Source organism: Trachurus trachurus (genome assembly GCF_905171665.1).
Source record: "Trachurus trachurus genome assembly, chromosome: 8".
Taxonomy (NCBI): domain Eukaryota; kingdom Metazoa; phylum Chordata; class Actinopteri; order Carangiformes; family Carangidae; genus Trachurus; species Trachurus trachurus.
Genome location: NC_139905.1, coordinates 24,920,296 through 25,042,400, shown reverse-complemented (window position 1 = coordinate 25,042,400; position 122,105 = coordinate 24,920,296). Strand labels below are relative to the sequence as shown.

Sequence of the window (122,105 nt, the reverse complement as noted above, 5' to 3'; positions counted from 1 at the left end):
ATGAAATATTTGTGAATAAATGTATATATTTGCGGGGAAACACATAGGCTATTTAAAGTCGTATGTACCAAATAGGTGGGTAGGTGACCTGATGAATGTCATTTTAGGAAGAGCCAAACTGAAGGGAACAAGAATGGGTGATTGACTTAAATCACAACTAAAACATTAAGTCAATGAAATAATGACTCAGTTTTATAAAATTACTGATTTTTCTCTCACAATGTTACAACTTATTTCAACAAACTGTGTTTGTTGTTTCCCCCAAATAGCCTATTATTTTCACTGAAATATTTCAAAAAATGTTGTTGTTTTTTATTTCAAAATGTTAAATTTTCTTGAAATATTTCTTCTTTTTATTCACAGAATTATACTTTACTTGCAAAATGTCTGTTTTTTTTATTGCACCACTAGTAGGAGCACCACCTTTTTTTTTAAATTTAAAAGCCTACATAGTGCCAATTAAGATCAAAGATCAAAACTTAACACTAGTTTAACAAATCTCTATACATGACCCATTTACAGAGATGGTTCAGCACAAACACAAATATCTAGAACAGAAAATCCAATACTATGAAAACTGTGTGGGTCCTTTGAGGCTGTGGTCACCTACGCTCCACCCCCTCTCTCCACTTTAATGATGACACTCTAACCTCAACTTGACCCCTTATTAAAACAACCAGTTTGTCTCATGTTGAATTTAACTGTTATAAAACCAACTGCTCCCTCAGGTAAACAAGATGTCCCCACTCAGCTGGTTTGAAGTCCACAGTTTGTCCCCCAGATGTGGCTGGTGATGGTCCATAAGACTGGCAGCTGGCCTGCTCCAGTGGACGTTCAATATTTAGATAAAACCCACTAACTTGGTCAACACAAACAAGTCCTTACAAGTTATTATCACACTAGTGTTTCCTTTCACACCTTTCATGTCCATTTTACGTGACTAAATTATGAAAATATATGTGAACTGTACAACGGTATATAGCCTACATGGCCTGTGAGTGAAACTAAAAATAAAACCTAATAAAATCCAAACAGGTTGTAAAGTAATAACTACAGCTTTTATCTTCATGTCACCTTTTCCTGTTAGAGGTTTGTTACCTCTCATAAAAAACATTCATGTTATTTGAGGTTCAAAGTCTCCTGTGAGTCCATCAGATAGTTTACAATGAGATTTACATCAGAGGTGGAGATAAAGTGCATGAAAAGAGATAAACCTTAAAAACAGCAGCCTTGAACTGAGTAGCCAGCATAGCATCAATACCATGATACAACAGACTGTTAGTTATTGAAAACAGTTCAATAATCCGGATGTTGTGCAGAGTATAGAGCATCAACACATGTCTGTAAAAAACACAGATTTGCGATAGTGAAAAGTAAATACTTTGACCCAGTTACCATCACAATTATACATCCAGATAAGTGAACTCCCCTCTATAGCCTGTATTGACCAAGTCCATATTATCATGTGTGACCTTCAGTGGCAGGCCGATAAATGGGCGCAAATTTCAACGAAACACGCATAAGTCTCTCCTTAGCTGAACTGTACACGTGAGGGGTCGTCACGGTGGAAACTAAACACGGGGTCTGAGTGTAAGAGTGTGTTAGTATCTCTGAGGTTCACAGACACAGTAATTACAGAGTGTGTTCACCTGTTTCTACACCTGAGAGCTCAAGACCTGCTCCACCAGGCCAAGGCCGCCGCCGCCGCACCCCTGCCAGTCATGCGTCCAGTTCCAGAGGAGATGGAAGACACAGAGACAAAGTGGGTTACAAGTAAAACCCAGTAAACAGCACTGAGAGCATCAACATGAAAAAATGTTTTCTTTAGGAAATGTTTTCCTTACATGTGCCTGATCAGTGAATCTATATTACATTACCTGACTGTATTAAAACTCATTAAAAAAAAATCTTCATTTTTATTCTGTTGCCCCTTTTTATTTTCGGGAATTTTTTTTACCCCAATTTCTGCTTTTTTTTTCTGTGAAATACCTGAAAAAAATGTTTCATAAACATGTGGAGAGTATTTTGTCTGAGAAAAACAGCTTCAATGTTTAATAGCTTTGTGTATTTTGTACAATTATCATTCCTCTTGACATAAAATCCCAACTAGATCTCTAAGTACATCAGACAGTACATATCAGTATGAGTATATTTATTCATATATTGTCCTATTTTGAGGTACTTTGCTTGCTACTTCCTAGCTCTGCTCAACATTTCATTGAAGAAGTGAAATAAAGTGCTGTATTTTATTCAATAATTATTCACATTATAAGACTATATATATACATGACCAGCCTATCAAATATTGTTGCAGATTTAATTGCTAAAAGTATTTAAATACAGCACCTGTAAAGTCATCCTCAGTTAGGCTACTTGTTACTTTTATCAACACAATATAAGTAACACAGGACACAATCTATTTTAACACCAAAGTAGTTTCATGTACATGTCACACATCAGTGTCCAATGTCGCCGGCCTCTACCAGAGGGTGAACCCGCCCACCTCTAACCCACTGTACGTCAGCCATTAATAAGAACTGACAAGGAATTTTCAGGCCTCTGTCTAAAACTGGGTCCTTTGGGCATGAAAACTTTTTTCTAAACTGTGCCCGACTTCCCCATGAGATGTTCTCTGATCACCGCGCGACCCCCTCCTCCCCCCTCTCACCCTGTTATGAATTGCTGATTGAACAGATAGGTCAAACTGCAGAGAAATAGAAACTCCCGACAGAGACAGCAGGAGCAGAAACTAGATTTGCAGGTGAAGTTAACTTTCTTTTATTCAGAGCACAGAACACACCCCTTTACTATAACTGACTGGGTTTCTCTCTTTCAATCCAAACAGCCTTCCCACATTGCAACCGCCTATGTAAACACTTTCTGGTTCTTCCAGTATGCTTCCACCCCCCCCACAACCCTACTCACACTCACTCACAGCTTCTCCTGACAAAACACTTGCCTTGGCTACCACACATAAACTGTCTGAAGGTCAAATCAGGTTCCTCCAGATGCAGTAAAGCATGTTGTTGGCTTCCGTTCACCAAACACAGGACGTCCAGGCTGGGGGAACTTGTTTTTGTTATTTTTTTCTGGGAGTGAGGTAGTCTTGATTCCAACAGACTCATCAGAGGTCTATCTACCATCCATCATGCTCTGAAAATGCCGCCTACCAGCACTGGGACACATTTCTGGATTGTCTGGCCATCATTACAGCTCAGTGAATCACCTCTTTCTTGGGAAATGTTACAGATGCAGTCGTCACCTCGGCCCTGTAAAAGAAGATAAGACTGACGAGAAGGGGGGAAATGGTTGTTAGTTTCTATCATGAAGTAAAGGTTATGTTAGAAAAGTACAAATATGTGACTGGTAGAAATGTAAAATACACAATATTTATAGGTGAAACTGACAAAAATGACAGCCACAACTGTACAAACACACACTGGTCTGGCCCAGTGTGTCTGCAGGGAGGATGGTGCTGGGTTGGATGATCCTCCGAAGCTTGGCCACCGCCCACACAGCAGATTGATGGCAGATATAAGTCGTTGTGTTTGTATAGGTGTCGGGGCATGAGTGAGAGAAAGCAGGATGTGGGCGTGTCAGGGTCACGGAGAAAGATCAGACGTCCAGTAAGAATACAGCACTCACACTCACAAGTCTTCATCCAATACTGAGGAAAAAATGTTTTCATTGTTTTGCTACATTGAATCATCTCAGTGTGAAAATGAATCTGCTCCCACGCAGCAGGTTTTCTAGCAGATGCTGCAGCTTCTCTGTATTTGGGTTCTGGACCTGCTGCAGAAAGGTCTCTCTACTGACGCTCCTACCAGCCTCACACTGAGTGCTCACGTGCAGTCTGCAATCTGGTGGCCACAAAGCTCAACGTTGGTCTGTGCAGTATCTTCCAGCTGATCCAGGCTCCTGACAGACTGTAGCTGAGATGTCAGAGCAGTGACTGTTGATGTCTGCGCTGTCTCTCCACTCATAGATCTCCCACTCAGGTTTTCGAGTCAGTCTCTTCCAGGCTTTATATTTACAGCAGTGCCAAATTCTGTCTTTTTCTTGACGTCCTTACAGTGACAGCTCTTACACTCTCAAGTTGATGAGAGATTGTAGAGACACTACTTTCATCTCCTGTAAAGCTCTATTCATAGTTGAATATGTCTGGAGTGGTGGTCTCAGGGCCACATTCAGTGCCATTAAATTCTGCTAGGAGCTCATATAAACATGAAATAAGGCAAAATTAGAGAATGTGGATATGTCAACATTTCTCATGTTAATTCTTAAACAGTACTGATGACAGTCTCTTATTTAATCCAAAGCATTTTATTTTGAAGGGAGCTTTAGGAAAGCTTTCAGTCAGAGGAAAACATAGGAGACCAAGTTTAATCATCAACTTAACCCTGTCTACAGTTTACTGTGTGACTGCTGGAGGCCAATCAGACCAGCTGTTACTGTGCTGCCATTGGACGTCCATAGAGGTGCTGGTGAAACGTGGCGGCTGGGAACCTCGTTCTGAACACTGACAAATGAAAGGTGCTTTAGAACAGTGAGGCTGCCAGTTTGATCTCATCATTTCATGTTATGCTTAAAAGTTAATGGAAAAAGAGGGTGATGCCTTTTGTTTATAAAACACCATTTTCAAATGAAGCCTAATGACTCAGGAGTGTAACATGGATTTCTACTGTGTACAACCCTAACGGCATTCTAGTTATAGTTGATATGATTTGAAAGACCACTTCGTAAAACACATTCAAGATGAAGAATAATATTTAGAAAATTACTGAAGCTTATTTTAAGAAGCGAGTTGCAGCTCAGTCACTTGTGCCCGAGGACAGTGGAGGGTGCAGCTGTCAGTTCTCACAGGCCATCTAGTGTCCACATGGGACGAGTGCAGTTAGTGACAGTGTCCATGTTTACGTTGGACATAAACAGCGGAGACAGCAGATTAATTATGAGATGCCTTTATTGTACTTTTTGGAATCCAGTGACACCGACACGAGAAAATGGTCCTATCCTTCCCTCCCCCATTTACATACACAACCTGAGAGGGAGGGGCTGCAGGGTGGGATGTACCGTGATCCCGCTTGTAGTCTTAAATTAAACACAGAGATAATAGCGAAGACACATCCAGGTGCATTTCCACAGACACGCACGACATGCATTCAAAAAGGGACTCGGGGGGAGAACGCAGTGACTCCTGGTTCACATGTACGCTTTGTCTCAAAGTAAAAGACGACAAAATTAATACCATTTAAAAAAAAACAGTTTGCTGTCTTAATGGCCCACGATCAGTCTATATATTCAGACTCTGTCAATTTTCCACTTACAGGAGAAATCAAAAAGGCAAAGAGACACTACTACTCATACTGGGAAAATGGTTTAAATATGGAAGTGGATGGTTCATATCTTTAATATTTTAGTTTTTTTTTATTGGTTTTTAATTAATGGTATACTTTAATGAGAATACAATTGTCTCACTAAAAATCAGCTCATCTAGGTAAAACTAGGCCTTTTCCACTGACTGTCTCCCTGCTGTATCTAAGTAAAATATATAAAGTCCAGTAAGGGGCTCAGTGGGCCGTTGGTCCAATCAGGAGTGGTTCACTTCAGTCCTCCTCGCTGCCACTGGCCGAACGCTCCTGAAAAACACCACAGCAGATTTATGTTTGTTAGTGTCAAATCCTCCAGGTGCATGTGAAATTAAAACTTTGACTTCTGAAGTGAAAACTTAATCAAGATGAAGGCACTGACTATTATCATTATATCATGGATTATTTTCTCAATGAATCATCAGGTCTATAAAATGAGTTACATTTTCCATTTTCTTTCACAGCTCAAAACTATGAGACACTGGCAAAGTGTTTTTTGTCTAGAAAAATGACTTCAAAAATTAACTGGCAAAAAAATACAGACACAACCAAATCAAATCCAATCAGGCTGAACATTGTAATATTCATTTTGGAAAAAAAAGACACAGAAGGCTGATTTCGTTTTCATTGTCGACTGACTTTTTATCGTTTAAATTAACCTAATTATAATGTGTGTTAATTTCCTATTTCTTATTTTGTCTGACCCAAAAGTTCAAAACAGGGAGATTTAATTTGCCAAAACTGTTATCAGCCTGAGGCCATTAATCATTTATCAACATTGCTGATGCACTAAATGATAAATAAACTAATTGTGTAACTCTTCAATTAGATTCTCACTCATTGTTCTTAACAAATTCTACTGAAATGGGCTAAAGGTGATGATTTTAGTTACAGTATTTTAGTAAAGGGACAGTTTCTACAGTAAAATGTTGGATCTTTGTTGTGTTGAGTGAACGTCTCTCACCTCTTCCTGTTCCTCCTCACTGTCGTCGTCGCTCACCACGGGTTTAGCTCTGGCGACGCGGCCTCTCCGTCGTTGCCCTTTTCCTCCTCGATCCCCCTTTTCTTTCCGGCTCAGCTTAATCTTCACCTTCACTGAGCGGGCTGCAGGAAACACAGGACGTCAAACGTTAGCGTGGGCTCCTGTCGGTGTTGCACAAGCTTCGGTCCTGAGAGTTAAACCACTGATACTCACATTCAGACTCGGAGCCTTCGTCTATCTCCTCCTCCTCTTCCTCACTGTCCTCTCCTTCGCTCTCGTCCTCCTTCTCGATCTTCTGCCTCACGCTGGTGAAGACGGACTGCAGGACGATGGAGTCCTCGTAGATCTAACAACAGAGAGAGACCGAGTTAGGGAGTTCTCACTGACTTCCTGTAAATGATGGTGAATGTGAGATGAAGTTGTGAGAGTGCTGAAGGCTGAACTCACCAGAGACCCCTCCAGGTTGAAAGTCTGGGCATTTTGACACAGCAGCATCACATCTTTCTCCAGGTCGTTCAGGCTGCGGTACTTATGGCTCCGGATCCTCTCCTGGTGGACAGAGGCAACAAGAGGAAGCAGCAGTGAAACACACAGTGGAGAAAAAGATAAAAGCATAAAAGAACAAGTGGACAGTCGTCTCTCTCTTCACCATACCTTGATTTTCCTGAAGTCCACAGGTTTGCGGATGAGCTCATAGTACTCAGGCAGCTCTTTGCGAGACGGCAGCTGGATGAAGACTTCGCTCAGCTGTCGCCCGTTACTGCGGAGAGAAGGAAACGGTGGTCTCAGTATACATCACTGTTGAGTCAATGCCCTTAACTTAGCACTCCAAGCTCTGCTAACAGTCTGTCTCCAGTGATGCAGTGATGTTCTCACCCGTCCTTATATTTGATGACGGCATCAACGGTCTTCTTCATCTTCTTTGTGAGGGACGCGGGGTTGGGGGACAGTTTCTCAGCAGGTGGGCGGCCGCGTTTCTTTGCTTTCTTCACCTCCTCGTCCTTGTCCCGCCCCCGACCGCTGCTGGAGCTGGGTGTGGCCGGGCCACCGTCATGGTCGCGGTCTCTCTTGCGCTTTCTGGTGGTCTTTTTATGACGCACTTCCTCCTCGATGTCCTCTAGGTTTCCCTCTTCAATGGCCTGTGGTGAGGAGGAACCAGGTCAAAACTATTGATAGTTACTGTGGTCTTAAGGGATAGTATAACATTTTGGCAAATTGGCCCATTGCCATAATCCCTATAGTTTTAGGAGTAGGTCCGTTACCTTTATTTGTCAGTGCAAGCAATTTTTAGAGCGGCGGAGCAGAGCCGCAAGCTGCTCAGAGCTACGCTACGGAGGCTAATGAGATTTCTTGGTTTCCCTCATCAAATACAAAATGTTCTGGTGGACAAGTTGCGACCTGCACATTCACCACGCTATGAGATAATAACGGAACGTTATGAGACAGAGTTGTTTTCCAAAATCCCATGAGCCTCCGTAGCGTAGCTCTGAGCAGCTCGCGGCTCTGCTCCACTGCTCTAAAAATAGCTTGCGCCGACAATTAAAGGTAACGAACCTAATCCTAAAACTATAGGGATTATGGCAATGGGCCAATTTGCCAAAATGTTGAACTATCCCTTTAAACACTGTTTCCCTCGTAGATAAAAAAAAATATAAACAGAATAACATCTCACCTTGAGCCACTGTTTCTCAGTGAGCGAGTCACTGTAGTCGACCTCCTTCCGCTGGCGGGACCCTCTGCCAAACATCTTCTCCTCCTCTTCCTCACAAGTTAGCCTCTCGACCTCAGCGTCGTCTTTCAAAATCCAGGCTGGCATATCGTCCTCCTCCATCAGACGAGGTTTCCTCTTCGGGTTGCGGGCTTCCTCACGGCGTCTGTCAAGATCCATGCGCTGGAATAATACAATAGAACACAGCAGAAAGTTAGTGGATTCAGACTGTGAGATTACAAATGATCCAATAACTGCAAAGGAAATGAGACTAACCATGAACTGCTCAAACTCCTCTTCACTTCTGGCAATCATCTGGTTGACAGTCTCATCATCGGGCACCTCGTCCTCCTCCTACGGACAAAGGAAAACAGTGTGAATGAGTAGAGGCTAACAGCAGATTTATGTGGCACCTCAGAGCCAAGTCTCTGACCTAATGAGTCATTTATACAAAAGAATAGGGATGCACCGAAAATTCGGCCACTGAAAATCTTCGGCCCGAAAATGACCCGAAAGTGCATTTTCGGTTTCGGTCATTTTTTTGTGATGACGTGAGCAGACGTGAGCTCGGGAAACGGGATAAGAGCCAGCATGTTTTATTCCCACATCCAAGGTGCCGCCGTCTTATAGTGTTCCTTCCTCCTCATGTTCTACACTAGAGAACTTGTTCTTATCACCAATCGAGGCTGCTCTCTCTCTGACAGCTGATTTTTAAATACCATGAATGGAAAGCATAAGAAACGTCCAGATCTGGATGTTTCTTATGCTTTCCATTCATATTGCTGTTATTTCAAGCAAAAAAGAAAAAGATGTGATTAATTGCGATTAACTCAGGAAATTTTTAGATTAATCACGATTAAAAATTTTAATCGTTTGACAGCCCTACACATCGTAGCCATAAATGTTATGGTCCTAATAATTGACATAATAATTTCTTTCGGTGTTTCCTCATTTTCGGTTTTCGGTTTCGGCCAAGAATTTTCATTTCGGTGCATCCCTACAAAAGAATATGTGGCCTTCATATGAGCATTCACATCACTTAGCTCTTTACAGCTTACAATATTCATCTGTTGAACTCATCACCAGAAATGCATTTAAACTCAAGACAAAAAATCTAAAAGCAAGGGATTTTTGAAAAAAGCTATCAGCAGAAAAAGGAGAAAAAAAAGGGGGAATATAAGGGAGAACCATGTGTATTAGTATAAGAGATAAAGTGTCATATTAACCATTAAAGGTTTGTGCAGAAGCAGAAATACATAAGGGAGAAAGGGAGAAGTCTGGATTGATGAAAGCTCAAATCCTGAGAAACAGGGAAGTAAGGAAAAGAGACAGAGGAGGAGAAAAAAAGGAGAGAATGAAGAGGTAAGGCAGCGCATAGGCGGATGTGGGTGGGTGGGCGATGTTGGAACAGGTTCAGATCACACCCACCCACGCCCCCCTAGAGCGGCAGCCTCCTCGAGCCCCGACCTCGTCCTGTTCCTCGTGCTCCAGAATGGCCTGTAAGAAGGCCCGACGTTCAAAGCCTGAGGACTTCTGGTCGAACATGCCAGCCTGGATGACCTTCTGGTCCACGTTCAGTTTGTACTTGGCCGCAGCCAGGATCTTCTCCTCCACGCTGTTGACGGTGCACAGGCGGAGCACGCGCACCTCGTTCTGCTGACCGATACGGTGGGCTCTGTCCTGGGCCTGCAAGTCCTGGAGAAGGAAACACATGAGATCGGTTTAGGTGGAGAGATCGTGTATGTGGTCATGTATAGAAACTACATTTATTAGTTGTTGGTTGGATTTTACATTCAATTAGTCCTTTGCTGTAATAACTGACACCTGTAGTAATCCTGAGATATATTTGCTCTAAAGTACCTGATGTGGATTCCAGTCACTGTCAAATATGATGACAGTGTCAGCGGACTGCAGGTTGAGGCCCAGGCCTCCTGCCCTGGTACTGAGCAGGAACACAAAGTACTCAGATGCTGGGTCATTGAAGGTCTTCAGCAGCATGCCACGGTCCTCTGCCTTGGTGGTTCCTGATGGAGGGGAGGAGATTAAAGTGTTAAAACAAAGTTGTTCCATATGATCAGAAATAGTCAAAATAGTTTCTTTTCATGTCGGGAAATTGTGTAAAAAGAATTGTGAGAGGATTTGTAAGAGAAAGGCCTCTCACCGTCCAGACGCAGGTACTTGAAGCTGCGGTATGCAAAGTAGTCCTCCATGATGGTCATGAGTGTGGTCATTTGACAGAAGAGCAGCACTTTGTGGCCGGTGGCCCTCAGCTTGGGCAGGATACGATCTAGCAGCTCAAACTTCCCAGAGGAGCGGTACAGGTCGGGGCTGGACACACAGAGGGAGTCGGAGTCAGTAACACATCGCAGCTGCTCAGGACACACATGAGCCGTACAAACACGGGTTCAAACTTTACGTACCCACTCACGATTCCACCAGAATAACCGAGATGCTCAGAGAAAGATTCCTGTAAGACAAAAAAAAAAAAAGTTAATCAATTTTGCTCTGAATTCTGCATTAATTTTCAGTTCGTAAACACTAGGTGTGTGTCTGGTACCTCAATGTGCTGGAACATGTAGGGGTGGTTGCAAATCTTTCGCAGTTGCATGATAGTGTTCATCAGGGTCTTCGTGCCTCCTTTACCCTGGAAGATGTAGAAGGAAAACAGCACAAGAGAAAATACACCTGTTAGTTTACACTTGTTTTTGAGCTGTAAAATAACAAATCACTGTACCGGACCTCACATGTCCACAAACTAAAGCTTCGCTCAAGAAATTCAAAGATGCCATCTTGTCCTCCGTACCTTCTTGTCTTTTTCTGAGCCATCTGTGAGCAGGACTCCCTTGGCCTGCATGTGCCTGTACAGAACTCTCTGCAGGGCCGACATGTCGCACTTGATCACATACTCCACCTACAAAACAACAAATAGGAAAAAAAAACACCAGGTTACATACATATAATATACATGACATGGTCTGTTGTTGTTTTTAAACTACATCTATGTTAAGGACTCTTTGTCACAGTCAAATTTGTTTTTGATAGATTGCTCAGTGAAAAACAATTACAAATTTAAGAACAACACGGACGATTAAATTGTATGATTTTTTTTTTTTTTTTTTTACAATTTCTAGAGTATACTTTTTTACAATTAACAACTGTAAGTAAATCATAAGAATCACTAACTCAATTAAGAGGAGAAAGTTTAAAAAATGTGATTGCAATCTGACCTTCTCTGGCAGCTGAGCCTCCACTTCTTTCTTGAGTCTGCGCAGTAAGAAAGGTCGCAGCACCTTGTGTAAACGTCGAATGATCAGGATGGTCTCTTCTTCATTCAGGTCGACCTGGAGCAAGAAAATTAAAAAAGACACGAGGATGAGTTCAACATCTCATTTTATAGCAGCTCGTGTTAAGCGGATATCTATTCGAGAATACACTTAAAGTCTGTCACCTTTTCTCCCGTCATTGCGAAGGGGGCGTTGAACCACTGCTCGAAGGTGGTGCAGCTCTTGAAGATAGTGGGCAGGAGGAAGTTGAGCAGGGCCCAGAGCTCGGGCAGCTTGTTCTGCAGCGGAGTGCCTGTGAGCAGCACACGCCGTGGGGCCAGGTAGTGCGTGTTCAAGACCTGGGTCAGCTTACAGTGGTGGTTCTTCATGCGGTGACCCTCGTCCACGATCATGTACTTCCAGCGGAGCTTTTGGGACAAATTAGAAAGAGAAATGTCACGACAAAACACACCGATGCATGAATTCATGTATTTTGTAATGAACCTGAGAACCACACCTGGAGACGTCTCCTTACCTTTGCTAGCACTTGTTTATCTTTGATAATGTACTCGTATGTGGTGAGCAGCACGTTGAACTTGCCGCTGCGCAAAATGGGAACGAATGCACGACGAGCAGCTGGAGACCCCTGGAAGTTAACCGCATTGGTTCAATTTAGTTTCAACGACAGCGGTGTATAATAATAATATACTATATCGTTTAGGAATGACTTGACAAAAAGAAGCAGAATGTCTACTGACCTTGTAGGAGACCTTCACGACAGATGGCGCCCACTTATCAAACTCATAGACCCAGTTTGATAGAGTTCTGAAAACAAAAACAACTTTGGTTGAGAATTTTGTTGCTAAGAATTTCTCTCTGTTTTCATAGCGGAACCAAAAGGAAGTGAGGAAGACGAGCTGGGACTCACGAGAGAGGTACGATGATGAGGAAGGGCCCGTTGAGGCGCTTTAACTCCATGAGGTAAGTGATGAGGGCGATGGTCTGGATGGTTTTTCCTAGACCCATCTCATCGGCCAAGATGCCATTCAAGTTGTTGTTGTAAAGTGACACCAGCCACTCCAGACCTTTGATCTGCGCAGAGAAGAGTCACAGCTTCAGTTCACTAAAGATCACTGAACCATGTGACCCTAGTTACTCATAAAAAAACTCACAAAGTTACACTACTCTTGTCGGCAGGTTTCACATGTGTACCTGGTATTGCTTGAGCTGCCCGTTGACCAGCAGTGTGGACTGTTTGTCCACCTTCTCGGTGACAGCGTGAGCCACAGCGTAGTAGGACTGCAGGCCTCGGTTGAAAGCTGCATTGCCGTACTCATCGTCTACGTCCTGCTTAGCATGTCTGGTGAAGGGACAGATAAAAATACAGCGAGGTTTAGCGTGGATGAAAACCAACTAAGACATGGAGAGGGAACATAAAGGTAAAAACGACTTCCCTAGCTGTATCTCTGTGTGACTACATCACTGCCCCCCGTATCAACTTTTATACTTGACATTGCACGAAAAGAGCCGACAACACCGGGTTCTTACTCGATGATGTGCGCGACATCTACTTCAGATACTTCTTCGCTGTCGGGGTCAGGAATCTTCTTCTTCTCCTCCGTTACAGCTGAAGAGGGATGCGGCTGCTCATCATCCTCCTCCTGATAAAAAAAAAAAAAAAGGGAGGTGGTGAGACAGTGCATCAACACAATTACAGAGAACAATTTGTGTTGATGTGGAGGTCACTGTGTTTGGTACCTCCTCATCCTCTTCTTCTGAGCCGCTGTCCTCGCTGTCAGAACGTGGTGCTACTTCATATCTGCAGAGGGACAAAATGTTTTTGACGGAGTTAGAAACATTTATAGAGAGTTAAGGGTTCAATCTTTTGAAGGACAATCACTATCTGTTACAACATGACTTTGATTTCAATCCGTGCAACTCTCAGCTCTACTCTCAGTGTGCTACATCCACTGCATGGATGTGGGACTTCAATTGTGTCACTTCCTCCTGTCGAACGCCGTGTATAGGCAGACGTGATGCTCACCCTGGGTTCATTTCGAGCCAGGCCTCCAGCTGTCCAGCCTTAGGCGCCTCAACCCCGGTCAGGATCTTTCCACTGTCCACATGGATGACCTTCACCAGCAGGTCACTCATCTGACTGGTCTCATCTAAAGGCTGTGAGCGGAAATGAGAAAAATATAATAAAACTAAACAAACACAAACTCCTGTACATTAAAAGAGGAACACTCTCACATATTTATTTGAATGAAATGTCATGAATTATAATCTTAAACTCACCTCTCCATCAGGTCCCAGAGCAGCAGCACCACCCTCAGCAGGCTCTGGCTTCTGAAAACACGACAATATTAAAAATTTGGGTAAAAAAACAAATGCACGTAGTATGTGCTAAAAGACACAGGAATGATCGATTCTACGCATTTACCTTCTTTTTCTTCTTCTTTTTCTTCTCTTTGAGAGCTTGTGCGGCCTTGTGGGCACGCACCAGCTCAGTGAGGTTGGCCACGTACTCGTCTGTCTGTTGCAGCAGGTAGGCCAGACGCTTGTCTTTCTTCTGGTCAATAAGTTTACGATAGCCCTCTTCATCTTCAGCCTGGAACAGTAATCACAGAGAGGTCGGATGCTGGAGCTGGACTAATAAAACAACTCTACATCTAACAGAAAACATCGTCCGATACTGTATTCAGGCCGACTCCACGATAGATTTGAGTCTCACCATCAGCCTCCGCATTCTCTCCTTTTCAATGCGCTCGTTCTCTTTCTTCTGCTCACGCTCAGTGTTGGCATGGTAGGTGGCGACAGCTTTGGTGGCTTTCTGAATCTTCGCTGTGATGGAGCGGTGGTACTCCTTAAAGTCCTTGGCGTGCTGCAGGATGCTGTTGAGGTATTCCTGTCGACAGAAGATGACACAAATACACCGCTGTTATTGAAGCAAGACAGTAAAGTGAACTGTATTTAAACTCTTTATTCTCTCTATTAAAGAGCAGTAATCTCTTTGTTTTGCTGCCTGAAGTAGAATGACTCTTTTTTAGAACCAATCATCAAGTCAAAACAAATAAGAAACACTCTATTCATTCAGTTCAATAAACAAACAACACATAAAATCCAACTGAATTCCTTGACCTGCTATAAACCCTTTAGTCCTCCCCCCTCAGTCCTTTTAGCCCCCATGTACCTGGTGTTTCTGACGACGTTTCCGCTCCTGTTCGATCTTCTGCTGTTTCTCCAGCTTCTCTGTGATGCGGGCTTCACGTAGAGACTGACGTTTGCTGCGCTTGTAGGCCTTGGCGTTAAGCGCCGTTTCCAAAGCTGTGTCACGCCGCATGCAAACCACCACCTCTTGACGCAGCTGCAGGCACAAAAACAAAACAAAACAACAAAACATTATTTTGTGGTCCACTAAAGGGGAAGCTTAAGTAATGTCGGTGTCACATTGACAGTGGAGATGATGTTGTTAAATACGCACAGGCCAGGTAAATGCTACGACTGTCTGTACTTTTTTACAAATGTACCTGTCTCTGGAAGTTGAGCAGCCTCAGGGCCTTGAGCTCGATGTTGGCCTTGGTGCGCAGGTCACCAGCTAGAGAGCCAGGCAGATTCTCCAACTCCTGGATGCGGTGAGCAATACGGGCCTGCAACCTGAAGAAATATTTAGAGAAAATTTTTATAATGACCAAAAACTCACAATCAAACATTATTTTTTTCCCCATTCTCGCTGATTCTCAAGAATCCAAAGATACTTCTGGTAGTAAAAGAACTACATGTCATATTGTTAGGTATGATATTCCTATGGTCCAAACCTTGTGTGTAAATAACCGTGCTACGTCATCTTTCTTAGGAAGTAACCCAGACACAGGGTCTTTGATCTGTTCAGTTCACAGGATGTATATATGATTATGTTATGGATTGGCATCATTCCCTACAGCTGCTCGTCAGACATAGCTGTTATGTAAGTAAGTAAGGTTTATTTATATAGCACTTTTGACAGATAAAAATCACAAAGTGCTTCACAATTAAATAAAATACAACAGTAAAAACATAAAAATACAATGAATAAAACAATTTAAGACATTAACTAAAAGCCTGCTTAAATAAAAATGTTTTCAGCTGTTTCCTACTGTACTGTAACTGGTAGAACTAGTTTATAATAAGCTTCCTTTCATTTGTTGCAGTACATTCCTGTGTGTAGCTGCACAGTCTCCAAACTCATTTCTAACATTCGGTCAACAATATGTTTGGGAATCAAGAGATGGCACCGGCCCCCGGTCTGTTCAGAGGCTCAAGATGTTCAACTACTTTGTCAAAGGACTCGATATGAATCATGAAGTGTGATCATTTCAAACTCAAGCTCAAACTGCTTTGAGAGATCACACATTTAATTGTGAATGATCAGAGATTATATTTTAAATGACATAACTGTGATTAATGTTGTTTTCTATGTGCTCTCCTGTTGAACTGTACATATTTGTATAAACACATATCTAAAGGCCTATCGAGTTTAGACTATCAATGCTCTGGGGTCAATGCTACATGTAAATGCTGTATGTGAACACAAGGACTGAAAACAAAAAATAAATTAAATACTACCATATCATCCACATAAAGTTTTAAAAAGACGTAGTGAAAAATTCAATTCACCTGTATTCTCTCTCCTGGAGGATCTCCACTGGGTCCAGCCCGCGGGGTTTCTGAATGGGGGTTATGCGGTTCTGTTTCTGGTGCAGCATCATGGGTGGAGGCTGGGCGGGCTGTCCCGGGGACTGTGTCTGAGGGGGCATTACTGGGGAGGCGGCGGGGGGCACGGAGGGAGGAGCAGGGGAGGGTCTGCCGGTGGGCTGAGGTGGGATCAGCTTCTGGGGAGGGTTGGATGGAGCAGCAGCGTTCACCATTGGTCCTGGGGACGTGAAATTAGAAGAGATCAGTTTTACTGCTTGTGCACAGAAGACACACGGTGCTGCTGCCTGAGGTGCATTTTAAGAACCACCTTTACCTTCTGGCCATTGTTTAGGGGGTCCATTGGTAGGCTGGCCTTGCATACCTGGGGGCACACCTGCAGGTCCAGGAGGTACCATATTAGGGCCAACCATACCTGGAACATTAATACAACCGAATTAATTAACAATCAGTATCATTTTTCCTGTAGTTTGTAAACGTCTGGAGAGCTGAAAACAATAATCCTTTCCAGCCACCAGGGGTCTCTGTTGAGCCAATATGCTGTTTTCATTGTTTCAAGCTCGAGTATAATTATTTTGAGGTACAAATGATCAAAGTAAAGTAGACAGGCATCCCTTAACTCACCGTGTGGTCTGTTGTAGTTGGCCTGAGCTGGTCCCGGCCCAGCCCCGGGTCCCCCTCCCGGTCCTGTAGAGGGTGGCATGTTGGGCATGGGCTGTTGCTGCATCCCTGGCATGGGCCTTTTCCCCTGCACGGCCATCTGCAGGTGATCCGGGAGGGGCTGACTGCGTGCCAGCATCTTGTACGCCATAATCTGGGCCCTGAGTTGGTGCAGCTGGTTCTGGTTAAAAGGGGTGGGTCCACCTGCACCACCAGGTCCACCCCCTGCGCCGCCTGGCCCTCCCGGACCCTGGGGACCACCGCGGTTAGGCTGACCCATACCCTGGCTCGGGTCGCCGCCACCCTCCATAGGGCCAGCACCAGGACCAGGAGGTCCTCCAGGCATCATGGGGCCGGAGGGGGGGCCATTGGCTGGGACAGGACTGGGCGCGTGCTCTGAGCCACCTAATGGCGAGGGGTAACCTGAGGAACACAGAACAGATGCATGAAGGGTATGCTAAATAAAAAAATAAAAAAATTACACATTGCTGTGAATGAATTTTTTTTTTTTTTACACATCTAAGCCAGATTTACCCACATTCATATTTGAGACACTAAAAACTATGACCTAATTTAATCTACAAGTCCAAACACAATGACACAAAATGTCACAATGTGGTTATACGATCTCCGTGTTCTAACGCTGCCGTGCTCTGACAGTGTCGGTTTGTAGGTACAGCTGTCTCTGTTGTTGTTTGGGAGGGAAAACCCCTCAGCCCCGCCCCCTTTGTCAGCCTGCCCACAGGCAGTAACACAAGAAGAGGAACCGGACGGATGAGTTCCCACACACACACCCAGCCTGAACTTCGTTCCTCATACACGTCTATGCAACAGAAATCAGCTTGTCCTGTATGGAGTTCCTCTGGTTCAAAAGATGCCCCTTAATTCAGTATTTCTTGATTAATTGTCAGTTGATATGTGAGCGCGTTATTTTATCTGAGGATTCGCACTGGCAAACTAACACGAAAATATTTACATGAGAAATTACAGTGTTTATTTATACATGTTTTATCAGTTCAACGAGAACTCACAACATAGTCAATGTAAAACACAATACTGTGTCGTGTGTTACCTTGGGAATGTTGGTCCATGGGGCTTGGAGGGGGTCCCATACCACTGTGCCCCCCTGGTCTCATACCCATGCCCTTCATCTGCCCATAGCGAGGGTCGTCAGGCATTCCTTTCTCATGCATGGCTTCCATGGGCTGATGAAAAGACGAAGAGAAATCATGAATAAAACAAAGATTGTTTCCATTTTGTTTCAGACATTTGACTCAAACCTACACTTTGTAAGTCTAATGTATGAACTGAGTCCAAACATGTCAACTCTGAAAGTTAAATTGACACAGTCAACAAAAGTTAAAACCTTAAGTACAGATAATAACAATATTAGCAAACAGCTGATTTACTGTGTCTTCAATATCAATATCACAATAAAACATGTAACATTGCTAAATTGCTGAGAGGGAACTCAATTAACTGAGGCAGGGTAAACAAAGAAATAAAAAGTTTGTACTTTGTGCATCTGGTGCATGTTGTCCTGAGGATATCCTGAGGGTCCCTGTGGAGGGTGGGGGTGTCCGGAGCCAGGAGGCCCCGGGCTGGGCCCCATCATGCTGTGGGCCGAGCCTGGTGAGGGACCGGGGCTCGGACCCATCATGCCTCCTGGAGATGGCCCTGGGCCTGGGGAGGGTCCAGGCCGAGGTGTCCCTCCCATGGGGGGGTCCGGAGTGGACATCTCTCAGGGGGAAACTGGGAATGTGTGGCAGCAGCAAGGACCCTGTGCAGTGAGAGGGAAAATGGGAATTTAGGAGGCGATCAGAATATTTGTTTGACCAGACGAGTGTGTGTTTATAAATTCGCTTTCAAAAGATTTCTCTGGCGTCTTAAGAAGTCTAAACAACACAGTCCAATTTGTTTGTTTTAAGATAACAAAATAAAGAAAGGCATGTTGACTCATAGCATGATTCTTTAAGCAGAAAATCACAAGATAAGAATGGATGTGATCTGCTGAGGCCTGGATCTAGTTTACTACAATAAAAGTTTTACTTTTCATCCCTAAATAACATCCATTATTTTTTGACTAATCATTTTACAACAGAGGGCTCCGTCTAATTTATCAAACTCACAACGATGCCTTCTTTTTGCCAAAAGCAAAAATATATTTCAAAAATAAGTCAGGAAGCAAATCGGCACAATACATGGCTAGAAACAAAAATAGGTTGTCAACCTTTTTTGCCTGATATCTGATTTAAAGCTTCTTCAGTTATCAAAATTGTTTCAGATTTATAATAAAAACACTAAAAACTTGCTGTGCACTCAACAGTTGGGTGTGTAACTCTCAGATTATTCTGGGAAAGTGATGCTGCTGTTGTGTTTTTTTTTTATACAGTGTTTGCTGCTTTACATTGTACAAACCACACACACCAAATGCCAGTGTGAATTACAACGGACACATGTATACAACTAATACAACAACAACTAATCATATCTCAACTGATGAACAGATATGAGAAAAATGTTCATATGTGATTTAAAGTGTAAAAAACCTTGAGTCTTTGTTGGTTCAGATTGTAACAGACAACGTGAGGACGACTATTATCAACACTGATGTTGGCTTTTATCATAGAGTGAGTCACTTGGCGGTGTAACGGTTGTACCAGATGTAAACACACACTGGGTCAACTAACCTGTCACTGCACGGGTCACACTATGGGTAACAAAAAACACCTTGGTAGATGGAGCTCATCTGATCAGGTTACAACCTGGGCTAACATGTAACAAGTGAGGACACCGATGGGAAAACAGCTGATCAATGTTTAAAAAAAAAAAAACTTTGTGTCACTTTTGTTTTCTGTATGTTTACGTTTACAAACAAATAACAGTTGGGTTAGCTATTATTAGCATGCCTAGCTTTGCTACGGTTAGCTAGGCCTAGCCGGGGTTTACAGTTTACGTTACATTGCGTCAATTAATACAAAATATTTAAACTTCCCGTCGCTCACAAATAACTCAAGTTTGCGGCTCTTCGCCCGGACGAATGGCTCTGCCGTAAAATGTATCTAAATTTAAAGTAAAACTACAGAGAGCAGCAGCATTGGACTCAGTCTACTCCGCTCGGTAAAAGCCTTCAACAACATAAGCTCGCTGCGGACGGGAGCTAGCGTGCTAACGAGCTAGTCGGGTTAGCCTAGCCGGCCATGCTCTCCCAGGCCAATTAGGGAGAAAATTTGTTTGTTTGGAGAGATGTTTATCCAGATGCGCCGGTGAGAGCATCCTCCGTCGCTGGAGCTGATTGATCCATCGCGCCTCCCGTACCCCTGGCTCGGTGCTCCGCTCTAAGTTCATTTCCAAAAACAATTTTCATTCATTGCACAGTGTCGCGCCACAGCAGCGGCACTGTAATGTCGGTCTCGTCCTTTTCTCAAACAAAAACCACCCCGTAAAAAAGCTCGTTTCTCTTCGAACAGCGGCGTAAAACACAGAGAAAGTCCCATAATACGGTAACAAAATGATACTGGACTTACACAAGTGGCGAAAGGTGATGTTTGAGTCCTCGCCGGTTACAACGTCTCTTGGTTTTTTCCTCCTAGCCAGAAACAAAGACCGACCTACCCAGTTGGTTTTTTTCCTTCACCCCCCTCTCTCGGCAGATTGTATCGCAGGGACCGGCCTGTGCGACTCTGTAGCGCCCCCATCCACCGTTTCACTCGCTCTCCGCATGCCCAGTGAGGCTCCGAGTTACAGGCAGGAATGAAAGAGCGAGAGCCGGCGTGGGGGATGGGAGGCACACACACACAGTGTTGTGTGTGAAGGAGACTGTCTGGATTATCATTTGACTGCGTCTGTATCTGAATGTGGAAATACTTAAATACTGTACCAGATTCATTAAGTTTAACTTAATTAGGCCGAGGCTTATGAGGCTGGCAGACGGTTTACTGTATATCATTTGCGCGAGCGTGTAGCGTTTACGTGCTTTCATAAGACCAACCATTTACAACCAGTGCTCCCTTTGGCGGTTATCTACAGGCTATTACTAACAAATGATTGCCTATTAGATTAATCAGATTAATCAGACAGTCTCAGATATAAAGATAGATAGATAAATAAACTCCACACAGATTGTTTTTATGTACATGATTACAAACAAGCCCCCTTGTTCATACACTGTTTATTCAGATAGACAGCAAAAATAATCCAGCTCATAATAATATTTTCAGTAAATTCTGTGCTTTTCTTTCAGAGACATTCACAACATTGACTAACTCTGCAGTCTCCTCACAGTGTTAATCATGTGTGATTCAAGAGGACATTTTACTCTTTTGTAAAGGCAGCACATCCTGACCCAAACCACTCATGTTATCTAGTGTTTGTCTCTGGAGACATTTGTTGGATTTTTTTTATTTATTTCATTTTAATATGTAATATTGTAAACAGAACGTGGATTTTATGGATAAATAAATACAAATACTTTGAGATGACAATCAAGAGAAACTATCCTTCATCTCTCATCTTTTCCTTTCTTCATCTGTCCTTCAATTGAATAGGAAATGTAATATTCCTCTCTTAAAATATTAAATAAAAAAATAAGAATGAGAACAATGAATGATACCTGACCACTTCATTTTACAAAACCTTGCACCAGTTGATTATTGCTTGTGGGCGTTGGGGACATTGTCCTTACACTCAGTAGTTGCCACAGTATAACTGTCACATTTATGTGCGATCATTGATCATTGATCACTGAACGCCCCTCAGGGCAGATTTCATCTTCATCTGTTCATAAAAGAACAAACTCATCCAGGCTGTTGCTAGTGTCGACTCTCCTCCGTTCACTCTTCCTCTGGATATAGGTGATGTTGTAAGTGGGTGTGGCGCTTCGCTCCTCCTCCTGACTGCGTCCCTCTGCAAATATAAACATGGGGTACGTCTGTGCAGATGTGGAGAGAGCCTGTGGGACAAAGAGGCAGCATCCAGATCAGATCCTTTCAATTCATTGTATGTTATTTATTTAAAACATCATCCTCAAATCCACACCAGGTAAGACAGCAATCACTAATATGACCCAAAAGCCAAAGGTACCATGAACAGAAATACAAACAGCCCAGTCACACATACCTCAGTAACAGCTGTGCACAATGATTCAAAGTCCCTTTGGCCTTTAGCGTAGAACCCTATGGTGCAGCTGGGGTCCATACGTGAAACGGCCATTTTCCTGGGGTATTTACAGTGAAACGACTGCAAGTGGTGAAGAGAGGAAGTATATAATCAGAAAAAGGGTCTCATCGGATTCGGAGTAAATACTCTACTGTTCTGAGGTCCTACTGGAAAGTTTGCAGGCAGCACACAGAAAGATTGTAAAGTACTGTAACTAATCTAATCAGATTTTGTTTTTAATTCAACTAATTGAGCACTTTCATACAGTTAATACTGTAAAATTAAGCAACAGCTACTTCAAAATCAGTACGAATTAATGTGTAAAGTAGTGATGATGAAAACATTTGGTGGGCAGTGGGCACTGGTTTACATGAGAGATCAGCTGTGAGAGGAGGAAACAGAGCCAAAAGCAAAAAGAAGAAGAGAGAGAGTACTTCCTTATACCTCCAAGGGAAAGTTCTCCTTGGTTATATCCACTGTGGGCTGACAGTAGTGAGGATCTAAGTACAGCAGGTGGTCATCTGTCACACAGTAGAGCAAAAAGAGAGAAAGACAGAGAGTTGAAGGACTGAGGTCAGGCAGCTGGGTGCAATAATGTCTGTGTACAATGCGCTGCACATACCTTGGAAGCCAACAAAGAACAAAGAGTGCTTTGGTTTCCCCCCAATGATTCCGATGCAGCATTGTAACGTCAACAGTTGCTATGAATAAAAACAAAGCACAGTCATTTCTATGCTTCAGAGAAATTATTTCTTAATTTCCTTACCACAAAGAAACCTACAGCTGTACAACCACACCGAACACAGCAGAAGCAAACATGTGGTTGAAACACTGTAATGAGTTACTTGAGAGTAAATAATAGGTATGCTGCACTGCTTCAGATGGGAACTCCCTGGAAACCTCACAAGTAACTCATTCTGAGAAACACTGGTGTGTAATGTTTCCTCACAGAATACTGAGTTTAGCCTGAATGTACAGCACAAAATGCATAAGAGTGTAGTTTGGATACTTTGACACAAGTGATGTAGGCAGGATTGAGATCTTGCCCCCCGAGTCGCACAGGAACCAGGATGATGACGGACTTCCAGGACTGAGGGGGAGGCCGCTCACACAACCTCTTCACATCCTCCAAGTAGACTGAACACACAGAGAAGAAGAAGACACATACAGTAGATTAACCACAGTACAGGGACATATTTAATATTTATGCACGTGGTTCTTTGAATACTCAAATTTCCTCTAAAAAAAACAAAACAAAAACAAAATTCAAACTTTATTTATATATAGCACCTTTCATACATATAAAATGCAGTGCAAAGTGCACACACAGCCAAGAATATTGGCTCTTTAAAGGGATAGTTCAACATTTTGGCAAATTGGCCCATTGCCATAATCCATATTGTTTTAGGAGTAGGTTTGTTACCGTTAATTGTTGGTGCAAGCTATTTCTAGAACGGCGGAGTGGAGCCGCGAGCAGTGCAGAGCTACACTATGGAGGCTCGGAGTTGTTTTCGAGGCAAATGCAGAGACTGCTTGCTGAAAAACTGCCCCCGACGGGAACACGCATCAGCGGTTTTGCATGAATTTACCTCTAAAACAACTCCATCTCGTAACGTTCCGTTATTATCTCATAGCGTGGTAAATGTGCAGGTCAAAACTTGTCCACCAGAGCGTTTTGGAGTTGTTGGATTGTGTATTTGATGAGTTTGATGAAGGAAACCAAGAAATCCCAATAGCCTCCGTAGCGTAGCTCTGAGCAGCAACTACTGCTATGACTATAGGGATTATGGCAATGGGCCAATTTGCCAAAATGTTGAACTATCCCTTTAAGATATGGCTGGACACTGAGGATCCAGGTGAGAAAAGCATTACTGGGGAGCCATCCACACCACAACACTAAAAGTAGTTAAAAGTAGTTAGAAGCAACAGTAAAAGAAATTTTAAAAAGGCATAAGATATTATTCCTAAAACCACAGATCAAAGAAATTACTCACTTGTGCAATCCTGTGCAACATACACGACCAGACTGGGAAGGTCTGCAGATGCCGCCACAGCTTTCCTGAAATAAAAAGATGTTTAATGTTGTATCCCGATCAAAGCTGGTTGGGATAACTGTACTGGTACGTTACTGCTTCAGGTCTCACTGGAGGATGTGCGCTGCGATGGAGGGACCGTACCAGTCCCCGGCTTTCTTCCCTGAGCTTTTGCCCAATTCCACCAGCTGGTGAATACCAAATGGGGCTGTGGGGTGGTCTGCAAACCATGACACCACCCTCCTGTGCGTTGCCTCCATGGGCCGGTCCAGGATGGAGCCCAAGCTCAGTTTTCGACCCCTCTTACTAGGTCCTTCATTGAAACTCCGTCCACTGTTTGCAGGGCGACTCTGCAGGTCTATGTCATCTTTGACCACATGGTGACGTACAGACCAAGTCCAACCTCAATGCGATCAAACCATAAAGAAACACGAGTGTCAATTGTTGCTAGATGGAACAGCAAAAATCCCCACCGTTCTTAAAGGGATAGTTCAACATTTTGGCAAATTGGCCCATTGCCATAATCCCTATAGTTTTAGGAGTAGGTTCGTTACCTTTAATTGTCAGTGCAAGCTGTTTTTAGAACGGCGGAGCAGAGCCACAAGCTGCTCAGAGCTACACTACTCCAAAAATGCTTTCGTGGACAAGTTGTGACCTGCACACCACGCTATGAGATAATTACGGAAGTTGTTTTCAGGGCAAATTCAGAGACTGCTTGCTGAAAAACTGCCCCTGACATGAACACGCATCAGCTGTTTTGCATGAATTTACCTAGAAAACAACTCGGTCTTGTAACATTCCGTTATTATGTCATAGCGTGGTGAATGTGCAGGTCACAAATTTTTTATTTATTTATTTATTTATTTTAACCTTTATTTAACCAGGTGAGCAAATTAAGAACAAAATTCTTATTTTCAAGTGCAGCCTGAAATTGTCCACAAGAGTGTTTTGGAGTTGTTGGATTGTGTATTTGATGAGGGAAACCAAGAAATACTGTAAAATTAGCCTCCGTAGCGTAGCTCTGAGCAGCTCTGCCGTTCTAAAAATAGCTTGCACCGACAATTAAAGGTAACGAACCTACTGCTAAGACTATAGGGATTATGGCAATGGGCCAATTTGCCAAAAATGTTGAACTATCCCTTTAACTGAAAGAAAAAACATTGACAATATTTCATGCAGGGGAGTAACAAGACTTATTGTAAGCACATCTTTTCATATTTCCAGTCCTTCTATATTGCTTTTCTTTGTTAAACTTTTATTAGAAATAGGTTACATGTTGCTCTTAATTTTGTATACATGTCAATGTCATCCAGTCTTATCACGGAACAAGATAATAAGAAAATAATAGATAAATAAATAAAAAAGGAAGGAAAGAAAGAAAGAAAAAATGTCACATCATTGCAAAAGCATTTACACTCTCTCCTTTCACAGTACTCCTGTACTACTATACTTATATCTAAACTGGTAGGCAACTTTAGAATTTGAAAATTGAGAAATAACATTGATAACTAGAAAACTAAAAATGATATTGCTTTTTATAATAAATTCAGTGGACTGCATATTTGACAGTGCAGTGCGTTGGTGTGTGTTGTCACCTGGTGGCATCAGGTGTAGCAGGAGACCCTGTGCCAGCAGCATCTGCCCCGTACGTAGAATACAACCCCAGCCGCTGTCGGTGGTCAGAGAGCTGCCGGCCACTGGAGGAAACCCCCGTCTGTATGTCAGCCACAGGAGGGACACAAAGCTGCGACGGAAACGCTCCCTCTCCCCTGACACAGTTACACAGCTTTAATGAAAAGCGTTCTGCTTGCTTTTATAGAATCACATGAAGGAGACAAGTTTAGAAGGTGAGAGAGTCGAAGGCTCGCGGCCTCACCTTGATCCTTGAGATCATAGGGCTTTCCCAGCATGACCACAGGAGAGCTCTTGCTGAATTTGGATTTCTGCTTCAATGGCAAGCCTGAGGAATTGAGGGAAGAAGAGAAACAGTTTGATCTCACATGAGAAAAGACAGAACTCCTTATTACACAGTCACAATGTAAAACATTGATTAAAACTGACCGTATTTGACGCTGTTCCATGCTGAGACTAACTTGGATTTGAGTTTGCCTCTGTCCTCTGCCTCCTGGTCATCCCTGCTCACATCGAGGACCTGAGGCCCGGCAGACTCAGAGGAGAGGAAGAGCCAGTCGTCCATTTGTTCGTCTGCAGGGGACTGGCCCTCACAGAGAGCAGAGGAGGTGCTGGGATTCATAGCAACCGGAAATGGCCGAGACTGAGCGAGGAGAATTGCCCCCTTAACTCCATGGCAGCCTACGCAGAAACAGTGGCACCGTAAAATCCAGACACAATAAAACAACAAAGGCCGATTCTCACTGTGTACATGTGACACAACGGACCACAGATGATGTGGCCAGTGTACAATAAATCGTATTATGTCGTCTTGAAACAAACAAGATCTGCCCCTGGAACTGATGGGTTAATGTTAAGCACAGCAAAGTCAATAATTCTCCATGACAGTAAGTTAAGAGTTAGACCATGTGACTGCACCCTGTGACTCAAGGAATTTCAGATATGTCAATTTAGCTGGTGCCGGTATCTTACTCCTGCTCCCACTCAAACATCTCACTGATGTCATGATGCAGGATGGCGGCAGTCACATATTCAATTATACCTTGTACTGTACATCAGTAGTGTTATCAGTGGTGAGGCAACAGTTCAGAGCCTTTCCTTAAGTTACAATACAAAACAATATATGGTATTACAGATAATAGTTCTTTTAACAGTCTGACATCAGCATTTATCTAGTGGAGGTGGAGCAACTCCTACTGTATACCTTATGTAGGCCTAGTGAGTGGCTCCTCGCCTCCTAGCCCAGGGGCCACAAGATACATCTCAGGGGTCATTTATTAGATATCTGAGGGGCCTTTCAGGAGTCCTGCCACATACATTTTTTATACATTTCTCTAGACTTTTTACTCATAATCTTTTGCAAAACACTGGACAACTTTACCCCTTTGAGCCTAAAAATAATTTTATTATCACCTGAGAGGTTTTCTTATTTGAAACGTGACAGGGGGCCACACTGTGCCAAATAAAAACTATGTAAATGAAATTTTATAATACCAGACACAACATAAGATGAGATGTTAAATATATGTTGTTGGGTTATTAACAAACATGTCTCTGTGCCTACGGCTATGTAAGTTAGTTACAAAACATTTTTTAACTGCTGGTTAGACGTAAGACAAGACAGTGTTTACAGTTATTTCATACTATAACGGATTTGTCATGATGACAGATACGGAGATTAAAAATTAAAAAAAAAAAGTATGAATGAGAGCACAACTTACAAACACGTACGGTGACGTCCTACTAAAGACAAACCGCACAATTCAAGCCACATAGACGAGTTGTATAACTCAACATCCGTGTTTCGGACCATCAGAGCTCCTTCACACGCCGCCGAGTCTGAGGAGTAAAATAGTTGTTTTACCTTCATTCAGGCATCTTCCCTGTGTCCTCTAGACTCACACTGAGTGACTGAATGGACGTCGCCGCTGGTTTCCGTCTGTTTCCTTTAAGTTAGCATCAAACAAACCGAGCTCGGACTTCGAGAAGGAGCTCAGCGGTGCAGCTCCTTACTTCCTGTTTATACAGGTGACGTGTTTGCGGCGCTGTGATTGGTCAACGGAGGACCAATGGGCGTGAGCTCCCGGCTCTCCCTCGGGATGAACATTTTATTTTATCCCTGTGATGTTTTTACTTCATCAAAGTGTGTGTTAATGAACCTGCGACTGCGTGAACAACATTACGCTGATAGAAGGACCCCTGGGGCAAATATCTAATGTTTGGCCCCGACTGACCCCCATTACATTTCAATTACTTACTCTGGCATTCAGACAGCAGTCAGTCCAGAGCTGATTGACAGAAAATTAATTGGAAACATAAATATGCCCTAGTTTTTCCAGTCCTCTGCACTAGTAAATGAAACAGCTTTGTGCTTTAGACTGTCAGACAAGTAAAAATAATTTGAACAGGTTCACTGTCGCGTTCATGGTCTTAAAACTAGATTTAAACCAGGGTTCAAAGTACAAGGTGGAACTTTCAAACAGAGGAGTGATTAATTAGATTTCAGTAATCAGTATCTAAGTTTGAAATTAAAATATATCTAGTTAGTCCTCTGCTCCATTATCAACGTTTTTTTTAAATTATAATTAGATGACAAGGTGTTTACTGAGTATGGCGATCTTTGTTGACCATTTCAGAAAGGTGTTTATCAATTAATTTATGAATCATTGCATCATGTACAGTCTGGTTAATTGTTCTTTCGTTAATGCCAATGAGTTCTACAGTATTAACTTGGGTCTTCCTTTGTATTTTAAGAAGATTGCAAACAATACAATTAAACAATGCAGCTTGTTGTTATAAGGATCTCTATTCATTGTGGTGTATTACCTCTATCTCCACCTTTGCATTATTTGCTGTCATTTGTTCAATTAAAAAAAAAGTTTATACCTTAAATAATCAACAAACAGTGGGGGTTTTGCGGCATTTTATTACATTTCTCCACTATAGGCTTTTTTGCATCAGTTTTTCACAACAGTGTCTAGTAAATATGTAGCAATGTAATGAACAACAACGGTCACGGATAGTTGTCGTTGTAAAAAAAAAAAAAAAAAAAGTCAAACACTTGGACAAAGATGAACATGACAGCAATATTACAACTTTAGACTTATGGTCGAAGTCAAAACTGCACAGAACAGAGCATCCGCACAGATTTGGTAGATTTCTCAGGCTAGATGTAAAATTCATAAATAACTAATTTCAGTAGTAAAGCAGAGATTCACCAACTGATGACATGTAAAAACATTGGAATAAATAAAAAAAACTGTTTAATAAATAGAAAAATTATAAAATAAATATACATGACGAGTAAATAAAAGTATCTGACACAAAATAAAGTGCAAATTTCCTCACATCACACACAAAACACTGGTGTTTAATGTCCAAACATGGGGTTCATGTCTGTTTAAACCACTACATCATAACGGACAAAGACTCTCTAAGTGTGTTCATCAACAGAATAATTATGCACAGGCAGGAATTGTCAGACGGACTGTGGATATACACCTATCTCTTGCTCTATCTCAGGGTTTGGTGTCATGTGACGTCGTCCACAAGGTGGCAGTCTGAGACACCTGGTGTCCCGAAACTATGAGGATTTTGCTGTACTACACAAGAACAAACACGACCTCAGCACTATGATGCTCTCAACAAATCTACTCCTGACTTTGTGTAGTCTACAATATCACTGACTAGGGTGCTCAGTTTTATGGAACCCGGCACTGATGGATTGCATATTATTATACATTAAAGTGTAAACAAAATGAAAAGAAACCAAACTCACATCCTATCTAAATAAAGACACTGGCACTTTCTTCACACGTAACATTATACAATAAACTGTTCTTCTGCATAAATAGAAAAGAGTGAGTGAAAGAGCATGTCTAGCCTACTCTCCGTGAGTGCTACTTTCATTATGGTTCTTTACACACTTCATTTCCTTATACCAGACTCTGAACACACTAAAGTATTCACGTAATAGCCTAAAATATACAGGATAATTGCACATTTCACTACGATCAATTGAGACAACTTTTAAAACAAAATGCGCTTGCTTGGCTTATTGCAACCTTTTTCCTCTGTCTTCTCTTCTTGCCTGGAGCACAATGTAAACTTAGTCATTTGGGGGACACTCAAAACATACAAATAAAAGGAAATAAACTAACTGGCAACATTAGCACATTGCATAGTGTCCCTGTGCAAGTTCATCTAGTCTATTTCTTTCAATCCCACTGAAATTCAGCCCTTAAACAGATCTGATTCCATCACTGCAAGCGTTTTGGTATCTTGGTCCAGTTTATTCTTTACAACATGATACAAGACTAATCTTTCAGCGCCTTTTATCCCTTTTAGCAAATGAACGTAAAGGAAACGTACTGTGTTGTGTGTACGAGCTAAATGATGGCACTCGAGCTGATTTGAAATCGGAGTAATGCCCGTTGATAACAGAATCCTGCAAGTTGACGTGGTCTGTCGCAATGTTGTTCACAGTGTTCACTACCTTTAAGGTCTGTTTTATATTTTTCACCTTCTTTTTTTAAATATTCTTTCTTTTTCCATGTTCAATGTAAGACATGCATTAAGACATCTGCTTCTTTTTTTCTTTTTTTTTTCTTTTTTTTACTATATACAACACATTGTGATAAACGTACAGTACATACACAGGCCTACATTATGATACCATGTGCACACGGTTTCCGACGGTTGCTGATGCATCTTTGTTCACATCTTATGTGTCTACATGTCACATGTCATCTATTTGGTGTTATTTCTTCAGGCATTTATTGATGTCTCCCTTTCATTCAAAGTCATGTTAATTCATGATATGTCAGGATGATGCTACAGATAAAGGCATTACATGGGAGAGTCTGACTCTTTCAGAAGCTCTCGTATCACGAATGATGCTTAGAGCTCCGGCTGGTTCCTTTATCAGACTGAGCGGTCCCGGCGCCGGCCGAGGTCGCGGTCGGAGCCCCTCGCCGTCCGCTCCCAGACGAAGCCTCTGCTTTACCTGCCGCGCTTCCTCGCTTCTCCTCGCTGGACTTGGAGGTGTCTTTCGCCTTGGCGCCCTCTTGTGAGCTTCCTTTAATAGGCCCGAGCACTGTTTTGGCCACGCTTGTGAGCTGGGTGACAAAGCTGGCTTTGTCCCCCGGAGACATGGGGCGAGACTTGCTCGAGCAGGGCGAGGCTGCGTTAGAGGAAGGAGACATGGGATTCTCCTCCAGGACCTCCAAGTACGCCCTCTCCTCCTTGGCCCCGCGGTAGCTGCTGGACACCTTCTCTGCTTTGGATCTGGCGGACGCTTGCACGTGGGCTGCGGTGTGGGTTTGAACCTGGGTTGGGACGGGAGGCGCGGGACCTTTGACCCTGGTGGTCTCGGTTGGTTTATCAGTGCCGCCGATGATGCCTCCTCTCTCTCCTGCCTCGGGGCCTTTTCGCTGCTTGGGCGGCTCTGAAGACGATGCTTTCTGCACGCTGGCTCTGTCTGCAGCTGCGGCGCTTTTCGCCTTCTCCTCAGTCTTCTCCTGAGCTCCAGCTGCAGCTCCGCTCAAAGTCTGCGCACTCTGCTGCTGCTTACTCTCTGGCTGTTGGATCTTTGATGGAGGTGGAGTTGCGATTTTCTCACCGAGTTTGCTCTTGGTCGCTGTCGCCTCTGAGCTTGAAGCACTCGCACTTGCACTTGCAGCTTTGTCCCCAGGGCTCGGCTTGGTCGCTGTAGTGGAAGAAAGCGGTGCTGGACCAGCCTTGGTGTCCACTGCAGGTGCACTCCTTGGAACCGCTGCAGTGGGTAATGTTTTACTGGTCTTGGACTCAGCTTTAGTCGCCACGCTCTCGGTTTGTGAGCCGGTGGTCTCAGATGCGGCGGGGGTCTGAGTGTCTTTCTCTCTTGATGTGATCAGTGTGTCCCGGCTGAGCGGCGACTCCTGCCTCCCCAGCCTCCTCACGGGCTTCAGGCCTCCCATGTCTCCTCCCATCGGAGGAGAAGGGGAGGAGGACGATGAAGGAGACGGAGGAGCGGGTCCGTTCTCTCCCTCCATCTCCAACAGACTCTGCAGGCTGTGCTCGCAGTGGAAAGACTCTCTCCTGTAGTCTCCGTGCGTCACCTCCAGGCTATGCTTGCGTAACGACACCCCGCCCGTCAGAGGGGAGGGCGACGAGGAGGAGGAGGAGGAGGACGGCAGGATCGGCGCTCCTAGCTTCTCCGCCGACTGCACCCGCTGCAGCAGGGGCGACCGGGGCGGCTCGGCGCTCTTGGGACGAGGGCGGGCGACGGGAGGCGAGGAGTGCAGCTTGGCGGGGAACATCTGCGTGGTGTTGGAGCTTCCTACCGTGTGGCCGCTGAGGGGCGGAGGAGAGGAGGTGGTCGGGGACGGGGTGTGAGCGAGAGGGGACAGAGGGATGTTGCCGGCGGATTTGCAGCGCGCGGAGCGGTACTGCCGGTGCAGTTTGGGAGACAGGCCGTGCAGGGAGCTGGGCCTCATGTGGTGAGAGGCTGCCGGGGAGTTGGGGGTGCTGGTTGCTGGGGAGCTGCTCTGAGACGAGGTGCCTGTGGAGATCAGAGAAAATACACTTTATTGGTTTTGGATTTTTTTCTGGTGTAGTTTTGCTTTTATGTATGTTTGTTTGTTTGTTTGCTTCTTTGTTTGTTTTTTCAAATTGTAAGAATGCTGGGTAGCTTGTTTGTTTGTTTTTTTCTCTGACATTTAAAGGGACAACGAGGAGTTTCTATTCGGTTATAAATAAGTCTCACGTTAATGTGGATGAATCTCCGCTACCCACACTTGTTAATGGGCCCATTTTCGATAAATATATCGTTCTGTCTCTATCGTTATTTTGTTATTATTAGTGGTGGTGGAAATGCTGGTCAAGCCGACCAGCATTTCCTTCATGGCGAGTCATGAGAATAACGCAGCCGAATCGCCGTTTATGGTCGGAACTACGACGGACCGGTATTTGAACCTCTTTGAACCTCTGACTTTAATTATTGATGAATGAAAACATGAGTCCGTCTTGCGCCGGTCAAAGAATTTTACGGTGCGCGCGGAGGCTCATAAATGTAGTGTGAAAACGCTTCGCTTTTCCAAAACTCTTTGTTGTCCCTTTACATTGATTAAATTAAATTGATTTACTACTATATATTCAAATACTGTTAACCTTATTGGTTCCAGTCTTTTCTGGGTTAGTTTTGTTTTTATGTATGTTTGTTTGTTCGTTTGCTTGTTTATTTGTTGTTTTTTCATATTGTAAGAATGCTGGGTAGCTTATATATTTTTTCTTTTGTTTGTTTGTTTGTTTTTTTCTCTGACATTTAAAATTTGATTTACTACTATATATTTAAATACTGTTAACCTTATTGGTTCCAGTCTTTTCTGGGTTAGTTTTGTTATCATGTATGTTTATTTGTTGTTTTGTTTGTTTTTTCATATTGTAAGAATGCTGGGTAGCTTACATTTTTTTGTTTTGTTTTGTTTGTTTTTTTCTCTGATATTTAAATATTTCTTTACTATTATATATTTAAATACTGTTAACCTTATTGGTTCCAGTCTTTTCTGGGTTAGTTTTGTTTTTATGTATGTTTGTTTGTTTGTTTGCTTGTTTTTCATATTGTAAGAATGCTGGGTAGCTTCATTTGGTCTGTAGGACAGGCATTTATAAGCATTATGCTTTTGCCTGTGCCTTTTCAGTCACTATTTTGTCGATAATGTTTGTAGCTATTATGTGATGTGACTGAATAAAGAATTTCATCATCATCATCATTATCATCATCATCAAACCTTTCTCGTATATAATTAAAAAAAAAACCCTCCTAGACACTCTTGACACTTCCAGAAACCATGTAATATAACAGAACAGAAGCCTTTAATGCAGCCCATGTTTCTAAAATATAGCACCCTAATAAATGTTTAGGACCAGATGAAGGTCACATATATTCTAGGGATTTTATACTAACCCAGATAAGGAGATTCAAGAGTGGAGCGGTAAGTCTGAGTGGGCGAGCGGGCCGTGAGGCTGTGGGTGGGGGAGCCTGGGAGACTGTCTCCGGACGACAGCGAGCGATTTAGGGAGGAGAGGCTTCGGCTGGTGTGGAGCAGGTTGGACTGCTTGGTGATTTTTCTGAACAGGGAGCTGCGTTTCTTCCTGAAAGATAAAAAAAAAAAAAAAAAAAAAAAAAAAAGATGATATTGTGAGGAAAACACATGCATAGGAAACATAGAGGAGTGTGTGGTTTTGTGATGAAATGAAATCTGTTTTGCAGTAACTCACTCTTGTCCCTCCTTGGCCCCCGTCCTCTTGCTGCGCCGCGCCATCTTGGATTTATAGCTGGACTTGCGGGCGGGACCCACTTTTATCGAGGTGTTCTCAAAGGGAGTAGTTGCAACTGTCACCTTGTTTCCACTCTGTAGGTTATATTTACAGTATGTATGCGGACCATATTACTTCATGGGTACATTTAATATATATCTAAAAATGTAAATACTTCATTCGGATATAGAGACGGAAGGACAGATAAGTGTCACCTTCAGGATGAGCTCCACCACCTCTGTATGGACCAGACCGTGGACTGACTCCCCGTTCACATGAGTGATGAGGTCACCGGCACTAAGGCCAGCGTCCTGGGCCGGACCTCCCTCCTCCACATGCTGTGATCAGAGCAAATGAATGACACAGAATGAACCATTTAGACATAAAAGCTCTAATGGTGCTCTGGAAACTCTTCCTACGTTTGTTTGCAAGCATCAAATACTGCAATATTACACCCTCAGCATGGTGTTCCCCAGGGCTCAATACTTGTTCCTCTCCTTTTTCCATTTCACATGTTCCTACTCATTCTGTCATGGTCCTGCAATTCTCCACCTGCACAGCTGATGCCCTCAGGCTTTCCTGTTTTTCTCTGTCACCAGACCTCCACCGCCCACCTACACACCTGTTCTCATTTCCCCTTTTGCTTTGTCAGCATTTGCATCATCTCTCTTTCCACTGCCCTGAGCCATATTGTCAGTGTTGTATGTGATTCAGTTGATTCTCACCCTACTGTTCTTGTCTTCTGTTTCTGAAACATGTTCCAGTGTTTCGGATCTTTTGCCTGTCAGTTGATCTGTTGGTTTTTGGGTCTGAACAGTCTCTGTGTGGTTACATTTGGTCCTTCAACCTGTGCTCTATACATACAAATGTGGCACAGCCAAAGACAAGATGATGTAAAATGATAATTTGAATCATTTAACAACTCAAAACCAATATGATATTCTAGTTATAAGTAAAAGCTAAAATAAGTAAATTTTTTAAGAGGAATGAAAGGCAAACAAAAGAAATTTTATAAAAAATCTGAGGTTTTAATAAAAAGAAAAAAAGCAAGCAGACCCATTTTGTATCTGCATTTGCATTGATTGAAGTCTTAATGCCTGTACACAAGGCACTGAATAGTTTAGCATCTCCATACTCACTTAGTATGTCTCTCTCCATGTCCCTTACATTAGCCTTAGCCTATCAAACCCTGCAGCCTTAAATGTACCAACAATTAAGACAAAGGAGTCTGGAGAGGCAGCCTTTTATTATTATTGACCACAATTGTGGACAAACTTACTCTGACATGTAACATCCATTGTTATTTATCTATTATTTATCTGCATTTATCTCTGCAGACAGCAGCCCTGTTTTAACTGACTCTATCTGGAAGCTGATTTAATTTCTTTAGTTGCATGTTCACTATTTTATTGAATTCCAGATTTGTGTTTGTTTTTAACAGGGTTTTTTTTAATACAATTTGATGTGAAGCATTGCTTGCAGTATAAATATCTTTATAATTAGTAGAAGCAGTAGCTTGCTAAGTAGAGCCACCAGGAGTTGTTTACGCTCTAAGCTCTGCTCACTCACCCAGACCATGTGATGTACGCTGTAGACGTCACTGTCTCCCATGTAGACTCTGATGGCTCGGAGGGTGAAGCCGTACTTCTTCCCCGAGCGATGGATGGTGATGGGAGAGTGCAGGATGTTGACCATCGGGGAGTAGTCTCTGCTGGGAGAGGAGTCCCGGGAAGAGGGGTTGGACGAGAGGGAGCGAGGAGACATGGGGCTGGCCAGAGGGGAAGCACCGTGCTGCTCCACTGTGGAGAGAGTGATAGAGTTAAAATCACATCAGAGGATTAAATTAAATAGTTATTTTTTACAGTTAATAAGCTAATGCAATTCAATACGTGCCTGTACCTGCAGGAATGATGACAGACAGAGCCGTCGCAGAAGCAGATTTGATGACCTTGGTTCCTGGCCGTGAGCTGCGTTTTTCCCCTTCAGCCGAGAGCTGCTGGTGGCGAACTCTCCGCAGCACCAGGTCAGTGGTGGCCCCGCGAGGCGCCTGCGATTCTGGAAGCCCCAGAACGCCGGCACTGCCCGACAGAGGCAGCGATGGCTCAGCAGGTCTCAGGATCTTGTCTGTGATACAGTAGAGACCCAACCGTCAAAAAACTGCAAACACACGTTAAGGCTCACAATGTGATGTGATGTGCTCAGTGAGGCTGTGCTGCCTTGTCCCTTCTTACCTCCAGTTGTGTGCCCATTGCTGTCTTTAAGGTAAGCTCTCAGATCACCCTGAGAGGGGGTTGAACCCATAGCCCCTTCTAGGGAAGTCCCCCTTGTCTTCACCGGAGGCTGCCTGCTGGATATCGGCAGCTCAGAGTCCACTTCCAGAGGGGAGGCCAAGCGGTGTGTATCCATGAGGGCGGAAAAGCGTCTTCGGGCCCCGGATGGTGGGCTAGAGTCGCTCTCGTAGAAGGAGGACTCAGAGCAGGACAAGCGCTTCCTGGAAAAGAAAAACAACCAACCAAGAGATTAGAATCAAATCATTTAAAGCCCCAGTGTGTAACTTATTTGACTTTTTATTAGCAAAAATCAAATATTGCTTTCATAAATACGTATTTCACTGAAGTCGAATCACACCCGCATACAAATGAAAGCTTTCTCGTACCTTAGAATGAGTTGTTACAAGTCGTTACAAATACATAAGTGGACGGCGCACCGAACCTTGGCTGCCATGTTGCATCGCCATTTTTTACGTTCAGTGGCAGCATAACCGTACGTAACCATAGAAACTCAGCGGAGCTGTCGGCTCGGGGAGAACGTTTTCCAGGTAGCGCCTGTTAAAACTGTCCCCACTGTGTAGTGTGAGGAAGGACGGAGGCACTGATGTTGCATTCAGGTGCAGTCAGGCAGACGGCCGTCGGCAAACCAACCAGATGTAATTTTACTCGACGAGAGAAAGACGGTAAAACGTGGGTCAGGTAAACAATACGACATCACCATGGCAACATATTGTCACGCCTGTATTGTTTTGCCTCGTGCTGGCGGACCACTTGTTTACATAGAGGCTTGTTTATCCTGTTACATGCAGTGTCTGTTGTCTGTCTGACGTCTGCCCGATTTCACGTGAATGCAACATCAAGAATACGTTCCGATATGCAACCGCACCGCTAGATGGGGGTAATTCCTAGACATTATACCTTTAAAAAGAGAGTTTACTCTCAAATTTTTCTCTTTCTCTGGTAATGCACCAGGTCTATGTTCTGCTGTTCCACTTTTTGCAGGCTGCACTTACATCTCAGGAGATCCAGTCCTCCAGCTCTTGTCCCTGAGGGTGACACTTCCCAGGCTCTCTCTTTTGGCCATGCGCTCCTCCCTGGGGACCTTGTGCTCCCGTAGAGTCACACCATGGGGTTTATGCTCCAGCTGGGACAGATGCTCCATACTGCTGTACACCTTTAGGTCCACAAAAAAAAAGTTAGTCAAACTCTCTACGCACCGATTGTATTGTTACGTATGCAGACCGATGAGCGGTCATTGCTGTTGTAACATTTCAAATATAATCCGAGGCGGTTTTAACGCATCTGCCGGGTCTGACCTTGCTGAAGCGGGGGGAGCAAGATGAGAAGCGATGAATCTCCACAGGCTCGTCATCGTTGGTATCATCTTCATCGTATGACTGCACATGGTGGTAGCGCTCAGAGCGGGCTGATGGGGGAGCAGTAATGAGATAATGAGAGAACAGCAGCATTATCTTCCTTTCTTTCCCTTCTGCTGATCTCATTCTTTATACTAATGCATGTTATTAGATACTGACACTGGCCTGTGTTCAGTGAGATGAAAGCAGTCACTGTGTGCTGAGAGCTTTCCCTAAAAAAGCTAACTCAGACAGACCCCCCCCCCCCCTCCTGCTCATGCTGAATTGACACAATTAAACCTTTAAAAAAAGCACATTATGCTCTTAACTGTGTCTGTCTGTATTGTCAGTGTTAATCGTGGTAAAATGTAAGAACCAGAAGACCCTGAGCTGAAAAAAAAAAAAAAAAAAAGAAGACCCTGAGCTGTTCTGATGACTATGAACTTTCAAAGCTCAAAGGGATCTGTGGTCAGAGCACCCTGCAGTCCCACAGACAGACTTACTGTCAAAGTAACTGGTGTCTTCCTCTGACTCTAGGTGAGGGATGAACTCTGCCTTTTGTCTCAGCAGGCTGTTCCAGTCAACCTCTGCGAAGAATGCGTGCTGCTTCACTTCAAAAGCACCACCTAGAGGGCAGAGGAAAGAGGAGGAGATGCGTATGTGAAGGGTGAGACAGTTTGCATTCTAGGTCAGTGATGCCCAGCCAGGGGTAGCCTGAATACATCCAGCGGGTACTATGTCTGCAATTGCAAAAAGTGGTTGGGAAAGATGGCGATGGAGTTGAAAAATATATAAATTATGATTCACTTAAAAGAAAAACACATCCTTGTGTTCAGTTGTGACACATGAACATCAGCCGCTAAAGTGAGGGTGTGTGAAAACTAGCTAGTAAATAGGTTGAGTAGTCTATATGGATGTTTCAAACATATACACTCAACATAATGGACAAATAGTTGAAATAGTGAGATAAAATGAAGTTTAAAAAGTTGGAATAGTAAGGTAAAAGGTGATGTGTGAACAATTAACAACTAGATAGCTTAAAGAAAAACAGGTAAACAGTTGGGGAGGTAGAAAAAGTAGCTGCTAATGCAAATACTTAAAACTGTTAGCTAAAAGTAATGTATAAACAACAGTTGAAACATAAGCTAAAGATTACAAACAGTTGAAATAGTGAGAGGTAATGGATGACGCTACTGTAAATAGTTGAAATAGATCATATTTTTGTCGTAGCTACAGGAAACAGTTCAAATTGGATAAACAGCTAAAATTATTAGCTAGGTGAATTATAAACAATAATAGTAGCTAAATAGTTAGCCAAAGATAATTGACAAAGACTTGAAGTAGATAACTAATGGTTCAAATTTGACCAAACCCAAATTGACCCATCTTAGAATTAATTTAAATGGACACATTTGGAACAAAATACATGATTTTGATAAAGGAGTTAAAATGACCAGGTTTTAAGGAATAAAAAGCTGAAATGACTGCAGTGACTGACCTGTGCCCAGTCGGACCAGTGGGTTTGTCTGCAGCAGGGAGGAGATCAGGTTCTGGGCATCAACAGGTAGAGCCTCATCGGCCTCTGGCCAGACGATGTCATCTGCAACACACAGAAGCACATTTTTGGTGTGGAGACCAGAAAAGTATGTTTGAGAAAAATAAAAGACAGAAAATAAATCTGTTAGTGGTGTACAAACCTATAAATACCCGTCTTACCTGTGATGACCTGTCCAAACAGCTCCTCCGGTGTGTCTCCAAAGAACGGCACACAGCCCACCAGGAACTCATACAGGATGATGCCCATCGCCCACCAGTCCACTGGCTTCCCATAGCCCTGACGAAGAATAACCTCGGGGGCGATGTACTCTGGAGTCCCACAGACCTTAAAGAGAATTACTTGATTTGTTTAGTCGTTTCTTAGACTTTATGTGAATTACATGCAACACTGTCCAGATTTTTAACACTTTGTTACATCTAATTTATCTTCAATATTGTGAAATCTGTAATTTCTGAAATGATCTTAAACCTGCTGGTAAAGCATTAAACAGATGAGTTAATTTTCTACTTGTAGGAGCTGTTGAAAATGATATCTTGGCTGAGTGGCAGACAGTTAACGCTAAGCGGATGGCACGTATGAATGGAGCATGCGTATTTATGCCAAGTTTACAAGATCACCCCAGAGATGCCAAGACAAGATGAAAGCCCCGGTGAGTGTTTTCATGTGCAGATGGGTATGCACTGAACGCTGAATGCTGATTTCTGGCTGGCATAATGCACACACAAAGAAACAATGAGGCTTCGATTCAAAGCATGAGCACCAAATGAAATGCTTGAGGAAACAAACCTAACCGAAAAAGAGAAATGATTAGAATAACTGAGGAAATACTGGCCTATTGTTCTGCCAACTGTTAATGGCCTCATTTTTTTTTCATGCTTCAGAAATGCCTGGCACACAATGACAGGGAATATCTTTGCATAGAAATGAAGACATCAAAGGACGTTTCATATTTCAACTTTGCTTGGATCATACTGTCTACAGTGTAGCGCTGCCAAAAAGACAATTTTCAAGTTATAATTTATATATTGTTTTGATCATTTGAATTCATTTTCATTTTGCTCATTGTTGGTAGATTTAAGTGACCTAAACAAATTATAAATGTAAAATTTGGCTATGCTCTTCTTAGGAGTTACTTCAAATAAATCTGGATTTGTGCTATTTTCATGTTGCCTTCGTAATACCTGTTTATCCAGGAACTCCCGGGTATCCTTCTCTATGTGTCCTTCATATAAGTTGGTGGTCAGACTCATCAGACCCATCTTAGACAGGCCAAAGTCTGTCAGCTTGATGTGACCCATTGAGGTAATCAAGAGGCTGAGAACAGGAACAGAAAAGTTAAGCCCAAGTTATATAATCTTTACACACAGGATATCGTTTTGAAGTAGGAATGTAATAAATAGCAATGAAAGCAAGCAGTGAGTTGCCATGTTTTGCATCATCCCTTTGCAACAGTTTGGTTAAAAAAAACTAACTCCGTCTTACTTGTCAGGCTTGAGGTCACGGTGTACGATGCCGTAGTTGTGTAAGTACTCCAGCGCTAGGACCGTCTCTGCAAAGTACATGCGCGCCATCTCCACAGGCAGAGCCCCGATGTTCTTCAGCAGAGTGGCACAGTCTCCACCTGCCGGCACAATGCATTATTTGATTAGTCTCGTGCTGACATTATCCATTAACATGAATGTCTCCTGGTAGCTCTTGTCCAAGAGCATTTCAGCTTCCATTTAGATGAATGCACACATGTACAACAGAACACTACAATGCAATCATGAAGTACAGTCATCCAGTACATGAGCATATAACACAACTCAACATTTAATCTAATCAGCCTATAGAATATTCATCTATGAAGTAAGCTAGCCTTTAATAAGATAGTATTGCTACTACATATTTAGCCATGCTAACAGAAAGGCTCTTGCAATGGTACTGTGGATATGTCAATCAAACACTCCTGCCTGCAATATCTCAGCAACTAATGGATGGATTGGATCTGATATAGACATCCATGTTTTTCATTCATTTTTTTAAAATTAATTTTATGCCAACATGAAAAAAAATTAATAATATAATTTAAAAAAAAAAAACAGACAGACAATACATGACAATTCATGTGTATTCACACTTCATTCAGGTGAATATATCTATTAAATAAAAATAAAAAACAAAACAAAAGGTGCAGTAAGGTCCACAAACAAACGATCACACCCGCACACACAAGTACAAGAAAAAAAAAAGAACAGTTCTCCATTTTGGAATAAGGACCCCCCCCTCACATCACCCCCAAACAATGCAGTGTTACCGTGACATTCGCATTCATAGTTTGAAGTGAATTGTTTTGACAACTACTGAATGGACTGCCCCTGAAATTTGGTGCAGACATTTATGCTCCACTCAGAATGAATTGTAATCATTTAGTCTTCTCCTGACTTGTCAACCACCAGCACTGTAATCAAGTCAAAAATGTCTGATTTGTCCGACTGGTTTATGACTAGATAATACCAGGCATTTAATACAATTAGAAAACAGCTCTGTGCAAACATGCTCAACCAGGACCACTGTGATTGTGGTAAATATATTAGTACTATAACTGTGAGTGTCTTTTCATGTTAGCATGTAGCTCAAGGCACTGCTATGCTTTTGATGAGACAGCATTTAAGTAGAGGCTTGCAGAGCTGTAGACTCAAAAGCTGTGTTTGTCATAATCAAAATCAATATAACCATTTCATACAGTAAATAATATTGCTTACTTTGAAAAACAGGTGGTAATCAAAGAAAGAAATATGTTTGTTTTGTGGTTTTTAAGATCTTTCTAGAGTTGTTTTACCATCATTAGCAATTTACTGTCATGTTTTCACCTGTGCATTATAAAGAGGGAGCATTGGGGCCATTGGCAACACACTGAAATATTTAGTGTATTAGACTCTACTCTAATTCAGAGCTAGTAGAAAAACACTTGAGACAGCCAATCTTTTCACAGAATGGCTGGAGGTGTAGCTGTGACCAGAGTATTTAGCCAGCCAACACTTTGCACCAGTGCAACCTCTACACACCCCCCCACACACACACACACTCACCTTCTACGTACTCCATGACCATGCAGAGGTGTCGACGGGTTTCGAAGGAACAGAACATGGAGACGACGAAGGGATTCTCGGCGAAGGTGAGGATGTCTCTTTCCACAAAGGCCTGCTGGATTTGGTTCCTCAGGATCAGGTTTTGCTTGTTAATCTTCTTCATGGCAAATCTCTGCCGTGTCTCGAGGTGACGCACCAGGTACACAGCGCTGACAGACACAGAGGCACACACAGCATTTATTTTTTTAAATATAAGCTTTTTCCATCCCTGACTTAGAGATGTAAAAAAAAAAAAAAAAAAAAAATGAATCACATCCTCATCAGCAGAGTAAAGAGGAGCTCTTAATGCTCTACCCACCCGTACGCTCCATTACTGATCAGCTTGATGGTCTGGAAATCTGCTTCTCCTGGTGCTTTCATTGCTCTGATCTTCCCCTGCAGATCAAAGATCACAGTGCTGCTTTAGAAAAAGTTGCTCCTATTCATTCACAAATTATATTATTAATCTCATCTTTTAACAAGTGTCGTCTTAGTTGTATTTATTTCACATTCACAAATACAAAGCTGCTTGTTCACTTCTGGTCTATACAGTACCTAGCTCCTGCTCAGCTAATGTTTTTTGTTTACTTCGCTTAATTTTGGCAGGTGGGGGAGTTGCGCCTAATGCTGGAGGGAAGCCCACAGATTCAAGGAGAGAGAAAGGGGGGGCTTGTCTGTTTTTGTACTACTTCAGCATAAATTAGCCAAATTAGATGGATAAAAGCCTGTATGCCAAGTCATTAGCAAATGGAGCAAACATTTTCAGTGAGATCGACAAGGACCTTGGCGAGGCCAGCCGTCGTCCTGTCACTCTGCATAGGTAAGAAAATGATGGATGAATGTGGAAAATGAACAGATTGAGGACTAATTTTGGGTCTCACCTCTGTGGAGTCGTCTGTTTCAGGCGTCAGCGGTCCCTCGCTGTCGTAACTGTCCAGGTTTACCATCTCTGGTGACAAAACAAATAGAAGACAATTAGTTGAAGGTTCGTTTATTCTACAAGTTCGACCTGAGTTTGTATCTCTGTCTCACCTTCAATAGGGTCTCTGGTCAGTCCCAGCTGGCTGATGATGTAACGTGGGATGTCCGTCTTCATCAGATGACCCTCCTTGGCGTGGTCCTCCGCCGCCTCCAGCAGATGGTAAAACTCCTCCGGGTTAAACTCCTGGAAGCGAGGGAATTAAGACTTGAACCGATGATGTAATGCCGTGGACATTTTCGGAGCTCCTTGATTAACATCAAATTAATCACATTAACTTAGATTCTGCGGGCTGATTGAATTTTTCGCACATCAAAGTTGATTCGCATGTAAATCAGAAAATGTTAGAAACGGTGCCGGCTGCCTCAGAGGGGGGCTGTTTGATGATTCACTGCCTCTGGAGCAGCTCCAGAGCAGATTTGTCTCTGTGAGACACCGTCACTGCAGCTTGTGCTCTTTTAGCCTTTTCCCATAATAATAATATATGACAAGGTTTATGTTGAGCCAAAATCACCAGGCCTGAGCACAGGGTCAGAAAGCGACAAGCAGCAAGCGGTTGAAAAACAGTATCTTCCTCCTGACAGCGTCAGCAGAGTAGCAGGGCCACAGTGAAATAAAACACATTAAAATGCATAAAACACATTTTCCTTAATAGGGTCATTTCTTCTCCTGTAAAACTATCATTTTGATGTCTCATCTTTTACTACACATTGACTTTTGCAGGCAAGGTGATTAAGGTCAACTGGTTAACCTTGACTTTGTCTTACTGTCAACTGTTGGAGGGGCAGCCTTAGTGTTTTTAAAATAACGGCGAAACCATAGCTGAGTTCAATGTATTCATTCTCACATTTGTTTTTCCTCTGTAAATTATCTGTTTCATTATTATTTTACTTTTTCTTTTCTTGTCTCATGCTGCTATATTTCTCTGAGCACTCTGAGCTGCATCCTGGACATTTTATTTGTCAGTTGTGTTTCACTCTATCCTGTTGTTTTATTATGTCCTTACATATTTTTTGTGTTTTGTTATTATTAAATCTATTATAGAGCTCTGGAAAATTTGAAGACCACTGCAAATGTATTCTTAAATCAGCATCTCTACATGTTTGGCTGCCATCCACTTCAGTGTCTATTGAATTCCAACAGAAGCAAACCATACTTAACGAGGCAGTAATTAGGTTTATCACCTGAACCAAATCATATTTAATGAGGAAGAGTATAAAAACCACAGCTGTTATTCCACCAATGTTGATTTCTGAACTCTTCCCAAGTAAAAAAAAAAAAAATAGTGTTCTGTTGTTTAAAAATGATAATGAACTTGTTTTCTTTGCATTATTCCAGGTGTGAAAACACTGCTTCTTTTCTGTCATTTTGACCTGACAAATGACAATATTTTTATTTTGAATTTGGGAGAAATGTTGTCAGTAGTTTATAGAATAAAACAAAAGTGTTTATTTTACTCACACACAAACATATAAATAGTAAAACCAGAGAAACTGATCATTTTGAAGTGGTCGCTTATGTTTTTTTTTGCATAGCTGTATTTTGTCCAGCACTTTAAGCCTATAGCTGGTAGTAGTTTTGGTAGTGGTGTCAGAATAGGAGGAGGGATGCTGATGTGGAGCATGAGGTGAACACACGGCTCTATTTGCTGAACCATACCCACTCTTAGGGAAACCATTCAAACCTGATGGATCTTATTCACTTCTCCCCCCCTAGTTGTAACTCTATCATGCCCACATATTCTGTTTCACTTAGGAAAATGTCACAGCGCTCGGCCTCGTTGCTGCACCAAAGACCTCACGCCTTTGCCAGATATTGAACCTGACATTCAGTATCGCAGTTCAGAGTTTCATCCATTAAACTCTCGAATGCAACTCCAGGCAGCTGATCCAAAACTGATCACCCACGCTGCCAAAAACATGCAACGCATCACATCCACATTGTTATCTAAATGCTCCGATATTCAGAGAATGAGGCTGATGAATCAATTCTCCGTGTCCCCGTTTCAGCTGTCGTTTATAATCAGAAAGCTCGTCAGTGTGGCATGACTCACGGTGGGGGGACACGAGATTGAAACTCTGTTATGAAACAGACAGACACAGACACGTTGGCATCCTCCAACTTTAAATGACACCGCGGTCACGGTCTGTCTGAGTCAGACTGGAAGGCAGCCGAGCAGCGGGGGGCTGCTGCCTGGTCGCACTGTGGCAGGGCAAATTTTAATCTAAATGCAAATGTCCTCGCCACCCGTACAGACCGGACCGGCTCTTATACATCAGTATTTGCTTATTCTGGTTTTCTTCTCCTGCTGTGTAATACGCCAGAGAGCTTAAATGCTTATAATGGGCTAACAAACGAGTGTCTGTGCTCATGTTTATTTAAAGAAAATTAATTTGTCTTAAGTCACAAGAGGGACGTGAACCGTGAAATGTTCTGTGGTGAAGGATTGTGTGGGTAGGAGTAGTGTTATTATTTTGTCAGGGTTGGTAAATAAATACAAATAAATATGTGTGTGTGAGTGAGTGTGTTGTCTTACCAGACACTCCAGAAGCCTGGCAGGCCGTGAGATGATGAAGAGAAGTTTCTTCACCAGTTCTGTGACGAAGGCCATCTCTGGGCTCTCTGAACGTTCAAAGGCCTGATAGAGAGACAGAGACAGAGACGAACAGACGGAGAAGACACGTCGACATTTAGTCATACTGATCTATTCTGTCAGTTTAAACAGAGACAAAAAGACAGACGGTGTAACATAGACAGAGACAGTGTTTAAGATGTGAGAATATCTGATCATCAACAGCAGATCCAATCAAACCCAACCCAGGCAACCCGCAGAAATCACAGCGATCCAATCAAGCCCACAAAATGGGGTTTGGCGATGAAATTCCCTGATACCTGTTATCTCCTCGGGCAAATCACGAGCACAATTAGCCTCCAATTACCGCAGCCGTTTCACTCCCGTCTCTCACCAAAGGCATCATGTGTTTGAGTGAAATTAAAGCTGAATCTCTCCATCAGAAACCCTCCGCAGCATCACATCATCCCAATCAGCAGAGCAGAGGTGAGCTTCTGTGTCTCATTTCATAGACGCTGCCTCGCAAATAAATTACACTCTAACCAGTGTAGTTCAACTGTAGTGCCTCTGTGTACCCCTGTTTGTTGGAGGAAAGTGCTGAGCGAGTTAGAGCTGTGAATCATAGTGTGTCTGTGTGTGTGTTCACAGGGCAAATACTCTCCCTGTGACTCCTGTAGTGGGGAGCTACCACAGAGGCTTTGAGCAGGTGTTTGTACCGTACTTATTCTGTCTGTGGGCAGATTTTGTCATGGTGACTTTATCGCAACCGTGTAAGATACAATCACAAAACGTTACAGTCCTCATATACTCACATGTGAAAATGACCAACTTAAAGGGATAGTTCAACATTTTGGCAAATTGGCCCATTGCCATAATCCCTATAGTTTTAGGAGTAGGTTTGTTTCCTTTAATTGTCGGTGCAAACTATTTTTAGAACGGCAGAGCAGAGCCGTGAGCTGCTCAGAGCTACACTACGCAGCAGCCTCTGTATTTGCCTTGAAAACAACTCTGTCTCGTAACATTCTGTTATTATCTCATAGCGTGGTGAATGTGCAGGTCACAACTTGTCCACCAGAGCGTTTTGGAGTTGTTGGATTGTGTATTACATGAGTTTGATGAGGGAAACCACGCTATGAGATAATAACAGAATGTTACGAGACAGAGTTGTTTTCAAGGCAAATACAGAGGCTGCTCCGTAGTGTAGCTCTGAGCAGCTCACGGCTCTGCTCTGCTGTTCTAAAAATAGCTTGCACCGACAATTAAAGGTAACAGACCTACTCCTAACACTATAGGGATTATGGCAATGAGCCAATTCGCCAAAATGTTGAACTACCCCTTTAAATAAACATGTTTACATGTCATGCCTGATGCAAAAAGTTTTTTTCTCAAGCTAATTTCCTGAATTTTTATATAACCCAACCATTAGAATTTGTATCTAAAGATGTGCAATATTCAGGGTGTGGCTGCTTTGAGTGACAAATGGGTGAGCATGTGCTGTGTCCTGTGTGTTTGCTCACACTTCCTGATTTTTGGATTAGCTGGCAGGTAGACAGAGTCAGACACTGCCAACATGGCAACGGTGGAGCAGCCCCTCTGAGCTTAAACCCCTTTTGGGAAATTAAAAAAAATTGGACTTAGCAGGTGTTTTTAAAGGAAGGAAATATTAATTGTAAACAATTGTTGAATTTCAGGGAGGGTGCACACAAGGGTGAGGAAAACTAAATGTAAAGGTGTTTACAAGAAAACACCATTGGGCACCTTTAACATAGCAGACGTGCAATAACTTTGCCTGGATAAAATCATCTAAAACTGGGAAATCTTTATTTAAACATTATTTGATTTTGTGTAATAATGTATTGATGAATTTTTATGTGTGTGTGTCTATGTTATTTTTGAGTGCCAACATAATTTCATTGCAATGACAAATAAACGTCCTTATGTCCTTATTTTAAATCATAAATTGATTTTCAAAATTGATGAGATCACTGAAACACACTCGTTCTGCAGGGCTGAACTACAGAGATGGGGGATCATTTTCAGTGGCTCCATTTGTAACAGTGACCCGTTTAACATCAAATAGTCATTTTTTATATCTTACTTTATAATTTATAAACATGTTTTCGCTTCTAAATCTTCCTCTTTTAGCTCAAGGAGGAAATCTGTTACGTTATTGTCATTGCATCTTTTGAACTCACATCGTGGAGCAGTTTCTCCAGATTCTCCTGCAGCTCAAAGAAGTAGACGGAGGTGATGAGACCCTCGCGGGCCTTGGCCAGGCAGTCTCTGGACAGCTCAGCTATCTGGTGGTGGATGAAGCTCAGGACTCCATCAGCTAATGGCAGGACATTTTCCGGAGAGAAAGCGTGGATGAACTCAGCCAGCCTCTCCTCCATCTGTGCTGTGGCCTGGTGGAGGACAAAGGGTGGGGAGCACGAGGGGAGAGGAGACAATATATTTTAGATAGTGTTCGGAAAATGATTGCATTTCCTTAAAGAGCAATAGGTTTGTGTTCAGAAAGCAATTTCATCTATGGCCCAGACAACACGGCTCAGCTGATTTACAGTGACTATGATGCCATTTTTTCCATTTGATTTCTGTGCGAAGAAGCCAAAAGAGCTTTTAACTCGGATGAATGCCAGCTTATAATGCCCAATTTCCTCAGGCTTGATTTTTATCACTGAGGAAGCTTTCTGCCCATTTCCTTTTGATACCAACGTCAGCCCGCCAAGAGAGCGAAAGGGAGAAAAATTGGGAGAGGAAAGAGAGGAAATTTCTTTTTTGTTCAACTGTTCAAAGCTGTGGTAGCTTTTATAAACATGGTGAATAAACATGGTGAACGCGTCGGGGCTTAGCAGTGTCACATAATCTTGTTTGCTATGGTTTAGCAGCCCCAATAGCTCTTTTTTTTAACTGTATTTGGATGTATGATATCAAACATCCATACACACAAATCTCTGAACACATTCAATCCTAAATTATATCCCATTTTTATTTTTCATTTTTTTAATATTTGAATTCCGACTTTATGGGATTAGTCATAGTTATTGAGGATGGAACGATCAGTTTAATGCCCTGTAGGCTTAAGGATTTGCTTACTGTTGTGGGATATGATGTTTATCATATTCCATGAAAAACACAACCAAATAACTGTGTGTGTGTGTCTTACCTTTGGAAAGCGCTCTTTGTACACATGGTTCATCATGACTATCTCATTATCATAGCAGGAGGAGGAGCGTCCAGGGCTAAAGGTGAAAACAGGAAATAATAGAATGCAGTCAAAAACATTTTTGGGAACATTTCCTGTTCTTGAAATAGGCGGCATGTCTGGACTAAGCTTTAGATCGAGTGAATACTTAGATGACAACAAGTACTTATAAATATGAGGATGCATTTATTATTCTAGTAATATTATGTAAGAAAAAAACAGCACATTGCTATTTTTAAGAGCACAGACAGTTGAAGTCATTTATTGTACAACGAACTATTGCTGCCACAGTCCTCTTGGTCTGGTATGATCAGTAGCATCTGGTAGCTAATTTTAGCTAATTCCAGTGGACTCATTAAGCTACTTAAGTTAAAGAAGGTGTTGATTTGTAACCAGGGTCAGTAAGTCAGTTAATGAACTTATTAACCCTTTTTCTTTTTGGCTCTTCCTCTTTTTCCGGGTAGCAAGCTACTGCTAACAGACCTGTTTTGTGTGTTATTTTGTGTATAAATTTAAAGTGAACTAGTGTAATCAACATTGCACTAGCACAAGCTGAAGTCAGCAACATGTCCATTAGCACTATCTATCAAAAGTTTCCTCACATTAGTTAACATGAGCACAGCACACTTTTTGTTCATACTTTTTATCCACAAAAAGCCCATGTCTTCTATAAAAAGTGACTTTAAAACAGGAAAATTCAAGATGTGGTTATATAAAAACAAGATCGACCAGGGGTCACCCCTGTAAATCTGCTTGGAAACTGTCCTTAAAAAAAAGTAGAGGATAGTGATTAATCTGGTGGGTGCTGCTGGTGCTGACCTGAGACTGCGGGAGCGCAGGCGCATGTGGGGAGAGCAGCGGCCCCCATCATCATCTGTGATGCTCTCAGTGCTGCCAAAGTGCTTGGATAAGAAGTGGAGCTCATCCATGGTTGGCTGGAAGGGCAGCTGGTGCAGCCGCTCCTGTGAGGAGCTGGAGGACTGGAGTGGTAGGAGAGGAAGAGGAAGAGGAAGAGGAAGAGGAGGGGAGGTACAGGAGAGAACGGAGGAGGAAGCAGACAAGGAAGGGGAGAGGATTGGGAGGTGGGGAGACGGAGTGAAACAAAAATATAAGTAAGGGCGGAGAAGAGGTTGCACGGACCCAAAAGAAAAAGTGTGAGAAAATGAAAGCTAAATTTTATTAGTTGAGCAAATTTGTTGCTCATGAAGCTGAAGTGTTAATGCAGTTGTCCAGTGAACCACAGGTTCAGACCCATAAATCTGCGCAGACAAACCTTGTCTCTCTGCCTCATTTGCCTTCATCAAAGTAATGAGACCTAGACCTCCTTCACTTTCTTTGTTAATCCAAAGATCGATCCGAGACAATCAGACCTAACAACGTGGCTGGAAGAGAGTGGGGCCTTCATTTTTCTTTGTTTCATGAATGTCGTGGTTCTGTACATTCATTTCTCTATTCACTGTCTTGGAGGGTCAGTGTTTCTGTTTCTCTACTCTCCCCAGAGAGCATGACTGCAGCTGTGACATCTATTTTATTGGACGTTTACATTGATGTGAGGTCAAACATGGAACCTACCAGAGGCTGTATACTTATAATATCTGATCACTTTATGACTTTACCTCTTAGCTGCTGCTGCTTTTTTTTAATTACTAATATTATTTATTTATAATTTTTATTTTAATAATCTAGGATCTTTATTTTATATGTTTTTATTCTGTTTGAATGTTCTGATTTTTGCACTGCTTTTAATCTAGGAGCACACCATTTCATCTCTTGTACACTGTACAAGAAAATGACAAATAAAAAACCTTTGACATTTGACCTTTGACCTTTCCAAATAGAAAGTCCATACTTTCAAAATTGAATATTAAATCTGCTCAAAACAGCAACAACAACAAAAAAACATGCAAGTAACACACAGCGATGAAAAAGATTATTGTAGCCAGGACATTAATAAGGCAGCATTCACATCTAACCTCAAACCATAAAATATGTGATCAAATTTGACATTGAAAACTGAAACACTGGAATAGATTTCTTGTCAAATGTGAATTCTTATCTCAAAAACGTTTTTCTGCCACAATGTTCAATTCTACCATCCACCATACTCTGCATTACTGTCATATCGTAGCAGCATTGAATACTCTCCACAGCTTTCTTAATTCTCAGGTGGGGACATACCATATCAGTAAATCTGAGACACAATTTGAAGCGAGGCCATTTAAGGCTATAAAGTCAGCTATAAAATTTTTAAATCAATCTCAAAATCTAACGGGGAGCCAATGTATGGTATGTATGGAGGGAGGAAAGCCCCAGAGTAATGGGAATGTACCTGTTTGTTCCAGTAATAGGATGAGCAGAAGCATTTTGTAGAGGCTGAAGATGATGGATGGAGGCCTGGCTAATACCTGATTAAAGTGCCTTACAGTAATCAAGCTGAGAATAGATAAATGATCCCGATCTCAAATTCCTGACAGAATTATGAGAAATTGTGCTGTGCATGTACAGATATAAATGTGTTTACTTTCTACTGCCGTTCCAGTTTTTTTTTTTAATCCACCCTTATGTCTGAAGAGATGAACTGTTCAACATTTTGGGAAGGTATATTGTGTTGTATGATTGTCTGACTGATGCTATTCATATACGTGTATAAGTGTCACTAGCTGCTAATTAGCTTAGGTTGAAGACTGGAAACAATGGGAAACAGCGCAGATAAATCCACCTATTATCAGTTTTAACATGCAGCCATTAACAAGGAATTGTTATTTTCCTTAAATGAATAGAAAACTTGAGAGAAATGCTTGTAAGTGATGTTTGTATCTTTCAACTTTCATAATACCAGGGTCATTTCAGCACTGATGACTGTTTTACATGAAATTGTTTAGATGATAGGGTAAAGGAAGAGGGAACATGATGGACGAACTGGGCTCCACAGTTCAGTCATACTCACGAAAGTATTAGGATTACTTTCAGTGAAATATCTATTTGTTTCTAATGACAGCCTCTGGATTCATTTAGCCCCTGGTTAAATTACAGTGGAACATAATGTGCTTCATCTCATGCCAGCTACTCTCTACTCTATGCCACATTTCTCATGACCCTCTCATCCCACCGTCCAAGCACTCATCACTTTCCCTTCCTGTCTCCCTCCCTCCATCCATCTAACCCCTTCATCATCCACAGCCAGATGGAGAGTAGGAACCAGGCCTGTGACGTTGTTCTTACGCAATTAGACACGCATAAAAAGAAAAATGTGATAACAAATAACATGGTGAACATGAATGGAGTTCAAATGTACTGGATGTTCTTTTAAGTGAAAGGTGGTAAATGAGATATCGTTGCTTTCTTTATATGCGTAACACTAAAGAATGAGGCCAGAGTGAAATGAAAATGTCTTGACATGGTGAGAATATAACAACGGATGCAGAAGCTGGCTCTATAGATTACATCATCACCAATTACAGTAATTTATGTCTCTGGTTCCTGAACCTTTGTGTCTGACGTACAGTCAGATGAGCTCATCCACTCCAACAGCAACACCGCTGGTTACAATCAAAACCAAATTTGTTCTCGTTAAAGAAGCTATTTGTACGTTTTCTCTGCTGCTGAATGTAGTTTATTGCCAGGAGCTGGTGGTGGTGATTGTTTCTTGATGGGAGTTTCTGCTATCATTATCTTTATGATCATAGATGTATAATACACCATCGGAGCAGAGCTACTTAGCCTATATCTTCAGTGTAGACCGGAGGCTACAGTGAGTTGCTATCAGAAAGAGAAGGGCTCGCTGGTTAGCATGCTAACTTCTGTAGAATGTGGCAAGAGTTAACACTGAGACCAAGGTTAGTGAGTTAAAGCAACACTATGTCGTTTCTTAACCTAAAAATAATGTTTCTAAACTCATTCAATTAGTTCGGAAACTACATAGTGTTACTTTAAGGAATTAACTCTGACTGAACTCACAGTATTTTCCTCTTGTCCAGTAAATAAACAGCTCCTATGCTAATGCTAGCAAGCAACAGCAAATATAATTTATCCCTATAATCATATAGCTACAATTCTTACAAGAACTTATTCATGACTGAATAGCCAGTGTTCACTTCAAGGTCAGGTTTGTATTACGTTAGTATTTCCACTTTTTCCCCAACACTTCAGTATTTCAACCTTTTAACCAAGCATTTCCTAACTTGGTATGATCTCCTCTGCCACTTCTTATCTTACTGTATTTCATGCACTTTCAAATAACAGTGTATTAATCAAAATTGTGTTTTAAAAAATCAGTTTAGTTCACTTCCTTGGGTTTAGTTATTGGTTGAGATCTGTATACCCCTGGTAATGGTAGAACTAACCCTGTGGGAACAAGAGATGAGAGGAGAGTGAAGGTATTTACCGTGGAGCTGGGCGTGTTAGTGCCATATCCCGAAGAGGGCAAAGATGCCAAAGACCATCGGCGTCCATCCGCTCTGCAGAGAAAACAAATGTTACGTCAAACAGAAGCCAAATGTGATGGATGCGTTTTGTAATATAAACCAGATAATTCTGTTTATATTAGCTACTGTATTAAGTGTCTTAAATAGTTATGGTTCCCCTTTAATGACTGTGAGGTAGTAAATATCGCTGTAATGCAATCCCTGACAACCCATTTTCACATACTCCAGCAACACATCTCAATTTCAGCGGCACTAAAAAAAAATTCTATTCAGCAGGCCAATGACTTATAAGACATCCAGTTTGTCCCTGGAGCAGAGGAGAGCACAGAGGACTCATTCATTGCGCTTCTGTATGCCGCGATCACACAGTGACAGGCAGGCAGACAGATTTGATAAATGAGGACAGAGGATTTACAGGAAGACCAGGCTCACAGAGACTCAGCTCCTCTGACTGAAGGGGATGGAGGTAAATAACTGTCCCTCTTCACATATACGGATGCCTATAGAGCACATGGCTAATACATGCACCATGGCTCACACTACCGCTGTCAAATGAGCTTTTCTTTAACAGGCTTCAGCGCTTATGTTGATGGTTAGGATTTTCTTCTTGGCTAAGCAAAATTAATGAATGGAATAAATAATCTGTGTTTAATTTTTTTTGAAAATCAGGATTTGTAAATAACAATAATCTTCCAGTGTTATGTGGTGTTTACCTAATAACATTCATATGAAGAACTATAAAAATCAGACACTACAGTTTTAATGATCATGGTCAAATCAGTTGTCCAATATGCATACAGTATAATGATAATTCAGACTGTGGTGTGTGCGTGTGTGTGTGGCCGAGTTAAAAATGGATTAATATCAAGATACACTGGATGGTCAAATGCATGTGAACACCTGAACATTACATCCATCTGTCATTGAATTAATCTGCTTTCCTTAAGATTCTTGTATCCGGCTGCAGGGATTTGCTCCCGTTCAGCCACAAGAGCATTAGTGAGGTCAGTCACTGGTGCTGTGCCATGAGGCCTGGCTCACAGCTGGTGCTCCAGTTTCTAACAAAGGTGTTGGAGGACACCTGATGACACCGAGGTCTCCTACTGCACTGAAGCTTTACAGATGTCCCTCACTTGTAAGCTGCTTTGGATAGAGGTGTCTGCTGAATGAGTAAATGTAAAATGTAACTGAAATTGTATATAATGTATCAAAAGAATTATATACACGTTTGCCCATAAAATTGGAATAAAATATATATGTTTACCTCTTCCCTTGAAATGATTGAGACAATGCGATTTATTCTTGATAGATAAAGCGCATATGTTCTCAAAACTTTATTGATCTCTTGCAAATATATCACTGTGAAAATTAAGCCACAATTAACCTTTGTAATATAAATAAAAAATAAAATAAAAAAGAGGAATTTTATGGACATTAAAGGGATAGTTCAATATTTTGGCAAATTGGCCCATTGCCATAATCCCTATAGTCATAGCAGTAGGTTCGTTACAGAGTTGTTTTCGAGGTAAATTCATGTAAAACTGCCGATGCGTGTTCCCGCCGGGGGCAGTTTTTCGGCAAGCAGTCTCTGCATTTGCCTCGAAAACAACTTTGTCTCGTAACGTTCTGTTATAATCTCATAGCGTGGTGAATGTGAAGCTCACAACTTGTCCACCAGAGTTTTTGAGTTGTTGGATTGTGTATTTGATGAGTTTGATGAGAGAAACCAAGAAATCGCATTAGCCTCCGTAGTGTAGCTCTGAGCAGCTCACGGCTCTGCTCCGCCGTTCTAAAAATAGCTTGCACCGACAATTAAAGGTAACGAACCTACTCCTAAAACTATAGGGATTATGGCAATGGGCCAATTTGCCAAAATGTTGAACTATCCCTTTAAGATGTATCTTCATGAATTAGGCTAAATCACCTACAGTACACAGCAGTACAGCATGATGACAAAGGTGTGGCCATACTGCACCCTGAGTATCTTCTGATACAAACTCAAGTACTTCCATATAAACAGATGCACCTATTCATGTCCACCTGTCCACACACACACAAACTGGCTCACCCCTCTTGCCACCTCACTGCAGCAGCATGAATAAACAGAGGTGCTGTGAATGTAATGGCCTGGCCCTGTCATACATGAGTCAGCCTGTTACAGCGCGAGAACCTGCCGGTGGAGCGACGGGCTCCCCGCTCTCCAGGATGTGTGAGACTTCGCACAACAACTGATCCACACCTCCCCTAGTGTTCTCTGATGCTCACTTGTTCCTCTCTCTCTCTCCTCCCTTCTCCCTTTGTCTCACGCTGACTTCACCTCTTCCCGTCTCCCCTGTCCCACTGCAGCTCTGACGTGAACGCAGGTGGGAATAAACACATCACACAGTCACACTCAACCCTATGTAGTGATATAAAGCAGTGACCTTCTGGAGGAGGCAAACGAGAAGTGTGCCGGGTTGCCGGGGGAGAAGTTTCGTGGGCTGTCCAGAGGGCTGCTTCCTGGTGGGACAAGAAGACACACACACAAAGGATGAGACACAAGAGCAACATAACTTGCACAGAAATATGATGACAATCTCACACATAATAACCAAAATCAGTTTTGGTTTTGGTTGAAAGTTGAATTATTTGATTTGTCTTGGTGTCTGTCCTCCTCCCTGGTTTGGTCACAAGGATGACTGATGGATGACGGAGCCCACTTAAATACAAAATGCCCATGAAATGGACCAGACCAATTATTTGAGTTAAGGTTCCTGTTTTGTTGTATTTGTTGTCTTTTAAATCTTCTTTTTGGAAAAGTAAACCAGGGCTTGTTTGTCCCCTGACTGCTGCTCTCAAAAAGAGAAGCATAAATATGGCAGAGACCTCAAGGACAGTTTACATCTTGTCACAATGCTTCTCTCTATTTTCCTGCGAGGTGAAAGCTGAATCTGGCCAATATGACAACCTGACTATTCACACTTAGTGGGTTGGATCTGAGCGGGTAAATGGTGTGAAATTGATTTTGAATTTTTTTTTATAAACCATAAAGGCCTGTTATTGATTTTTAGACTGATGGGTGATTTGTTTATTTGTCCTGCCTTGTTCTGCGAACAATAATGTGGGTGTTTTGATTAATGGACTGACAGGTTTGGTTGGAGCTGTTTTCATAGATGAATGAAATCAAATCTACAAATTACAGGGAGCGGCTCGAGTGCAGAGACCTGCAAGCACGTTGGGAATTAAATAGAGCTGCAACAATTAATCGATTAATCGAACAATAATCGATTATTAAATTAATCGTCAACTATTATCTGATTTAAGCTTCTTAAATGTGAATATTTCTGGTTTCTTTGTTCTTTTATGACAATAAACTGAGTATCTCTTTGGTTTGTGGACAATACAAGACATTTGAGGACGTCATCTTGTGGTTCGGGAAACACTGATTGATATTTTTCAACATTTTTTTTTACATTTTATTGACCAGACAACTAATCGATTAATCGTTTAAATAATCGACAGATTAATCAATAATGAAAATAATCGTTAGTTGCAGCCCCAGAATTAAACCAAAAACAGGTTGAAATTGAGAGTTTTAATCATATTCAGAAACTTAATTTTGTATCATTTAGCTTAAGGAATAGTTCAACACTTTGGGGCATCTTCACTGTCTTATAGAGAGTTGGAAACTGTAATGTGTGCTACGTTACCGAGGTGTCCAGGGAGGGGCAGGGGGGAGTGTGGGCGAGGCAACGTGGGCGAGGTGGTGGTCAGGATCAGACTCTTCCTGTTGCTTGTGCGACAACTGCAGAGAGAGAGAGAGAGAAGAAAAAAAGAGAGTCAGAGATTAAACTAAACGAGGGCGATATTGCGAATCACTGTGTCAAAGTCGGCGCGGCAGAGTCAGTATCTGTGCACAGCTGCATCTTTAGGTGCAGGAGAGGCAGACACGTGCACATCCACGGCTCACTGCGGGAGCACAACAGCGATAAAGAGGATTCAATTTCCTCGGTCATCCATCCCTGTCTGCTTCCTCTTTGCCAAAGATAAGAGAGAGGGTGGAACAAGATGAGAGGGAGGGGAAGTTGAGGTGGGTAGCAGCAACAAGCGAGCAGGAGGAGAAAAGAGAAATGGACTTTTTTTTTTCCCAGGCAAAAAGAAAAATATTGCAATAACGTCAGCTTTTCCGTGACCTCACTTAATTGTGTTTGAGAGCCTTAATAGCAGCCACTACCACAGTGAGTCACCTCGGCTCTGCCCGCGGACTCACACACACGCTCACACTGAACATGATACCGCTGCTGCGCACTCACACACCATTAGGCTGTGAATCAGATGAGCTTTTTATATTTACAAGCTACACTTAGTTTGTTAGAATACTCTGGCTGCAGCAGTGCCAAATCGTTCAAAGGCTTCTTTTTTTTTACTTTCTTTTTTTTTTATTATTATTACACGGCGCAGTCTGCTCTGGTTTCCAAGGCACTGTGAGGGGCATAAACAAATGCAAATAAAAACAAGTGGGAACAAAGAGGAGAGAACAAACGAAATGCAAACAGCAGCATCTCATCTTCAGAGTCGAAGGGAGAGAACGGTTGGTTTCCCCTCCGTCTCCTCTCAGCCTCTGTCACATGGGTACACATGTGAGTGGGAAACACACACACGCACTCACATACACACAGACATTTACACACCTTCATTGACACTTGCAGAGATGTGAGTTGACTGAAATGGCATTAACACATGAGGATGGCACAGAGGTGATGGGTGGACAGGGAGAAGGCAACACCTCTGGTATGTTCAGTAATTAAATATCTGATTGTGAATCATTTATTTAATGATTAAAATATACTTTAAAAAGGCCAGTTGCTTCTATTACTTAATAATCCTGCATAGAAAAAACAGAGGAATTCCATCAGAGTGATAAAACACCCATAACATACTGCTGCTTCACTTTTATTACCCTCGCTTCTTAAATCCCCTGTGTTGTCCTCTTGGATGTGGATGGACACACACTGACTGCTTGTGGCAGCGTTAACACCTGTCATCTTTACTTACTGGGCAGCGCTGCGCCACCTTGACACGCTGTCAACCGGGGCATCTGGGAAATCATCCAATCTCTTCCCTCCATTATCAGGGTTTAAGACAAAACTATCATTTGCGTGTTTATTTTGCAAAAATAACCGAGTTTACAGGAAGTGGGCATGGCCTGTGCAGTTTTATTGTCGGGATTTTTAACAACTTGTAAAAAAAAAAAAAAAAAAAAGAGGTTTTTCACTGTCATCTGTTTAGATGTGAACTAGATAGAGGTCATCATAGAATCTTAAAGGTATAATATGTAGGAATTACCCCCATCTAGCGGTACAGTTGCATATCGGAACATATTCTTGATGTTGCATTCACGTGAAATCGGGCAGACGTCAGACAGACAACAGACGCTGCATGTAACAGGATAAACAAGCGTCTATGTAAACAAGTGGTCCGCCAGCACGAGGCAAAACAATACAGGCGTGACAAATAATATGTTGTCATGGTGATGTCGTATTGTTTACCTGACCCACGTTTTACCGTCTTTCTCTCGTCGAGTAAAATTACATCCGGTTGGTTTGCCGACAATATTTGATTTTTGCTAATAAAAAGCCAAATAAGTTACATGCTGAGGCTTTAAACATGTAACTAAATTAATAGTGATTAAATAATAATGTGTGTGGATGTCAGTTTACCAAACCTCTGTCGCCCACTCCTCGTACAACCTTGATGCTAGGGGCTTAAGATAATGTTATGACAAAGAAGAAGAGAGGAATCATGTAATAAAAAAGATATTTGTTGCTGCAGCTACTTCGATACTTACTTAAAAAAAACTGTCTATTGTGAGTCCAACAATGTTATAGGAGTGCAGGCTTAAACTGGTGGAGTAATCAAGGTCAAACCAACAATGACAGCATAGCCACTATTCAGAAGGGAAATCCAGTGTATGGCCTTTTTTGTAAGACTTGGAGGTTGGGAGTACAATGAAAGGATGCTGCATGAAAAGCTGTTGAAAGCTTGAAATGAATCTAAAACACTGTCAGGGCTATTTTTTTCTGCACATTTCCTAACGTCAGACCATCAATCAGGCTTCTCAGATTTCAGCAGAAATCTGGATGCTGTTGGTAACCGTTCCTATTTCCAGCTGTTTTTATCCTAATAATGTATTTATTCTCTGCTACAGTTAAAATGCCAAGTGAGCTCCCAGCCCACTAGGATACAGTTAATACCCCACTGGCTCTTGGATTATTCCCAGTGGCCAATCTCTTACTAACACTAGTGATTGTTACTCTCCTATTGCCAGATGCAACAGATGAGATTCAATCTTCATATTCTAATCTAGAGTATTACCATCAGGTCACAAAACAGAGCCTGCAACATCTCATCTATGTGTTTTCATTATTTTAACCGCACCCAGGATGTGCTGATCGATCAGATCTATAACTGGTCTTATGGATATTGATCACACATGCCAATACAGAGTGTTTAACATGCACGTCCGGTGACTGCTATTGTGCCATTTTACACTTTTCCAATCTGGATCCATTCCACCCTGACGTTGTTGTTCTCTAACCTTAAACCTTTTTCTACTGAAGCTGCAATAATGTCACTGACACACATAGCTACACACACACCAGCAAACCATCTCAATGACAGCATGTATTTGTGTCAGTGTGTAAGTTTCAACCGGGCTTCAGTGTCTTTTATTAGTTCAATAATTGCTTCCTCAAAGACAAAAAGAGAGACAGAGAGCCGAGCAGCAGGACTGTTGTTGGTTAATGGATTCTCAGTGCTGCAGGATGAAGGTTGGCAGAAAACACGCAAAAACACACAGCACTTGGCCTTGATTTTCCCCCTTAACAGCTCTTAAAGAAAACACTGTCAGTATTCAGCGCTGTGTGTGTGTGTGTTAACATTATAACTGGGTTTATTTTACACTTCCAGCAAGTCTGTTGCTGCTGCTGCTGCTGCTGCTGCTGCTGCTTCTATCATCCAGAGACAAAATTTCTGTTGAAAGCCCGGGGCCTGATTTTTTCTCGATGGTCATTCAAGATCAATAGAGAGGTGGGAGAGGAGGGGAGGGGAAGGGGGGATGCACTTCACTGCACTGGGCTGTTGCAGACGGCTGAAGAAGGAGAAGGGGGTGGGGGGGAGTTAAGGTATGGAGGATGAGGGAGGGGATGTATAGAGATAGGGGGGGGTGTGAGCATGACATGAAAGCAAGATGAGGAAAGAGGGGTGATGGCAAACTCAGAGAGAAAAAAAGAGAAAAACAAGAACAGAAGATGGAGGATGAAAGCGCTCCCAGTGGTGCTCATCACCCACACATGTGCAAGGTAAATATGACCCAGTTTTTTTTTGTTTTTTTTCCCCACAATGACACACATATGTATCGTCAAGCTGCACAAACACAACATAATGCACAAACAGAGCACATGGGGAGGAAAAAAAAAAAATTCACTGTCAGCGTGAGAGGATGACACAGAGAAAGCACGGCTCTATCAAAGCCAGACAAACAGGAGCCTTCATCCTCTGCATGTTCATACTCCTCCCTCTACTGAACAGCAGGGGGACCATTAATATTGATCAAACCAAAACCACCCATTCATATGAGACTTCACAAATGTAGCTGTGATGCACAAAGTCAAATGGAAGTAGATCTGAGGCACGGGAGAGGAGAGGAGAGGTTGGTGCAAAAAAAAAGAGGCAGAGATGAGAAAGAGAAAGTGAGGGTAAAATGTGAGAACACTTCAAAGAGAAGAAAGGGAAGGGTGGAGGGAGGGAGGGAGGAGCTGCTGGGGAGGACAGGTTTGTTTACCTCTGCAGCATGGGGAGAGAGTGAATTAAGGATGACCAGAGATAAAAATGATAGCGTTATGTGCAGTGATATATTAGTGGAAGAGATAAAGGAACAAATAAGGGCAGGAGGGAAAGAAAAAAATAAATATTCTCTTTCTTTTTTTATTTTCTTGGTCAAAATCGACATTCTCTGGGAGTGCCTCAAATCCATTTTCTGTTCCCGTGAAGTTTTATAATGCACTGAATAGACTCGAGCACTTTATTCTGGGAATAAAAACCCAAGAGGAAAATGTAGTTGCCGTGTACAACCCATTGGGGAGAGGAGGGAGCTCGCGGTCACATGACGGCTTGTTGCTACGCAGCGTGCGGCAGGGAGGCTTCTGATAGCGGTGACCGGGGACCACGGTAGAATAGAAGGAGAAGGAGCGAGAGGAGGAAGGAAGCTCATTATAGAAGACACTCAAGTTCACTGTTGGAGGATGGAGGCAGGAAGAGAGAGAGGGCGGACGTTCAATAAATGGGTTTTTAATGGTGGCACAACGTGAAATGTCAAACAAATCCCCCCGGCATTAGGTAAAAGGAAACTAGTTGTAGAGCGAGAGAAGTCATTGGGCCACTGGCAGAGTGACATTACACAGGCAAAATGTCACAGGTTTTATCCCCAAATATCAGTCTGAATATGAAAGAGGGAAGGTAATTGATAGATGTTTCTTTAAAGGAGGTGGAGTGGTGAACTGTGACTTAAACGGGAATAAAGAAAACATGACGTACAACAACTGAACCAAATGACAGGTTCTGACAAAAGAACATAATGAGAGCAGGAAAGAATAGCATAACTGCCTGCAGTTGTTCTTGTGCAATGTATAAAACTAATGTATAATATATGCAGATCCTGGAACATCTGGGCGATCGTCTCATAATGCGAATATATGAGAAATGGGAGATTTTATAATGGGCTTATGTCTTATACGTATAATATATATCTCACACAAAGCACATAATGCAGTTCACGGTGATGATAGTGGCAGATTTACCATTTTATTTTAGACAGAGGTAAACAAAAGCAGCTTCTTATTCTCTAGCCAGTGACTGAAAAAGGCTTTTGACCAATTTGTGAAGGAGAACTGTAAAGGAAAGATGACATCATACTTGATGGAAACACAGATGCTATTTGTGCTAAAAGACTGAGGCTGAAGCTTCTGTCACTGATAGATAAATAAATAGTTGAGATTCTTGCTGCTGACGATGCAGAGGAGACATGGAAATAAAGACCCAGACAGACACAACTGCTAACATTAGCCTAAGCCCTGACAGCATCCAGGATTTACCACACAACAGGAAAATACTGTATTTGGTATTTGTGAACAGGACTTTAAAAACAGAAAGAAAGAAAGAAAGAAAGAAAGAAAGAAAGAAAGAAAGAAAGAAAGAAAGAAAGAAAGAAAGAAAGAAAGAGTGGTTGTAATGTTTGAGTTAACTTTTAGGCAGTTGCAGATGATGATAGAGGATAAAAACCTGCAACTTTACTTTAAGGTTATTAATTGAATCATTAGAGCTTTTATTTTAATAAAGCAGATGCAGTGGGTTATGTGCCGTATCAAGTTTTAATTCTTACTGGCCCATTAAAGTCTGTTTCACTGAGTAAATCTAACAATAATGTGCAGTAGGTCAGATGAGCTGCAGTAAAAGGCAAGGACGGGAGCTAAAACGTGCATGTGAGGGCCTGAGGCGGGACACTGTCCTCGCTCAGCTCCATCACATCTCCCTGATTGCACCGAGCATTGTGTAAAATGTCAAAATCATGGCCTGGCCTCATACACAACAGCCAGGAGAAAAGTCAGACAGACACTCTAACCCTTTTTTTTTGACTCATTCATTTCATTTCTTCAGCTCTCTGGGGTCTCTAACATCCACTTCAAAGCCCCTCAGCCTGGATGAAACACTCCATTTGTTTTTTTCCCTCCCAGTAATAGTCTCAAATCTACTGTTTCAGTCTGGGGGAATACACAGCAGCTGACAGCAGCAATATCTATCAAGCATGGGTTTTAAATTTAGTGCCGTCCAGCAGTCTGCACCCTAAAATGTCTTTTCCGGTAAGAGAAGCCCTGAGAGGGAGATATTGGAGGAGAGGGAGGATCAAAGAGAATAAGAGTCCCATTACTCTAACAGGACAGGGAAGATGTTGCCCTTGACTCAAATCAGGGGCTAATGGGAGGTCTAGCACCTTCTGTGTTCAGCTCGTGTGGATTGGACCCTGGGCTCCTCTTGGGGAAAGCTGCAGCACTTAGAAGGTGAGAGTCTGACTCAGGTGCCTCGGCCGCTGACCTCCTTCCGTTTGCATGTAATTGGTTAAGTGAAGTGAATTGGCTAATTTAGTTACAGAGGAGGAGTGTTCAAGAGCAGAGGACCCATGTACAACCGCCTGCACTGAGGAGAGGCATGTGTGTGCAGGCACAAAACTGTGTGTGATGTGTGTCTAAGCATTGATTGACCTACAGTACACCTGAGCCAGAGCAACAGAGGAAAACACACACACACACACATACACATAAAATATATATAAATATCCAATTATTGAATCTATATTCCAGTCACTCCCCACATCCCTTAGCCAATTAACAGTTTGTAAAACATGGTCCCATTAGCTGCTGTTGCTCCACCTCATGCAGGTTATGGTAAAAGCTTTACCAAACATCAAAAGTCTGAGGACATTTTAAAACAATCAGTCCTTGATTTCCAGCAGAGGTAAACAAAGGCAGTCGTCTCATTTCTAGTAAGCAATAGTTGACTGTCGCTTCCCTTTTATTTTATCAGCTATACCCAGAGACCTAATGGAGCTAGCATTCGCTGCATTAATTGCTTTAAATGTCATCTCTGGCTGACTTCAGTGTTTCCAGCCGAGTCATTTTTAAAGAGAATCTCGTAAAAAGCTTCTTCTTTTTTTATGTGCTTAGGTAGCCTTTATACATGGAATTAAAGTTAAAGACTGAGTCACTTTACGACCCTAGAAAAATTGCATCCACCAACAGAGTTAGCTAGATAATAAATCACAAAATACTAAATGCTAAAAAAAAAAAAAAAAAAAAACTAAATAAAAAGACAGCATTCTTTATGTTTCTTTTGTATTACATTTCCCATAGGCTGTGCAGCATACAAAGCTACAGATTTATCTAGTTGTGGTTAAATTCAACTTTAATTCAATGAAGAAGCTTAGGGCCGCTAACGTACACCACAAATCTGATGGCATTGTGCTAGCCATGCTAATATACAGTGTATATATAAGGTTTATTATATATATACTGTATATAATTTTATTTTTTATTTTTTAATAGCAGTGGGAGTTATGAATACATAGGCTTGTTAGCCAGTTGTGCTAACATTTGCATTTTAACCATGTTGTGACGTATTCTTTACAATTTTCTTCTTATTCTGGTTTTGAACTGAAAGGAAAAAAACACTTTTGTCAAACCCTCCATCCCCATGTTCATCTACAACCGCTAAGCTAACATACTGTATGTTAGTTGCTGTACAGGAAAGCTGTTTTAACATGCTCTCTTTTGTGCTCACCCTCATGATTAAATGAGGAGTACTGCTCTGATCTTTGCTCACTTTACTCGGATGTGCAGAGGAACACAAAGGGAATGAATGAAAGGAGAAGAAAGAACGAACAAAGTGAAAGAGAGAAACCAAAAAGAAAGACAGAGTAAGAGTGAGGCAGTTAAAACTAGTAGGCTATGCGTGTCTGACTCGCTCACGTAACCCTAGCGAGCTGGTCCCTAATGGAAGCGCAGACACAGATATCACCCCAGGGCCCAGCGCTCTATCTCAGTCTCTCCTCCTTTCACCTCTTGCGCAACCTCTCCCTCTTTTTCCACCTCCTTCGCTTTCATCATCTTAATCACTTACTGCCTTGCACTTCAGTCCTTCCTGGCTGTGACTTTGCTTCCTGATCTTGTTGACTTAGTAGCTCAGAGATAGACTTTTCAGCAACTGCAGGGAAATCACGCTCCATACACTGAACCCATCCTGCATTTGATTTTCAAAAAAACAACTTTTCTTAGGTTGGAGCAACGCTGCAGGAGTGTGTAAAACATGTTTAAAATTGTATGAGACTTCTGCATAATTTCCATCTGTTTGCCTGTGTGTCTGGGCTCAGGTGTGTCATGGCAAGAGTCTCTGCTGTAATAGAAGCTGGTTTAATCCCAGATCAGCAGGGGAGAATGAAGTCACCGCGAGAGACTCAGCATGACATCCACTACAGCCATCACCGAAGAGGAAACCCCCCAGCGCTTGAATGTCAGCTCAGATTCGAAGATTGTTAACATCAGAGTGATTGAAATTATTAATCATTAACAAATCCTGTTCATATTATCTGTTTTTAAAAATGTGATAATGTTATTTCTATTGACCTCAGTAGAAACTATTTCCTTTTGCTTGCCATGCTTTTGCAGTGAAATTTTGTTTTGTATTTGTAAATACAGCTGGCAGGGATATAATGTTGCCAATGAAAACTTTAGTGGGATAAAAAAGAAAAAGAAAAAAAGTGCCTAAAATACCCACTTTATCCAGAAAAACATCCCTCAGTATCAGTGAATCACACTTAATAAAAATCCATCAAAAACTTGCAGCTCTGTCTGACTCATCGTTGGCTCATATCATCATCGACCGTATCAGACGGTGAATCAGTCCACCTATAGGTCTGCTACAAATGTCAACTATGATGAGTCACTGAGGCAATCAAAAAGAAAGAAAAAACTATATTCGGGGCCAAAGATAACTAGAAACTAGAAATCTCAGTCTCATGGTTCTTACTGTCTATTTCAAACATCCATATGTTGTTCAATTTATCGCTTGGACGTGTTTACAGATCATGTTGGTGTTTAATTTAATGTCAGATTATTGTTTGTGTCATGGAGCATTAACCCGACTCTGTACTGTAAGATAAAGGTCTTCCATCAGAACTAAATTACAGAATAGGAAACGAAAGTGAAAGCTACAACTGTCTATCATGATGAGTCATCTGTTAACACAACCTCATGTGAACTTTCAGTCTTTTCCATATGCAATTCCAGCATCTGAACTGACATATAACATTAGTGCTTGCAAGGCTGTATTTAGGCACTGTGGTCCTTTGAATTAAATGCTCACATGAACTCAAGATGACAATGCTAACATCCTGATGTTAAACAGGTATGACATTTACCAGATTCATCATCTTATTAGCATACTAATGTTTACCAATTAGCATTAAATCCAAAGTACAGCTGAGTCAGATGGGACTACCGTACATTCATTTTGCATGAATGCAGTGAACAAAGCAAAATTGTAATGTAATGGTTATGTCCAATGGAAAGTTGAAGAACTTTACCAAATTTACACACCCAAAGCTGTTCATGGGTCTTGCAGCTTATTGCTATAGGCTATACATTAAAACTGTATAAAGCCGATCAAGCCTACAAAGGGTCTGGATGTCCGTACCAGAAATCATTCAGTGGTCAGTGATGTTGCTCGAAAAAGGTCATAATCTTCTAGAAAAACCATGACTGTCTCTGATATATCAGTGCCTAGACCAAAATGGTGGATCAACAAACGATTCACAAAAGTAATCACACGCCTCTTTGTGTGCATTCTAAGGCTAGGACTCTATAAAAGCATATACAACTTTTTTTTTTTTGAAAATGATACCATTATATTATTTACAAATAAACTGTGACACTTTTACTCTGACAATGACAGTATTCTGCAATAAAGCTAAACTCAGTAACACTCTCAATATGCACAGTCAGCAGAAGAGAACAGAAACCAAACACCAACTTCACATGTAGATGTGACCTCACACACACTCGTCGCACTGTCAACACAAGCCTGCGTGATGAATACTGCGCACACTGTAGACTGACTAACAGACAAGACATCCGCAGCCCGCATCACACAGAAGCCAAATCATCACTTCTCTGTCTCTCTCTGTACCTTTTAGTGCGTCGGAACATGTTGCCGGCTCGGTATCTAGGCGTAGCTCTGAGCAACGGCAGCAGCAGCAGCAGCAGCAACAGCAACAGCTGGGCGGCGAGGAGGAGCAGTCAGACAGCAGCAGATCTCTGGGAAAATGTCATCGCAATGCAACACGTACTGTAGCTCCAACACAACCTTTAGATGTGCACTGGTGTCTGGGCAAGTGTGGCCGAGATCCAAAAGGGGAGAGTGAGAAAAAGGCAGAGAGAGAGAGAGGGAGAGAGAGAGAGAGGGAGAAGGAGGGAGGTGGAAGGAGGGTGGGTCTGTCTTTTAGAGAGGAATAACAAAAGGCGGTAGGGGATTGTGGGTCATTTTCTCAAGGCTAAAGCTGGCACACTTGTAATGTTTTGACTTATTTGTGCTAGATTTTGTGTTTTTTTTGTGTGTGCACTGACAGAACTTGATGGGGAATTGAAAATGATTTACTGCAGGCTATGAATGCCATGAATGAATGAATGACGGGGAGAGTAAAAGGAATTTAATTTATCTCAGGAGAGAGTGCAGATATCATAGAGGTCATGTGGGCTGTTATATAACTGCAAAACACAGATGTTGAATGGAATCAGAGACTCAAAAAAAGAAAACACACACATGCACAATCTGAATAGGGTGCGCACTGTTTACCCATGAATGGATTCAGTCGGCAGATTGAATGTGAAGCCAACTCCGCTGAGCTCATCCATAATGAATGGTGGGCTGATAACGTCCCGCAGAGGGACACACAGGACTTGATGTGAAGGAGACGGTGACAGAAAGAGACTGAGCTTCTTTTTTTTTCTTTTTTTTTCTAGAGAGCTGGGACGACGCTGAAGTTAAGAAGTGTAGCAGTGGAAAGCGCGGGGACTACGGTGAGATTGATAGAAGAACGCGGCCCCAACGCAAACAGTTGGTCTGCTGCTTCATTTCATGTTTGATTACCCATGATGACTCGGGATGAGGGGGCAGTGTAGAAGATGGATTAGGACAGGGAGGTGGTAACGGGGACAGGAGGGGAGGGTGGAGATGGAGGTGGTGGGCTGTGACCACACACACACACACACACACACACACACACACACACACACACACACACACACACACACACACACACACACACACACACACACACACACACACACACACACACACACACACACACACACACACACACTGACATTGACACACAGATTTACACTTACTTCTCAGTGGAGCACAGAGATTATAATTAAGCACTTTAACAGCCTCCATTAACAAGCCATTGATCTCATTCACTACTCTTATCATAATATCACACACAGTTTGCAGTGATAGAAGACATATTTAGATGATTTACTTCAGAAAAATAACTTTTTTTTGGCTCCCTGGGTGTATAGGAAATGCACCCAGCATAAGCAGCATACCTGGGTATAGTAAACATTTGCTTATCTAAACATACAGCAAACACAGTATAACATTGCCTTTATTTACCATTTACAGTCATGTTTCTGTCCACCTGACAGAATATTCATAATTATTTTAGCTCTAGTTTGGTCTCCACCAACTCATGTTGTAAATACCTGTCTTTTTCACTTAAAGCAGAAGTGAGTGATCCGGTCGTTTTCGCTAATGCTGCGTTCCAGGCAGGCTTTTGAAATCGTAAATTACAGCTTCAAGTCACAATTTACGACTTTGTAGCGTTCCAGGCAACCCACTCGTGTTTTTCCGACCTGTTTTACCGGTGAAAGTCACTATAACGGCCACTCGTAACTTCTGACCGGTGAACTCGTACCAGATCGAACTGGTACCACTTCACGGTCGGAAAAATACGAGTTTCCTTGAACGCACCATAACAGTCCTCGTCGCTACGTCACCACATTCACGGCGTTCCTTGGCTGCACACACAGCCCTGCATGCCGTTCTCTCTCCTCATTGGATAAAAACTGTAGGATACGATAAATGTTTTCTCTTCGGCTCAGAGCAGAGCAGAGGGACTGAGAGACCCGTGATTCAGTCCAAACACTCTATGTAAGTGATTGCTGTCGGAAGATATAACTATTTAAGACTTATATTAACACAAATATATCACTCACTTCTGCTTTAATGTTAACTTTTTATGCTTATGCTGCGAAAAACACTCAAAATGTGATATGGAAACTAATGAAAACAGTGAATACCAAACTGACTCCGGTAATAATTAAACTGTTTATATATATTTATATACATATAAAATATATATTTATTACGGCAAATTTCCTCTTTGTGGGACTAATAAAGGAATATCTTATCTTATCTTAATTGGGGCAGCATGAGTCAAAGTACAGTGCACCTTAGTGTTATATGACCATAAATTGTATTATTAGATTATTATTTATAATGGACTACTGTTTGGCAACATTTCTACACTGTAGTAGACAGTGTGGTTAGAAATCTATTCACTTAATAAAAGCCAAATATGTGTTTTCATTCAAAATCTAAATCTGCAAAGAAAAAAAGTATATAAATATAATATATATATAATATATACTATATTATAATATATAATTTAAAAATCATCATCAGTTGTTGTTTTGTTCATTTATCCTATTCTTAATTCATTCTCAGACATTGTGTTATTTGTTGTTTCATGCTGATTTTGCTTTCTTTTGTAGGTCATTTGATTTCCCTGTATGTTTATTTTGTGTGTGTGTGTGTGTGTTTTATTGTAGTTCAGTCACAATGCATGTGTTTCTGCAGGTAATTCTCTATAATTCTGTTGCTGGTGTGCTGGCAGATTGCTGACACTGTAATAACCAAGCAATCAGATAAACTGCATGTGAGAGGGAGATAGAAAGAGAGAGGGTTTATAAAAGAGAGACAGGTAGAAGTGGTGGGAACGAGAGTGCAACAGAAACCAGTTAAAACCCGGGAAGAGGAGACGAGCAGATAAAGAGAGAGAAAATGAGCGACGGGGGAAAAGGCAGAGTGTGTTTCAGCACCATGGACAGCATCCAGCGCTGGACTTAATCTGACTCTTACAGACTCCCAGCATCCCTCCAGGCGACCTCCTCCTCCTCCTCCTCCTCCTCCTCCTTCACACAAGGACTACACACTCAAGGCCACAAGCAGCGCTGGAGCGTCCTCAGAGCTTTTCATCTGCGGTCGCTCCAGCCGAACTCCTCCTCCTTCACACGAGGACTACACACGCCACGAGTACCGCTGAAGCACCCTCAGAGCGCCCAAACACAATGTGCAAATCAGGTTCATCCAAGAAAGACTGCCAGGCTGATGCACAGACCCAGGAGCAGATACCTCGCTGATGAATGACCAGGTGCACCGCAGCCTCACTCACTGGGACTGTGTTTTGTCCCTGGAGGGACCCAGTCTCTCCCCAGAGAGCAGAGAGAAAAAGACAGAGGCGGGGGAGCAAAGACAGAGGGAGGGAGTGTGTGGGAGTGGGTGAACAAAGGTAACACTCACCTGCTGTTCTTGCGAGGCAGGGGCAAATCCTTCTGGAAGAAAGACAAAGAAAACAAAAAAAATAGAGATCAGGTACTGAGAAAAACAGAAATATACTGACTCATATGCGATAAAGAAACACGTCATTTACAGACATGACAAAGCTCCTGAGTAACAAGCCAGGCAGCAGGAGTTTCCCTTTCAAGTCCTTTTTGAATTTTCCTTCTTAAACTAGATGTTTTTCCTGGTGAAATAAGATGTTGGGATTTAACAAGAAAAAATAACAAGCCTCAAAAGATCCACCAGGTAGAGCAGAAATGCAGATTTTACTTTGTGAGGAAGCACAACTCTGAAAAATATGTCAAGGATTTCAAGGTTTACTGTTGAATTACAGTGTATAAACCTTTCCAAAAAAATGTTTCTGGCTATAGAAATAGGAAGCCTACCTCAGTCTGAGATGAAGAACTCATTGATAAACAAATAAAAAAGGATTTTGAGAGGTAAATCTGCTCATGTTAGCATTACAGTAAATTAGCAGTGATTTAGGTACCATGCAAAGACATAAAGCTTGGCACAGAAACAACAGCTACGCAGGGCGGTGCTACAGTATACGTGAACAGCTAATTGCTATAACCTGGGGCCTTTGGGGGGCCCCCAGGGGTCTGGAGAAGTTCCCCCAGATGGTAATTCAGACTAATGTGGTGATAAACCAGACTTGAATTCATTATAGTTATCTCTGCCCGTCTGCATGTTATGTACTCGCATCTACGTTTGTTTTCTAACCAGTCGGTTTGTTAATCTCTGATACTGCTTTAAGCCAGGGCTCGCCCGCCTGCTCTCTCTCACCCCTCTCTCTCTCTCTCTGTCCCTCTCTATCTCTCTCTCTATCTCTCTCTCTCTATCCTCCCATCTCCTGAGTCCAGATGGACAGGGAACATTGGGCTGAAACAGCAGCAGACACTTGGTGCACCGAATGAAAACAGAGTGAGCGGAGCCAGATCTCATGCCAGCACTGCCTGGCTCTTTACAAAACCCTGCACAGAGAGAGAGAGAGAGAGAGAGAGAGAGAGAGAGAGAGAGAGAGAGAGAGAGAGAGAGAGAGAGAGAGAGAGAGAGAGAGAGAGAGAGAGAGAGAGAGAGAATGCAGGGTGTAAACAAGGGTGGGGTAGAAAGAGAGAAAGAGATGTGGGGGGATGGTGGGGGTGTGCCTGGAGCCTTATTTCTTGGGCCTGAGTCTTCTGGCTCTCAGCTTTATATAAATGTGTGTGTTCTTGTACATACTACGTTGTGAGGACCGGAAAGAGTTTTTAACCAACAGAGTGAGGACATTTTTGGGAAGTGAGGACATTTTGGCCAGTCTGTTTGAGGGTTAAGACTTTAGGTTATAATTAGGTTTAAATTAGGTTAAGAGTAATGGTTAAGGTTAGGCATTTGTTTTGGATGGTTAAGGTTAGGGTAAGGGGCTAGGGAATACATTATGTCAATGAGTGTCCTCACAAAGATAGCATTACAGGGATGGGTGTGTATGTGTGTGTCGTAAGAACTATAAAGGCTGCCTGAGATGTGAGCCGTTTCTCAGTGTATAGTACAGTTCAGCTACAATTAAGGCATTAGCCGCTTCACACCGTCTCCCGTCACGCGCAGGGTAATGTTGTTAAGGTGCTGTTAGCGTCGCATTGACCGCCTGCTAACAGTCGCTCAGTGCAATTATTAGGTTAACCTTCAGATAGTGTGTGTATTGTATGTTTGTGCGTGTGTGAGCGCACATGGACCTGCTGCGACTGATCTCCTCTGAAGCACAAAATATGGATCATACCGCGGCTGCCAGCACAAGGACAGACCTCCAGCAGAGCACAGTGTTTTTTATGTTGCCACTCAGCATCCACAAGGTTAAGTTTATACGTCACGGTTTAACAGTTAGCTCCAGAGGAGGGAGCTGCCTGGTGGGAAACACAAAGAAAATAAAAAACTTGGCAGCCGTCTCACCTCTGGATCACAAGCTACACGGCTATCTGAGTGCACGTCCCAGGGGTTTACACGTTAAAGGAGACAAATCCCTCTTTACAAGGACGGCTGAATATTCAAGCCATTGATCCCTTTTTTCACTTTGTCCTTCATTGATCAGGCTAATTGACCCTGAGCCGTCGGAGCAGAAGAGAAGATGACTTACAAGAGCGAGAGGCATCAAGGAAAAGCTTCTCAATGATGAGGAGGGTTTACTATACAAACAAGCGCCGCTGCACAGCTGCTAAAGAGTCCACTGCACTGTCAACACACCAAGATAGATAATGTTCATTTTCGTGTGCACGCTTCTTCCTAAGCTGCACATGGGGAATGGCTGGGGTCATAACCAGGCTTTTAAAGATTATTATTAGTCCTAAATCTTCTAAAGCACCACCTTCTCCGCTGATCCTATCATATTTTATGTATTAAAATAAGAATTTTAACATTTTTTAACATCAGGTTGACATCATTAAGGTGAAACCAGCTCTGCACTAGAAGTAAAATAGAAATATTTGACTCTGAAAGTCACAATTCAAACATGCAGAATCTAAAAGTCTCTTGATTAAATTCACAGTTTATAGTGATATCAGATGGTCAGTCCACCACTGGTGCTGAAGTTCTGTGCAGCAGATGAATCTTAATGACTTTGGTGATCCCTTCTTCCCCTTACACCACTATGACCTTGACATTTATGGTTTTGAGTGTAATGTCATGATCATTATTAGAACAATTCATGTCTCCCTCCGGATGAATTATAATAACTTCTGTGATCACCTGACTTTTCATCCAGAACCATTTTAGGTAATTGGACAATAACCCACCTGACCCGTGACATTCCCATCAGCCTCTGCTACGCTTTGGCTAACTAGAACATGTTGGCATGCTGACACAAACAGTGTAAATTAGGCCTGCAATTAACACAACCAGCAGCTAAATCATTATCATAATTTTTTACATCTTTTCCGTGCAAATGAACATGCGACATTATTTGTTAGGCTCCTTTCTTATGAGCTCGGTTCAGCTGCTGTCACATTAAAACACGACTGTTTTGCTTTTTTTTTTTTAAAAGTCAATTTAGAAATAAGCACAAAAAAATCTAAATACATTGCACCAGACTGCTATACCTCTTTTATATGTGAATCCAGACCTGAGAACATCTGCTCACTGTCTGTCTGATGTCCCTCTGTGGGGCTCTTTTTAGTTCAGGCATGTCTAGACAATAAAAAAGAACCAGTTGGCACATTAAACAAAGTGCAGCCGTCTGTTGATATAGCTGAAAGAATAAACAGGCACCATGAATACGATGCTTCCTCTGATGACTTCTCTCTCCCTGATTTGAGCTCCTATACCTCAGTAGAGGAGAGAAGCCTCTGCACGTACAGAGTGAGATATACTGTGTGCAGTGAACCTACAGGACAGTAGATTATCTCCCTGTGCTACGGTAGCTCAATTATTAAATCCTCAAATGACACGGCCTTTATTAACCTGCTAGAAATTCCATTACATTCCTTGCTACCACATATAATCTGCCTGAATTTCTCTCATAATCCTCAATTCCACTTTAATTTGTAAAAAGGTCAGAAAGAGGAAACTCATTTCCCCCAATTCCAATCTGGACTTCGTCACCCGTCACTGCAGCGGGAGGGACCGCCACACCAGTCTGCTGCTAAATCTGCCTTTTTATGACTCACACACTCCCACACAAGAAAAACTTAAGCGGACAATATATAATTAAGGAAGCATGATCCCCCACTTCATGAACGGGGGAGTGTGCTATGACATATTCTATGAAAACTGCGACTTAATTCTCCTGTGGTGTAATTAGTCTGTCGGAAAGCCACGGGTATTGCTCATTGCATGGTTGAGCTTCACACGTCACTGCATGTTGAAATAGTGTGTAGAGAGAGAAAAAGAAAAAAAAAAAAAAAGCAAACAAAACAATGTCTGTGGCTGATGTGTCGCCGGGTTCACAGCTAAATGCTCTCTGAGCTCCGCTGATGAAGTCTGGCGATGGTGAAGGGTGACTGACAACAGATGGGAGGCTCTGTCACAAACACGACATGCCCACTGATCACAGATTAGAAAGCAACACAGTTCCACACACTATATTTGCTCCCTCTCCTGACAGCGAGGGCTGCTCTTTTTTTCCCTTTTTTTTTTTTTATTTATCCAGGTTTAGCTGCATCCCGTGGGGGGGGGGGGAGCGAGCTGAGGTTGGTGCTTATAAATGACTGTGTGATCTCTTTAGTCGCGGGCTATCACATCGACAGCACTGTGTATGAGGAGTGCGTGTGTGTGTGTGTGTGTGTGTTTGCGTTAAAGAAAGGGAAGCTGAGCAAACTATGAATATTCAAACTCTCCCACCGGAGGGTTATTTGTGCCGTAACCTTGCAGAGGTTTTATACATGAGCTATTGGCCTTAAGATTACGTCAAGTGTTTAGAGTTACAGATTAATGCTGAGCTATTTAGTGTCTAACCTGCAGAGTGGCCTATTTCTGTCACAGCATGTTCACTTTGACAACAAATAACCTTGGTTGTGGTTCAACTATTAGCGCTCCTACAATCCCTTCTATGTCCTATATGTGTCCCTGTGTGTGTGTGTGTGTGTGGACTCCAGGGGCTTGTTTTCATGGCTGCCTCATGTTTTGAGTCACTGCCGTCCTCGGTGCATCATTTGTTAATACATTCAACCTGAGGCGACATGTGCAGAGAGAGAGCGTGTGTTAAAATTCAAGTTACATTCACAAACCTTATATAGCTACATCATTTAGATTCAGAGTGTCGCGCTTCTGTCGCCTTATCTTCTCTAACCAGTGTCCAGATGTTGGTTTAACCATCTACAAAGTGGCTTTCTGTCCATATGATGATAATATTACACATGTCCAGGAGGCTGCTCCTGAATCAGTCAGGGGAAAATAGGCGGTAAACAGTCACTGAGACCAGAGAGGCCAGTGAATCCTGGTTTCCTCTGCCATATATGACCAGACCACCTCATAAAAAAGGCCCTTTGCTGTTGTGTCCTTCAAGTCATCTTGCCTCCTGCACTATAGAGGCGTACAAATAATGAAATGGCGTTGGCTGGGCTGCCTATTAACTACATTACTGCTCAGTTGGGACGAGCTGGGACAGAACGATCATTTTGTGGACACAAGCAGACCTAGAGACAAAACAGTGGGAATCAATCAGGGAGTGTCACGCTGCCAAGAGGCTGAGCAGACCAGTCATCATCTACAGCGGTGACTGACTAACCGATCTGGATCTGACAGATCGAGAAAAAAATAAAAAAGGCAGAGGGGCTGAAGGGCTCATGGGTGGGGAAGAGGCACAAATGTCATGCAAACTACAGGGTCTGATGTTTTTTCAGTTTTGTGCATAAGTCTGATATCTGAACAGATATGAGAGGACATGAAAATTAAACTTTAAATTAAGATTTTATATGTTTCCATTGTTCATTTGTAACAAAAATGTCATATTTTTAATGAATGATGTGTGTGTGCCAAGGAATTTGTATCAGTTTATTTATATATACTGTGTTTTTTGCCTTTTATTGTTATGTGGTGCTGGGACAAACACATTTCCCTCCTCTGGGGATCAATAAAGTTCATTCAATTCAATTCAATAATAAAAAAAAAACTGATTTTTTTATATTAAATATACATTATTATCATTTTAAAAATATTTCCTGTGTGTGCTACTCATAGCAGTAGAGACATGTCAGCAAGCCACATGGAGAGCTGCAGTGTCACAGAGTGCAGATGTTCATTCTGTGCGTTCGTTCATGTTAGTCATGTCGAAGCAATGCATCATGGGTGTGACCCCTGACCCCAACTACAGGGGGGATGTGGGGTGTGTCACCATATGGTGCTGAGAGAAAGATTGTGTGCCAGTTGTGTGTGTGTGAGAAAGAGAGAGTGACGGTTGGGATGATGAGACCCAGGGGAGTGACAAGGCAGCTGAATAGGACGTGCACCGCCAATCACCCGTCAACACACACACACACACACACACACAGGGATAAAAGCTGATGCATAAATGCACACAAACTATGCGTCTACACTCTCTTACACACACACACACACACACACACACACACACACACACACACACACACACACACACACACACACACACACACACACACACACACACACACACACACACACACACACTAAATCATTCAGCTGGCCGGCCTATATCTATAAAATGCCAGTGACTTTGTGAGTCTGACTGTATGATGATTAATGCCCTTGCAGCTCCTGTCATACATCACAGCAGAGCAGCAGAGCAGCAGAGCAGTGAGCTGAGCGCTGGGGATGATGAGACACGGAACCATCAGCTCACCTCACTACTAATCCTGCCTTGATTCCTTTATACCCCCTTCCCCATCCCTCCCTCTATTTTCACAGTAATAGGGGTCAATTTGCCTGGGAGCAGCTCAGAGCACTCGCTAGTCGCTGACAATTCCTCTTCTTTAGCAAACGTTACTGCCATAATACAATCAAAATAACTGGATGAAAGGAAATAAACGCTAACTCAACACACACACACACTCCCTCTCTCTCTCACGTGCACACAGGCCCACAGGAGGCTGTGCTCCATCCGGCCTGCAGGCTGCTCCTCTCTGCTCAGTTCACTTGACTGAATCACACAAAGATGGAGGGGGGGTGGTGGGTGGGGGGTGTGACCCGTGGTTAAGCAGGCTGCTTCATAATGGATGAACACAGTCATTTGAACACGTCATATCAGAACGCATGAGTGACTATTCATTACCAACGTTTCGTCATCGAGAGCCTATAGGAAGTCGTTGCAAAATAAACGCGGCCATGATCCTAAAAGGAGCTTCATGGTGATGATACATAAGCATCACAGTATAGGGATGAATGTTGCTGGTATAGATGTAGCATATTTACAAGGAAATGTCTATAGGCACAATGGGTCATTGGTTTCACCATCGTATGGACTGAGAGAACCTGAAGGCAACATATGGAGATCTAAAGCAGTTTAATGACTGACAGTGACTGATAATATCAATTAATGGTTTAGCAGACTGAATGAAAATTGATTGGAAATTAATGAGTCAGTTTTAATCATATGCTGGTTCCAGTTCCTCCAATGTGGTGGTCCCCCACTTTTCTCTGCCTTACAGCCACAATATGAGCATCTTCTATTTCTGGGCTGTTGGTCAAATCAAGAAAAGTGATCTGAAGGTGTCACCTCAGGCTCTGTCATGTTCATTTCAAAATGTTTTACCAGACCAAAGAACTGGGACTGGATTGGTCCAACTGGTTTATTTTAATTGAAGTATAGGAGATATCTAATGGGACATATAGGCTTCAGAGTCTATATTGTATTGAGTGTCATATCCTGAGGCCTGTATGTAGCCTACATATTATATAGGCATATGTAGGTTTCACTTCAAACTATAACATGTAGGCTGGTATAAGCAGGACATTGAAACTGAAACTCAGACTAACTTGTCACCACAGAAACAAAGAAAAGACCTAAGAGTGTATGAAACAACAAGAGAGATGTGTGTCCGGAGCATCGGGGTGATGACCGGCGGTGTGGCCAAGCTCACCTGCAGCCTCCGGCGCCGGATTATCCCCGAGTCATCCATGGTGTGACGAGGAGCGGCGGGGCCCCTGGTGGGGGGTTTCCCCTCACTAAAACAATCTGTGACCCTTCACCGATCTGCGTGCTGACCCGGCAGGGCTGCGGCATCCACCGGAGCTCCACCACACAGCAGCGGCAACTATAGCGCGGTGTCCTGGCGCACTCGGGAGCCAAAGAAAGCGCACAGAAAGAGAGAGAGGGAGCCCGGTGTCACGTCGAAGAAGCCCACGAAAACACACACATGTTCACAGTCTGATTGTGGAGAGAAAAAAAGCAGCGACAGGTCTCCTCTCAGCGTCTCCTCCTCTGACCCGTGTCCTGTGTCTCGGGGTGGACAGTCATGCTGCTGTCTCTGCGGTCTGCGCTCCCTCTCGGAGCATCCTTGACATTTTGCCAGAGGTCTGTGTGTGCGCCTTGACGCTGTCCAGCCGAGCGACTGCGGGCCTGAGCGATCACCACCGCAAACAACAAATTTTATGTCCACGTATAGAGACGCTGACTGAGCCTCCCCCCCCCCAAGTTTTTCCTCCTCTTGTCTCAGCAGCAACAACAACAACCCCTTGAAGAAGAAAACGTGAGCTCCTCCTCACATTTGGTGCCACAAAAGGGGGGACAACGTGTTCAAAAGCTCGGCGCAGGCGAAAACAAACCGGCCGATTATGTTCCACACTACTGCACCGTAGTTGAGCAGCGCTTCATCCTTGAGCACCTCGGTGGTGCTGAGCTGCCGCCGCCGCCGCCTCGCCGCAGAGGAGCCTGTCCGGTCCCGTCAACATCACCGACACTTCAGAGGAGCACGTCCCTTTCCTTTCTCCAGAGCCGCATCAACTTCACACTCCTTTCTCTCCGTTTCATTCATCCAGCGTCGCTCCCATACACCTTCAAATCCTGTGTGAATGTGGGAGACTTGACGACGCGACAGCAGCAACGCGATATTTGTAACCCCTTCCTGGGTTTCCCTCTCGCCCCTCCTCCTCCTCCTCCTCCTCCTCGTTCTCCTCATCCTCCCCCTCCCCCCTCTCATCCTACTCCCGCTCTGCTCAGATGAATGGGGAGGGGGGGGGGGACATCCTCACAGGACCCATCAAACTGAACCCTTTTACACAGACCTGTCAGACACTCATTCAGCACCGCAGACAGCGACACAGGCTCCAGTCCGTAGAGTAGGTACGTTTATTCATTTACAAGAGATGTGACTGGTATTTCTCATCGTACAGAAAGTTGAAGCAGATAGCTAGATTCAAAATAAACTTTCTTGTTTCTTTGATTATAATTACAAACACATTTGGAATACTCACAACATCACTAACACACAACACAATTTACTCTTCACAGAGGAGTGGTATCAACAAAGTCAGTAAGAATATTTCCATAAATGTTGAGCTATTCCTTTCCAGCAGGTTCATTAGCCAGTCTGACAGTCCTGCCATGACGTCAGCTCACAGGTTCATCTCTGTGCCTTCTGCTGGGCTGACAAGACTCCCATAAAATTGCTTGTTTAAAATAACAAAAAACAAATAAAAGGGTTAAAAAACCCTAACTCCCTTATGGGACAGAACACACACTGAGCTGGTGCAATGCAAGTGTCAGTTTTTGGCTGGCCTACAAAGGCCCAGTCAGCCCTATAGTCATAAATGTCACTGACTGAGTGATCACATTTCCACCATTGGTCAACCAGATACCATGTGACTGGGTTGAGGTTCCTGTGACCGGTGCTCTTTAAAGGGATAGTTCAACATTTTGGCAAATTGGCCCATTGCCATAATCCCTATAGTCATAGCAGTAGGTTCGTTACCTTTATTTGTCGGTGTAAGCTATTTTTAGAACGGAGGAGCGGAGCGGCAGGCTGTTCAGAGCTACACTATGGAGGCTAATGGAATTTCTTGGTTTCCCTCATCAAACTCATCAAATACAAAATCCCAAAACTCCAAAACGCTTTCGTGGACAAGTTGTGAGCTGCACAATCACCACGCTATGAGATAATAATAGAACGTTACGAGACAGAGTTGTTTTAGAGGTAAATTCATGCAAAACCGCTGATGCGCGTTGCGTTCAGGGACAGTTTTTCAGCAAGCAGACTCTGTATTTACCTCGAAAACGGCTCCGTTTCGTAACGTTCCATTATTATCTCATAGCGTGGTGAATGTGCAGGTCACAACTTGTCCACGAAAGCGTTTTGGAGTTTTGGGATTTTGTATTTGATGAGTTTGATGAGGGAAACCAAGAAATTCCATTAGCCTCCATAGTGTAGCTCTGAACAGCCTGCCGCTCCGCTCCTCCGTTCTAAAAATAGCTTACACCGACAAATAAAGGTAACGAACCTACTGCTATGACTATAGCGATTATGGCAATGGGCCAATTTGCCAAAATGTTGAACTATCCCTTTAAAAATGAATTGGTGCAAACAGACTCCATCAGGTGCACATTCAGCCTACAGCGTGCAGGGTTGCCAACATGGTGCATCTGAAGCAAACCAAACTGGTTTTATAGGTTAATAATAATAATAATGACATAGCGCTTTTCAGTAATATAAGGTGTCTTGCCCGAAGACACTATGACAGCAACTGGGATGGAGCAGGATTCAAACCGCCAACCCTCTGATTATTGGAAGACCCGCTGTACCTCCCGAGCCACTGTTGCCCCATTTACATTTTATTTTTATTTTATAACATATTTAATATTATATTATATTTTGATTATATGATTTTTCCAGTGTCTCAGACAGATATTGTTCTAAAGATATAATTACTGCACTTCATGCATTGCAGTGTTAATAAGTGTATAGGGAAAATCAGTGAATGGAAATCAGTGAATGAATGAGCGAACAGTTGGGCCATTGTAAACCAAACCAGCTGGTCAGCTGTCAATCAGCCGTGAAACTCTTAAACCCTGTTGAGGCAGCATGAGCAGCCCAACAGTGTGTCCATAAACTACACAGAATCACACAGCATTGTTGTGTGAAGAATAAATGTATCAGCATCAACAACCAACATAGAGTAACACTTTATAATAAGTACACACTATTAGGTATTAGTTAAGCATTAAATACTGAATTCATCATTTATAACGCATGAATACTCATTAGGATGTGGTTTATAAATACAGTTAGTGCTTATTAATGCTTAACTAATGCTTAATAGTGTGTTACCCATAAACAGTACATATCAGTATAGACAGACAGCAGTATCAGAATGTAACACAATAGTGTATGTCTTGGCCTTTTGGTGGATCACACTGTGCATCATGATGTCTCCACCCCATCATGACTTCTTTGATTGACTGGCAGGTGGTCGTTTGGCAAAGTCATTGCGTAATGCCTGGGTGGGGAATTAGTACTTTCACACTGTTTTTATGCAACATATGGTCGAAGCTGCCCACACAGCTATAAGCTCATCAGTGCCAGACGCAGCAGGAGATCTGCAACAGAGCGTCCAAACTCAGCCCACAATGACCCATCTGAGAGCAAACAGTCAGGAAGCTGCAGGCAGACGGCGCTGGACTGTGTTCAAATCACTGACAAACATTTTTCGTTTGGTGTAAAGGAAGAATTCACAGTCGACTACCTGTAGCAGCCTTTTGACTGAGCCGTACCTTTTGCTGCAGACGATAATCAAATATTTTTATTCTTGATAGATGAAGTGTATATCTTCTCAAAACTTTATTGATCAAACTCTTCCAAACATATCTCTGTGATATTAAACCACAATGAAAAAAGGAATGTGTCTGAAAATAAAATTATTCAAACTTTATGGGCAACCATTTATACCGTATACTGTATATACAACTATTGATTGAATTGCCATGAGATTTTGTACAAATAATGTGTGAATGAATCCCATGCCATATGCTCCATAGTAACGTGGGTGACGTTTGATACCCTGGATTTGCTGGGACTTTGTTAGTAAATGAGTTGATCAGACTTTTTGGGTGGTGAGCAGAGGTTTTAAAGGGATAGTTCAATATTTTGACAAATTAGACCATTGCCATAATCCCTATAGTTTTAGGAGTAGGTTTGTTACCTTTAATTGTCGGTGCAAGCTATTTTTAGAACGGCGGAGCAGAGCGGCAGGCTGCTCAGAGCTACGCTACGGAGGCGAATTGACTTTCTTTGTTTCCCTCATCAAACTCATAAAATACACAATCCAACAACTCCAAAATGCTCTCGTGGACAAGTTGTGACCTGCACATTCACCACGCTATGGGGTAATAACGGAACGTTACGAGACGGAGTTGTTTTCGAGGCAAATGCAGAGACTGCTTGCCGAAAACGGCATGAATTTACTCCATATCTCATAGCGTGAATGTGCAACTTGTCCACCAGAGCGTTTTGGAGTTGTTGGATTGTGTATTTGATGAGTTTGATGAGGGAAACCAAGAAATCCCATTAGCCTCTGTAGCGTAGCTCTGAGCAGCTCGCGGCTCTGTTACGCCGTTCTAAAAATAGCTTGCACCAACAATTAAAGGTAACGAACTTACTCCTAAAACTATAAGGATTATAGCAATGGGCCAATTTGCCAAAATGTTGAACTATCCCTTTAACACAATCACATTCAAGCTGGAACAATGTTGTCAAGTCAGCAGGACTAAATAAGCTACATACCTTTGGTGACCATCTGACTTTTCCTCTATAACACCTCAAGTGGTACAATTTCACATCTCATAAAATATAATATAAGAAAAGACTTTTAAGTTTGTTTGGTTTTGTTTGCAAATCAAATGACTTTCCTTTCGAACTCAGCTTTACTTTATGTTAAATGAAAAGCTACTGATCAAGTTTCAGTATGCTATTACACTAAACCAAGCTGGTGAACATAGCTGAACATGTTAACTGTGTCAGCTCCAGATTGTTCCGAGATGTGAAACATTAGACCATTACAGCATCAGCATGAACAAAGTTGCATGACGATAGATAGATAGATAGATAGATAGATAGATAGATAGATAGATAGATAGATAGATAGATAGATAGATAGATAGATAGATAGATAGATAGATAGATAGATAGATAGATAGATAGATAGATAGATAGATAGATAGATAGATAGATAGATAGGAAAACCTGAAATCTAAAAACCTTTCCCCTGCTGTGGCAGAATGTGTTCACAGATGCACAAATCCAGGAAGGAAAAAGCTCCAGTAAGCAGGCTGTTATTTGTTAGATTAAATGGAGCTGTCAGGGCCGTCTGGCTTTCAGTCAGAGAGCCAGATTGTCTCGGTGCTGATGGCAGAGCTTTGTTCTGTAGTCTGTGGAGCTGTGTAAACCCTAACAAACAGACAAAACTCTCACAGCACCGACAACAACTCCCTGCCACACACACACATATAGAGTTGCCTCTCGCTCTCCTCTCCGGCACAGCCTTGAATGATGCTGGTGCTGCAGTGGAGCTGCTGGACACACAGCAGGTATAGGAGGGCTTATTGATTTCTGCTCCAGCACCGGCTCAACTCAACTTGCAGTAAAAAGCCAAGCACAGGTGGAAGTCTGGACAGGGACACACACACACACTTCACTGAGCTTCATAATGTTGTCATTATGGTCTTTGTAAAAATGACCTGCTGGTGCTCAGCAGCAACGATGCTCCTCTCATATCCTCTTACGTAATGATTCTGTAATCCCTCTCAGTTAGTAGAGTAACAGCTGGTCGGTTTCATTTTAAACAAGAGTGGATGCTCTTCTGTTCATAGCTACACACATCAAGGACAAACTATCCTAATTACCCAAGTTGTTGCATTAAAAAGTAAAAAAGATGCTCAGCATTATTGTTAAATTGTAGACGTCTTCTAAAAGCATTCCTAAAAGCTCCTTTTCCTGCTCATTTTCAAAAGGATTAAAGCTCAGACTCACACCGATTGGCATTTCTATTCATTTCTTGCTACACAACTGAAACACTAAACAGCACAGTCTCTATACATGTGTCTGACTTAGAAACACAGTTGATTGGACGTCTCTCCCCTGCTGCTGCAATGTGACTACTGTGACAAACCCCCCACATCCCCAACCCCCTCACACACACGCACAGGAAGTGAACAGATGCTTTCCGGGTCAGCACCCTCTCTCCCATCCTGCCATCATTGAAAAACATCTGCACAGCTGCCAATCCGAGCCAAGTGTATCAGAACAACATGAAACAGGTTCATTTAGTCTCTGAAAGACACTTTTGCTGAAGCAGTATTCAAAAGACAACGCATCATGTTCAGACAACACCTTTAAACTTCTCTTACATCTGAACTATAAGCAGCAACCATACAAAATAAATACCCAGCTGCAGTAAACAGCAATATACTGAAGCTCTGTGTCACTTTGCTGAGTCTCTCAGAGGGTTTGATTTTCTATGATCAGTGGTTATGTTATTTGAAGCCTTGTATTTTGCAGTTTTGTTACTAATATCAGGCACAGTAATTGCTTTTTTGTCACTTCTGTTCCCATGTCTATCATCAAGACCCTCCCACACAATAAAATCATTTTGAGGTGTTTGTGAATAATACAACAAACCAGACTGTAGCTGCTTTACATCAGGATCAGTTAGTTTGTCAAGTCTCTGTTGCTAGGGTCTTAGTTCAGTTCTCTGTCTTTGTCTCGTCACTTCCTGTTTTATTTTGAAGTCCTCGCCTTACTCCTGAGTTCCAGTCAAGTTTCCCGCTCTTGTGATTGTGTTGCCCGCCCTACTGTAATGTGTTTCACCTGTGTCTTGTTTTCTCCATATAAGCTCTGCTCCCCCCCCATTCCTTCTGTGCCAAATCGTCATGTTGAGGCATTGTGAGTGGTCCAGCCTTTGTATTTTTGTATTTTCCGTGTAGGACCTGGTTCCTGGTTTCTCTGAGTTTTTGCCTGCTGGATTTTGTAACTCCTGCCTGTTTGATCCTGATTTCCTGGTTTTGACCTTTTTCTGAATAAACGAACACTGAGCCTGCCTGAACCTTGACTCCAAATCGTGTGTCCCCCCTGATCCGTACCCTGATACTTTATATTTCCACACTTCTCTTAATCACAGTGATGTCATTAAGGTTATCGCAGTTTTGGCTTGAAACCTAAACAGAAAGTCACAAACTAGGGCTGTGGGACATGCGGTCATTCATCAGGAATGGAGAGTTTAAAGATGGTAAAAAGCTGCATTATGGGAAGTGAAGGGTTTTGGTAGCTTAAGTCATACTAGAAAATTTTGATATCTCTGACTCTCACCAATCTTTTTGGAAGTGCATTACAATTTCTCCATTTTATTTATTTATTCTCATGTTTATTTATGTACATTAGTCAACATTCCTTTTGAAAAGAAAGAATGTGCATGTGCCCAGTTTGCATTGACAGTCCCCTGCCAGATGTTAGTTGGCATAGTTCCTTAAAAGAAAATAATAAAACACAGTACAATGCAATAATGCACATAAAAAATAAGCAGTTACAATATAAAATACCATACAGGAGAAGAACACAGAATATTATAGTCGTCCCGTGACACATAATAGTGTTGAACCACTGGAGTTTACTGGCGACACTGTCAGTTTGTGTTTCGGCTGAGCTGTGCAGTTGCTTCTCAGTGGGGATTTAATTAAGTTGCTGTTCAAAAACATATTACCCATAATACAACCCTTTCATTTATTAATTCAATAAGTGTACACACTTTCACAAACACACTCATATCTTCAAGGCCCATTGCTGTCTGTGCAAGAACATAATAATGTAAAGCCCCTTTAGCAACAGCAAAAGACCCTGAGTAGAAAAATGACTTCATGGAAACTGGAGTGGATAATAACAGCAGCTATGAGTTCAACAGGAGCTGACTTGCCTTTTAAAACCTCTACAAGTTAATTCAGGTTCAGTCTGTACAGCCGGGCGTGGAAACAGGGCTCATCAGTGTTTCTATTATTTGACATCATCAACAGCCACCTCGCACAACAACGCCAGATGCAAACACACCACAGTGTTTTACTCATGTCATGAGCGTACACAGCTTTGTGTGTGCAGACTGGGTGGGGATATGCGCACACACACACACACACACACACACACACACACACACACACACACACACACACACACACACACACACACACACACACACACACACACACACACACACACACACACACACACACACACACACACACACACACACACACACACACACACCTCTGGAGAGCCACTGTTACAAGGAGGAAACAGACATAGCAAACAGGGTACCTGATGTGTTGCCAGGCACCAGGGCTGTAACAATAAAGACCAAAAGTGGGTGTGGGTGTGTTGTCAATATTATGAGTGGATTTATGAAGTTATAAGCTTGTTCTGGTCTATTGTCTCACCTGCACAGTCTGTATTTGACTGCTGCTGCCTGTTGTATGTTTTTCCAGTGGTCCTACAATATTAATACACATCAATAATAATAACCTCCTCTTTCAGCTCACAGTAAATCACCACTGTGACACCTTGTGGTGAGACATGGCAATGCAGCAGAGAAACAGCATGAATGCTGCTTACTGTCTCTGCTTTCAGTGTCTGCAAGAATCAGCATGAATGAATGAAGATGTCATATAACTGTGTCATAAACCATATGGCATATAATTTATTTTATCGTCATATAAATGAGCTATTCACCTGCAGTCAGTGCCTGGTTTATTTTGAACTGTACAAAGGGATCCATCCGTGTTACAAAACTATTTTGGCCGACGTTGTTTCCTGGCTGATTTAGACTGAGCTTCACTGATCTCTTGGGGAAACATCCTCAAGCAATGTTTTGTTCTATTTTCACCCTCAGTCAAACGTACACGTCACTCCCTGCATCAGATAAATTAGAGTGAGCACTGAAGGCACCACTTAATCTGTAAGACGATCACAGGGTCACGATAAGGCCGGAATTAAACGCACACACCACTAAGGCCCAAAGACAATGTGGTAAATAGTCTTAAGTCAGGAGTGTTTGTCCTGTCTACAGAGGAGAAGAACAAAAGGGGGGACTCTCAGTTTTGTTTTTTCCTGCCTTTCTTCCTTATTTGTGGAGTAGCTGTAGATAAAACATCTCCATCTCCTTCTTGTTTTCCTGTCAGTCGCTTCATTACTGCACCCTGTTTTTGTGGCCCAGTCTTTAATTACAAACACCCACAGACTGACATCACCAATCAGGCTAGACATCAGGCATTGTGGGTAATCCTAATGGCCACCCATGTCGTATTCTGAAGGAGGCATCTCTCCTGCTGGTAGCCCAAGTGCCCTAACCCTGCAGGACATCCTCAAGCTCTATTCAGCCCTGCATCACACGCCGCCGCTCCAGACGAATGGGCCATGTCAGACAACTGGACCATTCATTCTGGCCAAAACACACAAAGGAAAAAATGATCAACACGTCACATACAGGCAACAACTATCACAGACCTATCAGCAAGTAATGTTAGAAAAGACCCACATTTTCCCATGGTCATTAAGAACTTTTATAGAATTCAAACCCAGATTTCTTTTAAAGCCTTTAAAAACTTTTGCTCTTTATTGAGCAAAGTGCATTTCAGAGCACATGAATGAAACTGAGGAGGACCATGACAACTGCATGTAAAAAAAATATATAAATAATAAATAAATAAAAATATTAAACTGCACAAAGTGGAAACCAACAAAACAATATATTTGACTTCTGATGCATCTCTGCATTCAGAGCATGTTCACAAAAGTGAATAAATATCAAATTACACAAAATAAAGACCCACAAAACAAAACAAGATTCACTGCATTCAGTGAATTCACATTAAGAAACTGATATCTTTGCATTCAGAGCAAATAATAAGAAAGTGAGGAGGACCATTACAACTGCATGTGTTCACGTGACGCGTGCCTTTCAATATAAGTTATTTTTCAAAATAAAAGACATGTCCAACATCAGATGTGCATTAAATATTATTTACTTTTTTGACCAGCTGTCCGTGACCCATCCAGAACGGGTCTGCAACCCACTTTTGGGTCCCGACCCACCAGTTGAGAACCACTGCACTAATCTATATACTAAAGTCTTGAACTATAAATTGACTTCAGGTTTTATTTGACATTCAAGACAGTCAAGACACCATCAATATTGGCATAAACCGTCAGGAAAGTAGAGCTGAGTATCATACACGTAATCGGATTTGTAAATATTGTTATTCTTATAAATTCGTAAAGTGACAGGATGTAGCTTATTGAGTGAATATGAGAGGACCAGGCATCGATCCCTGTGGAACTCCATATAAAGTCTTGTGTGACTGGAGCTCTTTAACAGACAGTAAAATGTAACTGTTGTAATTTAACACAGATCATTGGTAATTGTTTAAGGACCTATTCAAAATTGCTATATTGCTACATAGCACACATTAACATTAAGGGTTGTTTACATAGGCTACCGGTCTAACAAAAAAACTTTATTCCTTCACTCACCAAGAGCTCATTGTGCTCCTGATACAGAGTCAGTGTAGCAGTGCTGCACAGACAGCACAAACACAATGATTGATGATATCTGCTATAGTACCTAATAGCAAAACTCACAAAAAGCTTTTTGGATCTGCTAAAATAACATTTTTCTAGGTTCTCACAGTTGAAGAAATGTAATTTCACAGAAGTAATGCTATGCAGTGTGGTGTAAGTGTTTTTAAGGTCGTTCTTCTTGGTTTAGGGCAATGCAAACTGATGCTGAGAGAGTTTTAGCTGTCTCTGCTGTACAGTATCAGTTTATCTGCAGAGGAAGAGAGAGATGAACTGGGTAGAGAAGAAAGGAGACTGATGAAATGACAGCAACTTTGTTGTATTATTCATTGTTACTTAGCTAAAGCAACAAAGAGGCAGAGAGAGGAGCGAAGGCAGATGTTATCAGAGTAAAGTTTCAGTGAGCAGATGAATTCATTAGTCAGGGTTTTTTTCCTATATTATGTGAGTGCGTGTTTAGCTTTAATGGTAATTTGGGTTCAGCTTCAAAGCAGCATTGGCAAAGTCAACCAGTGTTTATAGTTCCTCAGACAGCTGATGAAAAGACCTACCTACACACACACACAGCTAAGCCTATTACAATGACGTAGAGTCCTGCAAGAGTACAACAACATCCAAAAAATAGCACACAGCTGCAGCTTTGAGCTCTGGCTGATGCAATCTTCACTAACTTGAATTTGAGTCTGTGTGCAGGTATGGTATCGACAGTTTGAGAAACATGACGTAAAGCAATTAGATGTTGCAGACAGGACTGAGAACAAGGCTACTGCAGAGAGACAGTGAAAAGAAGAGCAAAGTTTTTCCTCTGCATTGATTTGCTCCCACTGAGGTGTCATTTCGGGAGCAGAGTTATGGGACAAACACAACTGTTTGTCTGGACTTTCTTCTGCGATCCATCTGCAGCTGCAGAGCCAGTGCTTGTAATACAAACATGAATCTGTCTGGGCGCCTTTCATGTGATATATCGTCCCAAAGCTGCACCCACACACAGCTCGAGCAATAAGGTTCATCCTCTTGTTTGTGTCTCTTTATCCCCTCCTTAAAGTCGAAATATTAGTCTGATCATGACTCAGAGATTTTCTCCCTATATTTTTTCCCAGAAAATGATTTCCTTCTTTTGTGAGCAGCGGAAATGAGGTATGATAGACAACAGCCTCCATCCAGAAAGCAATAATATGGATATGAGAGAGGTGATGAGGAAAAACAAAGAGGCAGCTGTGAAGTCAGTTTTCTCCTAGATGTTGATTTTCATCACAATTTACATAGACACTGGTCTATTACAACAATCAAATGCTTTGGGTTGTTTTTTGTCTCAGCTTACCACGCTTACCTTTTAATAACACTTATCTTCTTAATCAATAAAAATACCATGCAAAATCGACAAAATAAAACATGACAAAAAACAACTTCTGGTCAAATGATTTACCGTAAGTCATTTGAAACTAATAAGACTTGGTTCATTTGTGTTTTGGTGCAACAATTGAATGAATATGATGAATCAATATTACCACTATCACGAATATCACTCTCATATGTGAGAACGAAAATTCCCAAAAGTCATACTAATATAATATTTTCCACAAAAACATATACAATGAAGTAACAATTACTAAATGTATTTATCCTAGCTTCTTTTTATGTAGGTTGCCATAAATAAATTTTGATGAGTCAAATTGAGTTATTGTAGGTTGTGAACCAAATCAGACAGGAAGATCCACAACACAATTCCAGGCCACGATTTCAGTCTCTGACAAACTACTTTTGTATACATCACAAAAGATCATATCTATAGAACCAGGTTTTCCAACGCCTTGTTTTTCGCTTTTCTAAGGTGGTTTCTGGAAGGTGGCGCTACAGGTGGTGCTAGGTATGCTACATAAAATGCTACATTTGATGCATTCAATTTTTATTTCCATTTTCATTTGGCACACCTGAGTTTGTACATTTCTTATGAAAAAAGTGCCACCAAAAATAGTCATTGTTACCATCATATACCAAATGTTACGACATTATCCGCCCACTATTTTTAAGACAGGAATTATATTGTCAGCTCTATCCCTTTTTTAAATCACATTTGACAGTTGTAATATTGAGTTTCTGCAGTTAAGCAAACACAAAGCACTGTGGAAATTTTAGGGGGAGTCTAATAAGCTTTAACAGAAAGATGACTCATTCAGGTTGATTTCAGTTCCAGTCATGATTTATATGTCACAGCTTAGAATACGTTCTGTAAGGGCCCATTCAAGGGTTTAAGCAGGTACATCGTGCGGGTGTACAGATGCCAGGTGGTGGGATTTCATGAGTACTGTGTGTGTCTGCTCGGTGCTGACCTTGGTCCTGAAATACAGCTGAGGTCAGACTGACAGGCTTGTGTGTGTTCTATTACTGAGTCCGATGTGGACAGTTTGCACCGCAGACAGGAGATCTTGCTCGCTGTGCCAGATTCCCCACAGGTGTTGTTGACGCACTCTGGCACCCAGCTGAGTCTGAGGATTTGACGTGTGCAAACGAGGCCGGGTAGATAAGGCGCCGTGTTTGGGAAGTGGTAAAGCGTGTGTGTTCAGAGCTCCAACGAGAAGCAGACCATCCAGGGAGGCAGACAGAGACTCTGACATTTGAAGTCATCAGCACCTCGAGGAGATAATGGAGATGCCCGCCAGAGCTGCAGACGTGGAGCACAGCATGGCTCAGACCGTGGAGGCAGCAGAGGCTCAGCTACAGAGGCGAGGGTTGAGGCTGGTGGCGAGGAGGGGAGCCTCGTCGCAGTTCGTGGGCAGCACCATCGTGGTCTTGTCCACATATGCCGTCACCGCCTTAACCATGAACGTGGGGAAAAACATCCAGGAGCGAAGATTAAGACCCAATGGCAACTAACAGTGGTGAACTGATCAAAGACCTGGACTGGACCTGGACTGAACCTCCCTCTGCTCTTGGACCTGGACTGAACCTCTTCCATCCGACACCGACAGGAAGAGCTGCAGAACAGACACGCTTTGCCTCAATTCAAATGTGTGACTTCAACTCATCTCAACTTCATGCTGCAAGGAAGTAGAAACAAATCAACTAGACTCAGTTTTACCAAGATAGTCTGATTTCCAAGTAAGTCCTGTATGTGAAACGGGAGTCCTGAGTCCTGACCATGAATGAACATAATGAATGGACATGAAGACTCTGCATGCAGTGCTGACATGTGACCACATGGTGGAGAACTGGGACAGCTTCTCCATTTAGCTGATTGCCAACAACAAATCCCAGTTTCACTGAAAGTTGGATGTGTCGGCTGTTCTGCTGGAAACTGCTGAACCAGGACTCTGACGTTATTAAACACGACCGTTTAAACCCATTAGACTGAATGGAAATGTAGTCAGAAAGGTGCTGAGATAGTCTGTGAATAATGACTAATTTTAGATATTTTTCTGTGTATGTTGTTGTTCATTTTTAATTTTTTGTCATAAGTTTGCCTTTTAAGTTTCAATGAATGTCTGTGTGAGAGTGGATTTGGAATTTGTAGATTTTTTTTAAAACAAATGCTTAATGACTGTGATCTGACTGTACAGAAAATGATTAAACGTGTTTCAATGTGCTATTTTTTTCCTCTGGTTTATATTCAATTATTGTCAACTAAGCACTGTGCATCTAATATGCTGCTGAGGCGATACAAAATCTGTCCAGAAATGAATGCTAGCAAATGAGTTTCGCCTAAAGTCATATAATTAATGATTTTTGACTAGAAAAGCATAAATGTGAGTCATGTTGCTCCTATTCATCCAACTGCAAACCTCCGACTCTAAGTGACATTTGAAACACTTCCTCCCAGCCAAATACCTTAATCAGCAACCCCAACAATTTGGTATTTGACCAGTGACATTTCTGTCAACTGAAAGGTCACTGAATTTGACCTTTCTTTGAGAGTATAGCTTCAACACTCACAGGAATGGTTTCTTTTACTATTAAATCTCACAAATAAACACAAACCATACACCTGACTGGGAGAAAAGAGAAGGATCATGTTCCGAACAGTATTTAACAAGTTTAAAGGGTTTCAAATATGTTTCCATGAATGAAATAATCTTAGATAAGGAAACAGGGACAGGTCATTTTATTTGTCTCAGAGCTAACACCAACAGGCGTCCCAGTATGTTTCTATTATTAACTGCATATATCTTTTAATACTATTAATTGTGTATAAGTGTATTATTTCATTGAGCAGTCAAACATTTATCCACTAGTTTTAATGAATTATCTTGGCTTGCTAACTAGTTTTCATGCACTCTGGTTCATGGGAAATGTTACAAATTATGATAATGAACGTCAGTCGACTATAAAATACACAATGTAAATGTGCTGGATTGCAGTCCATAGACAAAATGCAAATTACATCCAGTAACGTGAAACTAAGAATTAAAAGTAACAATAAAAAAAACCCACAAATAGTTACACAAATAAATAAGATAAATGCATTTTGCAGCACACTGACTAAAATGATCACAAATTTGGTTTAACTTAATCCCACTGTCTTGAAGGTGGGATGGGATTTTCTTATTGCAGATGGTTAAACCCATGCGTTTTTTTTTCTTCCCTTCACTGATAACACAGTTTATCCAAATCCCTGCCTGTCTCCCCAGTGCCAAGCTGACTGGTTAATGTAAATTTAGATGTTGATCAGATCTGCATCAAAGAAATGTGCGATCCCTGTACATCTTTCAGTGCCCCCCCCCCCCCTCAAATCCCCTGACAGCTTGGGTACAAGCTCTCTCGGGTTTGGGATTTGCGGCGGCACACACAGCACATCTTGTCTGCCGCTGTCATGAAGAGTTTTCAGACAGGTTCTCCGCTTTTCACCTTCTATTTCCAAACTTTGTGCCGATGCAGAACGCTCGGTTCAAGTGTCTGACGTCCTGGAGAAATAGGTCAGTGGCACAAATCAAAGAAACTTTAAATGGCGGAAACGAATGTTTGTCAGTTAGTTGAGTCGACGAGGATGGGTGACAGTGTTTGCCAGCCGAGGGCCAGCCTAAGGCTCAAATGCAGGCAGTGACCCAACCCTGTTAAATGAGAACAACAACAAGGGTACACAGAGAGCAGTGATGGCCCGCTTTGTCCTCCCTCTCTGTGTTCCCTGAATAGCTCTTGCACAAAGGATATCGTTATTCCTCCTCTAATTACCAGATGGAGGGCTGTTTGTCTGCCTCGCTCCTCTGCTCTCACCCCTAGAAATAAAGTGCTCTGTGGTTACGACCCCTCGCCGGTTATGAAACAGTCTGGTGGACAACGGGGCCCGAGCGAGCCCTCATTTCCTCATACGGCTCATACAGTATGTATCCGAGGTTGCGTCTCCATCGAGACCGTCTCATCTGCACTCAATCTGCGTGTTTGTGTGATGGCCAATCTGTCCGGTCCCTTCCTTGTCCCTGCGCGGTTTCGTTGCCAGAATCAATCATGTCTAAGGCATGTCACCAATTTCACAGTCGTGGTTTTAGGCGGACGTATCTAGGCCACAAGACACTCTCCATCTGCTCTTCTGTGGCCAAAAGCCTTGGGAGGGCACTTGGGGAGAGAGAGAGACAGGGATGGAGAGAGAGATGCACCCTGCCAGGGATTAGTTTGGTACAGCAGGTCCAAGGGGAGGTGAGATTAAAAGCCATGAGTAATAATACACACATGGTGGAAAAACACACTGGCTGGCCACACTCACGAACCCATTGGGACCAGCTGCTGTCAAACAAAAAATGTCACTGGTTCAAATATTTGCCACCAGTTTAGAAAAAAAAAGTAATAACATGCTTTTAGGGATTATACACTTATTTGGTAGCATTGTTGGCAAGATTACAACTCCCAGTGTGTGCATGCACGCACATGACCCACATGCATCGACCGGTGCAGGTACAAGAACAGGAGGGAGGAAAAACCTGCATCCAGAAAAATAGCCCGACCTGAACTCTGACCTCGGAGGGGGGAGAAAGAAGCAGGAGGGGTTTTGCGTTGCGCAGCAGATTGTCGGTGAGTTTGCAGCGTTTTGTTCCACAGAGATGTGCGTTCCCCCGTCCTCAGCATATCATACAGTATTAAATCTCAGCTGTACCCTGCTCTAACCCTGTCATCTGGAAAAAGCCCTGACCTCAGTGTGTGTGCAAGAGAGAAAGAGAGAGAGAAAGAGAGCTGGGAGAGGACAGGTGTGACTCAGCACCACCTGTGAGCGATCCTCTCCAAATCAAGGGCAACACATCTCTTATGAGATTGGATTTTGCCTGTAAATCAGTTGGACAAATGTGATTTTTCCAACAGTGTTTCCACCAACAACATTACTTGGACGGATGGAGGGGAAGGCTGTCAACAAGGAGGATTTGGTAAACATCTCATTGGGAGATTAGCAAGGAGTGTGTGTCTGTGTGTGTGCGTGCAACAGAGAGAGAGAGAGAAAAAGAGGGAGAGAGAGAGAGAGAGAGGGAGGAGGGAGGACTTCCCAGCATGGGGCAGAGGGGAGGGGGTGAGCTGCCTGGTGGAAAGGACTGAAATGTCCTTCATATAAACCGGTGACAAAGTGGCGAGCATCGGCCCCCGGGCAGCAGAGATCACAGCCAGCACACAGGGAGAGGGAGAGAGAGAGAGAGAGAGAGAGAGAGAGAGAGAGAGAGAGAGAGAGAGAGAGAGAGAGAGAGAGAGAGAGAGAGAGAGAGAGAAGGAGGAGACCGGAGCTCCGAGCACCGCGCACAGCCGCTGGATCCACAGCAGCAGCACACCGGAGGAGACGGAGGAGACACTCAGCAGCGGAGAAGAGGCATCGATACCAGGAGGAAACTCTTCCGGACGGAGCGTCTTTCACCCACCGACAGGTAAAAAAAAACAACAGACCCGCGCAGCAGGGGAGAGAGGGAGAGCCGCTAGAGACGGAGCAACACCTGCTCCGACAGGTCGACGTGAGTCAGTTTTACAAATGTGTCACATCGTTATCACAACAAAATCACAGGCTCGTGCCAGAAGAGTAGTACTACTTTTTTTAATATTCAGTGCTGTGAGGCGGAAGGTTACCATGAAAGTGTCTTAAGGTCACTGTCAAGTCACTAATGAGCGCGAGACACTTCGGAGGAGAAACTGCATTTTTTTTTTTTTTTTGGTTTATGTTTTTTCCTACTGTTTGATTGACAACTGCGTGATTTTTACATGTTGAATTTGGAGTTTTGTCTGACCCTTACTTAAAATATCGTGTAGCCTATGTACACTGAAATTATTTTTTGCATTTTACATTTAAAATGTTGGAATAGTTTTTTCATCTGTAGACTAATAGATAGCTATAAACAGTAATTGAGAAAGAACTAGTTTCCAAGCTGCTTCCCATCTTCTTCTATTTTAACCGTCGCCTTTATCTGTTGTGTTGTTTTTGTTGGATAAGCTCGGGGCCACACTGGAGCTGCCCAAGGCCACGCGGCCATGTCCAACAGATTTGTTTAATTCGTGTTATGTAGGCTACACATCGGCCAGCCGCTTGTCAGATTAAACAACTACGCATGTCATCCACCTCAACACGGTGTCTCAGTCCCACCTAATTAGGCTCACCGTGTCTACTAGGTCACCACATGCAGAGCACACCCGGGGCTGAGCAGTCTGCTCCGGGTTACTCACTCTAGTCTGTACCTGCTGCACGACCATCAGGACTGGAACTATAGAGGCGTGAAGGCAACTTTAACCGGGGCTTTTAAATCCAATGTGTTTGGTTTTGTGTATGTAGGCCTATCATTGAGCTGTTATTTCCCTTAGAGGGGTAGTTTCTATTTGTAATATATAGACAGCTTGTGCATTAGAGTCTTTAACTGTAGCCAGTGATTCAGTGAAACACGCCTTGTGTTGTGTCTGCCGCTGTCCAACGTGCTGAACTCTTTTCCAGACCTGCTTGTTCATCTTGTAGAGATGGATGTCACCTCTCGCCCTCTGCTATTGGTCTGCGCATATTTGGCGGCTGCGCTGATTGGTGGAGCCCGCTCGGAGGGGCTGTGTCTTCAGGACGGAAAGCACAAGGCCGCGCCCAGCGCCGAGCCGCACCTGGGGGACTGCGCGCTGTACGCTGACAGTGAGTGACCGACTTGTGTGTTTACTCTGAAACACTGTATGTTCAGTGGTGTGGTGTGGTGGCAAGTCGTGATGGAAATATCAAACCTGATGTCCTGACTGACAGCTGGATGAAAGCTTTACCTGTCCGCCAACAGATAGCTGCTGCACACAGGACGGCATCCAGGACATCTCCCATGTCCCCTCTGTCAGCAATAAGAATGAACCCTGGGACAAATGTGGGCCCCTGAGCTCTGAGTAAGTCTCGCACAGATATCCTCTCGATATAAACCCCTTTAAATTCTAGCCTTATGCAGCGATGATAAATTGTTTAATATATTTCATATGAAAAATTGATATGACATTTTGGAACCTGCAGATATGTATTATATATGTCCTTATATCAAGATGTTGCCATAAATGTCATCTGGGAGGGGAGACAATATTACCATAGACATATAATCCCTGCATAGCCTGGCCCTATATGAAAATGATAAAAACAAAAAGATAACATACATGAAACACCTATTAAATATGTGGCCTTTATGTAGCCTATATATAAGACACATACATAGGCTTAGCATAAATAAACATATATATTCGCAATTTAATATGTTGTGATAATAAGTCTGTATGATGTATGTTTTTATTTTATATGTAAATACAGTATTTTTCATACATGGAAATTCAATGCATGCACACCCAACACCTGACTCTGTCACCTCTCAGGTCTGAAAAGCCCTTTAAACATTTTGAACGTTTTGTTTCCCTCACAGTTCTTATAATATTTTTATCGCAACTGTGTTAACCTAGAAGCTTTTAAACCCACTTACCAACCAGTCGAGAAAAAAAAATATTTGGTTGGTGGCGACTAAAAACTGAGCTAAAACTGGAGTGAATTGAATTGGATGGGCAGATAAACTACTTACATTGATAGTGTTGCTCTGCACTATAGAAATAGGCTGTTGTACAGTACTATACACTGTGTTGTGTTTGCAACTTGTGTCAACTGCCCCCAAGTGGCAACAAAATCAGTTATCGCTGGCTTGAGCAGCTTCTGCACAGGGACGGGTTTTTTTTCTCAGTTAAACGTTACATAAGCTTTTCTGTTTGTGTTTGTTCCAAGGCTGCACTGAAGCTGTAATAGTTTGTGTTAAAGTGAAATATTCAAACCCAAAATAGAAAATGGTGTTGAGATTTTATATAGGTTTGTTGTACAAGCAATACGACGTACCAGTGGGTCAGTGGGTCCAGTGAAGACACCTTCCATTATTCAAACAGTGTTAATTAGAGAAGCCTGTGCAGTGGGAGAACGTACCTTAGTTATGATTTATGTAGAAGCTAAGTGGAAAAACATAGAAAGGCCAAAAGGTCACAACTACAACTTGGACAGACACACGGGATTAGATACATTTAACAGCATGACCTGTATCCGTATTACCTCAGTGTTACTTTTATGACTTGTTGGCAGTTACTCCTTGGGTCAAGGGGGGTTTGAAATGAAAATGTCACCGAACATCATGTCGTGTTAATACTACCTGCTGCCCTCTCTCTCTCCTTTTTCCTCAGGTGTGAAGGCTTCCTGAAGCGTGTGTCATGTTTTTACCGCTGCTCCCCCGATGCTGCTCGGTGGCCTCATCCCCACCGCCGCTCATACATCCAGGCTGTGCCGCTCTGCCACAGCTTCTGTCGTGATTGGTGAGGCTGCCAGACGCACTGCCACGCGAGCTTAAATCAAAATCAGAATCTGTCCCCCTTCACCTATAAGAGTGTCAGGAGAGAGATTACCGGCGTTTGTAACAACGGCGCGCGGCGCTCTTCATACGGAGATGGAGTGTCCAATAAACAGCACAAAACTGTATGACACAGATACGACTAAAAGGCTGAATGTGTCAGAGTCCTTTCTTATAAAGAAGGCAACAAATACATGAAGCTCACGTATAAGGATACACAGGAAATCCCCACCATTTAGACTTTGTCACCAAAAATATGTGAGCTCCACATCCCTGAGACAAAATGCTACTAGCTTTGGCTGTTGTCATGACAACATATAAGAAAACAATGTGTACAGTTTGACAATTTAGGAAGTATTCTTACCAGCTTAAAGGGATATTTCAACATTTTGGCAAATTCGCCTATTGCCATAATCCCTATAGTTTTAGTTGTAGGTTCATTACCTTTAATTGTCGGTGCAAGATGTTTTTAGATTGGCGGGGCAGAGACGTGAGCTGCGCAGTATTTCCACGTTTCTCTCATTAAACTAATCACACAATCCAACAACTCCAAAATACTCTCGTGGACAAGTTGTGACCTGCACATTCACCACGCTATGAGATAATAACGTAATCATGTAACATTACGACACATGAAGCAAATACTCAGAATTACTTGTTTTTGAAATCACTTTGCCCTGCAGCCGTGCCTGGGATGTAGTTCCGGCTATGCTTTTGCCTCGAAAACAACTCTTGTAACGTTACATTATTATTTCATAGTGTGGTGAATGTGCAGGTCACAACTTGTCCACGAGAGCATTTTATTGTGTATTTAGTTTGATGAGAGAAACGTGGAAATACCATGCACCTGTGTCTCTCCCCCGCCAATCTCAAAACAACACGCGCCGGCAATTAAAGGTAATGAATCTACTGCTATGACTATAAGGATTATGCCAATAGGCGAATTTGCATGAATGTAATGTGAATGTATATCCCTTTAATGCCTCCTTTTATGCTAAACACTGCTAGCAGACAGTTAGCTTAGCATACAGTCTGGAACCAGCTAACTGTGGCTTTGTCCACAGGCAACAGTATCAGCCTGCCAGCCACTCGTAGCTGACTGATTATATAATCTTATATTTAATCTGTTTAAAACCAACTCAGAGCGTTAATATCAGTTGTTGTGTCTGACCAAAAGATTAGCCTGGAAGCAGTCCAGGAAACAGAGCGGCACATCACCCCGTGGAAAAACCACATCATGTAGTTATTGTCCAGATTCAACACCGTGTAAATAATTAGCAGTTTCCCTATGTCTTAATGCTAAGCTAACAAGCCACTTTGCCGTTGAATCACATTTATACATTTGGAATAGCCTATATATTACATTTTTTCTTTTTCAGGTTTGATGCCTGCAGGATGGACATGACATGTGCCCGTAACTGGGCCAGAGACCCCAGAGGACAGAACTGCACCGGAGCCTGTGTCCAGTACCAGCAGGTAAGCTCAGATCTGGGACCATGTTTCTGTTGTGGCTTCTCCTCCAGAGCCACAGCCGAGGCGAAAGTTCACTCTATTTAAAACGTCAGCTAATGGGGTGTGGCATTTAATTGTAAGCAGCTGTAATAGCATTAGCAATGACATAAGAGTGGTAGTCTATGTGAATAGAGCAGAGTCACGGCTTCGCTTAGATTTCCTGGGCCCGACCGACAGAGGAGGTGTTAGAGGTTTTAAATCCCATTGACCGACCTCACAGCAGCTCATCACTCGAGCCACAAGTTGCAAGGCGGGAGGTCAGTTACTGAGCCGCGCTGCTGCAGTCTGTGTGGCGACGGTCAGAGGGGGGGAGAGTGTGAGGGAAGCGAAGGGTTAACCGGTGCGGGGGCTGAAGCATGAAAAGGTTTGGTCCTGCTTCAGTGGGCAGGGGCCAGCTGGGTGATTTAAAAAGAGACAGAGTGACCGAGGGGCTGATGTGCAGCTGAGGCCAACAGCAAACTGACCGTCACAGCACACACACACACACACACACACACACACACCACAATGCCTGTCTGTCTGTCTGTCTGTCTGTCTGTCTGTCCCTGTTTTCTGTCTTTCTCGCCTCCTTTATCACCTTTTCCTTCTGTCTCTCTCACACCTAGGGAGACACACACCGACAAACGAACACGCACACCCCCAGACACCAGACCTATTAAGGCTGTCTGGTGGATATTAGGTGATTACTAGAAATGACAGATCTGCTGTAAGAGAGAAAATCAGAAGAGACAATACGTATCAGTGTGTGTGCGAGTGCGTGTGTGTGTATTTCTGTGCTTTGTGTGCTTACTCTGGCCCCATTTCTTATGTAGGATGCCTCTAATGGAGCAAAACAGGCTCCAATAAATTTAAGTAGCTCTCATACAGAGTGTTTTAAACAACTCCTGATACAAAGAAATGAGTCACAGCATATTCAACAAACCTCCGCTCTACAGAGAGACCGCAAACAAGCTCCTACCTCTCAATATTTTTGGAGGTCACAGCAATAAAGCTTCATTTTCTTTTCTTTTTCGGCCAGCGGAGGGAGGTTTCACTGCACTTTTAGTCCACGACAGGGCTGAGATGAGAAAGCAGAAACAAACTGCACGCATGCACCAACACTTCGCCATCTCACTTTAGCTCCTCAGGATTTAAGACACAAGTTTCACAACGACTTGAAATAAATCCTCCTGCAACCTTTTCAGGATCCTCGCTGGTGTTTCTGCCACCTCCTGAAAAGTTCAGCTCATAGATGTGTGTGTGTATGTTTGTGCTTTTAAATGTATTAGCTTGTTTCTATGCAAATCAATATCTACTGCAGTCAGCATTTACAAATCCTGTCTGCACCATTGTATATTTATTCCACACACACATACACACTCACACACACACAGCATGCAAAAATCCCTCTGGCACTCGGTCTCACTCCCTCTTTATACTCATTGGTAACATTATTTGCCAGCCAAGGCCTGATTTATCTCAGCATTCGACACTCTCTCTCTGCTCCTGGTTTTGTGGGAATGAGGTTACAGCTGCAAAGAGCGGCCATGCAGCCGGTGCCAGACTCTGGCTCCAAACACGTATAGAACGGCATCTGTGCATCCGATGTAGTGAGTTAATGATCAGAGGGAGAATATGAGGCTACTGAATAATAGTGTAGTTCTTTTGTATGAACATGTTGCACCGTTTAATATTTACCAGATAGCTAAAAGGGAAGAAGTGGTAAAATTACACTGCAATTACGTTTTATTAATGAATAATTATTGGATATTCGCACCAGACCAGCAGTACAATATGTCTTTTCACAATAGCTATTCTTCTTTTTAGCATATTTTTTTCAAGTGTTGTGTTTTTTCACATCCCGAACACTTAGCTAAACTGTACCTTGAAGTAGGCGTGAACAGAGCACATACCCTGTAACCAAAGTGTAGGTAGGCTGCTAATACAATGGAGTAAACAAGAGACTCACACCTCACTCTCCAGTACATTTTCATAGGTTGAGCTTAGTGCAACACCACTCCAAAATAAAGGTCATTACTTCAGCTGAAATTCCTCATGCATGCTTTTGCTAAAAAAAAAAAAAAAAAAGTGCCAAAAAAAAGAAAAAAGTGACCTTTAATTGTCATTTGTTGAACTTGTGAAAAGCTTGCCACTTCATTTTTATACAGTATGTTGTCCAAAACAAAGTTATAATAAAGTTGTGACATTACTGAACATGACAGAGACATATCTTCTCTGACATTGGTTTTGATTGTTAGATGATGTGACACTGGATCTAAAAAGTACACCATGTCTTTAACAATCATTTACAAAAAACTCCTCTATAGCTGAAGCTACAGTATGTAGGTCAATACGTTCCCTCATTACACTCATAATGTGTTAATTATGACCATTTATTAGCCCCTTTAAGTCACCCTTAAACACAATGTTTTACCATTTTATTCTTTCACCTATTTATTTTGAATGAATGAATGAAAATTTATTCCAGCCTATTTACAAACAAACAAGAACAGAATTAAATACTCGGTTTTTGAAAGAGTGTAGGCTGAAGCTGAAGCTTATTTTCGCCCACCCTCTTGCCTCATAAAGCAAAACAAACATATTCTTGCCAATATAGGCTACAGTATATGAACATACACATCTATCAACATTCTCACATTACTTTTATTTTAGGATAGTGTCTTGCATTAGTACATTATTCTTCTTGTAAAGTTTTTTGAGTATTTTTAGTGTGCATAACATTCTCAGAACTAATATTCCTCCTCAGGGTTGGCTGGATTTTAAACTTGCATTAGTGTATTTATCTTTGTACAGGCAGCTGCTATGAATTTCATCCAGTCTATATAGAGAACTGTAATTTCTGTTCTGAAATCTGAAGCATAATTTAAAGATTTTGCTCGTTTCCTAAAATATTCCAAGTGTTGTTAAGACTTAAACAGATCAAGACATCTTGAGGAGATGTATAATTTTCTAATTGTTGTGATAATTCATTATATCATCTATTTCGTATTCAAACATATTCATGGCCTATATTCTCAAATCAGGATCATCGTTTATTCTGTTGCATAAAAGACATTTTCCTGATTCTGATGTTGAGAACTGTTTCAACAGACGCTGCTAGAAAGAAAAAGAAAAAAGATCCTTCCTTTCTCTCCTCTGGCTCCCTTTTCACACCAGGTGTAATGTCGTGTTATTCGAACAGAGGAGGGCAGATTAAATGAGATAAAGATGGGAAGGACAGGCTACTGCCCCAGGAAATTTCTCTATCTCACTTATTCGATCACACCATGTCGTCTAAAGCCACTTGTGCTTGTACTGAATTAGCTTTGGCAGCAAACCATGTCCGCCTGGGGAAGGACAGAAATGTTTGCTTGTGTGTGTGTGTGTGTGTGTGTGTGTCTGTGTGCACGCCTGTGTGTTTGTGTGTGCGTTACGGGGTTGCAGTGATAAGACCTTAGCGTCAGACAGAGAGCATATGTAGTGAAGAGGAACAGCAGTCATCCTTTTTGTCCTTCCAACACGGTAAATATATTAGAGCTTTTTCTTCTGCGCGCGCCCTGTGTGACTCAGTCTTAATCCCCCAACAGACAGGAGGATGAAAGGAAGCAGGCATAGGGGTGGGTGGGTGTGAGGGGGGGGGAGGGTTGCTACACAGAAACAGGGAGAATAAGAGAGGTATACAAACAGCAAGAGAGGAGGGAAAGAAATGCAGCGGGGGGATAGAGTGGAAGTTATAGGTGGGGGGCAGAGAGAGCTATAGTAGGAGACAGAGTCGGTGACTTGGCAGCGCGTCTTAATGACTGGTTATGAGGCAGCGACTGGAGAGAGAACGGGAGCTTAGACACAGAAAAACACAGCGTGTCACTGAAACTTCACTAATTAGCATTCTCAGCTGTTTCTAAGTACGTCGGTCTACGCCATTTACAGTTAAACAGCTTAAATGTTGAATTGTGATTTGTTTTTGCACTGTAATGCAATATCCCTCCTAATCCGCACACGTGTCTTATTAGAGAGAGAGAGGGAGAGAGTATCATTTTTCATGCTCCAGAAACCATAAAGCTAATGTCAGCGGTAATTGGGGAGTTTTTCCCTCAAAGTATAACTTCATAAGGACGGAGCATTGTAACGAATTTGAACCGTCAGATAGCGTCGCAGAAGGTGCGGGGAGTGACCTTTCCGATTAGCTCGGATCCGTGCGCTCTCTCGGTCTGTGAAGCCTGACAGGAACCGTCGTTCTACCGGCGCAAAGGCGGCGCAGGGAGATGAAATCTTTGAGATACAACACAGTGAGCTATTCAAGGTCACATCTTCTAATTTGCTCTCAAGGTTGGCGGAGACGGGGTGAGGTGAGGCGAGGCAGGGGAGGCAGACAAAAGCCGCTCGCCACAGTAGCAGCAAGTTTGTTTTCAAGGCCTGCGCTGCCCTCAAAGGCCAAAATCTCTTATTTCAATAGATGTTTCGCCGGCAAAAGAAGGACCACTCTTCATGGATGTGGCGAATATTGTGCTTTCACACAAAAATGGAGAGCTGTACTTCTCAAATTTGACCACCTCTTCCTGCACTCTTGCTCTCTTGGATTTACCACAGGTATAAAGGAACAAAGTGCAGGTTCAGGTGCTTGTGTTTTACTTTACTGAGAAGAAATCGAGAGTTTGTTTTCAAACAGCAAACACCTATTTCTCTGGCTAACATTTTTGTGTGTCTGTGTGGTTTGTTTTTTGATTTTTGTGCGTGTGTGTGTGCATTAGATGTACCAGCACGGCAGGGATCTCTGCGAGAGCCTGTGGGGCGACGCTTTCATGACGGTGGAGGACGACCCCGAGGACGTGGGCGAGCCCGGGGAGATGGGAGTGGACGGCGGTCGCCCCTGCGGCTGCCTGACCCTGAGTCCGTCCGACAAGGACGTGATCGCCGCGCTCCGGGCCCAGCAGGACGACCCGGAGGAGCTGGACACCACCAAGGCGGGCCTGCCCCAGTACCGCGCCCCCTGTCAGACCAAGCTGCCCCTGCAGGCCAGGAGCAGCAGGAAGGGCAACTCGGTGCTGCGCAAGCGCTCGGTGATGGTGGACGACGGGGAGGGGAGCGGCAGCGGCTTGTAGAGAGGAGTGATAGATGACACCGAGTTTAGAGTTAATTGTCTAGATCCTAATATACAAAACCTCTCTCTTGAAATGGAGTTGTAACCTTGCTCCTTTAATTAACCTTACCACAAAACCTAAGCTCTCATTATCATTATCATTACATTTCAGATATAATCTCTATGGTTTTAAGTAGTGGCTACTTTACAGTATCTGGCATAAGATAGACTGACAAGCTTGAAACACTTCCTGATCAATTATTTGATTGAAAAAAAGAAGAAAAAAAATTAACGATTAACAATTACTATTAAAGATGCTAAAATTAAATAATACAGTATATTAATATGAGTATTTAAAGGCAAAATTGTCAATTTTGTAAGGGCTTCGACAATTCCTAGTATTGATATTGCAGAATGGTTGCACAGATGTTTTATTGCCAGCGAACAAGGTCATTTTTTTTTTTAATCTAGGTCGAGTATCTTATTTGTTTTGTAGAGTTCAGTACAAACATCACTCAGTGTTATGATAGGAGATGTGTGGAGTCTTGTACGCAGGAAAAAGTGCTCCAGGTTTAGTGTCTCTGCATGAGTCAGTCGCGTCGTCATGTCGCCAGAGGACTGTTCACGACAGTACTGTAAATATAACGTACCTGCACCAGTACTTCACCACCCCGCTACTCTTTTCAATCGTCTAGCTGACTTTAATCCGTGCGTTTAGTCAATTGTTACACGCAGATCTTGCTGTTGTTATGCTGTACCGTGCAGTCTCTACATGTCATGGGGTAAAAGTCACGCAGAGTCATGATAATAATGAATGTAACTTAGGTTTTCTAACACAGACCACCTGCCTGAACGTTAAGGGATCTGGACCAGTGGAGCTGGGATGTTTAACACCTGAGGGAAGGTTTAATATTCAGAAACTAAATCTGCTCACTCGAGTTAAAACCACAGAGGCAGCATTCAGACCAGAAGAGGTTGCTCTGCTAGTTCGATCACACATGATCAATGTACTGTGGATGTTTCTTTTATATTCACGTCATGTATTTCTAGAGTGAGGCACTGTTACATGTAAATGTTTTGTAAAAAAAATAATTAAAAAAATAGGAGGTTTGTCTGATGTATGGTCAGCTTGCTGAAAAGGGTGTTTCTGTGCTTTTCTTTACATTCTCAATAAAGACAACATTTCTAAATGTAATTCTGAGTCTGTCTCGTTCATCAGGCTGCACTATGCAATCAAGACTCTTTTCATCCAAGACAATGGAAAACAATGTGCCCAAACAGACACTGTCAGATGAGCTCAAATAATTCCTCATTTGAATGAATTATCTATACACAATCCAACAATCACATTATTTACGTCAGACTTCTAGCTAGAATGACACAAGCTGAACATTTCATCCATATGGTGAACATTGCCCCAGACTCTGGGCCTTCAACAGGACCATGGGACCCCACGTGACAATAAACAATCAAACAAAGCAATAAAAACAGCCAGAGCCCTATATCACATGGAGGTTCAGCATATTAAAGGTTTTCCAGTATGAAATGCATCCATTTCATACAGACTCATGTGCCTGAACACTGAAGTAACTTACACAACATAACTCAAGCATAGGAAAAATAAAGACACAAAACTGAGCAAAGATCAACCTAAAATCCTAATGCTCACGATGACATTAGCACAGTTAACAACCAGCCAACACAGACACTCTTCTTCCTCTTTGCAGCTGAATCAATGTAGAGTTTCTATTAATTTATTTTCAGAAATATCTTCAACCAAATGCTGCAGCGATCTGATCAAATTATGGGGGTGAATTATCGCGAGATCTCCCCCTCTGCCAGAGACGGGTTAACGGACATAAACAAACCCATGCGGTGTTGTTTCATTGAGATGTAAAAAGTCAATATGTTGTCGCCACATTTCTGTCAAACATAGAAAATCCAACTTACCTTCTGCCAGGACGTCCTGCAGGAGAGGAGCCCTGCTCGTCAGGGAGCGCGTGTCGTATAGTCCGTCGGTGACGTTGTTGTGGTGTTTTAGCTAGCGCTAGCCGACCTAGCTAGTCCGGCTAACGTTAACATACTGACCGGAGCTCTTTGAGGGAAAACGAGGTGAAGACCAGGTGGACTCTTCTGGTTTGGAGTCGTTGGTGTTGAGGCTCCTCCAGGATCCACGGCAGACATGAGTTTCAGGAGTTGGGCAGCTGTACAGTGCACCACTTGAAGGACAGGACAGAGGAGGCTCCGAGCAGCAGCAGCAGCACCAGGTGAGGAGCAGAGCCCAGGATGCAACAGGTGAAATGAAGTTAGTCCAACACACACACACACACACACACACACCGTCACCGGACAACCTGACTAGGGCAGATGGCGGGAAATTATTCCTCTCACAATTTATCAGAGTATAATCGGCTAAGAAGACAGCTGTCAATATTAAATTCATATCCAAATTCACTTGAATTACAGGCCTCACTAGGCCCTGCCTGCCAGGATGTGTCACTGATTCACCCAGAAACTGTTGTGATTGGTCCATTATTCAGTTTAATAATCAATTGTTGGCAAGAAAAGTTTATAACAATAATCTAGAAATTATTACTATTATTTCATAATAGCAGATAAATAAATAAAATAAAAAAATTAATTAATTAATCAGCCTAGGAATAAACATTCTTTCAATATTTTTTTGAGGCCTTCACTGAATACCCTGAAGGCCCAGGGGGTTCCCCTCTTATCTAGCAGATATATTATATATTAGAGATAACAATTTCTTTTAATTCTATTTTCAGTTGTTACTTAGATGTATATCAACTATTCCAAACAAGCCTCTAACTGCTTATCCATGATTTTTATGACGATACTGAGGTCACTTAATTGTTTTCATTTGTAGCTTTTACTTCATTAGAGCAAACAAATTTAACTGTGTATTCATTTGGCAACTACCTTCACCTAACGTCCTATAACCAGTTATCCACTGGCTGATGATAAAGGTTTTCATCCAGTTCTCTTTTAGTTTAAGTTAAATTAGTCAACTCCTCTACCTGTTACTAGTTTTCCTCACAAAAGTTGAATTGACTAGGGGATTTTCTTTTCATGTACTTATCTGACACCTGGCTGCTTGATGTTGGCAGAATTTTATTAGTTAGAAAATGTTGGAACTTTTGTAGCACATAGAGAAGATCTCTCTCTCTGTTTTTATCAGTGAGGATGAATTTTGCAAAGGCTTGTTTCATAACGCTACTGTACAATGTTTTCGAAACCTCTGCTGAGCGGAGCTACGTACAGTACAGAGTTTCTCTGCACCATGTATCCGAAACCTCAAAGCTGTGGAAACAGACGCAGACGCTGCTCCACTTCCTCTGTGCTCTCTCTGCTACAACGCTGACATCTCTTCTATTTCAAATGTGTCATGTCTGTTATCCCATGAAATCATTTCAGCTTACCAAGATTATTTTTTTTAATTTCCCCTTGTTCAATATTCATTAAATCAAACCAGGCAACACTACACATCACCCCGGGCCATGGCACTGCATGTTGACACGCTGACAAACATTTAACTGCAGCGCTGGTGTCTCTAAACATGGCCTCCACCTCTGATTACGGGGGCAGGCATGTATCTTCTCACCACTGTCAGCCCGCAGTTCACTGATACACCATGACAAGTGTGTGTATGCTCCTGTTCAGACAGCTGTCACTCAGTCTCACCCATTCCCAACCATTGCCTTAAGGGAGGAATTCAAATGTTCTTACATTTAAATAAATATCAAGACGATTTATTTTAAGTCTGATTTTATTATACAGGCCACACAGTCTAAATGAATGCCTGTTGGGCTTTGGGCTTGGGAGGATTTAAGTCCTTCCAATGCTTCAGCTGAACTGACAGCGAGACTCATATCGTCTGAATCCAGCAATTAGACCCTCCCGATAAATCAGGACACGTGAATAATGTGCAAATTAGCCGACGGTATATAAAGATCACCACGTGTCATATCTGTCTTTAAAATAACCTCATTAAAAGTGACTAATACCTGGACTTTACACATAAATTACATGTAGGTGTTGGAGCAGTGTGTGCCCTCTGCAGGTGAAAGTCTGGTGAACACAAGCTGTGCATCATGTTGATAATGCCACACACACACACACACACACACACCACTTGACATTTTTCTGTCAAAAGGAGAGAATATGAGCCACAGCTGTGTGTGTGTGTGTCTGTTTGAATCCACTGCAGCTATTTCTGCAGCGAGCTGGTACTTGATGGTGTTAGCTAATAACCTGCCCTCTGTGAAAGTCATCATCCCAGCAAATGACAGAGCTGGACAGAGAGGGTCGCAAATGACTGTCGTTCTTGATGCACACACACACACACACACACACACAGAGAGAGACACACACACACACAGGCGCACTTCAGCTCATCACACCAGCGATTAGGCAAATGGTAACACAGATGAGACAAGGTTATCTTTTAAATTTGTTCCAGCATCGTTTCAGAGTTTCAACAAGGCCAACGGTTGAAATTTTTACATAAATGAGACGAGGACGTCTGACCGGAGAATATTGATGCCTCTTTGCAGAGTTTCAGTCACATCCATGATCCTCCATCTGTGGATTACCCTCGCATCAAAGAGGAAACAGTCTTCTGTATGGCAGATGGGATGGTGCAGTGAAGTCAGTGCTATAATATACACACAATACAATATGGAAAGTATAATTCAGCTCTTTAGGGACTGTGGGGAAATGGCTGAGGTCTGAAGGCAAGTTAAATCTTATGTTTATTGATAAAACGGGTTCATGACCATAACTCAGTGGTTGTTGCTGTAGGTGATTTAGTGATGGTGGTTGAGCCAGCCTGCTGAGGTCGCCCTCAAGCTGTTTGGTGCTGGCTGGTTGCACTACGTATAAAGCTGCGTCACACTGCCAAGTATCTGCGCTTGTGTTGGGTGAGTGAGGTGGAGGTGAGAGAGAGAGAGAGAGAGAGATAATCTAATAAACTACAAATTAGACCTGTCCATCCAGCCTGTTGTGCAGGTCTGTGGACTGTGGGAGGAAGCAAAACCTAGAGATAACCCATGCAGTCACAGGGAGAACATGCAAACTGCACTGGGATCAAACCCAGAACCATCTGGCTGTGAAGCAACAACACTAATATAACCACTGCATCACTGTTCTGTCCTGTTAGTTAGATACAGAAAGATAAGTAGGGATCATTGTTGGGGAGTAACTAGTTACATGTAATAGGATTATGTGACTGAATATCTTCATAACTGTTATAGGGGATTAAAAAAGAGGTCATATACATTATCTGATAATGTTGTTTTTGGGACTATAAACTGATGTTTAAACTATATAATTAATTCTGTGTTTTGCATCTTTTGGCCACGCAGCAACATCTTGTTCTGTCTGTGGACATTGTGGCTCAGATGGGTGAAAAGTGTGAGATCTAATTCTCAATGACTTAATTCAGTTTCAGTATTGTATGTGTCATTAAATATTAACTCTGAGAGGTCATTAGGTTGTGAGGGTGAGGTGAAATAAATGCTATACCGATTAATCAAAGGTAATTCATTATGTCACTGCTGAGGTAATTAACACAGTTACATTATTCATTACAGGGTCCTTAGTAATCTATAACCTATTACGTTTCAAATGTAACCTTGATGATAATGATGATGACTGCTCTATGGGATCCAGCTGCTAGAGGATGGTGTCGCCCACTGGAGATATTAGTGACGGTGGGTCAAAGCGGGATTTAACATGAATGCTCAACCTTTGGCACATCTAACTGTAAAATGAAAACGTTTAAAATACCAAGAAGACCCTACACACAGCATTACTCATCCAATCATATGTGCACTTAGGTGTTTGCAGGCCATGGGGGACTGCGTTTATTTCCAGCTGACACTGATTGAAAGGCCCCAAGCCCCCAGTTATCTTGGAATAAGCGATCAGTATTGGTACAACTTAAGTCACCATTAATAAACAGGGACTGTGGGACCTGGACTTTAACAATTACCTTGATGACTAGATGAAGTAATAATTTTCTATATACAATTGATCTGCATGAAATAAACTGAAATCCACAGAAAAAATAGACAACTCTACCCTGCTCCGATAAAAAAGTCAGACCACCTCCCCTCAGAAACAAACATAGTAATAAGTAAGGTTTATACTATAGCACCTTTCATGGATAAAAATCACAAAGTGCTTTACAATAAAATAAAATGAAGAGTTCATTTGCAAAAGCAGATAAATGCCATTTTGAAAAAAAATAGCTGATGCTTTTGAATTATTCTTTACATAGTGTTGTTTTCAATAAAGCTTTATTTTTTTGAGTTACATCTGTTTTTGTACATCTTATCTCCTTGGTCAAAGCCACTCAACTTTGGTTTGACTGATATCACCTGGTGTAAATAATAATTTAAAATGTTCAAATATTTTTTTTAAAAACAGAGTTATCTGCTTTTGCAAATGAACTCTTCAAATACAACAGTAAAATATAAAAAATACAATGAGTAAAACAATTTAACTCACTAAAAGCCTGCTTAAATAAAGAAAATTTCAGCTGTTTCCTAAAAGAGTCACTGATTCAGAGAGGCAGGGCATTCCAGTTTGGGTGCCACTGCCTGAAGGAACCAACACCTGACGACCTCATAGTACGGGCAGGTACATGAAGTTTAATCAGGGAACCAATGCAGGGAAGCTAAAACAGGGGTGATGTGTGCTCTTTTGTGAGTGTGAGTTAAAAGCCGTGCGGCTGCATTCCGTACAGTCTGGAGACGGTCAAGCTCTTTCTTGTTTAGGCAGGTAAAAAGGCTATTACAGTAGTCTAGACGAGAAGAAATAAAAGCATGAATGACCATCTGAAGTTCAGCTTTTGACACCATATCACTTTATTTTGCAATGTTCCTCAGGTGGAAGAAGCAGTTTCTAATTAAATGTCTGGAGTGCTGCTCTAGTGACATTGCAGAATCAAGAATGACACCCAAGTTTCTGAGGCTTGGGGGGGTGGTAAATTAAACACATAAGTTGAACCAATCTTTGTGATCTGTGACTCAAAAGAGTAGTGGTTAACTAGCTAAATTTATTTCTCTGCACAAGTATCTGTCGCGACATACAGCAGCGAGCCGACAGGACAGAGCTCATCCAGGTGGACAAACTCACCCTCCCTTGTCACGTTTCAGTAAGAAACATCAGGGACTCTCTGGTGAAAAGTTCACTGAGGATGAGAGATGTATTAGCAGTGGAGCAGGTGTTGGGCAGGGCTATCCAGATTGATTGTGACAAGCCAGGGCTGTTGAGGCCAGCAGGGGGAGCTAATCACTGAAATGGAACTGTGGCGTTTTTGGGAACCATAGGAAGATTCCGGTGTGTGAGGGTGTGTTGCGTAAACAGTCAGTCACAAGGAGCAGACTGGATTGCATTCTGTACATGATACTGTAAGTTAGCCTTTAATATTGAGCAGCCCAGCCTGTTTGGGTGGACGCCATCATGACTGTAAAGGGAGGGATGTTCCAAAACAAATTCAAATTGTCAATGAAACATAAATTGGTGGCTCTGCAGGTCAGGCTGAGTTGAGGCTGAGGAGTCTACTGAAGCACTCTGCACTGCGGGATGACAAAGGCAGGGGACCGCTGATGAAAACAGACTTTTTAGAAGACTAAATAGGTATAATTGCCTCTTAAAGGGATACTTCACCCAAAATTGATAATTCACCAATTTTCTACTCACCGTAGAAGGGTTTGGAGAACTTTCTGAGTTATGAAAAGACTTCTGGAGTTCAGGGGGGTCCGGCTGGCAACAGATTTTCATATAATGGCGGCGGAAAGAGCTCACTTTTGAATCGTCCACTATGAAACATCCAAATACCTCCAAGTGTCCTGAAGCCACCACATGAAAAAGTTGTTCGGGTGGCGGTGCGTGGTGCAGTAGTTAAGGCTACAGTCCTCAACGCAGGCGTCCCCGGTTCGAGTCTCGCGTCGGGCAGACCTTTCCTGCATGTCATTCCCCCTCTCTCTGCCTCCCCCTTTCCTGTCTATCTCACTATGTGCTGTCAAATAAAGGCGAAAAAGCCAAAAAATATACTTTAAAAAAAAAGAAAAGAAGAAGTTGTTCGGAAAAAATAAATTGATCTCTGTTTTTCGCCTTTTTGTACTTTTAGCTCCCAGTGGCTCCGTTGATGTTTGTGCGCGTGCGCGAGATGCACCGCCATTATATGAAAATCCGTTGCCAGCTGGACCCCCCCTGGAACTCCAAAAACGTTTTGATGACTCCGAAAGTTGTCCAAACCCTTCCTTGGCGGTGAGTAGAAAATTGGTGAATTATTGATTTTGGGTGAAGTATCCCTTTAACTGACCTCATCCATCACTAATACTTTACATACAGCCCCTTACTGAAATAAATCTGTATTCTGTATCGTAATCCCAGACGCTGCGGCAGGTTTTCAGTTATGAATGTAAATAATGAATGCACTCTCTGTGCTTTAAGGATGATAATAGAGATCTGGTTAAATACATTATCCCTGCACAGTAAACCCAAAGCTAAAATCTGCACTATATCCCTCATCCCACTGTGATTCTCATTATTCAAGCAATAGGAGAAGTACTTTGAGCTTTAATCCACATATATACCGGTAGTTGCAGTTGCATAAAACACAATCATGTGAAATGTGGCAGCGCTGTTCATTCAAATACCAGCGTATATAGACCAATATCAGATCCAGGGCTCAACCTGCAGGTGAAAATGAGAAAAATGAAAATTACATGAATTCTATGAGGGCTGAACATACATTACCATATATATGATACAAGTCTTTAACCATTTTTGCATGGACAGACTTGTTTTAATTTTTAAAAGTTCTCCCTTTTCTAACAATCTCCACTGTGCTCAGTGAATGCCGCTGTCAACAACAGTGTGTTGTGTGAGGTGGCTGTGCTGCTCAGTTCCTGCAGTTTATAGGCACAATGACAATCATTCACTCAATCAGGTCACTTTATCAAGTGTTTCTGTTCTGACACAGTAAAACATTGTGGTGCTTCAGGGAATTTATATGAAGATTCTCTTTCATTATTCTGGCGCAAACTAAAACTATTTGTCTTTTATAATCAAAATGAGAGATTAAGAGACGAGCAAATCGCATACAACAAATGTGATGAGATAAGAAAAACAAGAAGAGAAGCGAATACATTTATATGTAAATCTGTGAATAAATCTCTCCTCTGTGCGGTTCATGATTGTAGCTGCAGTTTTAGTTTTACTCCACTGGGTGGCGATGTGCTCCTACAGAACTGCACACTGTCACTATAACTGGTGTAGGCACTGTCCTTGTGAATCTTGACCTGGTTTCCGGGACACTGCTCTGCTACCAGAAAACATTGAAATGTGACTGTATTTCAACAAATGCTGTTTAAGCACCAACACTAAGTTTGCTGTATAATGACATACAATGTTGAGTGGGCTCCTCTGTTAGAAGATAGTGTCACTGGCAGCACTCTGATGATATAACTGTGTTGAATTAATGGGACAGATGATATAAAATGTGTTATGTGTAAGAAAAAGACATTATCATCTTTAAAACAGACCAGTCCCTTCATTATAAGCTTTCTATATCTGTATTCTTCTTTTTCTATTCCAAAGATAACATTACATAATCTTCAGTAGCTAAAATGTTTATAATGCAACATCTATCACAATGCAGCAAACTCCCCTTGAACCAGCTCTTATGAAAACAACACCCACCTCCCAACCCAGCTCTGCACTGGCCTCCTAAAACTACTGATGCAACTTGTGATCCAGCTTCTGTAAGAACCTCAGATGGCCGCGGCAAGGTGGGAGGAATATTCATGGTTCTCAAGAAGATAACAGAAGATCCGAGAGAGAGAATGAGTGAGAGAGCCAGGCCGGTGTGCGTGCGTGTGTATATGTGTGCGTGTGAGTGCGCCTGTGCCTGTGCCTGTGGGAGGGGATGGGGGCTCTTGGAGAGGAAAATCAAACCCACCCAGGGCTCTTCATACGTCACTGTTCACATCACAGATGTTCCCACAGACACTCAGTGTGGGTTGTGGGCCGAGGCGTGTGGAGAACCAGTATGGCTTCAGTTGGCTTGTTTCTGGAGTGTGTGTGAGTGCATTATAATATGTAGGCCTGCTGTGTGCGTAAATGGAGCCTCGAACACTGCAGTGATGTTTTAAAATATACCTCTGAGTAGGAGATGCACTCTAGAATAGCAGCAAATAAAAATATCAACCACTTGTTGGGGGCAGAGGTGATGCTTTTGGTTTCGATTTCTCCAAAGTTGATTAATATTCATGAGAAATTAATAGAAGATCAAACATTTTTGCTACTTGAGTGCAGTGTAGTGTATGTGACCTCTGTGATACTGCAGAGGCCACGCTGATCCTTATCATAAAAGGTTATTTGAAACTGTTGAATGAAGCAAAAAACAGAGAACCAGCTCAAAAACATGTACATCCCCTGAAATATAGGTTTCTAGATAATAGAAAGTCACTGAAAGGGAGACATTGTGTGGGCGTCGCCGGTTTTGTTTCCACGTTCATGGCAAAAAATAGGGGAGTTGTTATTGATGGAAATTAAACGATTTAAATACGTGTCAGATGAAAAGAGGTTAAAAAAAATCTTCCTCTCCAAAACAGCTTGAGGTGAGAGTGCTGCTCAAACCGCAGCCCTCACTCACACGGTCTTTTGAAGTGGCTTTCGTGAGTACTGCGAGAGTTGTGTGTGTTTTTTTTCTTTCTTTCTTTCTTTCAGTCCAGACCGGGCTGTGTTGTTTACTTGTACGTCAGAAACTGTTATTACAGACCAGAAACCCCCCTCCGGTTTTCCTGAGACCAGCCAGTTGACAACTTCTCACTAGGTCACAAAGGCTGACACTGTTCTCGGCGGAGTTGTTTTTTTGGTTTCTCTTGTTTTTTTCACTCTGAGGTTCCGAATCTAATCTTCCCTATACGTCAGTGCGCCGAGCAGCCGGTCTCCCACCTGCAGTGTCGTTATCGTTGTTTTCGTGCGTCTGTGGCCCCGTGGAAACCGTTAGGTGACCCCTGGCTATTAGAGCGAGGTCTTAATGACTCACTCGCATGTTTTAACGTGGGACTTTCCCCCACCACCACCACCTATATCCATCCTTTGAACCCCCCCTTGGTGCGGCACATAGTTAGCCAGTGATGCGTCCCACCACAGTATTATCCTTGGCAGCCGCGCGCATCGCCATCTCTCCACACAGATGCTCCCCGCGCGCTCCGGACGCCCACTCTCGCCTACTTGCTGTGCCAAAGCGGCGTGGCATCTCCAGACGCCCCCGGCATTCCTGAAGCCACTGTCACTTCCTACCCTCGTGTGCGAGCTCTTCATTATGCCGACACCTCAAATATGTCCTAATGAGAGCCGCGTGAGTGGCAGCGACAGGTTGATGAATGTCACCGCGGCTTTATTATGAGCCTTAGAAATTGAGTTGCGTGATTAGAAAAAATGGGCTGTTTCCTGTTGTTGCCTTTTAAGCAAGTTAGCTGAACTTTTTATCCATCCACCTGATAACACGGGTGAACTTTGCTCCATTTGCGCGCGTGTGTGTGTGTGTAATCTGAAATTGCCCAATGAGAGAGAATAAAAAGGAAATTCCGTGGACTCGCTTATCAATACAATAGCAGGAGGGACTAAAAGGTGAAACCAAACCAGTTTGAATTACCTGGGCGGGGGTTCCCAGCAATCCTCCCCTAGCTGTGACGGAGCGCTCGCCAACATGCCCATATATGGAAACCCGTGCGTAATAAGGAAAGGCCCACGTACGCGGGCTACGCTGTGTGCGTAAAAACACTGAAACCAGAGTGTGCTTGTGTGAAGGCTTCCTCACTGTGCGCTATGGCAACCGCCGTAGTTACAGGACGGTAGGAAAGAAACTAGCTGGCCCTCCTCCCCACTCTTTCCTGCTGATAGTGTGTTGTGTTGTGTTGTGTTGTGTGGTTTGATGTGACAGACCAATATAAAAACACTCGAGATCACTGTTTTTTTTTCATTTCATGTGAAGACACTTTACTTAAATACATATAACAAATAAAAAAAAACAGACATTGTAAACATTGGACATCATATGTTTGTCTGGATCAACCGGACAAACAAAAATAATTTACACAAGGAATAAATGTAGAATGTTTGCATGACAATATCAGATGCAAAAGTACAAATAATCATTCCCATTTTCTAGGCTACTTAGTAGTAGACCCCAGCTGTGGGTCAGTGGCCGACAATGTGTTTGCTCAGTCTGGATGCTGCCCTGGTTTCTAGGGTTGAATGGTGCTTTGAGCGGTGTCCAGCATCCGGAAGTACCATTTCAATCAGTCATTTCACCCTTAAATAGCCTATAGAGTTGTCTACACATAGCCCCTCGGCCCTGTGTTTGGTGTCAGTGCTGACAACACATCAGCCGCTATTCCAGTGCTGCGCATGCAGAACATGACTCCAGTGTTATTACTTTTCAGTCAGTTTTATAGTCTCTCTGTTGTTTTTAAAACGCCTCCAACTTGCTCGTGAGCATCAGCTGACAGCCGCTGCTGACGTGTGTCAGGACCTTCTGTTTGAGCTGGGCCACCTGGTCCCGCAGCACCGACGCCGTGCTGGACAGACCCGCGTTGTCGTTCTTCAAAACTTTCACCTTGTCCTCCAGCCGCGCGATGCGCTCCAGCTTGCGCCTCCGGCATTTGGTGGCCGCTAGTCGGTTCCTCAGCCGCTTGCGCTCCGCCTTGATCTTCTCCTGGGTCTCCAAGTCGATGGGAGACATGGGAGGCGAGCCGTCGCTGCTCAGGAGGTCGGGCACGGTCTGAGGTTCCTCTTTCAGGGCGATGAGCCGCTGCGGGTGGATGCCGGCGGCGGGGAGCGAGTGCTGGAACGGGTGCGAGCCGTGCGTCGAGGTCTGCGGGTGGCTCTGCTGGTGCGGCGGCAGGTAGCTGATCGTGGCCGTGGGGTAGCTGGATGCGGAAGAGAGGCTCGTGTTCGGGCAGTAGGCGTTCAGTGTTGTGTAGATGGGAGGCTCCGGCTGCAAGGCGGAGCCGAAGACGCTAGAGGCCGCCGCTGAACACGTCGTAACTCCACCGGCACCGATGGACACATTAGGAGGGGGCATCTGGTTGATCTTGTGCAGCTCGTCCAGGGCTTTGACAAACCCCTCGGCGAAGCCCTCCTGCTCATCGGTGATACCCCGGTTGTAGAAGTACTGACCCGGGGTGGGAGTGGTGATCACACCGTTACTGTTTTGGATGATGAGCCTCTCTAGCTCTGGGGACGCGAGCTTCAGGGACCCCACGTCTTGCTGTCCCCCGTGGTACAGGTCTGTCTCGGCCCTCAGCTGGGATTTCAGGTTGCGATAGGGCTCTGTCAAGTTCAAATTCATATTCTGCTTTAGCAGTTTGTAGTCGTGCATTGCTGCATCTGAGTGGCCGTACGCCAGAAAAGAGTCGTCATGATAAAAAGGCTGTTCCATCTTTGTAGACATAAAGTCGTAGGGGGAAAAAAGTGAGCTTACCAGCTTCTTATAGAAACACAGTCACTGCGTTATCAACAAATGTCAGTGTCAGCAGAGAGCATGCATCAACTCAGGCAATCGCTGTCTCTCTCTCTCTCTCTCTCAACAATGTCCCAGAGTCGGAGTGGATTTAAAAGAAAAACAAATCACTCCAAATATAACAAAGATTGACGAAGTCCCAACAAGAGCTGTCTTCAGTTCAGAGTGTTCAGCTGAAAGTCTGGTCCTCTCTAGTCTGTCAAGGGAAAAGTTGAACCTCTGAATTCCTACTTTGCTGGTGTTGTGTTGCTCTCGGGCGCCTGTTGAGGTGTGTACAGTGGGTCGGTACGGGCTCTTTTATATAGCCTAGGCGCCGCGTGCACAAGACACGGGCCTCTGATTGGTCCGCGCGGCTCGGTCACCGTACGACGTCATGTGACGCTAATGCCGGGAAGAGGCGACTGTAAACAAGCCTGTAGGCAAGAGAGCGCAGCGAGGAGGGACGCAGCGGAGAGAGAGCGCTGTCAGAAATAGACGGAGCCCACAGTTTTTATGCGAAGGCCGAGCTTCGTATGTAGAGAGGTTGAATAAAAGTGCTCGTTCGATAGCTAAACGAGGAGGGGAGACGACTGAAGAAGTAGAGACAGAAGAAGCGGAAGCCCCATAGATACTCGGCTGTTTATGTGTTGTGACACCATAGAAACGCCGTCAGTCCTCCCGCTCGTGTGAATTAATTTATTCATTTAACGTTTTCCACACCAAATGCGTCTCTCCTCGTCAACAGCCTCGTTATTCATCGGTATATTTATCGTTATTCATCGATTACATTATATTTATGTCCGCTGTAGTGTTTATTGTGATCCAACATGTAGAGGAAGTCCGCAGGCCTTATATGGGCAGGGGGTGACGTAGCAGTTCCTCTCCGGGAGAACCGGGAAGCCACGCCCCCCTCGGGCCTCAGTCCAGCAGCATTCCTGCTCCTGTAGCTATAAACCCCATCCATGTGCTAGTTAGTTAGGGACTTTTCTGCCTCAGCAGGGAGAAGTGAGCTCAGACATTCCCAGCTCCATCCATCTGCGTGCACTGATCAGGACTGTCACATACCAACCGTACACACACACTCACCTTTTTGTTTTGTCACCCAAAGCCTAGCTATTGATATTTCTATAAGATTAATTCAGATTACAGGCTGCTTCAGTGTAAAAGTGTGGAGCAGCAAGCAGTGTATGTGTGTGTGTGATCAGATACGGAACAGACTCCTACAGTATCCTGACAGTTTTGTGAGGTGCTGCTGATGCTGGGCATGTTGCCTGAAGTTGTGCTGCTTTGATCATGAGCGGCGTATAGAGCAAACGCCGTCCAATGAGAACCAAACCCAGTCAATTACCTCAAGCGGGAAGATTGGTGTTGAGTAATTCATCCTTTTGATCTATAATGCTTGAAAAAAAAAATTACCCCTCATTTGGTTTTGCTTTACAAGCAGGAGAAATGAGGTTCAACCTCTGAGAGCTCGGTGCGGCAGAGGCAGGAAATGTGATTCCTCAACAGTGCACCTGTTTCAGATGTGGAGACGAGAACCTTTGTCTTTTGTTTGCGATTCTTCAAACGCCCACACAGACACAGGCAAATGCCTCCACCAATGTATCCTGTATCCCTGCACAGACAAAACAAGTCAGGTAGGATGCTTTAGCCTTCGGTAGGCGCTAGATCCTCTAGCTGCACCTGAGGGATGAACCTCAGATCATGTTCAACAGCTGATTATCCAAGGAGACACATCAATAACAGATATCCCGTTCACAGACGACAACTGGAGACGAGGCCAGAATAGAATGCGTATTATGACTGAACAATAAAATATGGAAATGCACTTGTCCTCATTAAAATGAGCAGATCGGTGGTTGCTAAGCATTCTTGTCTGACGTACCACTACAGCCCTATCAAATGAGTTCAAGCACCAACCATCATCTTGCAAAAATGAATGAATTTCAAACTGAGTGTTAATTACTACTAATTATACAAAAGTGGATGGTATCACAATTATTATTTAGTGTAAATGAATTTGAATGCCTCCTACTGCTGAGGCTAATCACACCTATGTGAGGATGTTCTTCAATCAAACCCACTGTTGCCATTGCTTAGTCATAAGAGTTAATGAGCTAAGCTTTCTACACACCCCATAAGTTGGAAATCACCGGTCCAAATGTTAAAAATAACCCACAGCAAACTCAAATAAACAAGACCAGCACCTTATTTGAACATGTCAAAACAAGAGCTGTTCTATCTCTGATTATTTAACCTTTGCTATTTTCACCCACTAAATGTCAGTCTGTGTGTATCCAACCTGTCCTGGAGAACGAGCTTTCAACATGTTTTCCCCTTGGCAGTGTGCAGTCATGACTATGCCGTAACAACATGTACACGCTGTAAAAGAAAAAAGAAAAAACACACACACACGCATAAACAGGGATATTTGCTCAGGCAGCAGGCAGACCCTGTTATCATGTTTAGGCCTAAAGGGAAAACTGTTGTCAGGACACAAGTTACTCAACATCTTTTACAACTGTCACAGGAATTTTCTTGACGTGGAAAGTTCGCTGAAATCACCACTTTTTAGGGTCTCCATCCATGCCTGATCATCATTAGCTCATGCCAGGTAATTCTCTGGTATTCAGAGCGACTATTTTAATTCTATGCCTTTTTGTCAGTAGTCATGGGAATATGGATAAACAGAGGAAAACAACAGTTCCTGGCAGTGTTGTGCTTCCACTTTGCCACCTCCCTTATAAATTCTATTCTGTGTGCAGCTGCCTGTTTCTGCTGCTGCCGCTCCGCTCCGCTCTGCTTGGGTTGAGGTTTTTTATTCAGCGTTGCGGAAGAGGCCGACCACAATTCTAGTGACATTTTGGCAAAGCACACCAGTATAGGGTCCAGAGTGGTGAGTGTTTACGGGAACGCTCGTGAGGTGGCACCGTGCCACGCTGCCAAATGTTAGTCAAAAACACTCATGTTACCCAACCAGTGGGAGAGACGAACGTGTGAAGGCTGAGGCAGATGTACCGTGTGTTATACATTAATATGCGATATTGTTTTTGTCGGGAACAATCTCTGTTTATCACCATGGCAATTTTAATCACCAGTGCTGTGAATTTTGGGGCGGCTTAACAATGACACGAGGTGATTAGCTGAACACTCCAGTTATCAGGTTTCAGCTTTTGCGAAAACAACACATAAAAAAAATGTTGCAGACGTCTTAGTCACATCTTGATTAGTCACATCTCTGTTTAGTCTGTTTAGATTTAGAGTTGTTCTGTGTATTCAACTACAGAAATTCCTGAAAACTAGTTCTGCTTTTTTTTTCCTCTTCTTTTTCTCTCTCTCTCTCTCCTTTTTGCTGCAGAAGTCGGTGTTATCAGCAGATCTGCTCTTGGTTTTTGTGTTGATTTGTCTTATGCATATTTTTTGGGCAAAGTTTCAAAGGGTTCCAGGGCAGGACGGAGCTGCCTGGCAACAGACTCGGTTTGAACAGTTGGGATCAGATGGATGAGCGCCAAAACCAGCTGAGTGTTACCTGCTCTTGTTCCTGGGACAGGCGAGGCCTGGGGGTGGAAGGAAGCCGTTTACCGTAAGATTAAGCAAAGCGTGTGCGCGAGCGTGCGTGTGTGTGTGTGTGTGGATGAGCACGTATGTCTGTTCGGGTGGAGCATTCAAGGGCGTAGAATTGTTTGACCA

The 122,105-nt window shown here is 42.7% G+C and overlaps 5 protein-coding genes across 7 annotated transcripts; 1 reads left to right on the top strand and 4 right to left on the bottom strand.

The window, feature by feature from the left end:
- Positions 1 to 4,951: 4,951 nt before the first annotated feature.
- smarca4a (SWI/SNF related BAF chromatin remodeling complex subunit ATPase 4a) lies at positions 4,952 to 20,375 on the bottom strand. Of its 3 annotated transcripts, none has more exons than XM_083977098.1 (34): positions 20,202 to 20,375; positions 18,191 to 18,454; positions 17,747 to 17,879; positions 16,639 to 17,097; positions 16,331 to 16,429; positions 15,979 to 16,234; positions 14,853 to 14,979; positions 14,516 to 14,689; positions 14,057 to 14,230; positions 13,766 to 13,933; positions 13,621 to 13,671; positions 13,367 to 13,497; positions 13,081 to 13,141; positions 12,871 to 12,983; positions 12,535 to 12,682; positions 12,251 to 12,414; positions 12,081 to 12,147; positions 11,858 to 11,968; positions 11,508 to 11,750; positions 11,287 to 11,400; positions 10,863 to 10,970; positions 10,617 to 10,703; positions 10,480 to 10,526; positions 10,221 to 10,387; positions 9,920 to 10,083; positions 9,488 to 9,754; positions 8,336 to 8,413; positions 8,024 to 8,242; positions 7,228 to 7,490; positions 7,006 to 7,111; positions 6,799 to 6,900; positions 6,565 to 6,697; positions 6,334 to 6,473; positions 4,952 to 5,639 (listed from the first exon to the last, which is right to left on the bottom strand). In XM_083977098.1, the coding sequence occupies exons 2-34, from the start codon at positions 18,410 to 18,412 to the stop codon at positions 5,607 to 5,609; spliced, it is 4,929 nt and encodes a 1,642-aa protein (XP_083833224.1). In that variant the 5' UTR covers positions 18,413 to 18,454; positions 20,202 to 20,375; the 3' UTR covers positions 4,952 to 5,606. The 3 variants fall into 3 exon arrangements, with proteins under 3 accessions (XP_083833224.1, XP_083833226.1, XP_083833225.1); XM_083977100.1 differs by having other exon boundaries at positions 13,621 to 13,668; XM_083977099.1 differs by lacking the exon at positions 20,202 to 20,375 and adding an exon at positions 19,365 to 20,012.
- A 462-nt stretch (positions 20,376 to 20,837) lies between these two features.
- LOC310989574 (cysteine protease atg4da-like) lies at positions 20,838 to 27,506 on the bottom strand. The gene is made up of 11 exons (XM_083976674.1): positions 27,361 to 27,506; positions 25,926 to 26,177; positions 25,741 to 25,824; positions 25,460 to 25,633; positions 23,976 to 24,267; positions 23,826 to 23,890; positions 22,841 to 22,968; positions 22,454 to 22,532; positions 22,276 to 22,352; positions 21,793 to 21,912; positions 20,838 to 21,625 (listed from the first exon to the last, which is right to left on the bottom strand). Exons 2-11 carry the CDS (start codon positions 26,116 to 26,118, stop codon positions 21,455 to 21,457), a joined length of 1,383 nt encoding a protein of 460 aa, XP_083832800.1. The 5' UTR covers positions 26,119 to 26,177; positions 27,361 to 27,506; the 3' UTR covers positions 20,838 to 21,454.
- Positions 27,507 to 30,382: 2,876 nt separating this feature from the next.
- Positions 30,383 to 78,097, bottom strand: LOC310990557 (microtubule-associated serine/threonine-protein kinase 1-like; the record flags this gene model as incomplete). The annotated part of the gene is made up of 27 exons (XM_083977985.1): positions 30,383 to 32,037; positions 33,442 to 33,629; positions 33,756 to 33,889; positions 34,010 to 34,132; positions 35,364 to 35,593; positions 35,694 to 35,918; positions 36,026 to 36,285; positions 37,078 to 37,238; positions 37,381 to 37,490; positions 37,923 to 38,045; positions 38,918 to 39,019; positions 39,136 to 39,301; positions 40,159 to 40,291; positions 40,460 to 40,598; positions 42,049 to 42,257; positions 42,407 to 42,483; positions 42,969 to 43,036; positions 43,120 to 43,252; positions 45,603 to 45,704; positions 47,834 to 48,043; positions 48,805 to 48,880; positions 49,663 to 49,823; positions 53,228 to 53,300; positions 55,691 to 55,766; positions 56,957 to 57,051; positions 70,497 to 70,528; positions 78,059 to 78,097. 27 exons carry the CDS (start codon positions 78,095 to 78,097, stop codon positions 30,383 to 30,385), a joined length of 5,100 nt encoding a protein of 1,699 aa, XP_083834111.1.
- Positions 78,098 to 96,430: 18,333 nt separating this feature from the next.
- rtbdn (retbindin) lies at positions 96,431 to 104,891 on the top strand (the record flags this gene model as incomplete). Its single annotated transcript, XM_083977037.1, has 5 exons — positions 96,431 to 96,590; positions 96,727 to 96,826; positions 98,138 to 98,266; positions 99,681 to 99,777; positions 104,541 to 104,891. 5 exons carry the CDS (start codon positions 96,431 to 96,433, stop codon positions 104,889 to 104,891), a joined length of 837 nt encoding a protein of 278 aa, XP_083833163.1.
- Positions 104,892 to 116,889: 11,998 nt separating this feature from the next.
- On the bottom strand, positions 116,890 to 118,704 carry junbb (JunB proto-oncogene, AP-1 transcription factor subunit b). The gene has a single exon (XM_083977948.1). It carries the CDS (start codon positions 118,365 to 118,367, stop codon positions 117,384 to 117,386), a length of 984 nt encoding a protein of 327 aa, XP_083834074.1. The 5' UTR covers positions 118,368 to 118,704; the 3' UTR covers positions 116,890 to 117,383.
- Positions 118,705 to 122,105: the final 3,401 nt, after the last annotated feature.

Excerpts from the sequence above, each read along its gene's own strand:
- smarca4a (XM_083977098.1), bottom strand. The coding sequence starts at position 18,412 with ATGTCCACTCCGGACCCCCCCATGGGAGGGACACCTCGGCCTGGACCC. Across the intron at positions 12,683-12,870 it reads GATGTCGCGCACATCATCGA|ACATGCTAAGCAGGACGTAG; the intron begins GTAAGAACCCGG and ends TCCCTTCACCAG. Across the intron at positions 10,971-11,286 it reads AGGCTCAGCTGCCAGAGAAG|GTGGAGTATGTGATCAAGTG; the intron begins GTCAGATTGCAA and ends GTTGTTTTGTAG.
- LOC310989574 (XM_083976674.1), bottom strand. The coding sequence starts at position 26,118 with ATGAATCCCAGCACCTCCTCTGCTCTCTGTGAGGGCCAGTCCCCTGCA. Across the intron at positions 23,891-23,975 it reads ATCGCAGCGCACATCCTCCA|GAAAGCTGTGGCGGCATCTG; the intron begins GTGAGACCTGAA and ends TTTTTATTTCAG. Across the intron at positions 21,626-21,792 it reads TGTGCACAGCTGTTACTGAG|GCTCTCTCCACATCTGCACA; the intron begins GTATGTGTGACT and ends TTTGTCCCACAG.
- junbb (XM_083977948.1), bottom strand. The coding sequence starts at position 118,367 with ATGTCTACAAAGATGGAACAGCCTTTTTATCATGACGACTCTTTTCTG.